The 109,660-nt window shown below is 53.8% G+C and overlaps 12 protein-coding genes and 1 long non-coding RNA gene across 23 annotated transcripts; 9 read left to right on the top strand and 4 right to left on the bottom strand.

Annotated features, from left to right (window-relative positions):
• The first annotated feature begins 10,925 nt into the window (after positions 1 to 10,925).
• On the top strand, positions 10,926 to 18,654 carry LOC127600195 (nascent polypeptide-associated complex subunit alpha, muscle-specific form). 2 transcript variants are annotated; one of them, XM_052064501.1, is made up of 12 exons: positions 10,926 to 11,136; positions 11,611 to 11,799; positions 13,493 to 13,600; positions 14,475 to 14,528; positions 15,364 to 15,651; positions 16,342 to 16,434; positions 16,514 to 16,570; positions 16,646 to 16,723; positions 16,798 to 16,872; positions 16,953 to 17,026; positions 17,320 to 17,418; positions 17,878 to 18,654. In XM_052064501.1, the coding sequence occupies exons 4-12, from the start codon at positions 14,498 to 14,500 to the stop codon at positions 18,115 to 18,117; spliced, it is 1,035 nt and encodes a 344-aa protein (XP_051920461.1). In that variant the 5' UTR covers positions 10,926 to 11,136; positions 11,611 to 11,799; positions 13,493 to 13,600; positions 14,475 to 14,497; the 3' UTR covers positions 18,118 to 18,654. The 2 variants fall into 2 exon arrangements, with proteins under 2 accessions (XP_051920461.1, XP_051920463.1); XM_052064503.1 differs by lacking the exon at positions 10,926 to 11,136 and adding an exon at positions 11,195 to 11,495.
• Positions 18,655 to 19,755: 1,101 nt separating this feature from the next.
• Positions 19,756 to 31,342, top strand: inpp5b (inositol polyphosphate-5-phosphatase B). 5 transcript variants are annotated; one of them, XM_052064500.1, is made up of 23 exons: positions 19,756 to 19,906; positions 20,561 to 20,640; positions 20,768 to 20,865; positions 21,402 to 21,431; positions 21,517 to 21,627; positions 22,885 to 23,028; positions 26,489 to 26,570; positions 26,670 to 26,816; positions 27,059 to 27,160; positions 27,249 to 27,363; positions 27,667 to 27,783; positions 27,849 to 28,036; positions 28,110 to 28,221; positions 28,283 to 28,392; positions 28,531 to 28,666; positions 29,023 to 29,133; positions 29,206 to 29,371; positions 29,449 to 29,684; positions 29,947 to 30,054; positions 30,132 to 30,216; positions 30,455 to 30,582; positions 30,661 to 30,772; positions 31,122 to 31,342. In XM_052064500.1, the coding sequence occupies exons 1-23, from the start codon at positions 19,850 to 19,852 to the stop codon at positions 31,238 to 31,240; spliced, it is 2,694 nt and encodes an 897-aa protein (XP_051920460.1). In that variant the 5' UTR covers positions 19,756 to 19,849; the 3' UTR covers positions 31,241 to 31,342. The 5 variants fall into 5 exon arrangements, with proteins under 5 accessions (XP_051920460.1, XP_051920456.1, XP_051920458.1 ...); XM_052064496.1 differs by lacking the exon at positions 19,756 to 19,906 and having other exon boundaries at positions 20,517 to 20,640; XM_052064498.1 differs by lacking the exons at positions 19,756 to 19,906; positions 20,561 to 20,640; positions 20,768 to 20,865; positions 21,402 to 21,431; positions 21,517 to 21,627 and adding an exon at positions 22,504 to 22,782.
• A 1,336-nt stretch (positions 31,343 to 32,678) lies between these two features.
• On the top strand, positions 32,679 to 39,126 carry mtf1 (metal-regulatory transcription factor 1). The gene is made up of 11 exons (XM_052064504.1): positions 32,679 to 32,939; positions 33,828 to 34,302; positions 34,386 to 34,624; positions 35,018 to 35,149; positions 35,300 to 35,373; positions 35,810 to 35,949; positions 36,038 to 36,115; positions 36,285 to 36,387; positions 36,455 to 36,801; positions 36,888 to 36,954; positions 37,044 to 39,126. The coding sequence occupies exons 2-11, from the start codon at positions 33,853 to 33,855 to the stop codon at positions 37,442 to 37,444; spliced, it is 2,031 nt and encodes a 676-aa protein (XP_051920464.1). The 5' UTR covers positions 32,679 to 32,939; positions 33,828 to 33,852; the 3' UTR covers positions 37,445 to 39,126.
• On the bottom strand, positions 38,900 to 39,659 carry LOC127600199 (uncharacterized). Of its 2 annotated transcripts, XR_007962291.1 has the most exons (3): positions 39,431 to 39,659; positions 39,262 to 39,360; positions 38,900 to 39,188 (listed from the first exon to the last, which is right to left on the bottom strand). It is a non-coding gene; the product is annotated as an uncharacterized LOC127600199 (long non-coding RNA). The 2 variants fall into 2 exon arrangements; XR_007962290.1 differs by having other exon boundaries at positions 39,262 to 39,659.
• Positions 39,660 to 39,764: 105 nt separating this feature from the next.
• Positions 39,765 to 42,216, top strand: yrdc (yrdC N(6)-threonylcarbamoyltransferase domain containing). Its single transcript, XM_052064506.1, has 6 exons — positions 39,765 to 40,034; positions 40,448 to 40,643; positions 40,815 to 40,929; positions 40,999 to 41,118; positions 41,205 to 41,335; positions 41,912 to 42,216. Exons 1-6 carry the CDS (start codon positions 39,866 to 39,868, stop codon positions 41,976 to 41,978), a joined length of 798 nt encoding a protein of 265 aa, XP_051920466.1. The 5' UTR covers positions 39,765 to 39,865; the 3' UTR covers positions 41,979 to 42,216.
• A 349-nt stretch (positions 42,217 to 42,565) lies between these two features.
• On the bottom strand, positions 42,566 to 47,358 carry maneal (mannosidase endo-alpha like). The gene is made up of 4 exons (XM_052064505.1): positions 46,717 to 47,358; positions 45,555 to 45,664; positions 43,454 to 43,530; positions 42,566 to 43,240 (listed from the first exon to the last, which is right to left on the bottom strand). Exons 1-4 carry the CDS (start codon positions 47,192 to 47,194, stop codon positions 42,601 to 42,603), a joined length of 1,305 nt encoding a protein of 434 aa, XP_051920465.1. The 5' UTR covers positions 47,195 to 47,358; the 3' UTR covers positions 42,566 to 42,600.
• A 1,801-nt stretch (positions 47,359 to 49,159) lies between these two features.
• Positions 49,160 to 56,486, top strand: lin28aa (lin-28 homolog Aa). The gene is made up of 4 exons (XM_052065576.1): positions 49,160 to 49,403; positions 49,536 to 49,714; positions 53,491 to 53,675; positions 55,387 to 56,486. Exons 1-4 carry the CDS (start codon positions 49,187 to 49,189, stop codon positions 55,628 to 55,630), a joined length of 825 nt encoding a protein of 274 aa, XP_051921536.1. The 5' UTR covers positions 49,160 to 49,186; the 3' UTR covers positions 55,631 to 56,486.
• Positions 56,487 to 60,079: 3,593 nt separating this feature from the next.
• On the top strand, positions 60,080 to 63,786 carry mecr (mitochondrial trans-2-enoyl-CoA reductase). Its single transcript, XM_052064507.1, has 10 exons — positions 60,080 to 60,360; positions 60,772 to 60,869; positions 61,535 to 61,666; positions 61,747 to 61,890; positions 62,143 to 62,245; positions 62,311 to 62,413; positions 62,661 to 62,734; positions 62,812 to 62,872; positions 62,962 to 63,034; positions 63,302 to 63,786. Exons 1-10 carry the CDS (start codon positions 60,230 to 60,232, stop codon positions 63,457 to 63,459), a joined length of 1,077 nt encoding a protein of 358 aa, XP_051920467.1. The 5' UTR covers positions 60,080 to 60,229; the 3' UTR covers positions 63,460 to 63,786.
• Positions 63,467 to 67,170, bottom strand: smpdl3b (sphingomyelin phosphodiesterase acid like 3B). The gene is given in 11 exon segments (XM_052066253.1): positions 63,467 to 63,488; positions 63,583 to 63,881; positions 63,884 to 63,953; positions 63,955 to 64,060; positions 64,063 to 64,363; positions 64,684 to 64,817; positions 65,458 to 65,638; positions 65,873 to 66,042; positions 66,286 to 66,429; positions 66,518 to 66,615; positions 66,956 to 67,170. Coding segments are annotated over 11 exon segments (1,569 nt in total). The 5' UTR covers positions 67,000 to 67,170.
• A 2,187-nt stretch (positions 67,171 to 69,357) lies between these two features.
• On the top strand, positions 69,358 to 74,089 carry rpa2 (replication protein A2). 2 transcript variants are annotated; one of them, XM_052064510.1, is made up of 9 exons: positions 69,358 to 69,499; positions 69,685 to 69,776; positions 70,202 to 70,303; positions 70,871 to 70,984; positions 71,116 to 71,163; positions 71,588 to 71,704; positions 71,971 to 72,081; positions 72,155 to 72,249; positions 73,872 to 74,089. In XM_052064510.1, the coding sequence occupies exons 1-9, from the start codon at positions 69,487 to 69,489 to the stop codon at positions 73,957 to 73,959; spliced, it is 780 nt and encodes a 259-aa protein (XP_051920470.1). In that variant the 5' UTR covers positions 69,358 to 69,486; the 3' UTR covers positions 73,960 to 74,089. The 2 variants fall into 2 exon arrangements, with proteins under 2 accessions (XP_051920470.1, XP_051920468.1); XM_052064508.1 differs by having other exon boundaries at positions 69,360 to 69,499; positions 71,116 to 71,190.
• Positions 74,090 to 74,876: 787 nt separating this feature from the next.
• Positions 74,877 to 79,113, bottom strand: themis2 (thymocyte selection associated family member 2). The gene is made up of 6 exons (XM_052064458.1): positions 78,881 to 79,113; positions 78,671 to 78,811; positions 77,618 to 78,055; positions 76,430 to 77,529; positions 75,745 to 75,865; positions 74,877 to 75,127 (listed from the first exon to the last, which is right to left on the bottom strand). Exons 1-6 carry the CDS (start codon positions 78,969 to 78,971, stop codon positions 75,015 to 75,017), a joined length of 2,004 nt encoding a protein of 667 aa, XP_051920418.1. The 5' UTR covers positions 78,972 to 79,113; the 3' UTR covers positions 74,877 to 75,014.
• Positions 79,114 to 79,495: 382 nt separating this feature from the next.
• ethe1 (ETHE1 persulfide dioxygenase) lies at positions 79,496 to 84,046 on the top strand. Of its 2 annotated transcripts, XM_052064462.1 has the most exons (7): positions 79,498 to 80,019; positions 80,908 to 81,052; positions 81,125 to 81,273; positions 81,846 to 81,975; positions 82,510 to 82,599; positions 82,685 to 82,801; positions 83,293 to 84,046. In XM_052064462.1, exons 1-7 carry the CDS (start codon positions 79,822 to 79,824, stop codon positions 83,337 to 83,339), a joined length of 876 nt encoding a protein of 291 aa, XP_051920422.1. In that variant the 5' UTR covers positions 79,498 to 79,821; the 3' UTR covers positions 83,340 to 84,046. The 2 variants fall into 2 exon arrangements, with proteins under 2 accessions (XP_051920423.1, XP_051920422.1); XM_052064463.1 differs by lacking the exons at positions 80,908 to 81,052; positions 81,125 to 81,273 and having other exon boundaries at positions 79,496 to 80,019.
• A 1,486-nt stretch (positions 84,047 to 85,532) lies between these two features.
• Positions 85,533 to 96,139, top strand: LOC127600168 (pleckstrin homology-like domain family B member 3). Of its 3 annotated transcripts, XM_052064461.1 has the most exons (14): positions 85,535 to 85,843; positions 89,605 to 89,747; positions 89,844 to 89,954; positions 90,319 to 90,447; positions 90,612 to 90,740; positions 91,018 to 91,218; positions 91,562 to 91,672; positions 92,450 to 92,537; positions 93,269 to 93,413; positions 93,711 to 93,792; positions 93,910 to 94,053; positions 94,544 to 94,748; positions 94,837 to 94,922; positions 95,670 to 96,139. In XM_052064461.1, the coding sequence occupies exons 2-14, from the start codon at positions 89,607 to 89,609 to the stop codon at positions 95,802 to 95,804; spliced, it is 1,707 nt and encodes a 568-aa protein (XP_051920421.1). In that variant the 5' UTR covers positions 85,535 to 85,843; positions 89,605 to 89,606; the 3' UTR covers positions 95,805 to 96,139. The 3 variants fall into 3 exon arrangements, with proteins under 3 accessions (XP_051920419.1, XP_051920420.1, XP_051920421.1); XM_052064459.1 differs by having other exon boundaries at positions 85,533 to 85,843; positions 89,605 to 89,954; XM_052064460.1 differs by having other exon boundaries at positions 85,534 to 85,843; positions 89,605 to 89,954; positions 93,913 to 94,053.
• Positions 96,140 to 109,660: the final 13,521 nt, after the last annotated feature.

The following is a 109,660-nucleotide window of genomic DNA, read 5'->3' as shown; positions in this document are numbered from 1 at the left end:
CACGCCGCGGCGCGTGGCTTCAAGCGAGCTGGCGACGCTAACGTCACCTGATTTCCTTCTGTCGGGCATCGCGGAGGCGCGTTTCTTTCTTTTTGTCTGCCAAGACGAAAAGGATCGCCGCGGTGGTCCTTTGTGGACGTTTCTCGGATGGGTCGTGCGCGCCATCGGCAGCGAGGCGGATGCGCGCCCAGGGGGGGAAACGCCAAGGTCGGCCAAGACCTCTGCCCGAGCCTTCCGCTCTCCGACCCCGGCGGCACCAATCCCGGCGGAGCGACGTTGCGCGCCAAGTTGCGGTTGATGATGCGTACGGAAGGGAGGCTGCCGCTCGACGCTCGCTCGCTCGGCGTGTGTGTGTGTCTAAAGCTGATAGAACGCGCTCTTCCATCAACCGCAATGCACCCGGGGAGAAAAAAAATCCAAAGGGAACAACGGTGCGAGTGCCATTGTTGCATCTCTGACAAGTTGTTGGCTCAATATTTGGCCTTTCCCCCCCAAATGAACGCGGGCTCAACGTTGGCTCAACGGCACTCAAGTTGACAAACGGGACGCGGCGTCACGTCTTCCAAATGTCCATGGACGTCACGTACGAGAAGCAAAGCTTTTTTTTCTCTTTCTGTCTTCCTGATGAATTGAGAAGAAATTTCATCCGCGCGGCACATTTGACAATCCAGTTGATCCAATCGCGCCAAAGCGAAACGCGGTGCGGCTCTTGTCGAGCGGAGCGCGGCTTTGACAAAGCATCGTGATTTCGGCGCTGCGGCGTGTGGGCCGCGTTGGATTTTCTCTCTCTCTTGGCGTGGGGTCAAGACATCCATCTGGAATGGGAGTGGCCTTTTTGACAGCGCCACGCTGTTTCCTGTAATGGAAAATGAGCCTCCCCGTCTGCGACCAGCCGAGCCATGATGATGGCTTCCCCTCCCCAACATTCGTTTATGAAGAGCGGCGGGGATTCGCCCGACGCCTCGCGAGCGCTCCTCCAGTAACCGCCGGGCCGCCGCCGCCGCCGTCAAATCTATTTTGCGGTGGGGGTGGGGGGAGCCCCCGAGCGGATGCGCCGCAGTCGCGGAAGGCGGACGACCTTTCCTAATTAGCGGCAGGGTGGAGCTGGTTGCGATGACCTGGTGCCGTTCGCTTGCGCCGGCCACCAGCCGGCGGTCACGCCGCCTCCGTTCTCGCGTGGAAAAGGAGCCGTCGATTGCTTCTACGCGCTCGTGACCCTGCCCCGTTCTTTCTCATTTGCCATTCCGTATCGATTTTACATCAGCCCCCCCTCCCCCAACCGGCCGACGCCGCGCATGGTTTCCGGAACCCCGGAGCCATGAAGTGGAGGCGCTCATTTGAGTTTGCACGCTAATGTTTACTGTGGTGACTGTGGCCAACGTCTTGTTGGGTGCTAGCACGCTAACGCACACAAACCCCCGCCAACAAAGTCAAAGCATGGAAATGTCCAAGCGCCGCTTTGTCTGACGAATCAAAGCCCATGACGACGTTGACTTCCGACGCCAAAGGTGAAAGTGGAACAGGGCCGGACATTTGGCTCCCACGAGATCCGCTTTCACAGACGCCCTGCACCTCTGATCTTTTTTATTCGATCGAGGCGTCCTTTGGCCTTTTTTTCTTTGAGCACGGAGGCCGCACGAATGCCGCACGAATGCCGCCCGGCAAGCAACGATGGAAAAGGGGAGCCGGGGATTACGGCGAAGGTGTCGGCGCCGCAACCCCCGCCTCTCCGTGGGACCGTCGGCGCGAGGAGAAGCGATGCGTGGGGAAGGAAGCGGCCAGGAGACTCTGCGCCATTTCGACGGGCCCCCAGCTTATCTCCGCGTCCTGCCGGGCGTCAACGAGCGGGGAGGAAATGGATCTCCTCCTACTGTATTTGCCAAGGTTCCACTCGGCGGAACTTTAATTCCCCGCTTCCATCCGTTCTTTATCTCTTACATCATTCCATTTGCCGCACCCTCTTCCGCGGCTTACGGAGGCCCGTCCGTCAAGCCGACGCTTTTTCCTTCTCTTTATCGGCGCCGCGGCCCCAAATACTCTCTGGGCATTCTCGGGTCTTGTCCGCGGGGCGCCGCGCGTGGCGGTCAGCTAGCCAAAAACGGGGCCCGCTTCCTTTCTTTGGCCGAACTGTTTTGTTTGTCTGCCTTCTGGGAGTTTGCTCCGGAGGCTCTTGTCGGGTGTCTGCGAGCGTTTTCCAAAGCAAAGGTGGGACGTCAGCATTTGGCCTCTTGTGTCAATGCTTTTTTTTTCTTTTTGGAACTCCCAGCTGTGATTCGGGTCTTTTCCAGCCTTTCTGTTTGCAGAACGGCGTTGGTTTTCTCCCTCGGTCCAGCAAGGGGCCAAAGGCGTGGCGCCGCACGGTCCCGGGTCTCCTCTCCGGTGGCCTTCAAAGTGATTTGTGTTTTGCTGCTCTCCCGCGTTGGCAAATGCGAGCGGGAGCGCAGCCGTCAGCAAAGGGGCCGCGCGCGTGGGGGTGTCTGTTTGCTGCTGCTGCTCTCGTGGCCCCAAGCAAGTGATGAAAATATAGCCGAGGAAGAGCACCTGCACGTGCTTTGTTTTTTCCTCTCGCGCTGCACAGAGCAAAAAAATACATTTGAAAAAATGCCAGCTCGATGATGAGATATCCTCCAAAAAGCTTTTGGTCTTTGCACAGCACTTCATGAGCATCAACTGCGGTGATCTTCTCGTCGCTTTGCCCCCCCCCCCCTCCCATAGCTAAAAGGCCCATAGGAATCCCGCGCCGAGGCTGGTGCGGCAGCTCTGCCGGGCTTCCTCCTCTCCGCCGCGCGCTCCAAACGCCTTGACGCTAGCAAAAGAAACGTCGCCGCCGCGGCTCTCCGGCCAAGGCAAAGCGTTTGCTCCGTGTTTGGCATCGTCAATGCTTTCACTCGGAACTTTTCCGGAATATTGTTTCTACTCTTGTACGAGAACAAACCATACGACGTGTTTTTTGTTTTTTACTAAAACGGTCTGGTAGAATCGACGGGAATCTCTAACAATCCACAGTGAAGACGAAAAAGAAGACGCGAATGGGCTGCGGTTTACGAGGTGTCGGTGAACACGGCGCAGGCGGCGGAGACGCGACCGCGACCGACCCGCCGCTTCCTCACACAGTCGACTCCAAGAAAAAACGATGAGCCGCCTGGCGCCGACAACCGTCTCCGCATTTGGCGGTCGTCGGGTGCAGGTGCCGCGCGCCGTTGAGCGACTTCCGTCATCATCTGCTCCGGTTTTGCGTGGAAGGCTTCGTTTTCGTTTGCGACCGAAACGCGGCGCCGCCTTTGAGGATTCGGGGCACGTTTTAGTCGGCGTTGCCTTTTTCTCCACCCAAGCAGTTGCAACCGGGAAGAATGCGATGATTCTGTCAATCCAAACCCCCCGCATTAGCATGTCTTTGATTGCCGCCCCCCCTCCTTTTGCGGGGAGGGCGGCTTCGTCTAACATTTCACAGGAGGGCTCCCACAGGGATAACTCTGAAGCAGAGAAGCCCTTACGCCATGGTTTCCTGCGCCGGCAACTTCCTATTTCTCCTTTGGAGTCCTCCCACCAAAGAGCTTCGCAGAACGTCACTTGGGAAGGAGCGCGAAATGGCAACGGGAGCGGCGGCATCAATTATTCGCCGCCGCCCTCTTTTATTCCGACGCGGAGCCGGAAATAAGTGTGCCAGCTCCCCCAGTGAGCGCAGAGGCGCTTTCCTTTTTGGGTTTTGGGCGCCGGTCTGGAAATAGAAGCGGCCAAATGAGGCCGGTCCCCGTTGGCCCGCCCGCCCTTCGTACGTCGTTGTTGTCCGTCGGCGGACGGGCCGCTCCACCTTCGCCGCTCTCGGGAGTCCTCGTCCCTCCGGCGCTTTGGGAGACGTGACGGTCGTCCCTGGGTGATGGAAAACAACCCGTGATAAGTGAAATCCGTGAAGTCATGCGCTGTGTGTAGCGCGTGCAGCACATTCGACAAGAAAGTTGACTGAAAGGCGGCGGCCAGCAAGGCCTCAACATTCTCATTAAAGTCCATGGACTTTTCTCAGAATAATTATATTCATAAATGTATGATTCTCTGTATTCTTTACGTCATGTTATCTCCAGTTCGTCGAGTGGCTTATTTTAAAGAAGATTGAAAGCCACTCGCTAAGTCACTGCTTTCTTATGGTGGAGTTTTTAACCAATCCTATTTCAGCTCGCTCGTGTTGCCGGGTCAACTCAACTTGCTGCCCCGACACCGGACGTGCGCGCTCGCTGATTGGATGAGCGCCTGCTAGAGGAAGCCGTCGCTGCATTTTGAGCCAAAATGGCCGAAGGAGAAGACTTTGATCTGCTTGCGGCAAAGCAAACCATTTTCGAGACGGACCTTCCACTGGATTTGTTGTTTTAGCAAGGCAGCGAGGAAACACGGAAACGACCCGACGCACGTCAGACAAGGACTCTTAAATCCTTCCGGAGCGGCCCCGACGGGCGAGCTGATCAACAAAGGCCGAAGCGCCTTGGTTTTGGTTGTTGGATGTTTTGCAAGGCGCGATGAGCCGTTTTTCGGAGCGCGTGCCGAATTGCCGGAAGCCGACAAGTCCATCGAGCGGTCTTCCTCCGGCGCCCTTCACCAAGCTCGCCGTCATCTGCAAGCTTTGTGCCCGAGTGCGGAGGCTCCTTCTTTCGGGGGAGTCCATGCGTGTCGCCATTGCCGGAAAGTCACTTCTTATCGATCACGGCCGGCGCCCCTCACCCGACCTCCCCGCCCCCCGCCGCTCACCAGATTGCGCTTGCTTCACCCCCCCCCCCGCGTCGCAGCGTGCGGCCTCGCCGCGCAGTATTTCTTCATTTCCGGGCCTATTACGTATCGATCTGGACGCGTTCTCTTTTTCTGCCTAAAGAATAGGCGTCTTTTTTATTCTGGGGGTGCGGGAGGGGGTGAAAGGGAGTGGCAAACTGTGCTAATTGCTCACTTTTGCAGAAAAGGCTCCTTCCCATCAATCTGCGCCAGATCCGATCACCAGCGGGCTCCTTATTATTTATTTGTTATTAATTTTTCTTTCTGAAATGTTGTGCGCCTCGGTGTTAATTCTTGGCTGATTTACAGGATTTCTAAATCTGGCTCCCACTTCAAGGTGACACTCGGGTGCTTTGTTGTTTGCAAGAACAGAAACGGGAGGGGGGAATGAAGGGCAAAAGAAAACAAGGAGCAAAAGAAATAAATAAATCAAGCCGCCGGCGTCTATTTCTGTCGTGCGACGAGCCTCCTCGCCGCGTGTCAAAACTTGAATTTTGCACGAGGAAGCGCAGCGTGCTTCTTCTTCTTCTTCTTCTTCTTCTTCTTCAAACGGATGAAGCCTCGGACGGCCGTGGCGACAGACGTCGGCTGCCTGCGCTGACCACTGCACGTCAGCGCAGGCGCGCCGTCGCGTTGCTTTTCTCGGCCAACGGTCCAATCGCGTGAGCCCACGCAAAAGAGCGCTTTCGGAGCGTTCGGCTTTTCCGCCGCCGTCTGCGTTTTGTGCTGGCGCACGCCCAAGCGGGCTGAGGGAGTGGCCCCGCCGATGAATGATCAAGCGGACATCAATAACCGCGGCGGCCAGCAAATTGGTCGTTCGATCGGCGGAGGATTTCATCCAATTGATTCTGCCCTTCCTAAAAGTGGCACACGCGTGCAAAGTAAGCGCGCCGACGGGCCGACAGGGCAAAAGCTGCAGCGACCGACAGCTGGCGAGGTGGCGTCCTCCGCGTGGGAGCGCCAGCCAAAGAAAATGCTCCCGCGTCGGCGTCGACCAAAGGAAGCGCATTGGGAAGAGAAGACGACCCACCCTCCCTCCACCCCCAACCCCTATCCTGTGGCCTGTACCGCGGGGTCACGTTGTGGTGCCGCAGAGGTCAAACCAAACGCACACGATTGCATTTGCCCAACAACCCGTGGATGACCAAGGCAAAGATGTAAAACGGCCACCAAGTACAAAAAGGTTTTCTACCCGTCAGAGTTGCCGTTGAAGATGTCGGCCTTGAGTTTGCCGTCCGTGCCGTGCGCGTCCCGAGAGTCGGTGCGCCCTTCCTTTTGGGTGTTTTGTTGATGTCGTCGTTGGTTTCCCCGCCCAACGGAAGGCAGCCGAGTTGCCGAGGGCAAAGAGCGCCGTGCCGCCACCTCGCTCTGTTGGCATCGGTGTGTGGAGTGCGTGGGTTGGTCATTTTTTGTTTGTTTGTTTTGTTCCGAGTGGGGGTGGGGGGGGCGGCTCGGCGTAGGAGGAACCAACCCCGCCAGGCCCCCGTGGGCTCTGAAACACTCATCGGCACGTGGAGTGCTCTTCACGAGATGTGCAAGTGAACGCTGGGCCGGCCCTATTTTCAAACCACCGCAAAGGCTTTTGGCTTTGCCTTGGGAGCGAGCCTCTTTGACGTCGCCCCCCCCCCTGCCTCCCAACCGACCCTCCAAAAGCATCGGCGCGGCAAGGTCGATTCCTTTGGCTTTCGGATCCAAACGATTGCGGTTTTTCTACCGAGTTGTTTTGGCATTTGTCAGTCCGCCGGAGCGGGAGGGAGATGGCGTCTCGACGTGCGGCTTGTGGAGGTTGAAAGCGTTTTCTTGCGCACGAGTGGTGATTTCCTGGCGAAGGACACGGAAGGCCCTGCGGGCTGCTTCTTTTTCGCTAAGTGTGTCAGCTGCTCGGGCCAACCCGCTCGCATCGTCAAATGATGCTTTATTTAGCCCCCCGCCCCCGCAAAAAAAGTCCGCAATACGCTGACATGACTGTCTCTTTCCATCAGCAATGATTGTCGCATGGCGTTTCCCAAGACTCTTTCTTACGTGAGGGCCTCTTTGGAGTGCTGACTTTCCTTTTTCTTGCGCCTTCTTCTCGATGTGGAGCCCGGAGAGTTGACGCGCTCATCGTTCAGGAGAGGGCTGGACGTCGTTTCCGTTGCCTGTTGTCACGTTTGGGTTTGTGACCAACAGGTGGCACTGTGGGGCCCTCCCTGCAGCCGCACACCTGCCGGTCATTCTGTCGTAAAAGGACTCGTTGGTGGCGTTTCTTTGCTGCTGGCAGCTTTCTTCTGCTGGCGTTTCTGTTGTGGATCCTTTTTTTGGGCCTCAGTCACCGTTTTGTTTGATACTTTGGATTCGTTTTGTTTGTTGAGGATTTCTTTTTCTCTCCGTTTGAATGCAACCACCACCACCAACGCAACGTGTCACAACGCGTCGCAATGTGTCGCAAGGTGTCGCCTGTTCGGCACGTACCCAAACCTGCTTCTCTCGCGTTTTTTTTTTTCTTCCCGCCGTGGAGGAGCCTCGTTGCGTGTGAGCGGCGAGCTTTGTCGTAGGTGTACCGAGATCGAGTAGCTGTTGACTTGAGAAGCCGTTGACGTACACGGTCGCCGTGTCATTTTGACGGATAGATGCTACTTTGAGCAGCGCGCGACAAAGTCCTCTTTCTAATCAGGGCGGAGCAGCGGGAAGGAACGGAGGCTTGCGGCGCTTTTGGTTCAGCTTGGTGTCGCTTTGCGCACGGTCGCTGGCGGCACGCGGCTGCCAATTCTGCTGAAACAACAGCAAACAAACTCAACTCAAAAGTTTGCGTCTGCGAGTGCTGGTTTGAAAGTCGCGTCATTCTGTACGAATAATATTGTTCGCTGTCAGTTTCGCTAACATTGGAGGGGGGGGCGTGTAATAAATGAAAAGCAAAAAATGCAAAGAATCCTTTGGGACGCTCCATTTATCTGGAACGTATCCCCGCTTCTTCTCCGAGGCTCCGGGGACTGCCATTGAAGAACAGAAAGAATGAAATGAAAGAAGTGGAAAAGAGGAATAGCCGCTCAAAGATTGATGAGCGGACAGGACCGTCGGCCGGCCGGCTGTGTTTGGCAAGCAAGGAAAGATGCACTCCCGGAGGACGGCGTCAAGGGGGCCGTGGCCGGGACGCTCGGCTTTCAACTTTGTCGAGCGAAGAGGAAAAATGCGGCCAAATGGAGCTGACTCCTTTGCTTCCATCTGCCATTTGTTTGGTCGATTTGCTGAGCTCAATCCGCCCTCCCCCAAATGGCCACCCCGCCGCGTGACGGACGAGCCCCGATTTTGCCCCCGCCGTGCCGTCCGTTTTGGCTGAGCGCGGAGCGACCCCGGCTGGCGGGGGCGGGGTAGCGCTAGGTGGCGCCGACGCCGCTCTCTCTTTGGGCGCCCTGGCGCCGGCTGCCTTCCCCCTCGCTTTCTCAAGCTTCTCGGGACACACGCCGAGCAGAGACACGTTCTGCAGGGGCCGGCAACCGCCACCGTGGACGCCATTATGAACGATGATCAAAGACTTGGCCAAGATGAAGCGAAGACGGCCTTCCCGTCCCAATCTTCCCTCACGCAACCAATCAGCGATGCCTTAGCCGGAAGTAGTAAAAATCACATTTTACATTGAAACGTCTGCTGGGAGGCCATTTTTTGTTGTTGTTTCTCCTGCTTTTTTTCTGTCTTTGAAAGCGTCAAGTGGGTAAACAACATCAGTGGCGAATTTATGGGCTCCAGAGCACAGCGGTCGCTCATGTCAGGATTGAAAAATGACGCAATTGGCTAAATGCATAAGTGGCCCATGCGCTTCTCGTCGCTAGCGTATCATTAGCAAAGGCTATCGTGACTCAACAGGATTTTCTTCCTGAAAAGACGTCCAGATGCCGCCTTCATGGAAAGGTAGATTGGGATCTCTCAATTTCATATTTTGAGAGAAGAGAAACATTATCGGTCCCACTTGGACGTAAATTTCACCAGCGGGAGACAATAGAAGAAAAAGAAGAAGAAAAAGGGGCATGCCGGCGGCGACATTTGTTCGAGACGGACATTTGTCTTCTCCAATCTATCGAGAAAAAAAGTTCCCAAATACCTGCGTGGCAAAAGGCCCTGGATAGAATAATGGCGTACTAAATAGCGCTTCTGATAGATGGGGTGGGGTAGGGGGGGGCAATTAGAGCCCTTTTCACAATGGTGTTGAGAAGCGGTGTTGCGCTGGATAATAAAGTGCCAGGAAGATGATGCAGTTGCGTACGTGGGGATGCGGCTGGTCCCCGGGCGCCCGCTTCAGTGAGGAGATAATGAGGTCCTTTGCGCTAGCTGGAGGAGGCGGCTGATGGAGTGGGAGGGCGCAGATTCAATCTCGCTGCATTTTTTCCCCCCCTTCCTTCCTCCCGTCTTTGTCAGCATTGCGAAGCGCTCGAGCCGTATTGCCCGCCGCCACTCACCGGGAACGCCGCGTCGTCCGGCATATATTCGTCGCCGCCCGTTTCGGGGCCGGGTCATAAACCCCCGCCGGCATTCACGCATTGCGTCGAGAGGCGGGTCGAGCGATACGACAGAGCCCGCCCGCGGGCTGCTGTGCGCCCTGGAAAGCACGTGCGAGGAGTACAGCCTGACTGTAAGAAAGTTGCAGTCGCCCCAAAAAAAAACATTTTCAATGAATATCCCTTGAACGGAATTGTGCCGGCCTTCTCCGGCACGGCGCCATGAGCGAGGAAAAACGAGACTCAAATTGACAGCCAAAGCGCACGTACGTGGAATGATTGCGTTCCCACTCGACTCCAACAGGAATGGCCGCGAAGGCGCGCGTTCCTCGCGTTGGACACGCGGCGCCGTGTCCCGAGCGATCACGGAACAAGATGAACGTGCGGGACATACGGCGACGCGCCAAAGCGCTCGTCGCTGACAGTTTGCCGCCAGCGCGGCCGGCCGCTCAAAGGCCGGAGCGGCGCCGCTTGATTTCCTTTCTGGATCCAAAAGCGCGGCCAAATTGGAGTCGCCGTGACAGCGCCGGCGTTAAGATGGATTGCTCCGCATTCAAAGGCCGCCCGCCGTCTCTTCACTTTGCCGAATCGTACGTGAATTAATATTAGTGACAGACGGCTGACCCGGGCGGTCCGTGAAAGGAAGAAAGGGTGGTGGGGGGGGGGGGCTCAACAGTACTTCAGACCGCCTAGCCGTATCCAAAGGCTCTCGGAAGAAGGCTTGATCAAGTGTCGGCGGCTTAACCAAGCGTGCCAAAGTACGCCTTGCTCCTCAAGGACAAAAGGGAAAAAGCGCCGACGCCATAGCTCACCGTGCCCTTCCCGCTCATCCGGGAGGCCGCCGGCTTCCCCGTTTGAATTTGCTGACAATAGCTTGTCCGCGCGCCAAGGAGCCATTCCCGGCACAAGCTGGCCATGAATTAGCAAACAATATTCCCGTCGCTGAAGGCTGAGCTTTTGTGGGCTGAATGCTCGTGCTGCATGCGCTCTGACCGAATTGAGGGGCTTCGGGGTACGCTTTGGGAAGTCTCCGACATGTCAGGGCAATGTGTGTTCGCACGTGGACGCGGACGCAGAGGTTATTTTCAATGAAAATTCATTGGGGGAGGGACTCCATTTGAGCCCTAAAATGTGTTGACAAAATAAAATCATGACGAGAAGCCCCCTCGCCGGCCATCTTTCAAACCCGCCTCAAAACGCACTTGTATTCTTTGGCATTTGACTCAGCATGACTCGGACTTGACCTTAGTTTTACTCTTTTGTGCTTTGTGACTGGTTTATTGCTTTATTGTCGTATATATGTTCTGAAACATGTATTTATTTTGTGCATGCAACACTTTGGTGTGTTTTTTTCCTTTTCTACCCCCAACAAATGTCCCCAGTGTGGGACAGATAAAGATGACCTTATCTTATATGATAGTTGCTCTGTGTACAGCACTTTGTATGCAGCGATGAGAGTGCTCTAGAAATACAGTTGAGTTGAGTAAACTGCCTAAAACAAACTATAATTGTCCTTGGTTTTCGCCTTTGTCAATTTATTGACGACTTGGCCCCTTGGAGTTGACATTTCAACATAGAACTATTTTGACACGACGGATTGGCCGTGGACCGACTACGAAGGAAAGGCGAGCGGTGGCCCTCTGACTCTGTGTCGCGTGGAAGTGACGTCAACTTGAGGCAGCGGCCAATGACAACGTGCCGCGAAATGACGTAGTTCGCGGCGACAGGCGCGCTTTCTCGTTTGACGTGACTGTCGGACTCTGCCCGTCTTTTCTCTTTTGTTTTTATTTAGAGACGTAACACGCACTACACCGGACTGGGTTGAATCCTATCCGAGTCCCACATCCACTTTAGAAGTTGTCAACTTGGCAAGCAAGGGCTGGAAAGCGAGAAGACCATCCTCGTTTCGATGGTAGGCTTGGGATGCATCGAACTTGAGAAGCAGGCGTATACACCGCACTAAAAGTCCAAGCCTGCGGACCCTTAGGCGGTATCTTTATGAGATTTGTGGATGGTTGTTTCGAAAATGTTTCTGTTGAAATTGTCCTACAAGAAAGACGCATGGTTGAAAAAAAAAACCGAAAACCGATACTCGCACTAACAACTGTAAAATGGAATGAAAACTAACTCCAAACAAGGAAAATTCCAAGACACTCGCTCACTCACTCATTCCCAGGCAGCCTTGCTCGGCGCTCGTGCGAGTCATCCTCGCTGGCTGCCGCTCATTTCCCCGCGGTCAGAGCCGGCACGCACCACAGCTGAGACCAAAAGGTTGGCAGGCCAAGTGCTCTTTTTGACGCCCTCGGCTGAATTGCTGCACTGCTGCTGACATAACATGCAACATGCGGGGATTATTATTAACCTTTTTTCTGTTTGTTTTTTTAAGACTTGCACGTCCTCCGTACGCTCCCCGGCGTTGGCAGCCGTCATGCATCGTGCATGCCTCGATGCTCGTGTGACATCTAGTGGCCAAAGTGGCGACTGCATGGCCAAGTTGGACGGCCTGATCGTGTCGGACGACGGAAAAGCCCGAGTGGAAGAAATGCATCGAGGAGTGGCTCCTCGTCTTCGACAAGTAAGCGCTGAGCAGATTTCTCTGCTTACCTTCTGTCTTGAACGCACCCCGCCCCCCGCCCCACCCCCAACCTCAGCCCAGACAAAGAACGCCGCAAAATAAGGCCCTGACCAGGTGCCAACACAACATTGTCTCTCTTTTATTTTTGTAATCTTCAACGGCAGCCACTTTACTCCCCGAATGTAGCGCACGCTGAGCTGTTGCTACTCCTCCCATCGGTGACGTAAATGGCGGCTAATCCTCTTGGTGGCCGAGTGACGCCGTCCACTTGCATGCGGGCCGCTTCATTTGACGGGCCGAGCGTGCGGTCAATAAGCCCGCCCTCCGCGGGCCCTCCGCGGGCCCTCCTAGTCCCCGGTGACAGGCCTCCGGGGTTCTCTCGTTCTCTCCACCCGACGCAAACGACGATGCTCGCATGGGCCCCGGAAGTCTGCTCGAGTCTGGTCATTTCTTCATCGGCGGTCCGCCGTGTCATCGAAAACCCACCCCGAGCCCCTTCGGGCAGCACTTTGTTCAAAAGCGCCACGCTTCCATTGAGCCGCGTGCGCGCGGCAACGGTGAAGAAAACGCATGTCCAAATACGAGGGCAAGGGAGACGCCCGCGGCTTCTGGCAAAGTGGTCCGACCGGAACGGAACCTTCCAAATTGGACCACGGCTCCCGTCTTCGCTTCTTTGTGAGACGGCGGCCGGGATTTCGTGATTTGCGAGTGCCCCGTGGGACGCTGGAAAGGAGGAAAAACCCCCAAAAACCCAAAACGCTGCCACTCACTTCCAGAAAAAAGAAAATAGCAACGACGACCTTGCCGGCGTGACGCAAACGCTCACGCGCCAACGGCCGTCTTTTGTGTCGTGTTGCTCACAATAGCCGAATTGTTGTGTATGTGGAGGGGGGGGCAGGGGTCTGATTTCGCATTGTGTTTGCCCGAAACCAAAGGCCTGCATCGAAAATATCACCTATCAGCAACAAAATGTTCAGTCCAATGAGCAAAGGGACTTTCAGTTTCTACCAATGCCACTTTGCTCACCAAGTTTGCAAAGACAAAAAAAAAAATATTTCATTTTCTGGGTCATGTCATCATCTCATAAGGTTTCAAAAGAAGTCGGGCCTATTTTGTCAACCAAAGTCATGGAAAGTACACATGATGAAATGAAGGGAATAAGTCAATCCACCCCCCCACCCCCAAAAAAAACACATTTTCACACCAAAACTGAAGAATTGACAGCAACAAAGACTGGGGTGGAAAAATACTCCTCCATTCACCTCGCATTGTGTTGCCCTTTCTGGCGCGCTCTTCGTGTTGCGTCCACCCGGGGGCAGTATCGGACGGACATTTGGAGGCTTCGCTCCTCTCTGGGCTTCTCAGTACGGCAGCAATATCAGTGCTTCTCTGCGCAGGATAATCGCTTATATTTCTGTCTATACTTTTTGTCTTTGACTTTCTCTCTTTCATCATTTTGCTGCTGTAAATTGGCAATTTGTCCATTGTGAGACAAATGCAGATTTTGTTCCTGGACTTGTGTTGACGTCCGCATGACTTGCAGGGTCGCCGCGCTGCCACAGAGATGCTAATTGTTAGCCGTGTGCCTCGGCACTTTGCCTCTCGCAGGATGGTTTTCTTGCCGCCGAGCACTGTTTTTCTCTCTCTCTCTCCCCCCCCCCTCCCTCGGTCACTAATTGCTGATGTTTTTCAGGTGAGAGCGTCCACGCCCTCTTTTGCCGCGTCACCAGGAGAAGAGGAGCCGAGCGAGAGCAAGTCTTGCGCCAGCTCTCCTTCTCATAACCTGCCGCTGACACTCGAGGTGAGTGCACCTCTATTCAAAAAAAATGTTTTTTTTCGGGGGGGGGTGCGCTTTAATACCAACATGAGTGTTGTCATGATTGTGGCTTTATTATTGATTCTGTCATGTACTAGCCTAAAATGACTTGTGAAAAGCAACAATGGTGTCCGTGAAGAAATGTAAATGGATACCTGCGTACATGTTAAGCTTATTGCATATCATCCATGTTAAATATGGATTTGGAAAATATGTTGGCTGTGAGTGCGATGGATTAGACATCGTTCTTCCATTGAGAATGCGACGCTATTTTGTGTGTCTATATTTCCAGAGATTAGCTTTTGTGTTGTTTGGAATCGCTTCATTGGTTCATTGTTTTGTTTGTCCTGTTTATTTTCCTCCCATTCGATTCATTGGAGCTGTTGGCGCAACTTTTTTTGGGGGGGGGGGGCGGGGCGGTCAACACCTGTAATTGCTTCTTGGGCGCGGGTTACCATGGCGGCATGTTCTCCCGACGCGGCGTTTGGAAGACGCGCGGTTTCCATGTGAACTCGGGCCTCCGCGGCTGCCGCGTTTCCAGGGTGCGCCGCCCCGAGGAGGCCGCCGGCAAGCGCCCGCCGGGACCGCTGCGGGAGCGCAGCCGCCTTCCGTCTCCGGACAAACGGATGGCGGGGAGGCTTGCGCTGAGCGGGCGGGCGTGGCGGAAGACGAAAAAAAGAAAAAGGGGTCGAGGATGGTCGGCGCGCTCCGTTCTTTTGTGTGCGCGGCCACAGAGCAAACAATGAGGAGATGGCGTTCCCCTCAACAACGGGGGCCATTGTGTTGTCAAAGGGGAGGATGACAAAGCTGACGTTTGCTCAGATGGCTCATCCCGTTTTGTTTTTTTTTGTCATTGCAGGCTCCTTTTCGGCCACGGCGACAATGGCCCCCAGCGCGTTGCAGATGTCCGCAGGTACTGGCGATTGAACAAAGCCTGAGCTTTTCACCTTGTTTGGATCTGCTTTGTCAAATGACATCACCGCTGCCAAGCCTTTATTTATTTTTCATGATTGATTTCTTCTTGGGCAGAGAAATTGTAGCATATGTACTTTGGACACTGGGCGGGGGGGGGTAAAAAACTGGAGTTGACAAAGGTCGGCGGCCGATTTTGAAAGGGCAATCGATCGGCAGGTGCCGCCTGTTAAGCTCGATGTGTCTTCCTCTTCATTTGCGGAAAGAAGCCTTTCCAGATGAACTTGCCTTGCGCAGATGCCCGTTGGGCTCCCAATGGAAGTTGGAGAATGACAACACTGTGTATTGAAAACGAGCACTGAAGCATGACTGTTTTTTTTTTTTCTTCCCAAGACCAAAATTGTCGCGAATAGAAGAAAGTCCAAGCGGTGCAAGAAAACACTTTTCGAGTTAAGACTTTTATTGATCAAGCAATGTTTTTTCCCAAGACGAGGCGTCAAAAGCGAGATTGTTCCAAGAGCAGGGTGTCGCCGCCGTCCAAAATGGCAGCATCTTTGTTTCGATTCGATTTTCAGGAGAAACGTTGATTGAAGGGAAACATGCTACCGTCCACGTCGAGCTCAGTTGTGTTTCGCTTGAAAGTTTCATACGTTGACACGTTCATTGTTTTTCATTTTGGATTTGTACAGTATGGATGGATGCGCGTTTCCTGTATTCGGGACTTTTTTTTCTTTTCGTCTACTTTGGACTTGAATCGGTCTTTCAGTACTTTTTTTTTTCCCCCCCGAGAAGCGCGGTTTTACAGCGGCTCACCGCAAAATGTTTGGCTTGCGCAGGCCGGATCGGCGTGGCGCGACGGAGCGTCCTCTTCTTGGGTCTCCTCCTGCTCACCATGTCAAGAGGCACGGCCGGCGCCACCGGCTCTTCTCCGGTCAGCGGGACCGCCGCCTCCGCGGCCATCGGTACGAGCGCGCCCCCCGCCGCCTCGCCTTCTTCAGGAGCGCCCGTGAGCGACGCCCCCCGGGGCCCCTCCACGGCAGCGACCGGCGGCGCGCCGACGTCGCTCGGCGGCTCCGGGATGTCGCCGACCGTCATGACGATGTCCTCCGCCGCCATGTCAACCGGTGCGTCATGTCATTGCTGTCATTTCCCGGACTTGGGAAAAATCTCAAAGCCGCAAAGCTTTTTTTTTTTTTTTTTAATTCAAAAGGAAGTCCCCCCCCCCCCCCCCTTGAAAAGTATGACTGTTAGTCAAATAACGGGCATTTCTTTTTTCCAAGTTCTCAGAAAGTCTGGTGAGGTGAAAAGTATGTTTTCGAGAAATCAAATTCCAACAAAAAAGACTGAAAGAAGTCCTTTCCCAGAAAGCCCCCCCACCCCCCCAAAAAAAAAAAAATCTTGCAAAATTCCAACCCCAAACTTTTCCATACCAACTAAGGGTCATCCCATTTTCACATTTTTCAAGTGAGTTTAAAATGATTCTTTCATTTTGGGAGAAAGGGGGAAAATGTTAGTCAATAAACATGCTAACCCTTTTTCTACACTTTTTTATTCGGGGGCGAGGGGATTTTTTTCCCAAATGTAACTCCTATTTTTTTTCCAGGTCATTTTAGACCAAAGAATAAAAGTGGTCATCGTGACATCCTCACAACTTTACAATAAGATTTTCGGAGAAAGCAAAGTCCGAAGTTTAATGAGAAAAAACTTGGAGTCAAGAAAGCTTTTTTTGTGGGGTGGGGGTTGGGGGGGGGGATGTTTCCATGTTGTGAGAAAAAAAGCTTTTTGAGATGAAGGCTAAGCCCCTCCATTGGCAGCCCCCGGAGCCATGTCCAGCGCAAGCTGGAGGCCGGCGAGTGGCTCTGGAACCGCCGCCCCCCCCACGGCCGCCGCGATGTCCACATCTGCGGGTACGTTTTGCATCACCGCTCGATGTCGTTCATCTCGTTTCCCGGCGGTAACCCCCCCCCCCCCCCTCCTCCTCCGCAGCTCGGCTCTTTTCCAGCACCGCCGCCAGTCCAAAGAGCGGCTGGAGCGCTTCCGTCGGTACGTTTTGTTTCGGCGCTTGACGCCAAAGGGGACGTTGTTATTTTTTTTCTAAACGACGCGGCATGTCCCCAGCCACGTCCCCCGCCACCTGGACAAGTCGGAGCCCAAACACCGGCTCCGCCGCGATGTCGATGACGCCCACCCCCCGCGGTAGGTTTGCTTTCAAAGCTTTGTACGCTTTGCATTCGCCAGCGCTAACTCGGGCGCATTGTTGCCCTCGACAGGCAGCGCGGCCGGTGCCACCGCGATGACGACGCCGCCGCCGATGGACGCATCCCTGGCCGCCGTGACGTCCGCGGGTAAGCCCGGAACGTTTCCCCATCCGCTTTCTGACGACCGCTCGAGCGTTGCGCAACTGTGCCTCTTTGCTTTCGCCCAGCCCCTGCTCCAAGCGCCGCATCCGTCACCGTGCCGATGACTGCCACGCCCACCCGCCGAGCTACCGCGGCTAACGTAAGCACAAAGCCGCAAGTACGCGCTATGTCTACGGTAGTACCGAGGCTGACCTGTGAGGTGCAGCGCTGCGCCCAAAATACAAAGAAGAAGAAATGGAAGCTCATTTGAGAGGGGAAAACACCCCCAGAATCGACCGCACGGCCAGGATACTCTACGATATATATACTATCCAATACTCCAATTGTGTGGGTCTGTGCCCGGCGCGCCGTGGGCACGGCAACGGGGAAAAGGGCAGCGGACGCCATCGGGCTGTGGCTCCATCCACCTTTGCTTCTCTTTTGCTCCGTCAGGGAAGGAAATGCCACCGAGGGACGTGCACGGGGGCCACCTGCTACACCGGCTTTGGCGACGCGCTGCAGACGTGCTCCGCCGCACAGCCGCACTGTCAGGTGAGCGCGCCGGATCGGACCGAGTGCGCGGGAGGCCGTCGACGCGACGGCTTCATACTTCGTCGCAGCTTCGAGCTTTTTCCTTTTCGGAGATGACTCGTGTGAATTAGAATCCTGCCCCCCCCCCAAAAAAAAAAAAATCAAACCTCCAGACACCAAGTAGCATTGGTGAAAATCTGTGGCCCCCTCCAGGATTGAAGCTGTCCATGTGTCCTGAAAATCCCCCTTGAATAATAAATGTCACCGCAGAGCGCACAAAATGAAATGCAAACTGTTGCTGCGCGTTCAACAAACGCAGAGGGAAAATCACTTCCATCGAATGAAAGCAAATGGCAGGATACCAGGAGTTGGCATCAAAGTCCGACCGTACCACCCCCCCCCCCCAAAAAAAAATAAAAAATAAAATAAAATAACCGACGGCAGGCAGCTTTCACTGTATTGTGCGTCTCGTTTGGGCAGCTGGTCAAGCAAACGGTCCAGTCGGCCACGCAGTGGACAGCGGGCTGCGCCGCCAACTGCTCGGGCCGGACGCCGTGCCGGGCCGCCACCCCCCCTCCCTGCCACCTGGAGTGCTGCGTGGCCGTCGCCCAGGCGTCCTGCCTGCGGCTCAACGGGACGCTCAACCACGTGGCCGCCCGAGCCGCCGGAGTCGCTGTGTCGCCGTTGTGCCTCCTGCTGGCCTTGGGCCTCCTGATGTGAGGCCGCCACATGCGCGCCCTCGTCTCCCTTGATAATATGCGGGATTGTCTTTTTTTTGTTTGTTTTTTGGTTTTGGGGGTGGGGGGGGCGCTTGAGGTCGACACTATTTATTTCAATTGGGATGCAAGTCTTGAGAGCGCTTTCACGACGGCTCCGGCCGTTCACAAAGCGCTTTCAAGAGGCGGCCCGTGACATCGTCCGGCGGCCGCGGGAGAACGTTGGCACGCGGCCCTCGTAACGATGTTGCCCGTTCAAAACGGAGCGGCCCTTTGCGTTGCGCAGGCGTGCCTAACCAATTGTCCTTTCGCTTGCCGTCCGTCCTTCACGGCGAGAATAACGGCCCATCCTGTTGGGGGGATGCGCCGCGGGTGGAAATCCGTAGATCTCGAGTTCCTTTTCTTGTTGCGGCAATTGTACCTTTGCATCTGCTCGCGCATAGCGTAGTTGAGACGACGTGTCGACCGTGTCTTCACCATGTGGCTTCAAGCCAACACTTTGTCTTGTACAAAATATGGAAATAAATCTCCTGATGATTGAGTGGCGACGCTCTTATCCGGCAACACTTTTGTCGCGACTCTCGGAGATGAGGGGAATCGTCCACCAGATGGCGCCAACAATCCCCGAATCATAAATTTGACTTTGAGGACAAGCGGCTCAGATGACGGATGGACGGACGGCGCCATTTTAGTTGCCGATTCAAGTGGCCAATTGCACGCGGGCACCTTTTGTCGGGACGCTTTTCTCCCGTTTTTAAAAGCGTATTGAGACGCTCGATAGGCGCAAGGGACGCACGCTAAGCGCTCATCCTCACGAGCGCCCGCACCCTGAACGAGCGTTTCCGGTCGTCAATCTGCCGACCGCGCGACCTACCCGGAGAAAAGCCGCACCGAGGCCGGAATCGAAGCCGGGCGGGCCGTTCAACGTGTGATGGGATAGAAGGAAGGAAAAGGCTTGACGCGGGCACGTCTTGCCGCCGCGCGTGGATGCTTGACAAGCAGAGTGCGGTGATCCTCTTTCCGCTCCGTGTGCGGACACACTCCGAAAACAACAGGGTGAAAAAGTCACCCGGACAACTTTGTGAGTTGCCCAAAAATGACTCTCCCTACAAAGCGAGATCCCAAATATGGACTTGCTCAAAGTTTGTTTTTGTCATGTCGGCTCGGACACGGCCTGAGGATTTGGGATCGGGTTGCACGGTGACACGCTGTCAGAAAGTCGAGCTCTCAAAAACGCCCCCTGCTCCTCCTTGCGCCTTTGTGGCATATCCAGACTCTGGCTTGCTTTTTCCCTCCTACTTCCGCTTCCTGTCTGCTTCTGGGTTCAAATGACGCTCATCACGTGACAACCAAAGCTTTTTGGGGGAGGTGGGACGCCCCCCGAAAAATAGCTGTGTTTTTTGTGCTTAACGACCCCCCCCCCCCCACCCCAAAAAAGTTATTTAGCGATGTAGCCTATTCATTTGACCTAACTTTTCGGTCCACCCCCCTTCCTCCTCCCCGCGCGAGGTTATGCATGTTGGAACGGGTGCGCGCGATTGCGCGTGTGTTTTGACAGCCCGGTGCTGACGTCACTGGGGTGCGGGCTTCCGAATCGGTGCGTGGCAGCGGTGAGCGTTTGTCCTCTAACGAGCGAGAAGCCCGCGTGAAACTTCGCGTCGGCCACTCATGAGATCCGCGACGACCCCCCGCGCGTCCACTTGCTGCAAGTTGCCTCGAGACGCATCGCGGCCGTCATGGATCAGTCGGTCGCCATCCAAGAGAGCCTCCGACGAGAGGAAAACTGCCTCTTAGTATCCTTCGCCTTCGTCGGAGCGACACGCGCCTAATCTCCGATTCGGCTTTCTAATCCGTTAAGAGGCTCGAGTTGGCGCAACAAAAGGCAACGTGCCGCACTTTAGGCGAGAAAACTGCGCTCGGGGGACACGCTTGCGTGTTTCGCGGGTGGGACGACCCCAAATTGGGAACCGAGTTTGGTAGTGACGGCGTTTAGACACCAGATGGCGCCATTTAGACACCCTGTTGCTCGTGGGAGGATCTAGCGCGGCAAAAGTATTGAATCGGAAAACGACTTTGAGTAAGAACGAAAGGCGAAAATCCCTCCAGGATCCCGAGGGCGGCGTGCTTGCCGCAGCCGTCGGCGGGGGGGGGGGGGGGGGGGGGGGGGGGGGGGGGAGTTGCGGATCCAACTCGCGTCCTTTCCAACTTGAACTCAAAACAATCCTCATCATAAAAACAGAGCGCGGTGTTATCGGACGATAGAAGGAAAGGTCGCACGTATCCGCGCGAAGAGAAGGACAAGAGTCGTTGCAAAACGTGAAGCCTCAAGTCACGAAAGGTGCGCATGTCGTTAATCGATCAAACGTCGGTCCTCCGGCGGATGTCTTTGCGCCGAGCGAGTTTTCGGGGCTCGGCGTTGCATTTTCCTGAACGGCGGCGTCAAACACGCGGTGCAATGCCACGTCCTCTCGGACGACGCCGCCGAGAGCCGACTGCTGGGATTGGTGGAGGCCGGCAAAGAACGCGCGTGAGTCCCCGTCCCGTGGCCACCGTCGCGCGGCCTCCGTTGGTTTTCGGGGGCAGCTCTTCTCTCGGGCCAATTGCCACGGAGCCGGCGGTCCTCTTTGGCCAATTGTGGCTTTACTTTCTGACAGAATCTTCATTTACACCCATCGGAGGATGGCCATTACCGCAGACGACGTGTGCCTGGAGGACGTCATACCCATCGACCTCCACTTTGCCGTCGTCGAGGGTGAGCAGGCGCCCGATGAGTCCGCGCGTTGGCTTTGGCGTGCGCCGCCAGCGCATCTCGCTGGCAAAAGGCGGAACTCGCATTGGCTTGATCAACCGACCGGTCGCCGTAGATTTGTCCATGAGTGGTCGCGCCTGTAAATAGGCCAGCCCGTTCTCATTTTTTGGGATGAGGATTTGGACGACGCGCTTTCATTGGTGGAGGAATTCTCCGCTTCTCTCCGTCGAAAGCTGTCATCATCCAAACTGCAATAAATTCCAATTGGAAATATTTCACATATTCCGTGCGTCAATCCGAGTACTGCTGAAAGAAAGGACTTTTGAGAGCGGGGGTAGGGACCCGCTGCCCCCGTAGGGCCCCGCCCCGCCTCACTCCGGCACGGTTGTCGGTGAGGGTTTCGGGCCTGCACGGAGCCTGCCGATGATCCGATGGTTTGAATCGGCTGTGCCGAAGGGGAGAGGGATCGAAAACGCTCTCTGGCGACCCGAGCGCCCCGCCCCCGTTCTCCAGCTTAACTCTCTTTGTCTTTTTTACAGTTTCCTCCCCCGAGGAGCTCGTACTTGTCGGTGAGTGGCTTTTTTTTTTTCCTTGCTGTATTTTGTGTGGTGTCCTCTAGTCATGTAACCCCCCCCCCCCCTGGTGTTCTCAAAGGTGCTGATACGCGAGTACGAATGAGCTACAAGGATGAAAGTCTGGAGCTCAAACTTCCCTTCGGGTCTCACTCGAGACTCTTCCTTGGGGAGGTCATTCGCGCTTGGAGCGGTAGGTTGCTTTTGGTGGCAGCATTTCGTTTTTGCTTGAAAACACTTCACAGCTACGTGGCCAAAACCGTTTCATTTCACCATCACAAAGAATCCAACAAATGTTGAACTCCTTATCGTTCCACCAAAATCACAAGAAAAAAAAGATCATCCGTTTTTGTTCAGCTAGAACAGAAGGAAGCCTTGATTAAGGTGGAGGCAAATTTGGACCGTTTGAAATACGGTAGAGCAGTGAATGCAAAACTTTCAGGCTTCTGCTCGGACCCCCCCCCCCCCCCCCAAAACAAATCAGGAAGCAATTTACAGCAGCAAAATGATGAAAGGCAGAAGTAGAAGAACAAGAAGTAGCGCCATGGAAATCAAGATGGATATCGCCATCTTAAAAATGGGCGCGTGGGGGTGAGTCCGGTTTCTCGGGACCGCCTATTCGATAGCCCGACGGGCGGCGGGCCCTCTCCTTCTGGCGGCGCGGGCGTTTTGCTCCCTGGCCGGAGGACCTGCCCGGTGCCGTCGGGGTGGGCCCGGGTGGGCCTTCTGCCCATCCTAGCTTTTAGCTTGGCTAGCTTCCTCCTCCAGAGGCTCCGCCCGGGACACAGCTGGCCCTCCTGACCGCTCGCTCCAGCGCCACTCTCCCTCTCTCTCTCTGTGTCCCGGGCTGAGATTCAAATGAAAGTTTGCCATCGCCCAAGTGGAGTGGAGGTGGAGTATGGTGACGACAGCGGCGCACGCTCAAACTCTCAAACTCAAAGCCCTTTCTGCGTTTGCCTGACTCACGTCACGCACTCGTTCCAAAATGAAAGCTGGGCGCGGCGTGACGCGACGTGACGCGACACGACGCGACGCAGACAGACCGTGACACAAGAAGAGGCGGAGTTGAGCTCGGATCGAGCTCTTCTCCTTTGAGTCTCGCCTCTTCCTCCCCGGGCTTGTTTGTTTTCTCTTGGTTTTGAACATTTGCCTTGGACTCCATTCGGGTCGGCGTGATGGGATCAGTCAGGCAGTTGTCACTTTTGCCGCCGGGGCGCCGCTTGCACTTCCCGCTCTCGGGGGCGCGGACCGTGACCTTTTGGGTCGCGGGCGTTTATTTTGGGGCGCTGTGGAATTAGGGTCCAAAAGATGGAGGAATTCCACAAGGTGCTGCCCGTTGATGCTCAAAGTAAGCCGGTGGGAAACGGCAAAGGTGAGCCGCCCGCCTCCCGGGGCCGTCGTCGCGTCTACCGACGTCACTCCCACGGTCTTTTTGTCCGTCTCTCTTCAGACGTTTGCGAGTTTCCAACCCGACAAGCCAAATTTGAGTGGATCGGCAAATACCGAACAGCCACCGGAGGCCCGGGACTCGTCAAACAAGCCCTGGCACCTCTCGGCGCAACGCTGAATAAACTCAACCAGCACAAGAAAACAGGTTTGTCGCGTCTCCGGATCGTCTGAGGGCTGCCTGCCTCACAAAAAAATACCATGCTTTTTCCAGTATTGCTTTTTTTTCAATACTGCTTTTCCCCATTTTGAACACCAATAGCGAGGGGGGGGGGTGTACCTGGACAAAAGCAAGACGACTCCTTTTCGAGGTCTTCAAAAACCTGACAGCCCCCCAAAGAGCCTCCATTTGATGTGTTTTCCGAGTGACTTGCGCAAATTGCATTCTTTTGTGCGGTTTCTGCCGCCGTTTGACCGCTGTCGACAACAATGAATTGAACGTTCAATTCAATGGCAGCTTTTTGGACGCAAGTGGTTCATTTGGAGCGCAGCGACGCCCCCCCCCCCCCCCTCCCCACCACAACGCGGCGTGCCGAGGCTACTTGTGCAACGACGCGAACGGTACCGGCGGCGCGCTTGCTTTTACTCCCCGCCGGAAGATACTTTTCGGTTTCCTTTTCGAACTGTGCGGGTCACATGAACTTGAAGGTGGAAAGGCTTTTGAAATGGTTCATCTTGGGCCTCGTGGGTGCTTTCTTGAGCCTTTTCTCGGGGCTTAGATTTCTTGAATCGTAACGAGGCTTCGACGCCCAAAGAACAAGACGACCGAGGCTCAGAGAGCGCATCGCTTCCCGTGGGGCCTCTTCAAAATAAGAGGGAGGGAGTCCGAGCGCCGTCAAACAAATGGCGTCCTGCCCACCGGCCGTTCGAAGCGGAAGCCGAGCGTTTCTCAGGGCGCGTCTCGAGCCCCCAAAAAGCAAAAGAAAAGGACTTGCGCGTTGGCTGGCTTCGGCCGCGCACGCGCGCGTGATGAGGTCGCGTTAGCTCCTCCCACGGCGACGTTAGCTTGGGCCGCCGCTGCCACCGCCGCCGCCGCCGCTGCCGCCGCCTTCTCGGCTCGTCCTCCACAGAATGCGAGCAGAGACCGAGACATGTCCGTGGCCGCGAGAGACTCCGGTACGACCAACATTTTGCTCCCGCTCCACTCGTCGGGTTGTTGACGGCGCTTGATGGTTGGCCGGGGCGAATGGGCAGCCGAGCTCAAGGGAGGGAGCGAGGGAGGAAGCGAGCTTGGGAGAAAGCTCACGAGCGACATTGGCTCGCTTTTTCTTTAACCGGACGGAGCCTTTGTGGGGAACCTTGTGACTAGTTGGACGCTTTCCTTGCCGGCCGGCGGTTGCGCCGTCGGTTGAGCGTTGCGTTGTTGTGGTTACGGTGTTGTAACAACGTCATTCGTTGGGACACGCGCTTGCGTCCTGCTCGCTTTAGCGTCCCGCCTTGTCCCAAGTCCCGAGCGACTTGAGCGGCCGCGACTCCTCTCGTCCCCTTGCGTGCCGACCGACGGCGTTCACGCCGTGACGCAAGGCCGAACTTTGCGCGCTCGCGTTGGAAAGGTTCCGAGCGCCCTTGCGTATGACACGAGAAAGCGGCCGATAAGGAGGCATCTCGGCGAAAGGGAGAATCTTGCCAAGCTTATTTTTTCTTTCTTCATTGGCCCTAATACTCTTCCGTACTAATCTTTTCTGTTTTCCTTCCAATAAAATTTTCTCTTAATTTCAAAAAATACAACTGAAAACCCCCCACCAAAAGTTCATTTCAATAAATAGAACTGAAGAAAACCCACCAAAAACTTAAATATCGTTCCTTGTTACCATGCCATACCATCGTTCCAATGTTCTTATTTTTGGAACGATACACAGAAGATTAACGTTGGACATGTCTGAAGGAACGCGCAGGAATCTTCTGTGTATCGTTCCAAAAATCTGAAAATTGGAACGATACAGAGATTAGTATCTGTATCGTTCCAATGTTCTTATTTTTGGAACGATACATAGAAGATTAACATTGGACATCTCTGAAAATTGGAACGATACAGAGAAGATTCTTCTGTATCGTTTCAAAAATAAGAAAATTGGAACGATACAGAGATTAGCTGTATCGTTCCAATTTTCTTATTTTTGGAACGATACAGAGAAGATTAACGTTGGACATGTCTGAAGGAACGCGCAGGAATCTTCTGTGTATCGTTCCAAAAATCTGAAAATTGGAACGATACAGAGATTAGTATCTGTATCGTTCCAATGTTCTTATTTTTGGAACGATACATAGAAGATTAACATTGGACATCTCTGAAAATTGGAACGATACAGAGAAGATTCTTCTGTATCGTTCCAAAAATAAGAAAATTGGAACGATACAGAGATTAGCTGTATCGTTCCAATTTTCTTATTTTTGGAACGATACAGAAGAATCTTCTCTGTATCGTTCCAAATTTTTGGAACGATATGCTAATCCTCTGTATCGTTCCAATTTTCTTATTTTTGGAACGATACAGAGATTAGCATGGTCCCAGGAATCTTCTCTGTGTCGTTCCAAATTTTTGGAACTCCCTCCCAGGAATCTTCAGATTCCTGCACACTATGCTGGTATGTGGGTATTCGGCGCGGCAATGCGATGGCGGCTCGGAAATAGGGGCTGGCAGAAGCGGGATTGGGGGGGGTTCCTACGCGCGAACGATGACAGAAATCCGTCTCCCTGCTCTCTGACATCAGTCCAGGCGCAACGATGAATCGAGTAGTCAACCAAGCGATCGTTATTTTGCGAAATCGACTCGTATTAGTTTCATTTCAATTGGTCCTCGTCTTCTCAACAGGCAATGTTCCCCAGTTGCCGAATCAAAAGAAAGCTTTTGCAAACATTTGTAATTTGGAAGACATTGATTTGTCTCTGACTTGTCATTTCTCGACACCAAAGATTGCTTTCAGGACCCGCGCGCCATTTTGCGCCACCTTGCGGCGTGATAGAAAGGCCGCGCAACGGCAGCGAGGAGGAAGTTGGCTGCGGTGTTCAAATCCAAATGACGCTGGAGTGTGAAGAAAACGCCTCCGACCGCAAGATGAGGCAATAGGAGCCCTCGTCTGTTTTTGTCACCGAATGTCCAAACAAGCAAATCGGACGTCTCCATTGCAGCTGGAGAATTTTTTTCCGCCGTTGTCCGACAAGCATGGCATTGGGATGAGCCGAGCGGGTTTTCCTTTCCCAAAGCGTGGAACCGTCCTCCGATCTCGCCGTTCCCAAGGCCTTTTATTCCACCGCCGTCGGAGTCGACCGGCAAAGCCGAGCGGCAAAGCAAAGGGAATTCCAGCTGCCGCGCGCACACGCCACCGTGACTCCCGCGACTTTGTCGTTTATTTCCCAAAGGTGGCTCGATCAACAAAGGCCGCGTGAAGGCGCGCTGGCCGAACCCAAAGCGATTTCCGCCTTTTCTTCTTGGACTCCTCGTCGTAACCACGCGTCGCTCAGCGCGGGGACCCGCGCCGCCTCCGAGTGGCCGCATCGCGAATAGCGCTCCTAGCAGTTGCGCGCGCCGGGCAGTCCGGTCCTGATTTTGGGGGGTCCGAAGAGCACGCGCGCTTCATCTTGATTCTTTCTATTTTTTTAACCAACAGAGAAATCGACAGACAAGAAAAAGCGAAGCTTGGAACGGCTGCAGGCCTCCAACAGCGCGACGGCCAGCTCCAGCGCAGAGAGGTAAAGCCTTGACGCCCGCAATGAATCCCCCCGCCCCCGCCCCCCATCCTCCTGACGGCTCTCTTGTTTTTGCCCTCCCCCCCTCGCCGGCCGTCGCAGTCGGGACGCCTCGGGCCGGGACGAGCGAGACGAGCGGGCCGCCGACCCCCCCGTTCCGGCCGTGCCGCGGGCGGGCCTGCGGGACGAGCTCATCAAGTGCGAGCTGCTGAAGAACGAGGACCTGTACATTTACCGAGAGCATTTCAGGTAGGCGACGGCAGCCCTTCCCCGTTGAGATGTCACCGGTTGCGAGCCAGAAATGGTGGTTTTTCTTGACGGCGGGATTGTGGCCTAAACCCGCGCGCTTCTTCGATTTCACTGACGTGAGAAAAGCCACGACCACCGCCTACCCTTTATTTACACCTGGTTTTGGGTTGTGCGCGCACGTCAATGATGATGTGGTGACGATGACGATGATCCGGCACGTTCCTGATCCGGCTTGCGCGCAGCTTTTTTCTAGGCACGTACAATGTGAACGGGCAGACGCCCAAAGAGAGCCTGCGGCCGTGGCTGAGCTGCACGCCCGAGCCTCCGGACATGTACTGCGTGGGGTGGGTACCCCCTGACGCCTACTTTTGAGCTTTTTCACGGCCCTGGGGGAAGTACTGTGAAAAGTGTGGTTTTGCCCCCGCCCCCTAGTTTCCAGGAGCTGGACCTCAGCAAAGAGGCCTTCTTCTTCAACGACACTCCAAAAGAGATGGAGTGGACAAAAGCCGTGTCTGACGCCGTGCATCCCGATGCCAAGTATGCCTTGGTAAGAAAGTCCCGTCCCCCCCGCCGCCTCCCCGCAATTGCAAATGGTTCCCGCGCGTCGTAATACAAGGGCTGGAATGTGCTTCTGTCAAAGCGACGACAGCCCATCTGAGATGCACTTTGAACTGTGCGATGGCTGGAGTGGGCGGGGCGGGCCGTTCCGTGGCGCAATCGACAAGCGCTCGCTGGCGCACGCGCTTGTAAAAGAGCGGCTAAGAAAAGCTGGACTTTGTGCTCGGGGGACACGACCGCGCGTGGGCCGAGTCCATTTTCCGTCACTTTGCATCCTTTCCAAACGGCGCAGGTGAAGCTGGTGCGGCTGGTGGGCATCATGCTGATCTTCTATGTGAAGAAGGAGCACGCCGAGTTCATTTCGGACGTGGAGGCCGAGTCGGTGGGAACCGGCATCATGGGGAGGATGGTAAGGGCGAGCGCCCAGCGCCGAGCGCCTCTCTTCCGGTCTGATCGGGCGCTCGCCGCCCGCAGGGCAACAAGGGCGCGGTGGGCCTCCGCTTTCGCTTCCACAACTCGGACATCTGCGTGGTCAACTGCCACCTGGCGGCGCACGCCGAAGAGTACGAGAGGCGCAATCAGGACTACAAAGACATTTGCGGCCGCCTGCTGTTTCGCCAGGCCGACCCCGCCCGGCCGCCGCTGACCATCATGAAGCACGAGTAGGACGTCCAACGCCGGCACGCGGCCTCCCGCAGCGAGCCCCTCTTGAATTTTGCCCCTCTGCCCGCTCAGCGTGGTCTTCTGGATCGGCGACCTCAACTACAGGATCGGCGAGCTGGATGTCGCCGACGTGAAGGACCTCGTCGGCAAGAAGGACTTTGAGATGCTGCGGGCGTACGATCAGGTAACGGGCACCAGCCGGCTTGGCCCCGCCCCGTCCGTTGATGTCCCGCGTGGGCCTGCAGCTCAAAAGGCAGATCGAAGAGGAGGCGGTGTTCGTGGGCTTCGCCGAGGGGGAGATCCATTTCCAGCCCACCTACAAATATGACGCCGGCTCTGACATGTGGGACAGCAGGTATTTCCAATTACATCTGCTTTGAGGACTGCTTTGAGTCCATCGGCGTGAGACGATCCAAAGAAAACCTCAACCGGCGTTGTTGTCGTTGTTGATTTTGAGAAGCGAGCTGAAAGGCGTTCTCTTTTGCCCCTTCAGTGAAAAATGCCGCGCGCCGGCGTGGTGCGACCGCATCTTGTGGCGAGGGAAGGACATCAGTCAGCGGCATTACCGCAGTCACATGACGCTGAAGACCAGCGACCACAAACCCGTCAGCTCCCTGCTCGTCGTCGGGGTCAGTCGCCTCCCTCGCCGCAAAAAATGGCCGAGTATGCCGAGTCCCCGTCGGACGCGATGGGGACTTGGAAAGAAGGCCCAAAACGACTTGCAAAGTGGTCGAAAGCTCTTTAAGTACGCGGCGTATCTTGCGTACGGCTGCTATTTCCGCATTGAACACATCGAGAAATATTGCACGCTCGCGTACATCTTGAAAAAGGCCGCGGGAGCCAAACTCACCTGTGAACATCCAAATCCATCCAAATGCTCCTCTTTGGTGTCTGGCATGGAAACGGGGCCATCCCGACCTTCGTCTGGATTCTGGCAATTTGCTTACGGGAGCGTCCTGGCCGCACGGCAACTGTGTCTGTCCAGGTCAAGAGGGTGAATGGCGACTCCTACAAGAAGACCTTTGAAGAGATCGTTCGCAATTTGGACAAAATGGAGAACGAGTGCATCCCGTCCGTCACCTTGTCCGAACGAGAGGTAAGGCGAGCGCTACGGAGCCCGGGCTCGTTTTTTCAAGGGCCGCGGGCGCGCTTCCTTTGCGTCCCACAGTTCCACTTTGAGGAGGTGAAGTACATGGCGCACCAGGCCAGGACGCTGAGCATCTTCAACGACGGCCAGGTGCCGTGTCACTTTGAGTTCATCCCCAAGCCCAACGAGGTGGCGTACTGCAAGCCCTGGCTGACGGCCAACCCCCCCAAGGGCTTCATCGCTCAGGGTGAGCCCCTCGGCCGGCCGCGCCCCCCCCTCCCTCGCCTCCCCCCGGCCCCGACCGAGCTCTCTCTTGGAGCGCAGGCGCTTCGGTGGACGTCGACCTGGAGGTTTTCGTCAACCGCGCCACGGCGCCCGACTTGAATTCGGGCGAGCAGGAGATGGAAGACATCCTGGTTCTCCACCTGGAGCGCGGCAAGGACTACTTCATCTCGGTGACGGGAAGCTACCTGCCCAGTTGCTACGGCACCCCCGTCCGCGTCCTCTGTCGCCTCAGGGAGCCCATCCGGGACGTGCCGAGGGAGAGCCTCCGTCAAATGGTGCCCGACTTTATTATTATTATTATTATTATTATTGGGGGTGGGGGGGTCTGGCCTCAGGTGTTAGCTTCATCCGAGACTCTCAATTGGATTTCTAGAATGGAGGCTGCCACCGTTTTTCATCCGCGCAACTGGGAGGCGACGCCGGACCGTACGCTTGATAACAAGACGCGTTTAAAAAAAAAAAGAAAAAAGAAAGAAAGAAGTCTCCTTTGTGGTCTTTGGCTGAAGTCGCCCGCCTGCGTTTGTGCCCAACCGACAGATGGCGGCGTCGGCGCACGAGAACGCCGCAAGTGCCGAGAAGCCTCTGGACATCCCCAAAGAACTGTGGATGATGGTGGATCACCTGTTTCGCAACGCAATCAAGCAGGTTTGAAGTTGGCATTGCGCAGCGTCGGCTGGCTTTTGCCTGAGCTGGAGACTTCTTTGTTGTCGCCGCCGCCGCAGGAAGACATCTTTCAACAACCGGGACTCCGCAGCGAATTTGCAGAAATCCGCGACTGCCTTGACACCGGCGCGGCCGATTCTCTCTGTATCCTTTCAACCCCCGTTGTTGTGTTGAGAAGATTTCACAAGAGCCTTCAACTTGTTTGGGGTTTTTTTTCTTTTCTGGTACAGTTCAAGAGTAGTGAACATTTACCAGAAAGGATTTTTCCTAAAGCACGCAAAGTTTGAGCAAAGTTGGGAACGTTGCGTGGGACTCGATGAGACGGAAGCGTTTGTCACTTTTTCTTCCGTGTCGGCATCCTTGACGTGGTCGCGACGCGTAGCCGGCGGCAACCACTCGGTGGCGGAGGCCTTGCTTCTCTTCCTGGACGCCCTCCCGGAGCCCGTCGTTCCCTACGCCTTCTACCGCCAGTGCCTGGAGTGTTGCTCCGACGCCGTCCAGTGCGAAAAGGTAGCCGTCCGCCCCCCCGCCCCCCCGGGCTCGTCGGCCCCGCTGCGAAATGTCAGAAGGCGCTTTGTCTCTTTGCAGGTGGTCTCCGCGCTACCTCCGTGCCACCGAAATGTTTTTCATTATTTAGCCGCCTTCTTGCGGGAGCTGTTGAAGAATTCGGCCAGCAACCGATTAGACGTTACCATCGTAGGTAAGAGCCATCAAAGCTTTTTCTGCACTCTGCCTCTCCTGATTAGAGAGGAAACCTCCTTGGGGATGCATTGGGCTTGCCTGCGGAAAGAATGGCAAGAGAAATGGAGTCGAAGGCCAAATGGACACGTGAATTCTTCAGCGCTTTTGAATTGATTGTTTTTGCTTGCTTGTTTTACACCGGGACAATTGTGCTTTTAAAATAAGGACGAGGATTTTAAAAGCATGGTTCAATTCAAATTCACTTGCATTTTCTCTGACAAATATGGAATGATGTTTGTTTTTTTTTTAAAGCACATACACATCCGTTGATCCTAATTGTGATCGCCCACTTGTATCTCCATGTGCAGCCACCATCTTTGCCTCGTTGCTCCTGCGGTCGCCGACCAAGCAGGACCTCGCGGAGAAGAGGAAGGCCAGGGAGTTCTTTCAGCACTTCTTGGGCCAGAGCTCATCCACCTCGTCCTAGATGGAAGGGAGGACCACATTGAAATAAAACGCACACGGAGACACGCAACTGCCTTCCCATATTTGAGATCATTTTGCATGTTTGTGAAGAGTTTTCAGACACATTTAAAAAGATGTAGTTAATGTGAGACACTCTATGATTGGATGTTTATGTGATCTGTGGATTTTTAATTGTTTCTTTTTTGTCAAGCCTGTTTTCGATGTTTATTTATTCATTCATTCATTCATCTTCCGTACCGCTTGATCCTCACTAGGGTCGCGGGGGGCGCTGGAGCCCATCCCAGCCGTCTCCGGGCAGTAGGCGGGGGACACCCTGAATCGGTTGCCAGCCAATCGCAGGGCACACATAGACAAACAACCATCCACGCTCACACTCACGCCTAGGGACAATTTGGAGTGTTCAATCAGCCTGCCATGCATATTTTTGGAATGTGGGAGGAAACCGGAGCACCCGGAGAAAACCCACGCAGGCCCGGGGAGAACATGCAAACTCCACACAGGGAGGCCGGAGCTGGAATCGAACCCTGGTACCTCTGCACTGTGAAGCCGACGCGCTAACCACTGGACTACCGGGCCGCCGATGTTTATTTAAAATGGATATATTTTAATGATTCCTTCTGATGTACAGACTAATTGTTTTATATATAGAGAGTTGTTGGAAAAGGACCGTTTCGTGTTTTTTATTCTTGACATTGAAGCAATTTACTGGAAGATTTCCCACTTCAAATACTGTGCTCCCATTTCTTTAGTCCTGAAGTTTCCAATCTTTCTTCGATGGCCCCTGGCACGATCATAAGCCATTTTATTTATGCTGCCTCTCACAGGTCAGTCTTAGTACTACGCCAGGCGGCTGTGTGGCGTGTGCTGCGCTCTTCTCTCCAAATACCCGAAATGTCATTCTTTCACATGATCATTTGACTCGATTTTCCTGAAAGTCACGCACAAAAAAAATCAACACATCAAAACGTCCTTTTCGCGTACACTGAGGCTGTCCCTCACTCAGTTTGACAAGGGTCGGGACAGTCGAAGACGCTTTCAATAAAAATGATGTCAGAAACCTACGATTACTCCTTACACCTCTATAGGAAGTCGCCACAGCGTTTGGGATTTTATGGACATATTCCGTTTTTTTTCTTTTTACATAAAAAACAGAATGAAAATAATAGCTTGTCGCATTCAACTTCCGTTTCAGCTACACAATAAAACGTTTGTTTCATGTCACCTTTTGACGCGGGCCGGGTTGAACTTTATATAAATATCAGGCAGTTCTTAAAAGATTCAACGTAAATGTTTTGACCTAAAAAGTAAAGTGAAAGTGAGTGTGCTGGCCTCGATTCTATATCCATTTTTCTTTTGCCGATCTCGACGTTTATTGATTTATTTTCTCTTTCGAAATGAGTACAAACGGTGGGCGGTGACGTCAGATGCTGTTACAATTTCCCACAATGCACCCGGACTATCCGTTCCCACGTGACGTCGTTCGGTGTCCTGGGGAGGCTTCGCGGTGCCGAACATCCCCAAAACACGCGAGTCAACCCCCCAGCAAAAGTCGGGTTCCCTTCAATTCGGCGCCTCGAAGGGCGCCTTCGGAGTTGAGAGTCGGGGGTGGGAAAAGCGAGCGTGTCGCGTTTTCACACGGAACTCGTTGAGTGTGGCAACGACTGGCGAGAGCTTTGAGGTCAGCTGTCGACATTTAAACGGTAAGTGTTGCGTTTGTGGGCTGAGCTAAGCTAGCCTGTCCCCGAGCGCTCACGCCAAACGTTACGCGAGGGTGTCAAACGGAACGCCGGTGGACTAGATGCGGAAAGGTGAAGGAAGGCGCGTTGAGTCGAGCCCGGATTACCGTCGGATAAAAGCAGACAAAGAGAAAGAACATTTGTGGCAGCTCGGTAGCATTGCAAATTCATCTCTGCTTATACACTATCGATAGATGGATCGGAACACTTGGAACCACCGGTGTGAGTATGTTGGCGAGAAAAACAGCCCCCCCAATCCCCACTCCCGACTCTTCGACCCCCGACGACGACAGCAAAATCGATCAAAGTGACGGACAGGGCGCGAAACGTCGTCTCGGTGACTTTCTTTACCGTGACGATTCGAGGAACGTCATTGAAAGGAAACTTCTCGATCGTTTTGAACTCGCGCGGACAGGTGACGTAGGAGTCGAGAGCTCATCCTTTTGCCACCGATAGGGATCGATCTGTCATTCATCATCTCGCCGCTCGGAAGAAGGAAAGATCGCGCTTTGTATTCATGTTGCGCTTGCAGCTCGTGCTATTGGTCAAGAATGTTGGAAATGCACTCGAGTCGCTCTGGTCCAAGGGTCGGCGACATTTTTCAAACCGAAAGCCACTTCTGATATGGGCGGGCGGGGGGTCGCGGCTTGATGCGCACCCGCTGGAACGACAAAAAAATTGCCTTTGACCCGCTTGGGAATCAGCCGCGCACGTTGACGACCCGTTTTGCGTCGGGACGACCGACCGTTCGCCACCCTGGACCTGACGCCCCCCCTCGCACGTTGATTTGTTCATGAAGCCCGAGTTAAAAGTCGAGCGGAGCCGACGGCCGTGTGTCCTGTGTTTTGCCAGCTCCAAGCGCCGGCAGCGGGGCACCATGTCGGAAAAGGGCCCCGGCGCGCGGGCGGCGCCGCCGCCGCGCTCGGAGGCGGAGCCTTCGGGAGGGGACCCGGAGGACGACGAGGACAAGGCGGGCTCGGACGAGGGCGAGCGGCGGCGGCCGTCGTCGGGGGGCCGCGTGTACGACCGCACCACCGTGCTCATCGAGCGCGACCCCATCCGGCTGGACGAGGAAGGCGAGGAGGAGGGCCAGTGCGGGGGCGACGACGACGGGGCGGCCTTCCTGACCGAAGGCGACGAGGAGGAGGAGGGCTCGCTGGCCTTCATGGCCGACCCCGACGCCATGGCGCAGGGCTACGTGCACCACACCATCTCGCCGGACCAGATCCAGTTCACCATCAATCCGGGCTCCACCCCCATGCCGCGCAACATCGAGGGCGCCACCCTCACGCTGCACTCGGAGTGTCCCGAGACCAGGCAGACCGAGGCAAGACCTCCGCGGACGGGGCTCGTTGTCGTACGGAACTCGTTTGCGGCTCGCCTTTGTTTCACGCCGGCGCCAATGTGCAGGTCAAACGCTACCAGTGCATGTTTGAAGGCTGCACCAGGACGTACAGCACGGCGGGGAACCTGCGCACGCACCAGAAGACCCACCGCGGCGAGTACACCTTTGTGTGCAACCAGCAAGGCTGCGGCAAGGCCTTCCTCACCTCGTACAGCCTGAAAATCCACGTGCGCGTGCACACCAAGGAGAAGCCCTTCGAGTGCGACGTGCAGGGCTGCGAGAAGGCCTTCAACACCCTGTACAGGTAAGCCCCCGCGCCCACCCGCGCTTTTACGCCATTCGCCGCTGCTTGGGGGGGGGGGCGGGGGGGGGGGCTTCTTTCTCGCAGTCACACCGCTCGAGTCAAAACTCGACTCGACTGTCTTGTGAAACCCCGACACGACGATTTTGGACGCCTCTCCGATCGACTCTCCTCGGAAGCCGCTAGCCGGAAAAGAAGTTCCTTCTTTCCCAGTTGCGCTTTTATGTGAGCCGACGCGTGCCACTAGCTTGGTGGCGCCACTGAGACGCGCCGGTCTACTGTTAGCTTAGCATCGCGCGCGGGGTCCCCGTTTCGTCCTCGTCACCCCTTGTGGAAGTTTGCCTGGCCGGGTTTTGCCGTGTCCGTTTTCCACCTGCCTGTGGTCCTTGTCGGCAGGCTGAAAGCGCACCAGAGGCTCCACACGGGCAAAACCTTCAACTGCGAATCGGAAGGCTGCAGCAAGTACTTCACCACTCTCAGCGACTTGAGGAAGCACATTCGCACGCACACCGGAGAGAAGCCTTTCCGGTGAGCGCCGCCATCGCAAAGCAAACGGGAATGGCCAGCCCCCCCCCCCGATGGGAAGCCCGAGCGCCGTTCTCTCCTCACGTTTTGCCGACTTGGCCCCGCTTTGACGTGATTTGTTTTTTTGTGTTTTTTTTGTTCCCACGGCGCAAGGTGCGACCACGACGGCTGCGGCAAAGCTTTTGCGGCAAGTCATCACCTGAAAACGCACGTGCGCACCCACACAGGTACCGACGCGTCGCGCCCCCCCCACCCCCCCCCACCTACCCAGAGCCAAAGCGCACCCCGTAACTGCAATTCCCAGGCGCCAATTTGTCCTCGCCAAAAAGTGCCTCGACCATTTGGGTGAAATGTGTAAAAAAACAAAAACGTGGCGGCGCCCTTCCCGTGAAGGATTCCCATCCGAGTCTCTCTGGAAACGGCTTTGCCAACTTTACGCAGAAATCCGCCCTTTTATTTCTGAAATTGATCATTTTGGTGAATCGTCTAAATCCGTTGAGAACATTTTAGAGGTGGGGGGTCAGCTAGCTTATGGTCGAGCTCTCCCAATCGGTCTTTCCATCTTTCGATTGTAAACGGCTCGGCCATTGGACGTGCGTGACGTCTTACTTGTTGTGATTGGTCGCCCCGTCCGGGCCACGCCCCTTTGCGCCCGCTTGGCAGGCGAGAAGCCCTTCAACTGTCCGAGCGACGGCTGCGAGAAGACCTTCAGCAGCCAGTACAGTTTGAAGAGTCACATCCGCGCCCACGATAAGGGAGCGCCCTTCGGCTTCGGCGTGGCCCTCGCTGGCCCGCTGTCCGAGGTGAGTCACGCCGCCGCCTCTTGGAGGATCCAACTCCGCCCCCCCCCCCCCCACTCATCTTTTCGCCGTCGGGTTTCTTTGGCCGCAGGACGCCAATCACTCGCTGTGCCTCAGCGACTTGAGTCTGATCTCGACCGACTCGGACCTGCCGGAGCAACTGCGCAACGTAAGTCCCTCTCGGCTGCCGCCGTTTGCCAGTGGCGTCCTCGAAGGCGTCGCCGCCGGATGGCAACGGATCCTCGTTGAGATGCCAAGAAAGGGAACGAGGGGGGCGATTTGGAGCCGGGCGCTCGCCCCAAAGTCTGGCAAATGTTTCCTTTTCTGACTGGTCGCAGGCGCAGAATTTGGACGCCAACCATCTGACCCCCGTGAGAATCTTTGAGCTCATGTTCCAGAGTCCCGAAGATAGCGTGAGCCAAGATGAGGCCCCCCCGGGCGGTGAGAACCTTTGTCAGCCTCCCCCCCAAAACGTTGTCCGCGCGCTGACGCTCCCGCTCCTCCGCAGAGGGTCTCGGCGAGCGCTTGGGGCCGGGGACCCCCGCCCCGCCCGCGGCGACCGAGGCTTCGTCTCTCGCCCCCTCGGCCGCGCCCGCCTCATCTCTGCCCCCGGTGCCGGTCGCCGCCTCCGAGGGGCCGCCGGCTCAGGCTTGCGGGCGAGCGCCCGACCGGGCGGCCCCGCCGCCGGCCGCGGCTCAACCCGCGCCTTTGGCCGGTCACGTCGTCGCCGGCGACGGGGCCGCTGCCGGCGGGCCGACTCTGAACCCGGCGCCGCCCGGCCTGGTCATGTCCGACCAGAACCTTCAGTGGATCCTGAGCAGCGCCGCCAACGGCCAACTGAATCCCCAACAAGCGGTGAGTGAGAAAGGCGACCGCGGCGCCCGCTACGGATTGTCGGCGCGCCTTTCCCAATCCCCCCCGTGTGCCATCTTGGTTCCCAGGCGCCGGGCGGCCCGAAAGTGGAGAAGGTGTTTTTTACCACGGCCATCCCGGTGGGCGGCGGCGCCGGTGAGATGGCTTTTCATCTTAAATCTGGACGGCTTGTTTTTGTGGTTTTGCGAGGATGGACTTTAGCTGTGTGCCGTTGCTCTTTGCAGGCAGCTCGGTCCAGCAGATCGGCCTGAGCCTGCCCGTCATCATCATCAAGCAGGAGGAGTCGTGCCAGTGCCTTTGCGCCTGCAGGGACCAGGCGGCCGCGCGTCAGCGGCCGCCGGACGCGCCGCCTCCTCCTCCTCCTCCTCCTCCTCCTCCTCCTGCGGCCGCCGCCTGCTCTTCTCCGTGCTGCCTCCCCGCGTCTTCCTCCGAGGTGGGTGAGGTGGAGCCGCGCCCCGCCGGGACGACGTCATCGCCGCCGCCGTCGGCGACGTCGTCGCACGGGCTCGCCAACATGGACGTGTCGGACTTCCTCTCGATGCAGAGCCCGGACAGCGCCGCCGACATGGAGGCCCTGCTGCTCGTCGCCGACGACTTCAACATGGCCACCGAGGGCCACCCTTAGACGCGCGCGCGCTTCGCACCTCCCCTACCTTGAGCGCGTCGTCCTCTCTGCGCCGCCGTCGGAGTCTTTTTGCGGCAGTTGACTGTTAAGCGACAACTGCGCTCCGAGAGACGTTTTGTTCCCTCTGCTTGAGGAAGCGTTGGTCATATTGCGACCGCATCGGAGTCACGGATGGCATCCGATGCGCTCGCGCCGTCTACACACTGAAATTGCGAGCGTCGGCGGGGGCGGCCCTGGGAGCCGCCTCTATTCAGTGATGGAGACGGAGAGATTGCTCCCCGTGCGATCGTCACGGCCGGCCGCACTTGGCAAATTGGGCGTCTGTCGCTCGGCTCCAAGTTAAAGCTCATTTGGACTTGTCGCCCGTCCTTTATTTAGGCCGTCCCCAACGAGGAAGAGCCTTTGATTAATTTATTGCGCTCAGACGCATTTCAGTTTGGGGGCTGTGCACGTTGCCGAACGACTTTTCCTCTCGGGGAAGGAGAATGAGCGCGTCCTCTCCCGAAGCGCAGCCGTCGGCCTCCGTCGGCCTCCGTCGCCACAAGCGGATCCTGACGCGCCTCCGCTCGGTGTCGGCCCGGCGTTCGGCCGCCCTCTCGGCGCCGCCGCTTTTTGCACCAGGCGGCCGGAACGGGGACGCTTTCAAAGCTTCGACTGTTCAGAGATTTTCTATGGATGGCCCCCACATCCAGCTGCTTGAGCACGGGTGACTTTAGCCCCCCCCCCCCCCCCAACCCCCAAGTGCAAGAAATGAGCCTCGAGGCAGCTCGATTTCCCGAGCGCCACGGCCAGCGTCGACGTGCGTCTTCCGCTCTCGACGGCGGTCCCGCACGCGCGCTCTCAACACTGAACCATTCCAGATATGCAGTGCAGTAGAACGAGTCGGCTCCAAAAGCTAAAACGGACACGTCGCCATCTTCGCCATCTCCACGTACGAAGAATCAGCTATGCAATTTTCAAGTCCGTTTTTCAGTGGCATGCGTAACAGACGCCCGGACACCGCGTCTCCTTCCTTCCTTCCTTGGTGTCGTGTTTCGAGTATTTTTATATGCATCGCTTGAGTCGCAAACGGTCGGGAGAAGAGAGAGAGAAAAGTGCACAAAGATGTACAAAGTCCCGTCCCCCTTTGGGATTGAGGCGGACGCCCAAGCGTGGGAAGCGGGTTCGTTTCTTAGCCGCCCGCACTGAAGGACCACTCGAGTGAGCTCTTGAAAGATGGATTCCGTTTTAGGAATGACTCGCTTTCAAACGACAAATGCAGGCGCGGGTCTTTGGCCGGCGGGCCAAACGAACTCAGCGGCCCGCGAGCGTCGATGCGGCTCTTCCCGGATGGCCGCTGTCCCGCGCGTCTTCCGGGTCTCCCCGTTGCAACGCGCGCCTCCGGGATCCGAGTTGGAAACGGAGGCTCGCGGCCCCGCCGTTTGCCTCCCGATCGCAAGGAGACGCGTGACAATCGTTTTTGACGCTGGTTTATTCTCATCCTCATTTAACAATTGCATAGAAACATTCCAGGAGGAATTGGAATTGGCTACGGCTTCCGAAGGGATGCCTCGCCAGCCCCCGGCGTGCGAGAACGTGTCTTTTCAACGCCAATGGATCGGCTTGGACGTTTGCATATGCTCCATATCACAACTTTCTGTCAACTAAGAGCACTGTACTAATAAAACGCATTGCCTCAGGTCTCCTTCTAGCGAGAAGCGCGTCACTTTTGCGGCGGCGAGGTCACGTCCCGCAGAGATCTCGTCTGTGGGGGGGGGAGACAACAACCACATTCAAAGGCGAGTCGCGGTGCCCGAAGCGGAGTCGACGTTGCTCACCGCGAGAACGCGCTCGAGCTCTTTCAAGTCCCGCAGGATTTGATCGCACAGGGTGACTTGCTCGGACGCCGTCCGGATCCTCTCGTCGACATCCCGCACCTTCGACGAAACGCCGCGCGAGACGTTGAGCCCGAAACAATGACGCTCGCTTCCAATTGTCTCCACTGACCGTTTCCGCGGTGGGCGCGCGAGCGCCGTTCTCCTCGGACATCGCGGATTCCGGACACCTCAAAGCCTTTCCACTCGGCGGCGCGCGATGAATACGAGACGAGACGACGCAGGTGATTCAAATAGTCGTCATTTTGAGCGCGCGCGTTTCTATTGGTCGAGGCGGCGGGGACCGTGAAAAGTGACCTCTCCAATTTCAAAATGAAATTGGGCCGGACGCTAGATGGTCCAAATGATTAATCGTACGTCAACGTACTTGGGTGGCCGGCGTAAAAAGAACCGAACAAACGAGTGTTACTAGCCCTTTAAGAATGATGTCGAGCGTGCTTAAAGGGCGTAACCCGGAAGAATTCACTTCCGCATTGGCTCACGTCGTCCGTGGGGAAGCGCGTTTCCCCTCTCGGAGCTGTGCGCTTTCATCGACCGACGCGGTTTCATGAAGGCTTTTCGGGAGTTGGCGGTGCAAATAATCCAATTCAGAGGCGCTCACGGTGCCGCCGTTTGCCGAGTCGGAAGTGAAATGTGTGAACGGTCGAAGACCACCGTGCTGCGATTGCCACCGGCCGGCGGAGACGGACCGTTTTCTGCGCAGGACCCCCGCACAGGTAAGAACACGCCCCCCAAGACTCTTGTAGAATCGGCTACTCGTTACGTCAGATTGAGATGGTACCGCCGTCGCCGTGTCAAAAACCGGGAAGGCTTTCCGTTACGGTGGAAGAGCCCAGAAAACCAGCGCTTCAGCTTTTGAAGTCATTGGCTGGAGAGACTCGCTACCCCGGTCGGCCTTGGGATCTCTCGGGAAGAAGTGGACGGGGAGAGCCTGGATGGCAATTTTCCGCAGGACGAGCCACAGGGGAAGAAGGTGTTGGGCGGGGCTGCCGAGACAATCGGCCAACGCCGACGTCACGGGAACCGGTCCCGCGCGCGGTGGCGTCCAAAAGCTCGGAGTCATCGGGCGTTTTTTTTTTTTTTTTTTTACCGACAAGGTCCTTGAAGGCCCGATCCCCTTTTTGTACAGATGTCGCCGCCGTCCTGAGCCGCACGGCCGCGGCCCTGCGGGACGGCCGCGTGGTGGCCGTGCCCACCGACACCATCTACGGCCTGGCGTGTCTGGCCCAGAACTCGGCCGCCGTGCGCCGCATCTACGACATCAAGGGGCGCAACGAGCACAAGCCTTTGGCCATTTGCGTGGGCGAAATCCACGACATATACAAGTAAGAACATGAAAAGGGCCTCCGAAAGACAAACCCAGAGGCCGCACGGTTGTTAGACTCGCCGCATTTGGATGTTTTTAGGCCGTCTTGCCATTGTGAGTTGAAGGCCAAGCGGGATTGGCCATAAAAAGGGCCCACCAAGAGCCCCCCCCCCCTTGCCTCCTCGTGCAGGTACTGTCAGGTGAAGGTGAAGGAGGACCTGCTGCGCGACCTCCTGCCGGGCCCGGTCACGCTGGTGCTGGAAAGGTCGCCGACGCTCAACAGAGAGCTCAACCCCTTCACCCCGGTAAGCGGCGCCGCGCCCGACGCGGCCCCCTTTCTTCTTGCGTTTCTCACGGCGTGCGCTCGCGCTCAGCTCGTAGGCGTCCGCATCCCGGACTGCGCCTTCGTCCGTCGTCTTTGCCAGATGTGCGGCGAGCCTCTGGCGCTGACCAGCGCCAACGTCAGCGCGCAAAGCAGCACCGTGGCCGCCCACGTAAGTGTTGACGTGCGAGAGGAGACGGCGGCGGCGGCTTTGGTGCTCTCTCTCTCTCGCTCGCTCTCTCTCTTTTTCATTTGAAGGAATTTGAAGATCTTTGGCCCGAGCTGGCGGTGGTGGTGGACGCAGGGCCGATAGGAGACCGCAGCCGGCTGGGCTCCACCGTGGTGGACCTGTCCGCGCCCGGCAAGTACCGGATCATCCGAGCCGGCCGGTAAGTTCCTCCTCTTCTTCGTTTCGACACTGGCAAATGGCTGAGTGGGCGTCGTGTTTTGCTTCGTTTGGTTCCATTGTGCAAGCCAATATTGGTCATGTGCGTGGCAAGGCCGTTGAATAGCATTTGGGGCAAATTACATTGGGCTCGCTGTGCCGAAATTGGCCTTGGCCGTTTTCCAAGCATCCGACCAAAGCGGTTGTTGACAAAACGCTGCTTGGGAGAGGCGACATGGACTAAAGAGGGCAAAAAAAGTTCACTGAGCAGCCTTTTTCTTCTCTGCTCTCTTTATTCTTTGTTTTTGACATGCAATCATCCAATTGCAACGTGGACTTGTTTTATAGTTTTATAAAGAAAAATATAAAGCGTAGAAATGGCACTTCTACGCTTTCGAAAGCATTTGTGTCAGAATTTTTTTTTGAGGGGGGGGCGGCTCGCAAGGGATTAGGGCATTTCCATGCAAAAGGCGTCCGTAAATGTCTTGCCTTTTGGAAGCGGTCTCGGTGCGCGCGCCTGCGCTTCTTTGCGTGTGGTTGAGGAGAAAGCCAAAAAGCCTTTTGCCCGCCGGGTCCTCAGTGCCTTCTCCTCCACCGTGGACGTGCTGGAGGGCAAACACGGACTGGCCGCGGAGGACTCGGGATGACCGTCCAAACGGGACCAAGGGGACACGCAATCAAGCTCTTCTTCTTCTTTCCAAATGGCGCATCTTTTCGTTTCGTCGTCGTTCGGATTTCTGTTTTACTGCTTGAACCCCCCAGAAAAGGGAGGGGCGGGGATGTGTCCGTGTGTCCGTCACCTCCACTTTGAGGGAGTTGACTGGCGTTCCTCGGGACGGTTGCCTCAAAGCTGTCACGAGTGTACAATAAAAGCTGATCTGCAAACATGTCGGGGGGCCTCATTGTCGCACGCACAAAACAAAAGACGAGAGAGAGGCGGCCTTTTCCATGGCCAACATTCCGCTTTTATCCAAGCAAACCTCCAAATTTGGAGTGGCCAAAAGCGACCGAGCGCGTGTCTGTCCTGCGAGAACAAGCCTCTTTTGGGCCACGCACGTTTCCTTGCGCGTCCGCGGCGGACCGCTGGCGATTTCCCACTCCGAAGTACGCTGTACCTGCGCGTCTTATATTTTGGAATGGAGACCCAAATTCAACCGAGGCGGAGAGGGGGAAAATGGCAAAGAGCGTCATAGTTCCCAGGTTGCGTCGCGACGACCGCCGTTTGTCGCCGAAGAGGAAGGCGCGCCGCCGCCGCCCCCGCCCAGCCACTCACAGGAGCCAGCGCTCCTTCTCGCGGTGGAATTTCTCAGCCCAGCGTCTGGTCAGCTCCAGGTAGTGGCGCGGGCCGTGCGGCCGGTAGTCCAGGTAGACCCTGGCGGCGGTCTTCTTGGGCACGGCCCTCTCGATCTGCGTGCCCTCGTGCCACTGGTTGAAGGAGGTGACGGCCAGCGCGTCGGGCCGCGCGTCCAGCGCCGCCCGCAGGGCCGTCTCGTAGTAGCGGCCGCCGACGCGCTCGCGGGCGCTGTGGCCGTTCCAGGGCCGCACGCTGGCGTCGGCGTAGCCCGGCCCCGCGCCGGGCACGAACAGCAGCCCGTTGTCGTCGCAGAAGGCCTTCAGCGCCTTCCAGTTGCCGTGCGACGAGCCGAAGGAGAAGCCGTTGGAGGCGAAGTAGGTGTACATGCCGTCGAAGCCGCCCGCCGCGATCTCCCGCTGGTGGCGCTCCTCCACCATCAGGCCCAGGAAGACGCCGTCGTAGGCCGAGCCGCGCAGGCTGCGGGCGCCGCCCGCCCTCAGCAGCTGCGACCACGACTCCGCCGGCGTCAGGTACGAGTCGTAGATGTAGAACAGGGGCAGCCTCTTGGCCGCGCCCGGCGCCGACGTCCGGTACAGCGCCGCGTGCTGGCCGTACCTCGGGGGCGAGCGGGACAAGAGTCCGCTGAGCGCTCGCTAATCTCTGGATCGTTCCGATTTTCTCGAAAAATGCGTGCGCAGGACTCTTCTCTGGATCGTTCCAAAAATCAGAAAATTGGAACGACACAGCGCAGGAATCTTCTCTGTATCGTTCCAATTTTCTGATTTTTGGAACGATACACAGAAGATTCCTGAGCGGGGCGCTCCTTACCTGTCAATGATGTACTTGACGTTGTCGAGCACGCTCTGCTCGTTCCGTTCTCTGTACGGTTGGATGTGAAACGCCACCTGCAACAAGAGCGCCCTCCTTCACAATATTGTCAGCGGAGCAGCGGTCCCTTTGTCTTTTTTTTGGGGGGGGGGGGGGGGGGGGGTTATACTTTTCAACCGACGCGGGGAACGGCAGCGTACAAGCGATCCGAAGTGACCTGGCGCTTTAAGAGGGGCGGGGCTGCCACTGACAGGTAATGTAAACGGCGCGGGCTAAAGCGTTGCTGAAACGGTGGTGTCTTGATTGAACTCGTTATGCATAGTTGTCATGTTTGTCCGGCCGCAATTTGATGTTTGAACGAAGTCAACAATCGCGTTGCAGCTGGGCTTAATCATGGCGGCACTCCACTTCCGGGTTGGACCTTTGGGACTTGTAGTTCTTTTCTTCGAGTCGACTTGATATGTTTGTGTTATCTGGTTTCTTACGTTTAAAATAATGAATGATGGCGATAATAATACCTAGTGAAATCGTGGTTGATTCAAGTATTAAACGTATTGTTATAAAATAAAAGTGTTAATTAATGTCAATTCTATACCTATTTACATCGTGATGCAGAAAGAGAAGTGTTCATTTTTTTATGTGTGCTTTAGGTTATTACCTGCTTCTGCTACTGCAACTACTTCCGTTTCATCTACTTCTGCTGCAAAGTGTCGCAATAAATGTATCCAAAAAAGTACAGAAAGAGTCATCCTTCCAGAGGGCCGTGAAAAAACGTAATGAACTGAACAGTTGCGTTTTATCTTCAGTCACGTGTTATGTTTGATACTTTGGACTTTGTTTAGGATTTAGTTGTCTCGATGTTTTAATACAATGTGTCAAGTTTACCCCGCTCCTCCCTCTTGCCCGCTTTTTGGGCCCCACCGCTGTTTGCTTTGAAAGCATCGCCGCTCGGTGGATGGCGTGACGGGTGCCCAAATTGTCCTCCACGTCTTCTTTGGGTCACGGAACGAAATTGGCTCGGAAGTCGACGTGCCGCCGTGCGGCGTGCAGGGCTGACCGATGAACCCGATTCAAACCTGCGTCGCGTTGTGGTGGTATGCAATTTTCCAATCGCAAAAGCTGCAGTCCAGTGGGCAGAAATGCTCCCTTTTGCTCAGGGGGGAGGCTTAGGGTTTGTTTGTTCGCGGGAGGGCATCTATTTTCTTCCAATGCCTTAAGAAGCGCGCTTTTTATCGAATTGTCTTATGAGCCACGGCAAATTTGTTGGCGTTTTGGCTCATCGTCCGACTTGGGACGCGGCGATTTCTGTCGGTGCCGCACAATGAGCGATGTCGGTCTCCATCTTCGCATCTCGCAAAAAGCTGCCATTTGACCAAAGGGGTGCGCCCTTTTTCTACCCATTGTAGCATTGGTAAAACCGCAAAGGTCAAGGGTGGCGCGAGACTTTTGTCGAACGCGCTGCGTCTCGAGAGGAATCGTAGCGTGCGGCTCGATGGTCTTCACGCGTAGCGACGGCGATGTCGCTGCATTATTCACGCCGCTTGTCTTGACATCAGAAAGCCCTTCCCGGACCGTCTCGTCTTTGGTCCGCCTTGCGCATCTCGCCCGGGAAGAGAGACGCGGGGCTTCTGGAAGCTTTTCAACATCATATCCACTCAAGCGCAGTTTGAAGTTGGTCCCCATTGGCCGTTTTCAATTTGCAGAAGCTTTCAACGAGCCCGGCGCTCGCCTCCATATTCCTGCCGCTTCTTTTCCGACCTAATTGGCATTTGGTCCACCGTCGCTGGGCTCGTACGTTCGGTCCCTACGGTGACAACTCGTCTTGTCTTGTCTTGTCCCGTCCCGTCGTTGTAAAATGACGAGCCCGTCTGGCCTTTCCGTACCTGCCTCTTGGTTATTGGCGGGGCCCGCGACCCTCGAGTAGCTCCAATGTCGCATGATTTACCAAACCGGAAGCGCGCTTATCATCCCCAACCGTACACTGGCGACACCGACTCAAGTTTTATCGTCGTCAGATGCACGCACGCAAACGTCATCGGGTCAAAACGCCTCAGAAAGTGGTAAGCCAGAGAGACGATGCGTGGCTTCATTTTGTTCTTACCTTGAGATTGTGTCTATAGGCACCGTCGAGTATGGAAGGTACGAAATCTTCAGTGGGTTCCCCGTTGTCATCAGCCATGCCAGGAGGATACCAGGACAGCACCAGAACCCCTGCAGAACCATTGAGGCAAATCCTTTCAGAGCCACTTCAGCGTCCCAAAGTGTGCTACGTGTCCTGCTAGATGTAGGCTGGCCCCCTCTAGTGGTAAGTAAAAGCGTTATTGCCAAGTGCAGTTCATTCGGTCTTTGACCGCGATTCAAAATGGGGGGACGGAGCCCTGCCACCAGGCGGCGCCTAAGCAATACTTTTCGGACCGAGTCGAGCAACAAAAAGTAGGGTGGGGGACGGGAGGGTGGCTTTTTTTTCAGCAGAGGATAAGAGGACGGGTTCCCCAAAGTACAGTTTAGTCGGATTTAATGTTATGTTGTGTGCACCTTGGTACAGTGCTAATTCTTTTCTACCTATTGTGAAAAACGTATGACACCGAGAATGGTGACGGGGCGGGGAGGGGCGGCCGGAACAGAGACTCTAATCCATTTCATTCGAAAATGTGAAATCGACAAAGATATTGGACGGCAAAAGATTTCCGAGTGACTCCAGCACGCCGCACATGGCGAAGGGAGCTGTCCGTGGTGCTGGAGGCTTGCTTGCAGGATCACTTCCACAAATTTGCAATCAACGCTCAAAATGTCACCGAATTTTACAGAGAGATACATCTGGGTGCCGCTGCCAAAATATTCACACTCCCTACTGAAAAAAGTCAAGTATTGAACTGACTCCTTCACTGAGAAAAGTAGAAGTCATTTCACTGTCAATCATATCAACTCGCCCTTTTGATCATTTACAACAAACACGCGCTTTTGTTTTTCAATCCAGAGCGACTTCATGTCGCGTCAGACTTTCTGTCAAAGCTGTTGACAATGTGGATTGTCAAGTGACCCCCCCCCCCACCCCAAAAAAAAAGAAATGCTCGTTTAGCCAATTCTAACACGCGGGGTGTGGTGGGGGCATACCTTTACTTGTCTGTGTTTATGGATGGAAATTATGATTTTGTGTATTCAAGTTGTTTTATGGTCGGTCACGGTTGATAGATTTTTTTTTCTTTGTCACGCGGAACGCAAAGGCTCGAGTGAGCCCGGCCGTCAGCGAACGTTCGCGCTACCTGCCGCCGAAGCCGCGATCTGCTCCATGTGGGACTCCAGCACGTCCGGGTCCCTGGAGCTGTACGGGCCGAGCTCCGGGTAGAAGCTGGAGCCGATGTCCTCGGGCGGGACGTGCCTCCCCCGCGGGTAGCCGGACGCCACCTTCGGGTCCCAGTGCGGCACCAGGACGTGGTCCCAGTGCACGTACTTGCCATCCCAGCGCGGGGTTCCGTACCACGCGTAGTAGAAGATGTGCACGTCGTCGAAGACCCTCGGCCCCGGACCCCAATCGGACGCGGCGCCCGCCGCCTCGGCGCGCCGCCCGCCGCGCGAAGACGACGGCGAGCTTCGCCGCGCGGCGCCCCGCGCCAGCCCGTCGGGAACCGGAGCCGAGAAGCCGTCCCCGGTCTTGAGGGTCCGGAGTGCCATCATGGCTCCCAAGATGAAGACCGCGAAGACGAAGAGAGCCGCGCAAGCTCTTCTGCGCAGCCGCCCCATGCTCGGCGCGATGACCGCTTTTTTTTTTTGCGCTTGCGGATGTCTTGACCGACCGTCGGCCTCGAAGCGGAGGGCTCCGGCTTCTCAGCGGCCCATCTCCGGCGAAACGCAGCCGCGCCGCCTACATGCTCGCCAACCCGGCTGGCTTCCTGCGGGGGTGGGCCTATCGCGGCATCCGCGAGGGCGCGTGTGCGTGCGCGCGCTCGTCTCGGTCGGGTTGGGCGCCGGAGGCCGCTGACAGTTTCCGGTTTGGCTATCACCAGGTGATTTGTAGCGACGCCGAGCGGATGAAGTCGAGAATTACTCTGACCGCAGGTAGATGGAAGAATTGAACCAGCATTTCATTTGATTCGTTCAGCTTGACTATCAATGACGATCCTCCATTCCTCTTTTTTTCTTCTTGTGGTTACTCTATATATAATTATAAAGAAGCAAAAAAGACGTGTGTGTATATGTGTGGACAAAGATGGAAATTTGAAGAGAAAACAAAGTTTATGTGACACCCCCCCCCCCCTCCCCCGTTGTATGTGGCAGTGTACGCGTCAGTGACCCGAATCCTCACTAAACAGCACTTGGGCAACTCGTGAACAAGTCGTCTTCTTCTTCAAAAAAAGACTCTTTGAGTTAACTCGTGCCAGGCCCCGTTGAAGTTTCCGTTGCAGCAAGAATAAGACGCTTCCACCTCGCAACGACTAACTCATACGGCGGGCCGCACCTCCTGAGCTGAGGGAGGAGCGGACACAACGCGTCATTATCGATCCCGCGAGTGTTCGAGGCAGGACACGCCCTGCTGAAATATGATTGGCTGCCGCGTGCAGTGCAGGCAGTCGATCAATCGATTCTGTCCATCTTTCCATCCGTCCATCACGGGCAGCATGGGAAGCCCCCGAGAGCAGCCCGGCACGTGTCGTTTTTTTTTCATTTGGCTCAAGTCCAGCAGGGTGCTATCATGGGGTTGGGGGGGGGGGGGCGATGACTGTCTCTTCCATTACATTGTTAACCTCAATTAAACCCTTTATGAATGCCCGCTGAACAAGACTTAAGACGCGGGATAGGAATGATTGACTGCGTGGGCAGCTCCTGCAGCAAGCCACAACACATGGACGTGTCTGTGGGCAGATCTATTTACACGCGCACACTATTTGCTTGGAACTCGATACAATCCTGTTTTGGGAAAATTTAACTTTACAATTATTTGTATTTAACGTGATTAAAAAAAGAACTCCAAACCCTGTTGTGACAGCACAGCATTGCTTGTTAAATTAAAACAAAAATGGAAGGGGGCCGGGGGGGGGGCGTCATGAAAAGAAAACATTTCAATCGTAGATGATTCAATCAAGTTGAAATGACAAATGCTCCGAATGCACCGCTGTCCATCTTCCGGTCTCATTTTAATTTCAGTCCCAAATCTTTCCTCGTCACGGACTTTGGAGGCCACTTTTTTCCAAGTCCTGCAATGAAATCGAAGCGTGCGTGGCTCGTCCACTTCCGGGCGTTGTCCTCCAAATTTGGACGAAACCTGCCCGCCTGCCGTCAACGGGCAAGTGACGTCAGCGAGCCCAGGTTGGATTTGGCTTCTCACTCTCGCGCTTGTTTTGTGTTTGTGGCTTTTGCTTCTTCCGCTTCAGTTTCCGAGGCCTTTTCTCGGTTTGCTCACCGTATTGTGGGGGGGGGGGGGGGGGGGGGGGGGCGGACGTGCTAACTCGTCGACCGCCCGCTCAACCGCCAAACAATTCCAATCAATGTAGAAGACAAGAAATGCGCTCGGACGACGTGGGACGCAAAAACTGGAGGAAATGTGGCAAAAAGCCAAAGGGCTCCTACGAGCGTTTGAGCACGAAACCAAACAGGCCCCAAAAGGGAATTGAAATCGGGCGGCTGATCGGACGACGCCGAGGAAGGAGGCCGGAGATGACCCCGGGGGTGGGCCTGGGTGGGGGGGGGGGTCTTCTTTCTCTTGACGCCTTCTTACTTTTGGGGGCTGCGAGTGGGATGAGCACCCCAACCCCCCTCAGGGTCATTGTTTCACCAGCGCGGACCACCCCCCGCCCCTCCTCGCCCTCCCTTCCGCTTTCTCCCGCTGCTCCCGCTTCACTTTTTGGGCGATCGTGGCGACGAGCGACGTGGATCGCTGCGTGTGCGTGGCTGCTCCTCTCATCTTTTCTTTTCGGACGAGACATGGGCTCCGTTTCCAACCAGGAATTCCCAGGTAGCGCCCCCCCCCCCCCCCCCACTTCCATCCATCCCACGGTGCGCCCGTTAATTGATTAATGAGCGTGAGGTGGCGTCTCGTTTGGGACTTGCGCGTTGGTTTTTGAATGTGGCTCGATTTTTGTTGAAGGCGGCTGCAAGGCGGACGAGGACGGGGAGGGTCCCGGCGCGGCCGAGGAGGACTCGCAGCCCCTCCGGGGCCTGGGCTCGTGCAAATGGTTCAACGTGCGCATGGGCTTCGGCTTCCTGTCCATGACCAGCCGGGACGGCGTGACGCTGGACGAGCCCGTGGACGTCTTCGTGCATCAGGTACGTTCCACGCCATTCTTTGCGAAGAAAAGGGACACGCGAGAAACCAAAAGCCGACTGAAAGAGACACCCCCCCCACCCCGCCCCCCACGGACTCTTCTCTTTGGAACGAACGAAATTCAAGCAGGGATTTCGTTCGTTGTCACGACGTGGTGACTTTTGTGCCGGCCTCGGCCCCCCCCCCTTTTTCCTTTTTCGCTGGTGGTCGTGGAGTGGGGGGTTGGTTCCCGGCTCCCTGGGTGTCGTTTCCCACTGGGGGTGGAAACACGTGAAAGCGCGGAGGGAGCGCAGCCCCGATGCTGCCTTTCCACACTCTCGTTGTTGCCATTTTCGGATGATGATGATGATGGAAGGCACAAAAAAAAGTTGGCTTGCTCATGTTTGTTTTTGTGGTCGTCAAAGTGTCTTTTTGTTTTTGAAGACGCTCCCTGCCCTGCCTCCATTCAACTTTGGATGACGCTCCCAATCAAAATCGTTTTGCTCTTCCATAATATGTCCTCTCAAATCAGAGACTGTTGTTCTCGTGATGCCCCCCCCCCATTTCTTTGAATTAAAACGGCCTCTCAATTGGATTTTTTTTTTGGGGGGGGGGGCTCATCCAGAGAGGGAAACCTAAAATGGCAGTGTAGTGAAGTATTATCAGTGCTTTCTTGGCATTGTGACAAAAGACAGAAAGGCACGCCCGGCGCCCGGCGTGGCGGCGTGGCTGCTTCCAGGCCACTTCTGGAGCGCCTCCGTCAAGGCCGCTTGCGCCGCTGTGCACGTGGCAAGCGCAACCTGGATTTGGCCCTTTCCGCATTTCAGATGAGTCAAACTTCCAATCCTATTCTAGACGCGTTCAGAATGACTTGTCACCCCCCCCCCACTCGCCAACTAGCGTAAGTTCTTTCCGAATAATTCCACACCCTCCAAAAAGCCTCGAAGTGACCGAGGCGTTCCGTAAGAAACGTTCCAAATGGAAACTTTCCGGCTCGTGGTGAACTTCTCAAGGACCGTGGCGCGCGTTTCCCAAACGTTGGCCATCGGATTTTCCGCCAAAGACGCGCTCGACGACAACTGGCCTTTCTCGAGCCGTTTCCCACCCGATGCCGTTCTGCCCATCCGTCCAATTCCCAAATGCCGAGATGCTTTTTGTCGACTCGGCTTGTCCTTTCCCGCGTGGCGGCGTTGCCCCATGTTGCCTTTTCGCTTGCACATTTCTGCTTGCTGTTTTCCCGCGACGTTGTCCTGGCGGGGAGGCGGGGCCCGGCGTGGCTGTTTTCCACCGTCCAATTGCCAAAGCAAGCGATGCTTCCTGCACGTTTGCCGGTCGCTTCCAACCTCAAATCTGCCGTTGCGCATTCCTGCGACCCTCCGCGGCGCTTCTTCTCGCATTCTCTACCGTGTATGGTGTGTGTGTGTGTGTGTAGGGGGGGGGCAGCTTTGCTTCTTCGGCCGCGCTATTTGGTGAGCACACGAATGAGACTCCTCTCGCTCGCCGTCCTCTTGCCCAAATCCAACGCGGGCGATGCGGAAGCGACCGACAACCGCCTCCTTTTGCCGCGCGTGCCATTGGCGGATTCTCAAATGTTAGGGCAAGATAAAAAAAAAAATATTTTTATTTTATCTTGCCTCATTTTTTTTTTAAATCTCTTTTTTTATCTTGCGCGAGGAGGCCCGGTTGATCAAAGTAGTGGCCGCGTGTCACCGAAAATCGACTGCCGGGATCCCGCGAGCCTTTTGTGCGGGCGCACAATGGGGCCATACATGTGAATGGGGCACCCCTCGGCCCGTGACCGAGCCCCTCCTTTGTCTCCGGCGCGGTCCTTCTCTCGGCCGCTCCGGCCTCTGATGTCTTCCTCCGCCGTTCCGGCGCCGTTTGACACCCCGAAGACATCGGGTCCGTCCCTTAGGACTTCGGCCTTCCTCACCTGCCCGAACGAGCCCTCGGCCGCCGATGACCTTTCATTCGGCGGGAAAGCTCGCGCGCGTCGGCAAAGTCTGGTGAATTTCAAACGTGTGGTGCGGCGGTGCCCCGTTGAAGATCGCTGCCAAAGTAAACATCAAACGCGGGGAATCACTCAACCGCGTAGCTCGAGCTTAAAGTCGGTGCGAGTCGGTGGCCGCCGCGATTCCTTTTCCGGACGTTTCCCCCCGAAAATGTTCATCCTTAAACGGTGTCAAGCTTCCCGCACGGCACAAAGTTCCAAAGTCATTTCTCAATTCGGCCATCCGAGGCCCTCTTGTCGCGGTGCGTGTCGGGGCTCACTCGGGTCAAATGGAAGCCTGACTTCTCTTCTTGTTTAATGACAACACATTTAAGCCCCAGTGCGCCCCCCACCCTCTGTTTTTTTATTTTCATTGTCACTTGATTAATTCAGCAAGTCAACCGGCATCCCGCCCCCCTTTTCTCCCTCTCTCGGCACGCGTCGTTACACAAACCCCGAAATTAAATCGCAAATCAAGTTGTCGCAGGCTTCTGCGCGGGGGGAGGGGCAGGGGGGTATCAAAGGAAGACATCAGTCAGAGCAACACTTCCCCCGCACCACCCCCCACCCTAAAACTTTTAATCTCGTTCGTCTTTGTGCCCAACAACCATCCGAGGAATGTCATCCCGATCAGCAACCCCCCCCCCGCCCCCTTGCTTTGCGCCTAACCCCCCCACCCCCTTGCGTCCTGCACTTTAGATTTGAGCGGCGGTGGCTGCGTTAGCCGAGCGGGGGGCTGCAGTGTGGAATGCTGCTCCTCCACCCTGAGAGCAAGGTGGGGGGGATGGGTTGATGGTTACCCGCATCGGCTTGACCATTGGGAATTTGTTGGGGGGGGGGGCTTAGGGTATTAAGCAATACCATTGAGTGTATGTCGCGCCGGGGGAAGGGGCGGGGGGGTAACCGCACTCTTAAATAGTAGTACGGAAGAGAAGAAAAAGCCGAAAGACTGAGTGGGCAAATCAAAGTAGTGCCGCTGCGCTCTGCGTCCCAGAAAAGTGGCATCCACACGGCGGCGCCGTCCCATGGCGCTTTTCATTTCGCAATTAAGGGAACAAAAATGCTTTGCTTCGCTCGCTCGGCGCACTTCATTTGTTCTCCGCCGGTGCAGTTCATTTGACATCAGGAAGAGGTGCGGTCCACATTCAGGACCCCCCGGCCCCCACACAACTTATTGAAGTGAGAGAGCCTCGGATTTGTTTGCACTCTTCTTCGACTTGTCCTTGAGGGTTGCCAAAGTTGCTTGGTGGAATTTTGCGACGTCAGAGTGAACACGGGACAAAGCGCCAGTCAAAGTGCGACGTGAAGTCGGCAGCTCGATTTGAGGGCGAGAATGAAATTGCTTGCCTTGCTTCATTCGCCTCACCTACGAGAGCAAAAGGTGGAGGCGGCATGGCGCTCGTTTGTTCTCCCCCAAAAATGACACGCCGAGCAAATCGCAAAATTCTTCAGCCCTGCGCTTTGGTGACATGTGTCAAAAAACAAAGAAAGTCGCACGTCACCGTTGGGGTCGTCCATTTGGACGCGGCTCGGTCGTGTTCCGCCCAACGGGCGAATGCGATTTCTCCCAATCTCACGCCATCAAAATCGGAACTTCACCCCGCTCAATTTACAGGACGTCTTTTTTTCATGTCCCGTCGGCATCTGCCGAGGTGCGACGAGAGGGAGGGAAAAAAAAGACAAACAAAAGAGGGGGAAGAGAGCGCAGATTTGTTTGGAAAAGTGGTCCGGTGGTCCGGTCAAGTCGAGCGCCTTGGTACTACTTTAGCGCCCGCGAGTGCTCACCCCTGGCGGCGTTTCCTCCCCCAGAGCAAGTTGCACATGGACGGCTTCCGCAGCCTGAAGGAAGGCGAGGCCGTGGAGTTCACCTTCAAGAAGTCCTCCAAGGGCCTGGAGTCCCAGCGAGTCACGGGCCCCGGCGGCATCCCCTGCGTGGGCAGCGAGCGCAGGCCCAAAGGCAAGAAAGTCCAGAAGCGGCGCTCCAAAGGAGACCGGTAAGTTTTTCACACATTGACGCATTTGAGCCGCGCCGTCTTCGCCGCGCGCGTTTGTGTGGCCGCCGATGGGAAGGATCTCGCGTCTGAATGGGACGTTAGCATCAGCGGCTAGCCAGCTTTGCCAAAGGAAACCGCTTTTGGATTTCAAGACACCAGGCGGAGCGTTCTTTTTGCCTTCCGCGTTCAGCTTGACATCAAAGGCCGCACGCTCGCTACGTCGGCGGCGCGGTGGATCGGCGTTCTCGCCACGTTTGAAAGACGGAGGGAAGCCGACATTGCGATCGGGAAGATTTTGACTTGCGCCCCGCGGATGAGTGAAGCCACGCTCGCGACTGCACAACGCCTCACTTGAGCGGATGTGGCTCATGTTTTGTATTTTCCGTTGGCGGGCGGGGCTCCCTTCTTTGAATATCGTTCAGGCGGCCGCCGGGGGGGGGGGGGGGGGGTGTTTCACCTTCAGCCCGCTGTCATTTACGATTAGAGCCACCAAGTAGTCGCTGTGAGAGTGCAGATCATTACGGCCTCAAAGACCCCTGCGAGGCCTATTGTGGTTCAAGAAACACCCCCCCCCCCCCCCCCCCCCACCCACTTCTCCTCCTGGGCGGGCCACATTCATCCATCGATAAGATATCGTTCACCCCTCTGGCCTGATTTGTCATTGCTTTCGTCTGTTTCTTTGCTTATTTATTTATTGCCTGACCAGACCCCCCCCCCCAAAAAAAAAACAAAACCCAACAACAATTTAAAGCCTTGTTTGGGGTATTAGGTCCGGGCTCTGATGATTTCATATTTTCCACGGGTGAGCAAAGAAAGCGCCGTCCGTTTAATTGATAACAGATGTAAGAGGCAAGGCAAGCGGGTGAAAGGTCAGCGTTGCCATGGGAACAATGTCGGAGTTCTGCGGCGGTGGGTAGGGGTTAGGGTTCAGAGGTCATTGCCGGCGCCCTTCCGGACAAAGGCCCGCTTCCCCCGACGACGGACGCCCATTTAAGGGCGGGGCTGTGACGCGCTCGCTTGGACGTCCCCAGCGGGCGGCGCCACAAAGCGGTAGCCCCTCATTTGTTGCTACTTCAATGGTGGCAAAGGGCAGGGGGCAATCCCCCCCCCCTCTCTCTCGCTGGTACCGAATGACCGGCCCACGCCCACCATCCATCTGTCCTGCGGACGGACGCGTGGGCTCTTTCTTTGGATTTGATGTCATCGAGAGGATTTCTTGCCAATGTTGTTCATGAAAACCTCCCCACGACGATTACAAAGAATCCGCAGTCCAAAATGCCAAGACGCTCCCGCTGTAAAGGTGCTGCCATCTGGGACCTGAAAAATGGACGCTTTTCGCCACACAATACTTTGCCAAAATATTTTTGAATTTGTACTTTGACTTTAGACTTTCATCTTTCTTTTTGGGTGGAACTATAAGGGCGGCAGATTCTTCCTGTCCTCGGTCCTTCTTTGCAATCGCACTTCAAAGTTAAATAGAGCCGAACTGTGCCCAAGTATAGTTTTGTCAGCGGATTTCAAAAAAGAGAAAAACTCGAAGCCACTTGTAGCGTTCGAGCACGTTTGAACATTGAATTTGGCAAGAGAGGTGGCGTCGCGCTTGCGTTCGTTTGGAGGCGCAACCTTTCAAGAAGTTTGGTTTCACTCTACGAAGCGGGTCAAAATGGACCAAACGGAAGTGACCCCGCCCGCATCTTTGGCGTTGTTGCAGGTGCTACAACTGCGGCGGTCTGGACCACCACGCCAAAGAGTGCAAGTTGCCGCCTCAGCCCAAAAGGTGCCACTTCTGCCAGAGCATCGATCACATGGTGGCCAACTGTCCAATCAAAGCGCAGCAGAGCTCGGCCGCTTCTCAGGGAAAGCCGTCCCCCCGCAAGGCCGACGAGGAGGAGAAGAGCCAGCGCGCTGCCACGCCGCCGCCGCCGCCGCCGCCTCCACAGGAGCCCTCCTATTAGGGAGAGGCCCGACGGAGGTGGGTTGGGGCTTCTTTTTTTCCAGAGGTGCTTAGCACGGAGGCCAATCAAAGTGCTTTGACCCGAGGGATCACCTCTTGGATCGAAATCAGCTTGAAACAAGAAGAATGTTTGTCGATTTAGGCTTTTGGTTTTGTTTGTTGTCCTTGCTTAAAATCATGAATACCGCTTGTATTATTGTGAGAATCACTGGCGTCACGCTCGCTTCCGGGTGGCAAAAGAAATCCCGTTGGAGGTTAACCTTACTTTGGCTGCTAAATTGCTCGCACCCGAGGCCCGATGCCCGCAACTCGGCTTCCAAAAAGTAGAAGAATTGACGCGGCGGAAAGTCTGCCTTGGCGTGATGACTTGACTTTTCTGTTGCCCAGTTTCCTGACTGGGCTAGTCCCGCGGTTTGCTTCTTGCTCGACAAGCCGGCCAAACTTTGGATGCGTACCTGTGAGAAAATGTCCGGATGCTTTCTTGGTTCCTCGTCCGTCTCGCGAGAAGGCGGCGCTCCGCCTTTTGGCGCTCTTGCAATCGTCTCTCTTCCGTACAAATATTGATCACATTCATTCAATTGCTTCTGCTTGATTGGATGATTATATATCTCTACATATTGGTGTGTTTTACAGAATTGAAAACCCCCCACCTCTGATATCGATAGCTATATCTAGCAGTGCAATTAAAAAGACGAAAGGTTTTTATTTCAAGTTGGCGGTAATCAATCACTTACTGCCACCCGGAAGTACCCTGGCGCCTTTTGCTTATTCTGAAAATGAGGGCCCGACCAATTCGTTGGCCTGCTGAGTCAATCTTTGCCCCCCGGGGGGGAAAAAAATTGTAAAGAATCGGACGATATTTGGCTTTTACTTTTGTTTACATATGAAACCATAAGATAAAGATGACATGAAAGCATCGCCCCCCCCCCCCCCCCAAAAAAACAAACACATCAACCAAGATTTGCCAATTTTTCTTTCTGTTGTAAAAACTAAGTACTGTTTTAGGTTGGGTTTGTTTTTTTTTGGATTCATGACACATTTGTTGGATCAGTCAGCCGTAGTCTTACTCCGCCAAAATGGTCCTCGGCCTCCAAAAAGACAAAGCCAACCCAAAACTCTCTCGGTCGGGCCTCGATGACGAACTTTGGAGGAGGCGGTCAGGCGGTCGATCCTCCCGCGTTTTTCTTGAGCTGGCCTCTCGGGCCGTTCTACCTCATTCGTTTCGCTTTTCAACTCGGGTGGTCACGTGACACGCTCGAGCCGCTTCGCTCGCTTTCCGCGCCAACTCGGCGCAATAAATCCAAGTACAAAGCGCTCCTACGCGAGAGGCCGCCATTGCGGCCATCCGCACGAATGTCAAAGGGAAGCGTTTTTGTGAGCGAGTGTGCTCCAGAATACGCCACGCCATCGGCGCTACGTTTGTTAGCATGCCCAACCCAACGCGCGCACGCTCGAGAGCCTTCGTCCGCAATGTTCGCAGCTGACTTTTGGGGTTCGCGTCGCAACGAGCGGCTGCGTGAGGCGCCCGTGATGGACGCTCACGTCTTGGGCCAGTGAAAAATTGATGGCGGGCCGCAAATGGTCCCCGGCCTGTAGTTTGGACACCCCTGAGCTACGTGATCGGTCAGTCAGAGCAAGAGTTTTCCCATTGCAGTTGTCAGTCAGTGCAGAAGCTGTTGAGCTTTTGCTTCAACGCCTTCTCATCTTTGGCTTCATGGTGGTGTGAAGCAGCAGCAGCAGCGCCTCATCCATCGCTTCCGCTTGGATTTAGCGAGGGCTTTGGCTAGCTCTCCTCTCGATACTTGAAAACCAGGCGCGCAATGTGACGTTACCAGTGGGGTGGCTGGTGTTTTTCCATTCCTTGCCCCTTTTAGGGTCGGGGCTGGGGGTTCTTTTGTTTTGTGTTTTGTTTTTTTAAAGATCCAAAGCGATCCTTATTTAAGACACCGCCCTCCCAAGTGTAGGGTCATCAGTGCTGGAAACGGCCAAACCTGCGCGGAGGAGCCCCGTATGTAGAACTAGCTAGCTAAATCGGCCGGCGCTATACTCCCGTTTTACAGGAGACCCCGATTAATATATATGTATATGTAAAATTATTCTTTGTTTTGCCCGAGAGAGAAAACGAATCACGCTACGTATTTATTTGCATCCAGAATTCTCAAGTCGGCCAGGGAACTCCATCGGTGTCCTTTGATGAGGTCAGGGGTCAGCAACGGGGAGCGCTCAAGGACTATATGAGTAGCCCGCGGGCCTACTCCAAAAATAGCTCACCGGTGACTCCCCAGGAATGAATGGAGTCGAAGCCATCTTTTCCAAATGTGAACTTCCGGCAGCTATTTATGCTCAAGTGTGGCCAATTGATTTCATTTCGTAATTATTGTGCAAAATCGCTAAGGTGACCGGTGTCTTCTCCGAAACGGATAGCATGAATTAGAAGGTACGAAGCTAGCTCGAGCCAATTTCTTTCAAAAGCGCATCCTATCAAAGCGGTAGCCCTCCCGGTTCGTCAGGAGCCAAGAAGGAGCTCTTGGTGTCAAAAAGCTTGCTGAAGCCTGGACTACATTGGGTCCAATTGATTCACTGTGTCAAAATGGAGTCAAACGGGACATTTCCTTCAGGGCCCACATCCACGCCTATGAGAGACCTGAATAGAAATAGGAGTTCAGAACATTCCCAAAACATTCTCCCATCGTTCAATTCAAATGATCAAATTGATGAATTATCCTTCATTTTCCATCATTGTCTATCGATTCCAATGCCCATCTCTTTTACGAATATTATACAGGGCATCAATAACATACAGTATGTCACACACACACACATATATATCTATATATAATATTATATTAGTCTCTTTCAAAATACCTCTCCTTTTATCTTTTTTTTTTTTTTTATGCGCTAGTAGGCTCACCTCAGGAAAAAATACGCCCGTCTTGAAAACTCAGGTAATCATTCAGACGGGTCGGAAAAGGAGCCAACAAGCGCATGCTGAATATTGTACATGCGCCCGCAGCCCTTGAAAAACCGCTTTTTTGTCATGTTTTCCCCTTTAATGTTTTTTTCCGTGACGATGGAGTTGAAAATTCTAAAGGAAGGGATGGCGACTGGGGGACGGAACTTGAATGCAGTGAATGAAAATGAGCGTCTTGCGGACTATCGGTGCTATCCGTGTAATCTCGAGTGAGGTGCAGATGGGGAAGGAAGACGGCGCTGACGTGAATCACTTGACTTGATTTAGAAAGTGGCTTGTGTGTCGTCTGCTACGGTGGCAGCAAAAAGCCCTTCAGTGATGTGCTGTTGGGATTCAAAATGTCATGATGAGGGGAAGGGGAACCTAAAGGCAAACAACACCTCAAAGTCATTGATAAAAGCACATTTAACTTACGCACCCTCATATGTATTGACAAACGAGGCCCCCCTGTCCCTTCCTTTGTATAAGCTTTAAAATTCTCAGGGTAACTCTTACTTGTTTGTGACCATCAGCCATTTAATGATTTTATTTTATTTTTTGCGATGTATCTTATCAATTGAGTGGCTCGAGCAACCCGCCTCAAAAAAAGAAAAAGTTAAACCAAAAAAAAAAAGTGCATTTATTACTGATGAATGTAAATCAATGTTTTCTGTCATGGAAACAATGATCTTGATCTCAGGCTTGTTTTTTGTCAAAGATGAGCAGCGCGTTATGTTTCGACATGTACAGATCCTGCTCCATTGCTTAATAAAGATGTCGATATTCAGGCCTGGTGGTTTTCTGCAGCAGCAGCACACCGCGGACACTTCATGAGGCGCACCCACACAAAATGACAATTCAAGAATCTGATCAAAAAGGCCTACTTCTCAAGAAGCTGTCTGAAGATCATGCCCACTTCTCCTCGAAGTCAGCTGAGCGTGGCCTCGGCACCACCCCGTAACCCTTGTATAGCTTTAATCTGTGGCCAAACTGCCATCGCCTATAAACGCATGCAATCATACAATTATGGTTAGTGCTGCATTTTGGAAAGATTTGGAAAACGAGATCGCCTAAAATATGTATACATATATAAAACATTACGTTGAATAGAAAGACATGTGTTTGTTCGAAGCTAAAGAAAACAATTTATATACTATGAATGTATTCATTTAGTTTTGTAAGGAACATTTGATATGTATAAATTCCGCCCCTTCATTTAAATTATTTTTGATTGAGGTGGATAATCTTGATCTAATAAAAATGTAGATCAATAATTGCTATACATTCAGAAATGTTGAGAGTAACTCGCGCATATCCCTGTTTCGAAAGACGTATGATTTTATTTCCTTTATTTTTACAATGATGTTATTTATTTTGAGCTAGAATGTATTTTAGTTGTATTTTGCCGAATGTTTCTTCATCCATCCGTTTTCTGATCCGCTTTCTCCTCCCGAGTCTTGGCACGCCCGTCCGCTTGGGGACGCTGTGGTTTGTTTGGCTTCTTCTTCACGCCATTTCAACATGGCCGCCTCCCGTCAGCGAGTTTAGACCAACGAGAGGCTCCTGGCGTCCTGTCGAATATATATCTATAATATATTGGACTCTGTTATCAGGAGACAAGGTGGCCGCCACTCGGCACCGTTTGCCAACATGTCGCTTTGTGGGAGAAGCTTTTTGGTCGCCGCGCTCCTCGGAGCTGCTAAGGCGCAGAACATTCGCCGGCTGAGCCGCTGCCAAGCGCTCGTGTACGCGAACCACGGAGATCCCTCCGGTGTCATTCAGTAAGATTTGGAAAACTCCATTTCAATTCTGTTTGCGGCCGGAGTCCGCCATTCTGATCGTCTACGAATGGATACATGTTCAAGAAAAAAGAAAAACGGTTAACACGTCAAGGCGTTGTGCTTATTTAGGCCACATAAAAAACAAACACCACGACAGTGATTCTCTTTTGAAAGTTTTTTGCTTGAAAGTTCAAGACAACGGAACTGGAACTGTGCTTCACTTTGGATTTCGACATTGTCTTGGCACCGGTTAATCACAGATAGTGTTCCATGTATTCCTATGCGTTTGTTGTAGCTCAGGTTTTGCGAGCCACTCGTGGTACCTCTCAAGAATCATTGACGATTTTAGGAAACGCGGCACATTCCCAGAACAATCATTTGTCCGCTCGATACCTGGCTTTTCCTCATCAGGTTGAAGAATGTGGATCTTCGCCCGGTGGGTCCAAAAGATGTTCTGGTGAAAATCCTGGCCGCGCCCATCAACCCGTCCGACATCAACATGATCCAAGGTAACAATCCATCGAAGCGCGAGAATCGGGCAGTGAAGCCCGTCTTTTCGGGAAGAACAATGATCCGTCAGAGTTAATGAAGCCCGTCGCCTCAGTTCCACGTAGATGCTTGACACCGGGGGGATCCGAAGCAAGCATTTCACGAAACGTGGCCCGTGCACAAACGCAGTGAATAGATCATTTTTTGTGCAAATAACAGAAGCTCTTTGACTTCTTCTCTACGGATGAACGGCAAGAGCAAAAGAAATACAGTGATCCCTCACTTATCACAGTTATACCCCCCCACCCCGCAAAAGAGGGAAAGTCCGCAAAGTAGGGTTTGCCCCCGACCCACGGGAATGTTTGTGCAGCTGTTCGTATGTGGGTACCCGCATGTTTAAAATGTGTCAACAGTGATTATACTTGACATATTTGAGACAAAGACGACGTATTGACTTCAACGTGTACTTATAAAAGCTTCTACAGTCACAAACAATCATCAGCATTGCCTTCTGAGCCGCGCACGTAGCAAACATGACAGAAAAGCCAATCTGCCAGAGAAGCAGGCGAACTATCGGCGAGGCAACAGCGTGACGAGACACAAGGGAAGGTGCTGGGCGGGGCCTCCAGGATCTTTGCAGCCAACTCCATTGAAAATATTCTTTGTTGTTGTTGTTGTTGTTCAGGGACATACGCTATCCTGCCCCAGCTGCCGGCTGTTGGTGGCAATGAGGGCGTGGCCCAGGTGGTGGAGGTGGGCGGCCAGGTCGCGTCGCTCCAAATCGGAGACTGGGTCATCCCCAGAGACGCCGGCTTGGGTAAATGGACTCGCTCGCTCGCTTGCGTTATTTGAGTCGTGGGCAAGCTGTGTGTCTGCATGCGTGCGTGCCAACAACAGGCACGTGGAGGACAGCGGCCGTGTGCGATGAAGACGACGTGATCGTGGTGCCCCGTGACATCCCCCTGTTGGCGGCCGCCACGCTCGGGGTGAACCCCTGCACCGCCCTCAGGATGTTGGCTGACTTTGAGCACCTCGAGCCAGGTAGAGAGCGCCGCCCGTGTGCGACAAACGCGCATGTAGAATGATTCGGCTCTCGCCATTAGCTTGGACGCTGAGAAAAGCCACTTCCGTCGTCAAGTTCCGATGTTGGATTGCGGAACTTGTAGTCTCGCATCCAATCACTGGAAACGGTGTAAAAGTCGCAATTTGAAGAGGTGGGGGGGGGGCGGCGCCCGTCAACCGTGTCGACGCTTGCGCCTGTTGCCTCTCCAAGAGTTTGACTTCATTTGGCAGGCGATTCGTTGATCCAGAACGCAGCCAACAGCGGCGTGGGGCAGGCGGTCATTCAAATTGCTGCGGCCAAGGGAATCCGCACCATCAACGTGCTGCGAGACAGGTACTTCGACCTCGGCGGCTTTTACCACACCAGTGGCGCACTTCCTCATTTCTATGCGTCCAAAGGCCGCAGTTCACCCGGCTCAGTGATGGACTGAAGGCCCTGGGAGCCAGTCACGTGATCAAAGAGGACGCACTGAGGCGCCCCGACATGGAGGAACTCTTCCAGGTGAGACCCAAATAGCGCTTGGGGGCGAGCCGCAGCCCGTCCCGCTGAGAGAACCGGGCGTCGGCCGCAGCGGACGGTCTTCTTCCAGTCTTCAATGAAGCGCATTGCGAGCATATTGGCTGGCTGGCTTCCTCAATGATGACATGCGAGGATGGTCACAAAATCCTCGTGGAACGAGACGAGCGCATTGGCCAGCGAACGATGGATGCATCCAAAGTACCTTTTGCGTTTGTTTTTTTTTCCCCAGACGTGCCCAAAGCCCAAACTGGCCTTGAATGCCGTTGGAGGAAAGAGCGCCACCGAGCTGCTGCGTCATCTCCGGTGAGCCACGCCGGCCGCGCCATCTCCCAAGATGGGAGCAATGGCGCGGCGTCATAACGCCGGTGTCTCTGTGGCAGGGTCGGAGGCTCCATGGTGACTTACGGCGGGATGTCCAGACAGCCCGTCACCGTCCCCACGGTATGCCGCATCTCGTCGCCGCCTCCCCGAGTGGGTTTTTTTTCTCCCTCCCTCGTCCTCTTTTCTCACAAGCGCATCTCCTTTCGCAGAGCGCTCTTATTTTCAAGGATGTGAAAGTGCGTGGCTTCTGGGTCACGCGGTGGAAGAGACAACACTCCAACGGTGAGGCGGCACGCGCGGCCCTGTGCCTTGGGGACGGTATCGCGATGCCCGTTCAGGCCTCACGGGGGCGGCGTGTGGCTGTGAATGGTTCATTCGGTGTCGAAATGACTTTTTATCCGCACCGCGGCCTTTCTCTCCGGGGGAAGAGAGCAACTCTTACCGAGCCGTCGCTTCAGCCTCGGTCTGATGAAAAATGCGTCCGTCACAATGCGGCCGAGTAGAACGATGAGACGGCAATGGATTTTTCGTGTTGGTTTGCCAATCCAGGAGCGCTGCGAGCCACGCTGGCCGAGCTGTGCTCCCTCCTGCGCCAGGGAAAGCTGAGCGCTCCCGCCTGCGCCGAGGTGGCTCTGAGCGACTACCGCCGAGCCCTGGACGCCGCCGCGCGGCCCTTCGCCGCCGCCAAGCAGATCCTGATCACGTGAAGACGCCTCACCAAATGCCAACGCTTCGGCTTTCCGGTTCGGCGTCCCCGTCCCCGCGAGAGTTGGCGGCGACGTCGACGATGGCCGAGCGGTGAGAAGCCTCGTCCGCAACCGCGCCCTTGCCGTCCTCTCCCTAAATCAGCTTTCCCCCCACGGAGGAACATTTTGTGTCCCTTTACAAGGGAGTCCGATATCTCGCGGTCTGGCGCGCCGGCGTATGAAAGCCGCACGGGTGATTTGAAGCCAAAGCTTGGCGTTTGTATTGTGTTGCCGGTGGAATCATCAGTTAGTTGGATGACATTAAAATGCCAAATTGTGTCATGACAAGGCTGGCTGCAATGTGCATTCGCTGGGATGGAGAAAGTCAAATGGCGCATTTGGGGTCGTAGTAGAACGTGACCATTTTCAAGAGGGCAAGTTAAAGAAGCAAGAAGTGAGATGGTTGAAAAGGGACTTGTCTGGACTGTTCTTGAAAATCCTTCTTGCTCTTTGGGACGTGGGTCCAGAGCGTCACCCGCGGAAGCGGCGACTAGTGGCGAGCGAGGAGAAGCGCAAAGCCGGCGGCCAGGCCCAGAACGGCGAGCGGGGTTCCTCCCGGGCCGCCCGCCGCCGCCGCCTCGGTGGCCAGGCAGCGCTCGTACCTGCGGTAGTCCACCTCGCGCGCGGCGCACACGTGGTCGGCGCGGCATTCTCGGTCGCACTCGCTCAGGTCAAAGTTGACCGAGTTGAAGCGGTAGTAGCGCTGCAGGCGACAGCCGTCCGCCTCCATGCCCCGCAGGACGCGCTCCATCGAGGCCGGGGAGGCGTCGGCCACCCCGAAGCTCTCCGTCAGCCGGTACTCCTTCTCCCAGCGGTCCCGGCCCACGTTGGCGCGCGTCAGGTTCAGGTAGTACGTCACCGCGTCCTGGAGGCGAAACGCAGCCACCGTTCATTGATTTGCTGAAGCGGGGGGGGGGGGGGGGGGGTCAAATACAGCTCTGCCCCTGCGCATTTGTGTCGCCTTCAGAATTCTCCACTTTCCAACGCTCGGCGAGACCGCAAACGTGTCGAGGCAGAGTCCCGATTGCCAAGAAGCGCATGTCGAGAGTCGGCTCGTTTGTGGGCGGATGCGCCAATTCGCAGAAAACCAATAGCGACGAGTTGGCGAGCTCCCCGACGCTGACCCTCGAAGGGCAGCGCGACCGCAACGCGCTCGACACCCCGACGCAAAGCGTTCCGCCGTACCAGAACCAGGAGCGTCGCTTTGTCGTATTCAAAGATGCGAATGGCAGGGTTGTTGGCGCCGTTCTTGACTCCGGGGAGCGTGGTCTCCCACGGTGTCACCCCGGGACTGAGGAACATGGTGCCGATGGGAAGGTCTGTGGGGAGAAGGACACAACCATTTAAAGGTGGGGGCGGGGGGGGGGGGGGGGGGCGATCCGACGTCGTGGTTTTTGTGCATGCCAAATCACACGTTTGATTGACGCTGTCCAAGAGAGCTTGTTTCAAGGTTTGCTATTGGTAGGGGGGGGCGTGACTACCAGCCTTATTTTTTAGGTGTCGGGTACCGGTGGAGACGACCGCCGCCCGCCACCAATACTTGAAGCAAAGAAAATCTCATCGAGTCCCCAGTCGGCGCAATCCCTGGGCGGTCTGACACATCGCCGAAGCCGCGCCGCAAAGTAAGCTTTTGTCATTGTGTCAAACGATTCTGCGCTTGAAGTTGCGGGCACGCCGGAGCCTATCCGAGCCGTCTCGGGGCACGCCGTTCATTTTCATATCTTATCATATCTTCCGCCGCGCGCACTTGTACGGCCAAGCTAAAGTCCCGATGACGTCGGCGTTCCAAAGTGTTGTTGACCAGAGATAAGGCCGCATTGCGCGGCGACTCCCTCGCCTTCTCCGTGCCATCTCCTTCCGCGTACGCAAATCGCAGAGCCGTGCAAAAGCGCAGGAATAGCGAAGCCCGGTCTTGAGCCGGAAGCTCGAAATCGCGAGGCGGACACCAGAAGCGGTTACCGTCGCTGTCGTAGAACATGCGGAAGGCGTCGGTGTGGTGGTGGCCAAAGAACTGTCCCTTGATGACGGCGTGGTGCTTCCGAATCAGCTCCAGGTAGCGGCGGTTGAAATGCGGCCTGAACCAAGGCTTGCCCCTCTTCTTCTCAAACATCCCCGGGGGCACGTGGCCGATGATGTACACCTGCGGGACGGAGAAAGTCGCGCGTATGAATGGGGATGCCACGTGCTGCCACGGATGGGAGAGAAAAGGCGGCCCAATGGCAGCTTTGTCCCAAAAGTTGATTTTTCTTGTCATTTTCCAACATCTACAATAAGCAGGACAACTCGGCGCTAACAAAGACGCTAGAAAGCAAGAACAAAGTCAAAGCCAAAGAATACAAGCGAGAAAATGTGTGCATGTGCTCGGCGTTCTTGCCTTCTCTCGGTCGCTCGCCGCCTTTGCGAGGACGCCATCCGCCCAGCTGAACTGGCCGGCGGGATCCTCGTCGTTCTGGGTCAGCACGTTGCGGTCGTAGTAGAGATTTGTGTTGAGCACCAACATCCGGTAGCCTCGTTGATTCAAAAGCGCTTCGGTGTAGTAGCCGCCTGCCGTGGAAAGATGGACGCCGTTTGTCACGAGGTCGCGGGGGTCATCGCCGACTGAAATGGACTTTCCATCTTCCTCGGTCACAACGTACAAAACTCTACGTGCAAATGGTCATCTTTGGACTTTGCCACTATTTGCGTCAACTATTGGCAATTGCTAAAGAATAGCGCTGGCATGGACCACTTTGAATCTTTCTCATTGCGATATTTCGCTCGTAAGCGTGAGAGGAAGAGCGGGAGGACCTTGAGCGAATGTTTGGCGCGACTCCGGCGCCAACCAGCGCGTCCACAATCGGGCCGTTTGCCGGTACATGTGGCTGGGCCCGCCGGGAAGCTGGCTCTTGGGGTGGTAGTCGTGGTTGCCCAGGGCGGCGTACACCTTGGTGGCTGCACGGGGGGCAAACGTACGTCGGGCACGTTAATGAGCGGCCACGAAAAGCGCCCCCCCCCCCCCCCCTCCCGAAGCCCCACGCGCCTGGGAAAACCTCGCTGATGATGTCGCTCAGGTTGGCGATGATGCGCAGAACGCTTTCCTCGCCCAGATTCCGGTCGGGAACGTGCGGCGTGTCATCGCTACGTTGAGATCAATCAAAGGAAAAGACACTTGATCGACACGCGTTGGTCAACGTATTGACGGCAAGCTTTGAAAGGCATCTCGGAGCAACGGACGCAAACGAAAAGAAGCTTTCCCAAATGACTCAAAGACCACTCGTGTTCGGGTCCTCGCTTTTGAAAAAGCCGCGTTGGCTTTGAAAGCCGGCCTCCGCCGCCTTCAAGCTAAAACATTCGACAAAGAGCAATGAAAACTAGCGGCAGAAGTAATTTCCATTGCTTTTGTGTTTGTGTGTCGTTCAAGTCCAAATCGACAACAAAAGGAAGTGAGGCACAAGTGACCGCACAAGAGACGGCCTACCCCGTCCAAACGATGAAATCCGGGTCTGGGAGAATCTCCTTCATGGCGTGAATGGAGGAGTTGATGAGCTTCCAGGGGGAGTCGCAGGCGTGGTCGCCGAAAAGGCCCGCCCGCGCCGCCGCTCTGCCTCCGCTCGAGTCGCACACCTTTTTGGGCTCCTCGCTCAGGTCGTAGCTCGGGTCCCAGTGCAGGTCCGTGATGTGCCAGAAGGCCCCCGGTCCTTAGGGAAACGAGGCCTTTATACAAGAGCGCGCGGGGAGACGTCCTCGCGGCCAAATGGCCGCTTTTTTTTCCTCTTCTCGATGGAGTCGTCGTCGTCATGGTCCAGTTATGACAAATTGCGAGACGACATTTTGACACAAGTTCACATACCATATGTGCATCTAGAAAATGATGAGCGGGATGTCTTTGACTCGGCTGAGAACGGTCTGAAAACGTAGTGCGCGCGCCTGAGCCCGAAGAAGTCGGCAGGGCTCCATGGGATCTTGCGCGTACTCACCCGACAGTGCGAGGGACCCTCGGAGGAGCAGGCAGCACAGCAGCGCCAACGTTTCTGCGGACATGTCGAAGGGATGCCAACGCGCCGACGTCTGCCTTCGGTTGCACTTTGCACGGGAGAGGCCGGGTGGCGACGGGGTGTCACGGCTTTATCGCCGACGGCGGTTGGTCAATATTTCACCGGGCTTGGGAAATGACGAGGTGTCGAGTTTCATGTCACTTCCGCTCGTTGCGTTACTTTATGCTTCTTGGCAAATGGATGTTGCAAGTCTCCCCAAACTAGAAGTCCTGCAAATAGACTCCCGAGCTGTCAAGAGGATGTCAAAAATGTTGATTTGGTGATCAATCGCGCCGATTTGCATTTCATCATGACTCCCAATCACTCGTTCATCTATGCTAGCCTGTACCAGCGGAGACAAAATTCCTGGTGTGGCCAATAAAGATGATTCCGAGTCTGATCGAGCAACGCCAATGACCTATCAAGCGGGGGTGTCCAAAGTGGGTCCTCGCGGGCCGCTGTCTAAAAAAGTCTGTTCGAAATCGACCTGAATATCGTTGCATTCGCCGACCCGATCTTCTCGTGACGAACGCCTCTCCCATGAAACGTGTTCAAATACCCACTTATATTCACATTGAATTAAAGCGCACGTTACAGGTCTCTCCTAAATTGATTTTAATTCAAGGATAAATGCTCGAACGTAGTGATGTGCTCCACGGGTCGAATCCCTGAAGCGTGTGCCGAGTAATCTCGGATGAGTGGTTCATGAATGGGAGTCGAAGCGCGTGAAGGGGTGTAACCACGTGACTGATTCAGGAAATGGTACGATAAGGTTCGAGTGTTGTTCGAAATAAAAGCGGCAAAGAAACGCTATGGATTCCCCTTCACATTTTGTGGTTTCGGTTCCCTTATCGTCCGGAGCGAACGAAGATGAACGCAGAACAATTCCTGTAAAAACACTCCTCAAATACATATGATGTGTTCAGAGCACGATTTACACCCATACCTGTCAACTTTTCGGAGCGCCAACCTGTATAAGCTAACAAAAAAATCCTTATAAAGGGCAAAATATCCTTATAACAAACCAACGCATTTTATATGTCAAAATAACGGCAGAAAAAAACACGACATTTTCAGTGATATTTATTGTAGATCTCCATAATGTCTGGTTAATGTTTAATCATCATTCTACTTGGTGGCATTACTGTGTTCAGAGTTGTATTCCTGCGTTACTTTTTTGGAAAGTTGCCGGAAATGAAAGCATTCGAGTAGACTAGCACCATTCTGGGCAAAAGCAAACGGAATTACCTGTTAGGAGAAGAAAAAAACCCGGAAAATTTCAGAATCCGTATGATGTGTGCGATACGGCCAGATACGTAAGATTCACCACAAAATCCGTATGAGTTGACAGATATGTACACCCCACCATTTTATTGCATGCACCAAGCATGTTATACATCTTTCTGTCCACATGATGGCGTAGTCGAGGAAACGATTCATCTTGAAGCCCCGAAGCGTGTGTGTGAAGTATTTACCTGCAGGGCTTCGCTGCTTTATGGGGCTTCATTTTGCCATCACTACTTGAACGTATCCGGAGAGCGGCATTCTCGTTTGGCAGATGTTCATTTCGCTGCGCGGATCGCTTCCCCCTGTAGTCAACGGCGAGGGAGAAGCCTCACCAATTTTGACCCTCCGTTTGCCTGTCAGGCGTCATTTTTATAGCTCCTCATTATATTCAAAGTATCGTGCAAAGGAAAGGTTGTACATTATTGGGAACAAAATACGACTTTGATATTCCTAAATTGACCTCCTTTTGCTTTTGATGCTCGTTGCATCCCATCGAAAAACAACTTTGGATGGTCTGAGAGACAAAGATGCGAGCGCCATTTGCGTGTGGCGGGAAGAGCTGGTGACGCATGCGCGTGGCGTTGAATCGGACGCGCGCGAGAGCACTCCAGGAAGGGGGGCCGACTTGTTTGCGTTCCCACGTTGTTGTCATCTTCAAACTTGGATTCACGACGCCCATTCGCCTAAAATGTGGAACCAGGGTGAGTGTGACGCCGGGACGTTTTCGGGCCGACGCTAACGTGAGCCCGGCGCTTGTCATTTGGCTTCTAGGGGTGTCTTGAATTAGCTTAGCCGGACATTGTGCGCGTGCGCTCATCATTGCCGTCTCGCTTTCAAAAACGTCCGAAAATGCTCGCCTTTTTCTCCAACCTTTTTTTCTTCTTAGGACACAACGAGTCGTCGAGTATGACTGGTGGCTACACTCAGTCCCCCGGTGGCTTCGCGTCGCCTTCCTTGTCCCAGGGAGAGAAGAAAGGGGTACGTACGCTCGCCAAGAAAGTCAACGGTAGCCGCCGAAAGTAAAGATGGAGAATTTGGCAACGACTGCATCGCGAGCCCAAACTTGGAATTGAGGGCAGATGAAAGGAAGGCTGCCAAATACAAACGTGAACGTTTTTGTCCCGAGCACACTTCCCTGCTCAACAGCGGTAGTCCTGGAGTAATGATTAACTTCGAGTTTGATGGCCGCAACATGTTCCCAAAAAAGCTGGGACAGTTTCATGTTTACGACGGTGTTGCCTCACCTTTTCCCATAACAACATAGCACAGAATTGTGCATTCTGCCATCCAGCAGAAGATGATTTCCTTTTTCGACCTTTGATGAGACATAACGGGAATAGATAGAGTGGTCGGTTGCTGTGGATGTTGTCATCCAAGGTGTGTGTGTGTGCGTGTTCGTTCAGAGAAGCCGACTCTCCCAGATCATACCATGCACAGTGTCCCAGCTGATGGCCGCCACCCAGTCGGACGAGGCCTTCAAAGTTGGCGAAGTGGAGGTGTCCCAGGTGAGCTGGCACCTTTGGCCTCGTAGCGCAAAGCACGAGCACACTCTCAAAGTGGTGCAACGCGAGAGAAAATCAGCAGCGCAGCGATATCATGTCATCGTCTGTGACGCTCCATCTTTTACAATCGGCTACTGGAGACCCGGGCTGCCCAGTGTAGCGCCACGACAAAAGTACCACGACAGCTCGCCGTCACAATGATTCCACGTCTTCTCGGTAGCGGTCTTCCGAGTCATTTTTTTCAAACATATTTTTTAAAAAATAACTTTTTTAAAAAAATTAACATATACGTGGAGTACAGTTCTGTATATGTTGCTCTATGTGACTCGCGGTTGTTTTGCAGCTTCTCGCGGACCGTTTTTGCTGACTTAAAAAAAAAAAAAATATATATATATATATATATATTTATTTTTTTTACCGGTTTATGTTAATTGGACGCTACTTTGCGGATTTTCGTTAATCGCGGGTGGCTTTGGTCCCCGTGAACCGCGATAAACGAGGGATTACTGTAGTGCCGGCCCTTCTCCCTCCTTCGTGTTTGAAAAGTACAACGGCCGGTCGCTCACGCAGGTGACCCTCGTTGGAATCATCCGGAATGCCGACAAATCCGTGACCAACATCCAGTACAAGGTGGACGACCTGACGTGCGCCCCCATGGACGTGAAGCAGTGGGTCGACGCGGAGGTACGAGCCCCGGTCGGCGCCTTTGTCTCCTAGCGGTCCCGTTCGGGGAGCCGCCCGGATGCGCGCGCGACGTCGCCACGGCGGCAACGCGGCCACTCTCCTCTCGCTAACGTTTGTCTTTTTGCTCCAAGGAGCCCAGCGTGGACGGCACCGCGCTGCCTCCCGGCACCTACGTCAAGGTATCGGGAAACCTGCGCTCCTTTCAGGTAGGGCCGCCCTTCCGCCGCGAGCGCCGTAGCCGTTTGTGCGACGATGAGCTCCGCCAAAAAGATGGCTTGCGTTCAGGCTGCGCTTTGCTTGAAATTCGGAGCTTTCCCTCATAAATTGGCCCAAGAGCGGCTCGCCTTTGCTTGCTTCTTTTTGCCCAAAACCGAACGGAGGAGTCGGCTTCCCAGCGGGCCGCCCGCAGATGGCGGCGGCCGACTCGACGACGTCCGGCCGGCGTCTGTTTACGTCGGTGCCCTCGTGGCTCTTTGTTGTGGTTTTGGGATCGCGTTTTCTGTTAGAAATTAGCCCGGAAGCTGCACGCTAAGCGCTCAACAGAGCCGGCACAGCAATGAGCTTTTCCGAGCGGGTAAACGCTAGCCGTGTTTCCATGCGCAGAATCACAGGTCGGTGGTGGCGTTCAGCATCAAGCCCCTGGACGACTACAACGAGATCACGTCGCACATGCTGGAGGTGGTGCAGGCGCACAGGAGCCTCGGCAAGATGCAGACCTCGGTGAGGAAAAGGCACACGTGGAGCCGCGGGCTCGCTCTCGCCACAAACGCAGGACAAAACCATCCTCGCCGTTGATTTGCTCCTTTTCATTCACTTTGACGCTAATGCTCCTTGTTGCTCAAGAGTCCGCCCTAGTGGTCTCAGTTGGGATGCTCCTTTCTTATTCTTGAGTCAACGTTAAAAATGAGGTGATTGTGTGCACGCATGGGGGCAGATTTGAACGTTCACGCAATCTAAACTAAACGCCACATCATCTTGGGTTCCAGGCCGGAACGGGCGAGTCCACGGCGTCGGCGCCGCGCGGCGGAGCCGCGGACTCGAGTTACGCGGGCGCGCGCGACGTGGCCAACAACGGCTTAAGCGGCACTCAGAATCAGGTAAGGCCCGCTCGGCTGCGGCCGTCCGGCCCGGACGTGACGCCGTCTCCTGCTTCCTTGGGGGGACGACCAGGTGCTGAGTCTGATCAAAGGCTGCCCGGACCCGCAAGGCATCGGTCTTCGCGACCTGAAGGCACGACTGCCCAACCTCAGCACGGTGGCCATCAAGTAAGAGCATTTCACACTCACTGGCGCCGCGCATTTTCAAACCTGAAATTTCACCCTGGCCGCGAGTCGCCGCGTCGGACCCGCAGCGCCGCCGGCGGGAGCCGCTCGAAATGACGCCGCCTTTCCACTTTGGTGTTCCCGTAACACCTTTGCCGTCGTTTCAAAGTCCTCTCGCGACGACGACGAACGGCTTACGGGCGATTTTGTTTCTTCAAATGGGCCGGGGATGACGGTGCCGTGGAAAAGTAGTTGCCCCTTATTCGATGACGCGTTGACTGCGGCCAACCAGAAATTGGGGAGAGGCCAGTTCGGTTCCTCAAGCCGACGAGCCGAGAAATGGACGGAATCTGTCCGAGAACGGGACGCCTCAAGAAACGAGGCGCCGTGCCGCCAACCACAGGAATTGAAGGAGAAACAGGAAATAAAGTGATGGAAATCCATCCGTCTGGAAAAGCTTCCAAAGCCATTTGCGAGACTCCCAGGCTCAGGCCAAACGGAGCCATTCTTCACAAGTGGAGAAAAGCGGTCACGGTTGCCACTCGCCAGAGTGCGACGACGACGACTCGTCCCGGGATAAACGTCATCCGCAGACCTGCGGGTGTCGCCGGCCTCGGTCCAGGTCGGCGTTTGCCACCATACCGTTAGAAAGACGCTTGGCAAAAATGAAAAACACCAAAAGCTGTGGAAAAAGAATACCTCTCACCTCTGCCCCAAAACACCTCCATGATGACTTTTGGAAAAACCGCATTCTCGCCAGACTCGTCAGTCCACAGACTGTACCATGCGCGGCCCCTCACGTACGTCCGGGGTCAAACAAAAAAACCGCAATTGATGAAAAAGAACATTTGGCTGCTTTGCTATCTCGGGACCGGGACAACTTGCCGTGAGTAACGGGACAATGAATGGTGTCGCGGAGTGGCGATGTGAACGACTCGTCACCAATTATCGCGAGTGCCCCACAACCCCCGTTCGAAGGTTCAGGGGCCAATTACTTTTTCACATAGGGACAGGTTGCTATTGTTATTTCCTTGAGTGATATTAAAAATAAGTCTGATGAGTTGAAACCTTTGTGCGTGCGATAGATAAGGCGGAAGAAAAGGCCTCCGGAGGAGAGCAAATACTTTTTCATGGCACTGTACATTTGAGAGAATTTCAACATCTGAAAGTTGATATTTCAAATCAAACGGCTTGAAAAGCACACGGCCAACAGAACGTAGACGTTTTGTTCTCTTTTGCACGGGTGGCAAAAGTCATTCTTGGCCTCGGCACGCTTTCCTTGAAGCGTGACCGCCTCGAGCGCGTTCGTGTTTGCATTTCTTATCGACGCCTCACTTCTCAGAAAAATGCTTCTTGCGAGACAGTCGCGCATGATCGATGCCCTGTTATCGGCGACATCTGCCTTTGACTTCCCTAAAGTTTCCCCTAAAGGCCCCGCGGCGGCTTCACGTTCAAGCCTGAAACGATGCCATATTTGACCAGGGTGGCAGAAGAATTTGCATCGACGCAAACCTTTCACGGGGACAAAATGAGAATCTATGTTTTTGTTGAGAAACGAATCGAGCGGCATTTCACAAAACGCAATTTGCCGTCGCTGACGAGGACTCGCGCTTATGCCCCCGCAGGCAAGTTGTGGAATTTCTGAGCAACGAGGGTCACATCTTCTCCACCATCGACGAAGACCACTACAAGTCAACAGATTGTGACCTTTAGTGCTTACTTCCTCTTCTTCGTTCGACTCCATTTTGCCAAAGGCGCCGCTTTGTAATTGTACTTTTTTCCCTTTAAAAAACAAAACAAAAAACCTTATTCGTAACCTTAAATAAACAGAATACTGTTGTCAGCTTCTGACTTGGGTCTTATTTTTGATGCACAAAAACAAAATGCTACCGATATTTTGACCACTTTGAACTCTCGATGACGCTGTTTGGAATTGAGCACTCGGGAGCTAACAAAACTGGTGTCGGCACTTTGGACAAAATTAGAATACGAATGGGGCGGACGTTCTTCAAGAACATATTCTTATGCTCTGCAAAAATCCAAACCGGTCGCGCTCATTTGAGTCCGGTTCAAGCGCGACCGTCACTTTGAAAGCGTACGACGCTGCCCCTAGTGGTCATAATTCGACGCACTTGGGAATGAAAAAGCCGTTTTGGATGGCGAGTGACGTCACCTCAAGAATGCCCATTCGCCACTCGGCCATTGTACCGCGTTGCCGATCGCGCCGTGCTCTTTGCCGTCGCTATCAAGAGTCGTTGGGCGAAATGCCTGGACGCCGCAGCGCACCGTTCGCATTCGGGTCACGGGTGTCAAAGTCGGGTCCCGGAGGGCCGCCGCCCCGCGTGTTTTCCGAGTCTCCCCGTTGCAATTCACTCGATTCAAATGATCAGTTCATCGGCAAGCTCTGTGCAAGCCCGACATTGAAGCTGTTCATTTGAATCGGGTGCGTTGCAGCAGGGAGGCTTGGACAAACACGCGGGACGGCGGCCCTCCGGGACCCGACTTTGACACCTATGAAGTAGGTCATCCCAGTTTTCGCCACGGAATTGCAAACAACGCAATGGCTCGTCAAACAAACACATGGCTCGTCAGGTTCTCATGACTTTGTCAGATGCACAAAATAGAAAAGCTTTTCTTCAGCCCTTATTTAATGCGTTTGCTTGAATTCTTTTACACGCGACACAAAACGATTGCGTTTGGCATGTTTTGAAAGAACTCTGAACTTGAAGGTACTTGTGTATCGTTGCGCATAAAAAGCCGCGTCCCGTCTAGAAGAAGCCGACGCTTTTTCGGGTTCTCTGCGGCGTCGCTGTCGGCACGTCCTCCACTTGTTCATAGTTGTCATCGTCACTTTTCACCGCGGCGTCCTCACGTGCCGGCCCTGAGGAGAGAAAAGCGGCTCGAGACGCTGGTTGCCAGCCCATTGGTTCTTCCTTCAGCCCTGGGTGTTTTCCCCAGCTTTTCGCATTTTCATCTCCCCACCCCCGTCTTCTGATGTTTAGCCGCCGCCGCCGGTCTAGACCTTTGGAGGTGTCAGCGGTCTTGAGTCTGTGACTTCCATTTTTTGGCCACAGATGTTCCGACACAATGCAAGGTGCCGAGCGGGGCTGCGAAGATCTTGCCAGCCAATCGGCTCACGGAATAAATCTCCTCGTGCCGTCATTGGTCGACGTCGCGCCGGCAACTGATCATGCACGCGGGCATGTGCAAAACCTCGAAGTCATTTGCTTGCTATTTTTTTTTAAATGAATACAGTTCTGTACTTTGGAGGGATGGGGGGGGGGCGCCACCATAAATGAAGCGCGATATAGCGAGCCCTCACTGTATTTCTATTTTTGGAAATGAAAAGCACCGTTTTCGGCCTCCTACTCCGTTGCATTTTCATGTCGGATGCGAGCAAAGTGCTCTTTGAAATACTGATCACGAGTGTGAGCGGAAGCCATCCGTGAAATGAAATCGGAACGGATTGACAGGAAGGTGTTGGCGTCGGGGGCTTACCGTCCACGTCGCTTGTGAGCGCTCGCGCGTCGCTGTTGGGCGTGGCTCTTGGGACCGAGGCCCGAGGGGTTAACGACTCGCGCGACGCCACTGTCGGCGGCCGATGGCTGACACCTGCCTGCTGAGTAGAAAGAGGAAGTCGGCCGCTTGCGGGTTTTCAGGCGCCGCCGCGATATGCGGAAGTCGCGCCCGTCTGAAAGCGGACGTTCTCGCGTCGAGATGTTACACGCCGTGCCTGCAAAGTATTCTGCGCTTCAACGTTGGCCACATTTTCAGATGCTTACAGAAGAGGTGTCAAATGTGGCCACTTAGAAACGGAGAAAGCGCACACAGCGAGCCATCGCGGGGCATATGTTTTAGCGATCATCCGGCCATTTTCTCATCCGCTTAGATGTCCCCCCCGCCCCCAATTTGGAGTGTTCAAACAGCCCGCCGTGCATGTTTTGGGGGATGAAACGGAGTACCCGCAGAAAAGCCACCCAGGCCCGGGCAGAACACGCAAACTCCGCCCGGGGAGGCCGCAGCCGGGATCCAAGGCTCCACCTCTGCCGGCCCGCCTCGGCGATCACCTTTGGTGGCAAAAATAAACGCGTAGAACGGCGACGGCTCGTCATTTCGCTCACGGATGATCGCAATTGGCCGCGCGAGGCCGTGATGGAAATTGCCAACGGGAAGCGCTACTCACGGCAGGCGGCGGCAAGGAGCTCCCTCGACTTCTGATGGTCATGGCGCCAAAGTCTCGGGTCGGCGCCGCCGGGCACCTTTTGGGGGGTCTGGGAGGAGGGCTGAGAACGGGAAGGGCCTCTTTTTGAAACTGGTGCAGGAACTCCTCCGTCACCTCCGTAACGGGCTCCACGGCGCATTCGGGGGCCCGGTCCGGGGGCCACGGCAGAGGCTGCCGGGTGCGGCACACGCTCACGCCGAGCCGGCGGGTGGGGATCTCGAAGCAGAGGTGGGGCGCGTGCAGGAAGCTGGCCCGGATGGTGGGCTCCAGGGTGACCCCGAGCAGACGCAGAGAAGGTAAGCCCACCAGCGGGTCGCTCTCCATCTCGGGGTCCCGGCTCACGGCTTTCACGTCCAGAGGCAGCTTGTCGCCCAGCGCCTTCAGCGCGTACTTCTTGTTGTCGCTCAGCAGCTCCACAAAGCGGCCTTGCATGTGCAAAGGCAGATAAAGGAGGCCCCCCCGCCGCCCGGCCCCGACCTCCTCGTCTTCCTCGTCCTCTCCTTCGTCGTCGGCGTCTCGGAGGCGCACGCAAGCCACGGCGTCGGCCGGGCCGCACGGCAGTCGCACCTTTTGGCGGCCCAGCACTTCCAGCCGCTCGCCGACCGAGAGGCCGGGAAGGCCTTCCTCCTCGGCCTCCTCGCAGTCTCGCGCGGCCGACACTCTCAAAGCGGGCGTTTGAGCCGAGGCCGCGTACAGCTCGTACGCCGAGTCGAAGGCGCGGGGACGGCGGCGGAAGCGGCCGGCGTAGCGCTCCGACACCAGGAAGTAGCGCCGCGCCTGCCGGCTTTTGCCGCCGGACACCACCGTCATGGGCGAGGTGGCCCGTCCGTGGAAGATGAGCCGCGCTCCCGCCCGCAGCTGCGGGAGCCAAGCGCTCTTCAGCACCGAGCGCATCTCCGGCCCCTCCAGGACCTCCACCACCGCGGGGAAGCTTTCCTCCGACTGGGAATGGACCTCGGGCAGGCTGAGGGGGGTGACGAAGCCCACGTCCCCGCACGTGTCCGTGATGTCCGCCACGTCCATGGCCAGGCTGGACGGGAAGCGCAACACGTCCTTCCTCACTGTCACCCGAACGGAAAAGGAGAAGAGGAGTTTGAACGCCGTCGGTTTCCCCCCCCCCGGAGATGGAAAGCCCCAAAAAGCGCTCACGGCTCATGATGGCGCAGATCTGGTAGACCGGGCTGAGGACCAGCGCGCCCCGGCTGGCGGCGCCGTCGTCGAAGCGGAAGCGTCGACCGCGCAGGTGCGCCGAGGTCACGATCTCCCGGGGGGTGAAGCGCCCGTGGCCTCGGCTGACGTAGAACTGGCCGCGCGTCGCCAGCGGCACGTCCACCTCGGCCTCGGCCTCGACCTCGACCTGGGGCCGGCCCGGGCCCGGGTGTAGCCGGCAGCGGCAGCGCCGCTCCTCTTGCGCCACGGAGATGACGGTCAGGACGGCGCCCGCCCCCAGCGTGACGTCGGCCAGCGCCACCTCGGAGCGGCTCGTGAAGGTGACGGGCGGGCGAGACTCCGAGCCGGCGCCCTCCGCTTTGACCACTTCCTCCACCGTGTCGTACGCGGCGGCCTCCGGGATCGCCGTCAACAAGCCTGACGAGACCGGCCGTCTTTGGCAAAGGTTCGGGCAAACGCTACTTTCTTTTCCCCCCTCCCCGACCCCCTCGGGCACTCCAGGCGCTTTACGCCGTCGACACGTCAGTTACCCGCCGATCACTCGGCACCCCGAGCGACCGGAGCTCTGGTATCTCGCTCGAGGACACTCGGACGAGGCCGCGACGGCCGGGAATCGAACCCTCGGCCTCCGGCCCGTCGAATCCGGTCTATTCTGGCCGCGGTTCCATTTCTGGTCCACTCGACGCCGGCGCGCAACGTACTCCCGGACGGCGTCCATTTGAAAGACGAACCGTGAGAGTGGTGCCGATATAGCGGGAAAAGAAGAAGGCCGTCGTTTACAGAAGCGTCGGTGCAAAGGGGGCGGCCGCGCTCTCGCATATTTTGTTCGCCGCGGCTCTCGCGCTCGCTCACTAAATTCCACGTTAGCGTGAGTTGCGTCTTCAATTGGAGACTCGCCATCCAAATAAACGCTTGCGGTCAAAGGGAAAACAAAAAGCGTCTCATTCCAACTAAACGCGAAAAGCTCCCAAATGCGGCTCGCGCGTCGCCATTGGAGCAGCATCCAAGCGGAATCGATGACGGCGACGGCACCTGCGTGGTCCAGGGGGAGCTCGAAGGTCTCGTCGCCGTCGACGTCCTGGCAACAAACGGACGAGAGTTCGATGCCGGTGACCTTGATGACGTCCCCGGTGGAGAAGCAGACCTCGTTGCCCGAAATCTCATAGACGGACCCTTGGCGGAACCAAACGGAGATTTTGGAAAAAAGGAGAAGAGCGCGGCCGCGGAGGAAAAGAAAGCTACCTTGGAAGTAGACCCCCGAGCAGACCCGAAGGATTCTGGGCAGACTGGCGCCGTCCAGCGTGGCCACGTACTGAAGGAGAGGAAACGCCATGGCGTCGGCTCCAAAAGCGGCCGATGCTTCAAGCGCTCTCACGCGTGTGGCGGGCTTTCGACTGCGCTCGAGAAGAAACGAAAGTCGAGGAGGAAGTGACTTTGGCTTCTGCGCGATGCTTGCGCGCAGAACATTTGCCGCAAGACGTGACAAGTGACATGACATGAGCGAGCCAATTCGAGTCCCCCCCCCCCCACCCCCCGCCGTTTGGTTCTTGAGCATGCTTTCATTCAGTCGACGACAGATTATGCCAAGCAACCGTTCTTCCTGGCTGTTTCTTTTCCACAAATAGACCGTATTTGACAGTCCTTTTTCACAAAAGCGGAATCGGTTGCTCCTCATTGCGGTCGATTCCGTTTTACGTCCATTTTCATTTCCATTGACATGAATCGTGTCATGATTGGGTTTAGGGACCACCGGGTGGCGCTGTAGGGCCCCGCCGGCAGCTGCACACCTGTTGCTCATGAGGTCATTAGGGCTTGAAAAGGACTCCCAGCCCGTTGTTGCTTCTTGCTACTGTCGTGTTTGTCCGAAGAAGTCCGAAATGGTCACTGCTGGACATTTCTTTTCCCATCACAATATTTGCAGAGTGGAGTCTTGGTTTGATTTTATGATACACGGCTGCGCCATTTTGGAGTTGAACTCTACACCGGCTCATTACACATTAACACACAAACTGGCACCGGATAAGTGGACTCTGAAGGCGGCGGCGGCGGAAACCCCCGCCCCTCTCCTCCCCCCCCAAACTATTTCGCCATCGTACATTTTCATCAGCCAACTGGCTAGCCCGCGGTAGCTCGTGCCGTGCCTTGGCTCTCCAAGCGAGTTGTCTTAGCGGGGCGGAAGGACGATGTGCTCCGTGCTAACCAGGGCGGCGGCGAGGCGCCAGGACCGGCTGCGAGTCGCGCTCGGTGGCCTCCGCGCGCCAAGCGGCGCCTCGAGCGTTTCGCCGGCCGGTGGCGGACGCCCGCGTGCGGGAGCGTCGACGCGAGGACGGAGGCCGTACTCGTCCGGGACGCGGTTGAACGACGGGCTCCTCTTCCGACAGGTGACGCCTTCACTCGGTGGCCTTTGTTCGCTTCGCTCAAGCGGCTAGCTCCGTTAGCCTTAGCAAAGTTAGCTCTCGGTGTGAACCGCTTCGGGTATCGTCGCATTCAAGCTGGCGTGGAGTCCAACTCGACTCCGCCGACCACTTTCCGAAAGGACAGTGCGCTGGACTTAATTGTAATTGCGTTTATGTCCTCCGCCTTCGCCGAGAGGGAAAACGAAGCAAAGATCCGACCGTCATCTTTATTGTAAAAAGTCACCATTTCCCGTGCAACCTTGAGCACGACCGACACCACGACTGCCTTCCACTGGAAAGAAAACAACAAGTAGTTCACCGCTTGTTGTTCGAAGACGACTTGGCGAAGGGCTCGAAAAGGCCTCATTTGGCAACGCAGAATCTGTCCGCAGCCACCTTGGTTAATTCAAAACATGACGAATCGCATTGGAGTCGCGTCACGTCAAGTCGGTCCGCTCGTAACGACGAAGCCAACGTTTGCATACCTGTCAACTCGTACGGTTTAGCCATAGTTCATACGGAGTTTGTGGCGAATCTTGCGTATATGGCCGTAGCGCACAAATCATACGGATTCTGAACATTTTCAGGGTTTTTTTTCTTCCAACAACTCCAAATGATTTGGAGTTGGTGAAAAAAGTAACGCAGGAATACAACTCTGAACACCGTAATGCCACCAAGTAGAATGATGATTAGACATTAACCAGACATTGTATTATGGAGATCTACAATAAATATCATTGAACATTTTGTGGGGGGTTTTTTCCTGCCTTTATTGCGACATATAAAATGCTTTGGTATGTTCTAAGGATATTTTTGGTAGTTTATACAGGTTGGCGCTCCGAAAAGTTGACAGGTATGCGTTTGTGTGCCAAGCTGTTTGAATCCGAGAGCAGCACCTACACCTACCTGCTCGCTGACGCCGTCACCAAGGACGCCGTCCTCATCGACCCCGTGCTGGAGACCATCGACAGGGACCTGAAGCTGATCGAGGAACTCGGGCTCCGTCTGAAAACGGCAGGTCGGCGACCGGCGACGTTTTCGGCAGAGCCCTTCGGCGTGACTCAACCTGGCCTTTGTCGCCTTTCCAAAGTGAACACTCACTGCCACGCGGACCACATCACCAGCACGGGCTTGATGAAGACCAGGCTGGCCGGGCTGAAGAGCGCCGTTTCCAAGTTCAGCGGGGCCGCCGCCGACATCCTGCTGTCCGAGGGAGACCGGATCGCCTTCGGAAAACACGCAAGTGCCCAACCGCCGCGCTGTACCGCGACGATCATCGGGCCGTTCTCATTCTCATTCCGCCGCCAGAGCGTGGACGCTAAACAAGAGATCAAGAAAATGTCTGCCTTCTACGCGCTCTTCCCTCGAGGGTGACCGCCATCGGGGCAACTTATTTCCACACGGAGCAGTGCGTGATTATGCGCTAACGCCAATCCGTCGGGAAAGAGGAACCGGCCGTGAAGCGTCCATGGCATTCATTCGTTCAGCTTCTCGTCGCTTTCAAGCTTGGCTTGGAGCGGACGTGTGCACGTTGCAGCGCGACGTCTTTGATCCACTGGTGAAATCTGTAACTGCTTCAGACAACAAAGCGGTTAAGAGTGCACGCACCATGGCCTGTGTCTCATGTGTTGTTTTGGATGCTTTTGTTAACTTTTGATAGCGGCGCGGACACCCGCAGCGGCTCCTCTTGTTTTATGTTGAGAGGGAAGAAATGTCATCCGTGCTGTGCTTCAATGAGTTTCCCTTTTTTAAAATTTTTTTTCCCCCCTTTATGCGGCACCCGCCTCGACTCGACGATGGCTCCCCCGCAGTATCTCACTGTGAGAGAAACACCGGGACACACCGACGGCTGCGTGACGCTGGTGACCCAGGACCAGGGCATGGCCTTCACCGGTGATGCGTTGCTGATACGAGGCTGCGGCAGGACTGATTTCCAGCAAGGTAAAAGTCGCGTTTGTCCAGAGCAGGACAACCTTCCATCGGAAGGTTGCGGTCGACGCGCTCGTCATTGCGTCTGCAAACACGCAGCTTTCCAAAGTGTCATACCATCCCCTACTTAGCGCAACGAGCTCGTGTCCACATGTAGACGTGCTCATTCGGTATTGTGAGCGGTGAAGAGGGTCCTTGGAGCAGACTTGGGGCTCTCGACTAACATTTCTTTCTTTGGCGCACCCGCACAAAATCTTAGGTTCCCCTAAATGTTTGACCACATCGCTTTCAACGCTGCAGTTTTAAAGCTTCACTCGTTTTTGTTTTTTTTATTATCACAAACCCGCAAAAGACGGCAATATTGACTGGCGATTAACTGGTAATCTTCTCCCGTGAAAGAACACACAAGAAAGTAATAAGTTGAAGTTTGGAAATAATGAATCGACTTGCATGCTTTCCTACCCGCCAGTCTTTGTTTTTGTAATACTGGCTTATGGACGCAAGGGGGCAGTATTTCCGTAGTGCTGAACCCCGCTCTGCTTTCAGGTTGTTCCAAACGGCTCTTCGCTTCCATTCATCAGAAGATCTTTACCCTGCCCGACCGGTGCCTCGTCTACCCGGCGCACGACTACTTAGGTGGGCCGACTGACGGCTTCCGTGTCATCTTTGCGCCTCGCTTGGGGAACCCGAACGCCAGCTGCGACCTCTGTTGACTTTCCAGGTCAGACGGTGTCGACCGTCGGCGAAGAGCGCACCTTCAACCCTCGACTGACCAAGAGCCTGGAGGAATTTGTGGCCATCATGAACAATCTGAATCTTCCAAAGCCTTCAAAAATTGGTACGAGACCTGCGATAAGCTCATCTCAGCCAACCGAGTACGAGCAATATCTGACGATGATTACATGAGCAAGTCTTTTGGGTTGAAAGCTTTGTGATGGGCTCTTGTCCCGTTTGACGTCGCGATGGCGGAGCCCGACTCGCCGTTCACCGTCCACCGAAGGGTCGGCCGTCGCGACTGTCAAACAGTTTACGATTGTTTTCCGATCGGCTCTAAGAGGATCACGTCGATGCCGACTTTGATCAGGAGCGAGGAAGCAAAAGTGCTGCAATTTGGCACGTGTGCACCTGCTCTCTCTCTCGCTTTGCCAAGTCTATGTCCAATCTATCCTATCTTCTCTGTATCGTTCCAAAAATAAGAAAATTGGAACGATAAGTAATCTCTGTATCGTTCCAATTTTCAGACATGTCCAACGTTAATCTTCTCTGTATCGTTCTAAAAATAAGAACATTTTCTTATTTTTGAAAAAGTGCTCTTCTTTCTCCTTGCAGACATTTCAGTGCCTGCCAACCTGGTTTGCGGAGTGCATCATGTTTGAATGCCCCTAATCAAACACATTGCCCCCCCCCCCCACCCCCTCATCAAGAGGTATGCCCTGGCAGCTTATTTGATTGTAAATATGCCCCCCGATTGAAAAACATGTCCTTGTTGATCTGCACTCAAATTACCGTAATTTCCGCACAGTGCACCTGATTATAAGCCGCACTCACTCAATTTTTCAAGCAAAAACCTTTTGGGACACACACAAGCCGCACCCGGACGAAGACCGTCGCAGGTGCCCACATAGTAACATGTGGAAAAAGAAAAGGGCGCCGCTCCGTGCCGTAACACTCGGTCAACCATTCCTTCATTCGGCTTTTGTGTCAACTTTCAAGACGATCTCTTTCGGGAGGTTTTCTTTTGCCACATGGAACTGCGTGAACAATACGACGACTGTCGTCGTGAATGCTGCCTCGTTGAACAAATGGAGGCCCGTCGCTGGAGCACGAAGCGAAGGGAGACGAACGCCGAGCTGTGCCGATTCAGACCCGACGGATCTGCCGTGGGCATTCTAACCCGGCTGATGTCGAGAGTAAAACCTCATCGTTTGGGGGGTTTGAACGGCGTCGCACAGCGGGTCGTGCGAACAGCCGCAGAGCAGGGGAGATGAGTTGTTTTCCACCACTACTGTTGTCTATTTCGGTCTACTTTGGAACGCTGTGCATTCTGTGCGTTCATTCGGGAATGAAGCCTGCATAAAACTGATTTTGTGTTTGCTCAAGTCTGTCACGGACCTAGCCGCACGGTTTTCAGATTGCTGTCCAGCTGGAAGTGCGCCCTCTCGCGGCCGATTCTCTTCGTCGCGACACGTGACTGCGTCTCACCGTTCCCTTCGATGCTGGAGCGCTCCCTCGGCGGCCGTTGGAAAAACCTCGAGACCTTCAAGAAGTGACAGGCAGGGTTGACAAAAGTGGCGCTTTATAGTCCAGAAATTACGGTCAACCATTTCAAATTGTTTTCTACTTATGAGCTCGAAACTGCATTTCTAAGAAATGGACGGCCACCCGTTTGGATCGGGATTCACCGCGTTTCTTTTGGAACTGAAAACATTGACCAAAGTGTGAGTCGGGCTTCTCAACGACTCGCTTGTGTTGCCTGTAAGACAGGTTTGTGTGCGTGAGACTGTCGAAGAGGAGCACAAATTAGCCCCCGCCACATACCGATGACACAGCAACTTGTTGAATGAAGTGCTTCCATTTGAGTTTGCTTCTCTTCCGAGCTGCTTACGTCCTCTCTCCTCGGGGCCATTCCACGCTGTTATTTCCGTGTCGGCGATTGTAAAAATCAATCGGATCGAATTGTTGGCCGGTTAGGATTTCCTTTTTGAAATGAATAGGAATGACATCCATCCGTTGCCGTCTCCCCCGTACACGGCGAAATGTTTCTGAAGAAGGAAACGGCCAAGTTTGACAGCGACTCGTTAGGCTGCAGAGGATAAAGAAGAGACGCCCGAGAGTACAGGAATGCCGTCTTGCCAATGTACACGTTGCACTGGTTGAGAAGAAAGTCGTTTCACCTGTGCTGTATGTTGCACGTAGAGCATATTTGACAATAAAACGGACATGACGTGTTGATTTAAGGTGCGTGTTTTCAAATAACCGTCGATGAAACTCTTAGCGGTGAGAACACTGAGGCGTCAATGCTATTCGTGAGCCCTTCCTATAGCGCTACTGCCACCCTTGAACAAGCACATTAGTCATTGTCTAATACTTTCCACGCTCTTGGCAACTTTACACCCCCTCCCTTTTCTTGAGATCATTCGTCTTTTGTGTTCACCTGGACAGTCGGCGCCGTCTGCCGGGGCTTCTTTAATAAACCCGCCCCACCGGATTGGGCTCTCTCCCAGGCCAAGCGCCCCCCTCCCTTGTCGGAGGCGTCACATCATTGAAATCCTTTTTCATATTGTGTGAAAATGCGTATGGACGTCCAGGAAACATTTTAAATGACAAAGTGTCACATCTGCACCCGCTTGCCTTTTAAAGGTCACGGGGTCTTGCTTAGCAAGTACTCACTCTTCACACAACAGTTTCCTTAATCACCGATGATCAATATTTGTTTGCGGTCCAAGCGGGGAGTCGAGCCTCTCCCCACAGTCACGCGTGTCACCTCCCGGTCTCGCGACTCCCACTTGACCCGGCGGTGGCTTCTCCGAGGCCGCTCGCGACGACGGGCGCCGCGCTTGTTCGGAAATGGAACTGCTCGGACTCTTTGGGCTCGCTCGGAAGCTCCGCCTCCCTAGCCGTGCGCCTCCCCTCCCCGCCCCACCGGGCCAGAAGCTTGCTCACCTGTTGACCGCCAAACAAGCGAGCCGGCGGCCCGGAAGCGACTCGTGCCTCTCCTCTCGAATCGAACCGCGGCAGAGGAAGAAAACAAGAGCCCGTCGGCGGCTTTCGAGAGCAACAGGTCCGCGCGGGCTTTTGGAAGCCGCTTTGAAACGTCGCCCGAGCGGCGGCGCTCGTCGGTTCTTCTGCCCGATGGAAGTCTCCGCGTCCGCCATTTAAGGTAGGCTCCTTTTTCAAACGGCGTCGAACTCCTTGCCGGCGGCGGCTCGAGGGACGCGACCGGCTCGTTGACACGTCGCTCCCCTTGAGGTGGGAACGGGCGAGGCGGCGTTGTTTACAGACGCGAGCGAACGAACGCGCCACGTGCTTCACGCGCTTTCGCCACATCGGGACGACGGACGCCTTGAACGCGCTCAAAAGCGGACGCGTCCAAAGGAGTTGACGAAAAGAACTAGTCGCGTTTGAGTTTCAGGACGAGGCGTCCGAGTGTTCCCTCTCGCCAAGTGCCGATACCTCCAAGCCTCCAAATTTAAAATTTCACTCGACGAGAGGGCAAAAACCGCCGAAGAAAGATGCAGACGACGACCAATCCCGGGAGCCGGTGTGTCAAAACTGCCGCAGTACCCGCCGATAGGGCCGAGGAGCACTTCGTGAATGTCGTTAAATAGCTTGGCCTTAAAAAGTATCGGTGGCTCGACTCGCCATCCTCCGCGAGGAAATTCAAATGAGGAGGCCGTTATGGAAGGTACCGCACAACGGAACTTTTTTTTTTTCGTATAGAAAGGCTCCAAAAGACCTTCAGAGGTTTGGGGGCTCAGGAAGCATCCCCTTTGACCTCCTGTATTGTCACGAATGTGGGTGAAACCCTCCCCTTGCTTGCTTTGCTGTTCCGCTGCTCCATCACCGCAGCAAGTCAAGCGACCGCGTGCATCTGACGAAAGCGGAGGTTGGATGATTTTGCCATCTGCGCACGGGTCGCTCTGCCCGAAGAATTGTCTAGACTGGCCAAATCTCCGTCTGATCCTTTCATCCTTTGAGAGCAAAGGCCGCTCGGGAACGGATCTTTTTCCTTCTTGTTTTGACAATGTTGTTGTCTTCCTGGCTGCCCGCTCGGCTCATTTCTTGGTAGGAGTTTGTCAACGTACGGGCCCCGCAATCGGCTCCAAATAGCAGGCAATATCCCAAATGGCCAACTTCCTGTTGGATTTTCTTTTTTCCTCCACCCTGAAAGTTGAACCGCCGCGTAGTGACAGCAAAATTCTCTGAAATGCCACCTGGGCGAGCGCACGTATCGCGTCGGTCGGTTCAAACGTCGACTCTTGCAACTCGGGTCGGCGTTTACGTCGCGCACTTTGGTCCGTTTGAAGCCGCCCGCTGTAATTGCGGCCCGCGCAAAGTACGCGCTTTTAACTTGTCGTCCGCGTCCGCCGGTGGTCGAGAGCGAGGAAGCTATTCCCGGACTCTCGCCCAGTTGAGCGTTCTGTTATTTGGATCGGCTGAGCCGCGCCGCGGGCGCTTTGATGGTAGCTAAAATAGACGAGGAGGAGGAACGTAGATGGAGCAAGTACGGTATCTTGAAATCAACTCGAAAATGTCCCCAGAGCCAGTGAGCTCCAGTCGGGAGAAAACAAACAAACGAGCCGACGCGAGAGTCCTCCTCGATAGGAATCCAAGCCACAAGACCACGATGCACACTTTGAATATTGTGCTTGAATGTGGTTAGATACAAAAAGTGCGTGAATGATTGGCTTGAAGTGTACTGCGCACACACACCCGCCCACATGTAGAGCCTAAATAAATGAATTCCAAGAACAAACGGTCCCGAACTATTACATGCAAAGATAATGAAAGGCAAAGTTCAAAACAACTGAACTGGACATCCCACCGGAAGGAGTCCACACACCACAATGGGCGACCGGAGCACACTTGGAGAATCACTGATTCACACCGAATTGCTTCCAAAGAAAAAAAAGTCTCAATGCAGCAAGTACTCCAGGACTCTTGACAGGGACTACTTATGTGGCCCGGGCTCCGTACTTTGCACACCAGTGTTTTTGTTTTTTTTTAATCATCATGGCATTTTCCCCCTGTATGTTGAGTCACCCACAAGTCGGGGTGTCCCTTTTGAATCCTGATCGCCAAATAACCTGAACGCGGCTCATTTTGATTTGCGGTGACTTTGCAAAGCAAGCTGGTTGGGGTCGCCGCTGCCTTTCCTTTCCTCCTGCTTGTCCTGCCCTGTCACTTGTGTGTGAAATCACATGTTGTTTTGGTGCGGAGGCCAGTGAGCAGAGAGCGAGGTGGCCTCTCAAGCCGGGCCTCTGTGGATTGTTCCACATTGTGACTCACTCTCACCCCCCCCCCCCCCCCTTAGTTTGAATGCAGAGTGACAAGCTTTCATTAGCATTCACAAACACACACGTGCTCCAACGTTGCTGCTCTTTTGTCCCGCCTGTTGCCGGTGGGCGACTGGCTTTGTTGACTTTTTAGTAACCATTCGGAGAAAGAAAAAAGGTAGCAGCAGGGCAATCATCACAGTTTAATGCACAGGTGTCAAAGTCAAGCCCCCCCCCCCACACACACACACACATTATTTTATGTGAGCTAGTCCTGTGTGTCAATGATCATGATCCTTCGTGAAATCTGTACCGAAATGTCAAATTGTCACGTCAATGTCAATAACGTTGAGATTTTCCGGGGGAAGCCGGAACTCCGAATTGGCCCGCGACAAAAAAATGACTTGGACGCCCCCCCGGTTTAATGTGTAAGAAACGGCACACGGAACGCTTTTGCACGTGCTAATGCAAACAGCGGCAGCGGAGTCTTACCAGGGTTACCTGTCCCAGTCTTATCTATACGATATCATTTTGTCGATGCGTACGCCGCGCCCTCGGCATCCTATTGATTTGGCGTGCACGTTAGAAGCGTTTGAAAAGAAAGAAGGTAACGTAGTCCCCGTCAGGTCATTGAATACGGCTAGCTAGCGAGCCGCAATCACACCATCATTGTAAGCGGTCGAGGAGCGACGCGGCCGCCGGTCGTGCGGCGACATGTCGTCTTATTCAGACGGGAGCTAGCCACGATTCGGGCCCGGTCGCTCGACACCCAAACTTCGCAACCCCTGCGGTCATTCGCCGGCGCCCACGTCACTCACCCGACCGGGATGCGCCTTTTAAAGCCACTCGCCCCGAAAAGTCAGACGGATGGTGACGCAGAGTGGCTAAAAATAGGAGCTGGCCCTCACGCGCGCTTGCTGCCGTGTTGAAGAATGCAAAAGCAATTTCCATCCGATGACTTGTTTGGCGAATCCGTCGAATGGGTCATTCGACAAATCTCGGATGGCCGCCTTCCCCGCACCAGTTTGTGTCTTTATGAAGAAGACAAAGACACAAACTGGAGTGGTCGCTAGCCGAGCGGCCCCGGCGTGGCGCTCATGTGCGACAGGAGCGTTCTTGCGCTCCGATCTGCCGCTCGCACTCTTGAACGCGCGCAAAGGCGCGGCATGTCAGTCGCCGTTGCCGCTTATTGCTGGTCTGCGCCGACGGTCACGTGCGGCCGTAGGCGCGTGGGTCAAATCCTGGCCGTGTTACGCGCCGCGTCACTCCATTCCTTCCTTATCGTGCGGCGCCCCCCTCCCCCGCAATCAAGTCCGCTTATTTGAACAAGAAAGCGCTCTTTTGGACCAACCGGTCTTGCTTTCCCTGCGGTTTGTATCCCAAGTCTCGTTGTGTTTTCGCAGCGTTGGCGCGTGGACGCCAAGCGCGGACCTTGCTCCCCAAATTTGGCCGATGGCGAGTTGCTATCTGACTGAACTTTTACGGGAGGTCGGCCGATGTTTGTTTGCGCGGCTGAGTGAGCGGGGGCCGCCGTGGCTTCTCTCAAAAGCCACTTCTTCAATAGTCTTCAAATGATAAGAGACCTCGGGGGTCCACTTTGCCGCGCGCCAGTCTCGTCATTTCTTTCTCTTCCGTCCTTCTCTAGCGATGCCCCAAAGCGGCACGGAGAGTCCCGGGAGGCAGCGGGGTAACGGGCCGCCGTCGTCGCCGACGGCCCGCTTGGCGGGCGGCGCCGCCTCCTCGGGGGCGGAGTCGGACACGGAGAGCAGCGGCACGGAGAGCAAAAAGGTGAGGCGGACCGAGACCGACGCCGCTCGGGACGTCGCTCGCGCGCCCGCGCGCCTTGAACGCCACTTGCGCTTCAGGTGCCCGTTTCTCTCTCAGTCGGGTGTCAAAAGGACCGAGGCGGGCTCGCCCGGGGTGCTGTCGTCGCCCTCCGCGCTCCATCAGCGAATCGCCGAGCTTGACTGGCAGAAGGAAGAACTTAAGCTGGAGGTAAGCCCGCATTTCATGGAATTGAACAGGAACGCAACCGGTTGCACGTACGGCATGTCGGCGCGGCGCTTTTTAGGATTTCCTTTGTGTCCTTTAGTTCTGCGATAGTTTACTTGTTAGGGTTTGGATGTAGCACGGCAACGGCAACGACAACGGGCCTCGTGGAAGCCGAGGCTTGGCGCGCTTTACGAAAGAGTCGCTCGGGGAGAAGCACGAAGAAGAGTCCGTGGGGGGGGGGGGGAGACGCCCACACGGGAGCTTTCTTCGCGTGACGGATCCGTCCGTAGCGATGGCGGACGAGCGCAATTCGGCTCGCCGTCGGTGCGGCAGAGTGACGGACGTGAGCTTTTTGGGACGTTCTCAGCTGCAGCTGGAGATCGCCCTTCTGCAAGGCGAGCTGCGGACGGAGAGGACGCGGCTGCTCCGGCACACGCGCGAGCTGCGGGAGCTGCAGGAACGAGCTCGCACCGGGCCCGCCCAAAGTCGGCAACAAGTAAGACGCCGTCCGCCGCGCCGCGCCGGGCAAACAACCGCCGCTTCTTATGTGCGGGCTCACGAGTCGGACACCCGCATAAACGCGAGACGGTCTCGAGCTCGGATCGCGGGAAATGCGAGCGTTGGGGATGAGCGCGCCCTCCTCAAGCTTTCTGGCCGCAGGAGCGCCGGCGTCTGGAGGAGGAGAGGCTGCGAGTGCTGGAGCTGAGGAGGAAATGGCAGGAGAAGCGGGCGCTGATCCCCGCCCTGCCGGGGAGCCACGGGGAGCGACTGGCGCTTCAGCTGCAGCACGTGAGTGGAGCGCCGTTTGCTCGCCGAGTGCGGACGGCTCGTGATTTTATCGAGGCGTCCGGACGAGCGTATCCCGATGGCTCCGGAATCCCCGGCTTCGACTCAACTTGAAGCCCCGATCCTGCTTTGAAACGCTCCTTTTTCAAAACCCTCGGGCCAGCTAGTTTGAAAGGCGCCAAGGGCTCCTTCCCATCTCTGACCCCCCCGTCTGGAATGACTTCCGAAAGCTGAAAAATTCCAATTTGAAAGCATCGGCGGGAAACCTTTGTCGCCGCAGGAAAAAGAGGCGATGGAGGCGGCCGTGCGGGCCTTTGAGGACTGGGAGTTTCGTGTTCTGGAGCAGGAGAGCGGCGTGGACGAGGGGCGGGCCGGTTCTGGCCAGGAAGGTGACGGCGAGGGCGGGGGCGGGGACCAAGAGACGAGAGCCAGCTTGGAGCGGGACATCTCTTGCCAGCTGCTCGCCGTCGCCGCGGCACAGGTAACCGACCGCCTCCCTTCCTGATGCTTGCCGTCTGGGCTGTTGGATGCCACCAAATTTGACCCCGTGGCTTAACCCCTCAAACTTGAAACGTGGATTTCAAAGCCGTCCCGAAACCTTAACGCTCTCATGCTAAAGCTGCCTTCAAATCTTCATTTGAACGGCTCGCTTTTCTTGGAACCGCACTCGGAAGTCATGAGAAGGAAGCGAATCACGCCTCGTAGCTTTCAAAAGGAGTTCGCACACACACACCTGATTGCCACGCAGGTAGATAAAGAAGTTCACCACTGCCATGAGGAGAACTCTGATCTATTCCACCCCCACCCCCCCCCAAAAAAAACAGGAGCGAGTTCAGGTGCTGGAGACGCAGCTGAGAGACATGGAGGGTGAGAAGGAGCGAGAGCTGGAAGCCTTAACCAGGCAGAAGAAGGACCTCCTGTGCTCCGCTCACACGGTCAGTCGGCACTCTCGGCCTTCACCTTGATTTGGAAATCATCCGCCCGGAGCGCTCGGGTTTCCAATCCAACTTGCACTCGTCGTCGAGACGCAAGCCAATAATGCTTGGGCCTTCCCTCCGCAACGTGCAAATGTCAGAAAGCAAGGAGTCCTCTGTCCATCCAAGGCGCATTTTTGTCGCCTGCGAGCTATGCCGAGGAGCGTCAACTCTCTGCAAAATGGCCGCAGCGGGGTGGCTTTACGCGATCACGGATACGCAGCGCATTGACACACGACTCCTTTTCAAAGCGGAAGCCGGTCAGCAATTGTTTGTCAGAAAATTCTTCCATTTATTTCGAGGGTCGTCCTTTTCAATATCTGAAGAACATTTGCAAGAAACATGAAGCCGACGCACAGAAAATGCAGCGACGGCCCGGACCTGCCGTCCGGGCCTCGACTTTGACACCCGGGCTCCGGCGCGTCACCTTTTCATCATAAGATTCGCTGTAATATCGCATTTCCCCAGTGTGGGACATATAAAGGATATCTTATTTGATCTTAATTCTGTATTTTAGTCACGTTTTTGTTTTTTTTTGGGGGGGGGGGGCTCAGCAACAGTTGGATTTCTTTCTGAAATGTCGTCGCTATAAATAACAATGCGGCCTGATGTGGACATTTTCCAAATCAGCAGCAAAAATAGGTTTTGGGACACGTAAAGCCATCAAGGAAATTTGACATTCATTTCCAATGGTACATGTAAGTCGCCATTTTTGCATTTGCTATTTTGTGCGTGCAGGAGCTGCGCAAGGACTCGGGCAGCCTTCCCCGGCGACGGAGTTGGCACCGCAGCGGCAGAACCAAGGACAGGCCCGCGTCAGCCCAGGGTGAGCGCCTTTGCTTCGACCGTTTGTTCCCATTTGTGCCGTCGCGAACGGGAGGCGTGAAAAAAAAGACGACAGATTGACGGCGTGAAGCCGGATTGACCCGCACAGACCAGATGATCCGGTTCGGGGCCCGCATTTTCCTCTTGGGCGCGTCGTGTCCACGAGAGGAATGACACGCGGCTTTCGATCGAGGACTCCGAGTGTGCGCCTCAATCTCAATTCCATGCCTCACCGAAAGACATTTGGGGAGGCAGGAGGGGTCAGGGGGGGGGGGCAGATTAGGAACCATTATGTAGGCAACCTTTTATATTGGAGAAAGAGCTGACCAAATCTTTTATTCTTTTTTTGGGGGGGGGGATGGAAGGATTTTTGTCTCGAAAAAGAGCTTTGTTGCCTAATCTTGAGCACGCATTTCCATCATGGCAATTGTTTGCTTCCGTCCTGTTTTTTTGAGGGAACAACTCCAAAAATGATTTTCATTGGAAATGTTTCTCGGCTAGCCGCATTTTGATCTTTTCTGTCACAAGCCAAAGAGATGCCGTGTTGTTTTCTGTGGATCAGCAAAAACGGGTATGCCTCGCGTTTGATAAATCCATCAAAGAACCCTTCGCTATCCACCGCAAAGCGTGGACAGTATGTCCAAATGTCCTTCCTTTGCTTTGGCGTCCTCTCGCACAGAACAAACGTCTCCCGTAAAGTTTGCTGACGTCTCGGTCTTGCTCCTCCGGCAGGCCTGGAACGGGCCCCGGCGGACGGCGGCCAACCCCGGGAGGCGCTCGGGTGCCCCTCTCCGCCACGCAGACTCCACGACGGGCGCGCCCGTGGCCGCGAGCGCCTCACGCCTGGCGACGGCGCGGCAAGCTCTCGCGCCGCCAGGTCAGCTTTGCGCTAAGCCTCGTGTCGCAACAACCGGAGCTTTGAACAAACTCGGATGACCGGAACGACCGGAACGTGGCCGTTTCAACTTTTGAAATTGCATTTCTTTGTTTGGCCATTCCTGAGTTGATCTGGCTCCAAATCAATGTCCAACTTGCTCAAAATGCAGTAAGGTTTGAATCATTTTCAAGACCAATGCATCCATTTGCGATATGTCGTTCAAGTTTAGCAACGATGGGACTCAATGTCCAGGACCACTTGGGTCAACTTTCCCAATACGCCTTTTTACTCTGGCAGTCCGTGTCTGATGAATCTGGTGGCGATGGAGCGCAAGTTGCGGGAAGCCACGGCGGAACGGGAGAGGCTGCTTCGAGAGAGAGTGAGTGGAGCGCAAAAGCGCCCACTTGCGCATCAGATGCCGCACATGACATTATTTTGGATGATGGGCTATTTTATTTTATTTTATTTCTATTTTTTTGGGGGGTGGGGGGGGGAGCAGGAAGAGCGACAGCGAGCATCGTTGAAGGAGAGAATGCAGCGAGAGCTCAACTGGCCCAGGTCAGAAGCAGCAGAAGCAGACCATCCGCACAGCCCGGAGCCACGAGAGAACCCGAGCGGGTCCCTGCTAAACCCTCCTGAGGTCAGTAAGCCCTTAGAACACAGGTGTCAAAATCAAGGCCCGGGGGCCAGATCTGGCCCGCCAAATCATTTTATGTGGCCCGCAAAAATATAAAACATGGCAACCTCCAGGATCCTTTCTAAAATGTCGACCCACATTTTAAATTCTCCTATGGAAAAAAAATAGGAGAGATGGTCTCATCATTTTCTAGTGACCAAACCCCTCATTATAGTAACTTCAACAAAAGTTAAATCCACTTGACTTCTTTATATGGTTTCAGTCATAACGGCCCTCCATGTGAAACGGTAACTACAATGTGGCCTGGGCCAAAAATTAGTTTGACACCCCTGCCTTAGAATTGTCGTTGGAAATAAGATCGGATGGCACGATGCATACAGCGGAAAGCATGTAGCTCCACATTTTGATGAAGCGTTTCTGTTAGGACTAAAACAATTTGGGATACTTGCTTGAATTGTTCCTATGCTCTTCAAAACTGCAGCTGTCACGTCAGCGGCTGCCCCTGTCCCTGTCCCCGGACTTTGACCTGCGCACCCACGTGGAGTCTCTGGGTCACGGGGTGTCAGCTTGCACGGACCTGCGCCTGTCCTCGCGGCGCTGCGCCAGCTTCCTGACCAAGCGAGGCGGCCGTGTTAAGACCTGGAAGAAGAGGTGGTTCCTCTTCGACGTCGACCACCGAAGGCTGGCCTACTACACAGGTTGCACCGCTCGCCCCGAGGCCCCGGAAAATAACTTGCTCGCATGGCTAAAAATCATCTTCGGTGCGTTTCTTCTGCTTTTGTTCAGATTGTGACGAGAGGAAGCTGAAAGGTGTCATCTACTTCCAGGCCATAGAAGAGGTTTATTATGACCACCTGCGCACAGCCGCTTCCGTGAGTCGCCACGCATGAATCAAGACACATTTCCGAAACAAACGTCAACGTTTGAATCCCAGTAACTTGACAATGGCGGTGCCAAATAAGGCCACCACTGGGTGACACCTTTAGCTAAAGATAAGCAAACTGCTAAAGTTACACCAAGAAGGTTGTCTATTTTCTCGTCTTCTTTTTTTCCCCCCAAAATCCTAATTGGATCAGTATAAATTGACTTAAATAGCTCGTTAAACTATGAAATAATTTGTGAAATACAGAAATGAAATATTCTAAAGTGTTACCAGTGTATTGAAATAAGTCATTCAAATGTCCATTTACCTACTTAAAAAAATACAAACAGATAATACTTCGATTAGTAGTGTTCATTCGATTTGGGGTGGGGTTTTTTCCTGACAAAATTAAATGATTCTAAAAGAAATGCAATTGCAACTTCAAAATATGTATTCATTCATTGAAGGTTGTTATTACCGATTAGGTCAGGGGTGGCCAAACTTTTTGGCTCGGTGCCCGCATTGACTTTTAATATTTGACAGATGGGCTGCGTCAGCACAAGATACGCTACATATTTTAAAAAACTGCATTTGTTGACAGTCCACGTCAAACAAACGTCAACATTACAAAAGCATGAAAGTATTAACATTTGATATGACATATTTAATCATTAGGATTTAATGTCAGCCCTTAGTAAAAACCTTTCTGCAGCCAGGTTTTTCGTAATATTTGCTTGCCATCTCACCTGTTGCCCAGTCGCCTCGGCCCAGCCTGACATTCTGTGTCAAGACGTATGACCGCCTCTTCTTCCTGGTGGCGTCCAATCCGGTCGCCATGAGAATCTGGATGGACGTCATTGTCACAGCGACCGACGAGCATAGCCGCTATTGACCTTGATGGCTGAGCGCTAACTCGAGAAGAAGAAGAAGCAGCAGCAGCATTTGTTACTTTAGAAAGGAGGGAGGACTCTGATCAGTCTGTTTCTGGGTACTTTGTCTCCCCCGACGCACCTCCGCCAGGCGTGACAGCTCTACGGGACCAATAAATATATGAACTTGCAATCAAAATTGGGTTGATTGAAGTCCAATTTATACTGTGTGTGTGTGTGTGTGTATATACAGGACGTTTTTGCAAGATTAATTTATTCTGTGGACTTTTGCCTGGATTTGGAGAAACAGCCATACACTGTTCTCAATGCACTATTAAATATGTCAAGAAAAAATGTTGCCTTTGGTTTTTGTCTTTTTTTGTGTACATTCGCGATAGTTATCAGATTTTTGGACCACAGTAGTTTGAAAGATATGAATGGAATGGAAGTAGCACCATGTTAAACATCATTCAGTGTCAGCACAAAACCAGACTGAAATCGACTGAATAAAATAATGTATCCAAAACATAAGAAAATAATTGTCACAAAGAATAATAGTTGTCCCAAAATGCATTTAAACGCGATTCTTAGTGCCGCAAAGCATGGGGGGAAATATTCATTAAAAAAAAAGCCATAATCTCGAAGGCATGAAAGCGTCTCCCTCTGGTGGACACGCCATCGCACCACTCCAACCCGACCTTCCAGTACGGTAAACACATGAAAGCAAACTGCAATCAATCTTAGCTGATTATGAAAAGAGAGAAAAACGACTGAATAAATAATGTATCCAAACCAAATAAGAAAATAATTGTCACAAAACGTGCATTTAAACACGATTTTTAGTGCCACAAAGCATGCTGGGAGCTATTGCTAAAAAAAATCAAAAAACAACTGAAATCTAAACCAAATGCTTTGAGTGGTTGATCCTGTTTCTCCTCACTGTTAATATTTGCCCTGGTGTGGAGAAGATTCTCTCTGAGGGGACACAGCCAGTATGATTTGTCTTGATTAGCCAGCCGCGGGGGAAGGGAATCAAGTTGATTGACTCCAGTCGGACAAAGTGGACAATTTTGGGGGCATTTTAAATTTGTTACCGCAGCTCATGGAACCAAAGTGCTGTGGCTAATCTGCGAAAACATTGTGACTAGTTTGGACAGGATTTGCTTGGTTTTTATTTTTTAATACAGATTGATTTGGGTCATGCTCGTTCCTTGAATCTTAAGACTTCTTTATGACCAGCAAATAGGTGACCTTTATGACATGTTTGTTGAACCTACTACTGCGGAAGTCTCTCGCGGTTCATGTGTAGGCATCATTGCTGCTGACTACACGATGTTCTAGGCACAAGACTGGAGACGTTTCGTATTTTTCTGTGGTCGCTACCACTGAGTCGCTGAACACCCTACGTGCCTCAATGCATCGTCACTGCCAGAAGCGAACTGCAGGGAAGCTCCACCCCCTTTATTTATATACACCCCATAACACGGTATCCCTCCACGCAAAATAGCACCAAACATTAAGCGATAATACCAGTGGCATACATTGTCACCCAACATCCCCACTCGATGGTGCCACATACACGAACATTGCATTAGTTACCGAACATATAGGGCCTAAACTTTTCAATTTTTGCCCTTGTAGCAGATTTAGTGAACACGTCTGCTACCATATTATCTGTTGGACAATACATCAAAACAATTCTTTTCAGCAAAACATTGGACCTGATGAAATGGTATTTAATGTCCACATGCTTGCTTCTTTGGCGATACACTGGGTTCTTCGCAAGGCGTATCGTTCCCTGATTGTCCTCGAATATCTTCGTGGATTGTTGAAATCCTGGAGGGAAGTCTTTCAAAACTTGTGTACGATACAGTGCTTCCTGAATAGTTGCCGCCAGTGCAATATATTCAGCCTCACAAGTTGAAAGTGCAACTGTCTGTTGTTTCTTTGTCTTCCATGAGACAATAGCACCCCCTTGTGTCAGACTAAAGCAATAGCCCGTGGTGCTCTTTCTATCCTCTTTATCATTTGCCCAGTCGGCATCGGAGTAACCTACCAATTTCTAATTGTGTGTCACTCTTTTTGTAACATAGTACCTGGTTCTTAGTTCCTTTTAAGTACCTGTACACATGTTTTAATGCAGTCAAGTGCTTTTCTCTTGGATCAGACATATACTGAGATAGTCTACTCACAATCCAGCTCATATCAGGCCTAGTGCAGGTCATGATATATATGAGGCTGCCCAGCATTGCTCTGCATTTCCTCTGATCGGTTTTGTCTCCCATTCTGGAGACAGGTCACATTTGATTTGATTGACACCAAACCTTTCCAATATTTTCTCAATATATCTGGATTGGTTAAATGTGATTGAGCCCACATTTTGCTTGAAATCAATCCCTATGAAATGAGTGAGGCATCCGAGGTCTTTCATCCTAAACTTACCCTTGAGTTTCTCTTTGATCTCGCATAAACACCTCTCATTGCTGGCAGCCACAATGATATCATCGACCCACACTAACAAAATTACTTTTTCTTTGTCAGACATTTTGGTGTAGATACAGTGGTCTGCTTGACTCTGTACAAACTCGTTCGCAAGTAAAAACTCATAGAGCATCATGTTCCAATTTCTCCCAGACTGTTTGAGGCCATATATGGATTTGTTTAACTTACACACAAGTTGTACACCATCCTTTTGTTTCACACAAAAACCTTCAGGTTGATCCATGTATAGTTCGCAGTCAATAGGTGCATGTAAGTATGCTGCCTTCACGTCCATTTGGTTTAAGAGCAAGTCGTACTGTGCTGCAAGCTGCATCAGTAGTCGCAGTGATGTCAGATTAGCGGTCGGCGAAAACGTCTCAGAATAGTCAAGTCCATCTCTCTGACTGTACCCTTTGGCTACATATCTCGCTTTATACGTTTCATTGCCTTTGTCATCCTCCTTTAAAGCGTACACCCACCTTCCCCCCACTGTCCGTCTACCCTCCGGTAATGGCACAAGGGTGAAAGTGTCGTTCTCTTTAAAAGAAGTCATCTCATCTATCATAGCCTTTCTCCACTTATCTGACTTTGGCGATGCCATTGCCTCGGAGAATGTTTGTGGCAATCCCACCGTTGCTCTATAGCAGTAATCAATTGTGATCTCATTGTCTTCTACTCCACATTCATAATCCTCTAAATATTTCGGTGTCTTCCTTTCTCTACCAGAGGTACGAGGAGTCTCAGTATCATTGTTTGGGTCCGTGTCGCAGTCAGGTTTAAGCTCTAGTTCTGTGTCAAAATCTTTTTTTTGCATATTCTGTCTGTGACCGACTTGCTTTAGGCATAGTTACCCACTCTACATAGTGGTCCTCCAGTTGAGTCTTCTCAGTCACGGTCTTTGTGATGACGTGGACCTGTCTATGTTTCTGAACCTTCTTTTTCTCTGGAAAATAGATTAAATAAGCAGGTGAATGACAGTCAAAACCAACAAAGATAACCTTTTTGCCCTTTGGATCTAGCTTTTTTTTTTTGTTTTGTTCATAGACCATGCATTCTGAACCAAACTTTTTCATTTTTGACAAATCTGGCCGTTTTCCTGTGAAAAGGAAATAAGGAGTCTCTCCTGTTCTTTCGCAGTAACACCTGTTCCGTATAACTGCTGCTCTTCTGGCTGCATATGGCCATAGCTCCTTGGGCAAGCCAGATTCTATCAGCATACACCTCACCATCTTAAACAATGTGCGCCAGTTCCTCTCTGCTGTCCCATTTTGATGTGGGGAGTAGGGTGCTGATCTCTCATGTTTTATTACATTATCTCGAAGCAGAGATTGATACTCCTTTGAAACAAACTCTGTCCCATTATCCGATCTCATTTACTTTACCATACGGTGCTGTGTCTGCCAAGAACTGCTTTGTAGCTTCAACTGCCATGTTTTTGTTCCTGAGAAAGTATACGAAAACAGCTCCAGAAAAGTCATCAGTAAAAGTGATGGCATATTTGTACCCGTCGAATGACTCTGGGTCGATAGGCCCACCTAGATCTGTATGTAGCAGCCCTAATGGCTCTTTAGCTCTCGCATCACTTTTCCTGTTTCTATTCTGGGTGAATTTCCCTTGAATACAGGTTTCACACTGGTTAGGTCTAGTTTTGTCACTGATTTTCATACCTTCTACTATAGCTTCAAGCTTAGCAATATCACCATAGTTACAATGGCCCATTATCTCATGCCATGTTTTCATGTCTAAAGATGCATTGCAGGAGTCCTCACTGCATGCAAAATTTTCTGTGACAATGTCAAGATAGTACATTCGGTCCTTTACATTCATCTTGCATATTGTCCCATCTGAAAGGATCATTTTGTTGTTATTTTTCTCAAAGTTGAACTTCGCTCCTTTCGAAGTTGCTGCTTCCACTGAAAGGATATTCTGCGGGTATCCCGGGATGAGGAGTGCATTTGTGATCTTGACGTTCACTACTCGTCCACTGCTGTCGGCCAGCTTGATTTGTGCGTCCCCCGTCTTCTCGACACTTCCGGTGATCCGTCTCCCATCAGCCAGCTGCATGATGTGATCTTTAGGCCGGAAACTCTCATCAAATCGGGTGAATGCGTTCTTGTCGGTGATGATGTGGGCAGAAGCACCGCTGTCCACGAGTAGTCCATATTGCTGCGCTCCATTGGGTCGCCATTCACTCACCCGGAGCAATACTGTTTCCTCTTCTTCCCTCGAAGATTTGGCTTGGTCTCTGCCACGAAAAACCTTTTCCGCATCGTCCATAACTGCAGCCACTTTGTTGTTCTTATCAGCATTTGTCCTTCGCTTGTGTTGTTTCTTATCCTTACTCATGCAGTCGCTTGCTTTATGCCCCACTTTTTCACAAATAAAGCATTCTCCATTGAAGACGTATTTTTTGTCTTTTTCTTTGGCCTTCGGCTTGAATGACTTGGCGGTCATTACTTCATCTGGTCTGGGCCTGCTTCGGTAGCGGAGGATGCATTCAAAACTTCTCAGCCTAGTCTTGAATTCAGCAAAGGTTAACACTTCCCTCGTTTGAGTCACATGCACAGAAAACGGGTTGTACTCATCCGTGAGTCCTTTCAACACCATAGCCACCAATAGTGCATCGCTTAGGCTCTCCTTAGCTCTTTGTAACGCAGCCACTAGCTTCTCGACACGTGCTAGATAGTCCGCTAGCTCCTCGCCGTTATCCATTAGCATATTGGTTAGCTCTGTGTACAGCCCGACAATTCTCGGCTTTTCTTCGGACTCAGAATGGCGTCTCAATATTTCCAGACTTTTCTTACCATCTTCTGGTGCTTCATACAGGATGAGTGTCAATGTTTTATCATCCGAGCAGCCGCACAGTTCAGAATATGCCAGTTCGTTTTTCCACTCGGTTTCTGTTGCGGCCTGTTCGCTGGATCCCGCAGCTACGTCACAACCGAGGATAGCATCTTTTAGCCCGATGGTTTTCAAGTATGCTAGGAACCCTGCCTCCCAGATGTGATAGCGGGCCTCATCTCCGTCAAATCGCGGCGGTAATCCTCTCCCATGGAGCGCCGCTGTGCCTGGAACCCACCTGGGCCCATAACCTGTTGAACCTACTACTGCGGAAGTCTCTCGCGGTTCATGTGTAGGCATCATTGCTGGTGACTACACGATGTTCTAGGCACAAGACTGGAGACGTTTCGTATTTTTCTGTGGTCGCTACCACTGAGTCGCTGAACACCCAACGTGCCTCAATGCATCGTCACTGCCAGAAGCGAACTGCAGGGAAGCTCCACCCCCTTTATTTATTAACACCCCATAACACGGTATCCCTCCACGCAAAATAGCACCAAACATTAAGCGATAATACCAGTGGCATACATTGTCACCCAACAATGTTTTCTTTCAAATTGGAGTGACTCAAATTGGGGTTGCTCTCTTGGGCACTTTCGTTTCACTATGTAACGGAGTGATATATTGCGTTTATTAAATTATGACGGAAGTGACGCAACAGCGCACGGTGTGGCACCAGCTTCCCGCCGTAGTTCAGGCAGAGCTACCAGGGAAGTCACAGGGTAAGACACGTTTTATTGACGGTCCGGATTCATTCTAGTTTAATTACAATATTTCACTTTGTTTTCCCTTTTTCTACGCCGCTGTGTATTTAATTAGTTCCCGGATTTGTTCCGAGTCCACATTGCTTTTTGTGTCGTCATTTCATTTAAGTTTTGTCGAATGGAAGTTTTTATTCATTGAGTTAACAGGTGGCTTTTTTTTGTTGCGCAGTTATTTTCTAGACTGAAAAGCCCCGTTACTTCACCTATCTTGCCATACTGTGTTGCAGGTAATGCTTCTTTCCTTTTGATTGTACTGAATATAGTTTTTCGTGTTGTTTTTCATTTGACTATTAGTGTGGCTGGCGTGTACCTGCGCGGTTAGTCGCGGCTGCCATTACTGTGCATTGTGCAGCCGTTCTGCTGCGTGTGATGCGTTCAGCGGCATCACGTAGATGCCAGTGAAAGTGTGTTTTTTTCTCCTTTGTAAATAGTTAATATACGATCCCCTATGTTGTATATTTTGGTTTGTTGTGCATTTAGCTGCTTGTGGATGATGTTTAGTTAAGTCAGAGCTACCAGGGAAGTCACAGGTTATTTTCTAGACTGAAAAGCCCCGTGACTTCACCTATCTTGCCATACTGTGTTGCAGACAATAAAAAAGGGAAAAGCCACATCCTAGTGTCTGGTATTCTTGAAGCGGCAGCGACGTGGAGCTCGAGACCATCATAGTTGTGACCCCCGTCACAACTACAGTAATCTGTTTGATTTCGACACTTGAGGAGTGAAAATGCTTGCGCGTGGAAACTTGCTGACGCTGTGGATTTCGCTGCATTTCGGCGTCTCGAGCAGCTTTCAACTTTGAGCTCTTCGGTGAGTTGAACCAAACCAACACAAACACCATCAATGCTTGTGTGTTGCAGCTGAAACTTGATAGTGGGTGAATTGATCCAAAATTAGTGATTACAATGAAGGCATTGCCGATTATCAATATAAGGGACGTGAATAAAATTAATTGGACTCGAACAAAATACAGCACAGCTTGAATTGATGATTTAACATGTCAGTGTTGACAGCGAAAGGGATGCTTGTATTATACATTCGCGAGTTAAAAAATAAGATCTATGGTCAATATGTATTTTTTATTAAAACTGCCCCAATCTTTGCCTGTTTTTTTTTATTTGGATGTAATCCAAAGGCTAAAAGAAAAAGAAAGTAAAGCCAGCATCTGCGAGCCCTGAATATGGCTCCCTCCGGCGGAGTTCTCGCCCCATTGCACCCCTCCATTTTGGATAGGACCTCCCCTCTGCTCGTTGAAACCCCGTTGGGAGCCTTTTTGCAGCAGCGAAAACAACAATGGCATTCGCAAAGAATTCTTTGCTGTAATACGACTAGCTGTTGGATGATTTAGGTATTCATTCCAAATTCGTCCACGTATCAACTCATGTTGAATGATCTACCTCAAAGCCACACTCTCCGAAGGCCTGTGTGTGTCTCCCTCCGGTGGACACGCCGCGCCATCTCACCCATACTGTCTGAACTTCCTGTTCAATCACGGTACCGCATTAAAAACAAATTTATGAAAGTAAATTGAAATCAATCTTGGCTGATTATGAAAAGAGAGAAAAAACGACTGAATAAAAGATATGTCCAAAACAAATGAAATAATTGTCACAAAGAAAATAGTTGTCACAAAACGCGTTTGAAAGAAATTCTTAGTGTTACAAAGCATTGTGGGAGCATTTCCGAACAAATCGTAGCCCTCCAATCCAACCTTACAGCACACTCACGGTGCCACTTTTAAACACATTTGTGAAAGCAAACAAATCAATCTGAGCTGATGATGAAAAGAGAAAAACGACTGAATAAATTATGTATCCAAAACAAATAAGTAAATAAGTGTCATAAAACATGCATTTAAACTCGATGCTTAGTGCCGCAAAGCATGCCGGGAGCTATTCCGTCGCCATTACATTAAATATGAAACGGCTTCCGCTCTCTCTCCTTTTTCCGATTCAATGATATTCTGGGGAAAAAAATTAAATGACATTCTGACACTTTTTCCAATCTTCACGATGTAAGTTTTTGAAGCATTTCTATATTTGGTCTGCGTGTATTACAACATGTGGTCGCGGAATGCTGGGCGAGAAACTACTTTCCCAGCATTCAATGCGGCACTCGCGTAAATCATGTTTAAATGTCTGTTTTAGGACATTTCTTTTTATTGTGTCATTTTAGTCATTGCTTTTTTTGTGTCATTTTTTACTCGTACTTTATTCAGTTTGCTATTACCGAATGTGATAATTAACAAATTTGATGTGACACCTTGACAGTAAATGGTATGACGATTAATCAAGTACCAATGCCTTTCATTTGGGTTTCAAATGTTGTCACATGCCCTCAATGAGCTGAATGAGCAGTAAACTATGCAAATAAGTTTCACACCGAAGCATGTGTCTGAAAGTACTTTGCTCCTTTTTGGGCAGAGTATGGGAGTATACCTTGCGGGTGTTTGTCTCACCACAAGCAGGGACTCTACCAGAGATAGAATAGCAAAGCTGCAGTCTCTGTACGTCTCCCTTCGGTGGACATGCAGCGCGATCTCACCCATCCTATCTGAATATCCAGTTCCATCACAGGTATCACCTTATATAAAACAAATTTATGAAAGCAAATTGAAACCATTCTCAGCTGATGATGAAAAGAGAGAATAAATGACTGAATAGATAATGTATCCAAAACAAATAAAATAAGAAGGTAACTGTCACAAAACAAGCATTTAAACACGATTCTCAGCCTCTCCGTGAGTCGTCACCTTACCGTGGTGGAGGGGTTTGTGTGTCCCAATGATCCTAGAAGCTAAGTTGTCTGGGGCTTTATGCCCCTGGCAGGGTCACCCATGGCAAACAGGTTCTAGGTGAGGGGCCAGACAAAGCACGGCGCAAAGACCCCAATGATGAAAACAATAAATGGATCTGGGTTTCCCTTGCCCGGACGTGGGTCACCGGGGCCCCCCTCTGGAGCCAGGCCTGGAGGTGGGGCTCGTTGGCAAGCGCCTGGTGGCCGGGCCTACACCCATGGGGCCCGGCCGGGCACAGCCCGAAGAGGCAACGTGGGTCCCCCTTCCCATGGGCTCACCACCCATGAGAGGGGCCAAAGGGGTCGGGTGCAATGTGAGCTGGGCGGCAGCCAAAGGCGGGGACCCTGGCGATCCGATCCTCGGCTGCAGAAGCTAGCTCTTGGGACATGGAATGTCACCTCTCTGGCAGGGAAGGAGCCCGAGCTGGTGTGTGAGGCAGATAATTTCCGACAGGATATAGTCGGACTTGCCTCCACACATAGCCTGGGTTCTGGTACCAGTTCTCTCGAGAGGGGTTGGACTCTCTTACACTCTGGAGTTGCTCACGGTGACAGACGTAGAGCAGGTGTGGGCATACTCATTTCCCCACGGCTCAGTGCCTGTACATTGGGGTTCACACCGGTAGACGAGAGGGTTGCCTCCCTCCGCCTTTGGGGTGGGTGGACGGGTCCTGACTGTTGTTTGTGCATATGCACCAAACAGCAGCTCGGCATACCCACCCTTTTTGGAGTCCTTGGAGGGTGTGCTGGAGAGTACTCCTGCTGGGGACTCCCTTGTTCTGCTGGGGGACTTCAATGCTCACGTGGGCAATGACAGTGAGACCTGGAGGGGCGTGATTGGGAGGAACGGCCCCCCCGATCAGAACCCGAGTGGTGTTTTGTTATTGGACTTCTGTGCTCGTCACGGATTGTCCATAACGAACACCTTGTTCAAACATAAGGGTGTCCATATGTGCACTTGGCACCAGGACACCCTAGGCCGCAGTTCGATGATCGACTTTGTAGTTGTATCATCGGCTTTGCGGCCGCATGTTCTGGACACTCGGGTGAAGAGAGGGGCGGAGCTGTCAACTGATCACCACCTGGTGGTGAGTAGGCTCCGATGGTGGGGGAAGATGCCGGTCCGTCCTGGCAGACCCAAACGTATCGTGAGGGTTTGTTGGGAGCGTCTGGCGGAATCCCCTGTCAGGAGGAGTTTCAACTCCCACCTCCGACAGAGCTTTTCCCATGTTCCGGGGAGGCGGGGGACATTGAGCCCGAGTGGACCATGTTCCGTGCCTCTATTGTTGAGGCGGCCAATCTGAGTTGTGGCCGTAAGGTGGTTGGCGCCTGTCGTGGCGGCAACCCCCGTACTCTCTGGTGGACACCAGCAGTAAGGGATGCTGTCAAGCTGTCCTATCGAGCCTTTATGGCCTGTGGGACCCCAGAGGCAGCTGACGCGCGTATCGACTGGCCAAGCAGAACGCAGCTTTGGTGGTCGCCGAGGCAAAAACCCGAGCATGGGAAGAGTTCGGTGAGGCCATGGAAGCCGACTTCCGGACGGCTTCGAGGAAATTCTGGTCCACCATCCGACGTCTCAGGAGGGGGAAGCAGTGCACCACTAACACTGTGTACAGTGGGGATGGGGCGCTGCTGACTTCGACTCGGGACGTTGTGAACTGGTGGGCAGAGTACTTCGAAGACCTCCTCAACTCCACCAACACACCTTCCTTGGAGGAAGCAGAGCCTGGGGACTCTGAGGTGGGCTCTCCTATCTCTGTGGTTGAAGTCACCGATGTGGTTAAAAAGCTCCTCGGTAGCAAGGCCCCAGGGGTGGATGAGATCCGCCCGGAGTTCCTCAAGGTTCTGGATGTTGTGGGGCTGTCCTTGTTGACACGCCTCTGCAACATCGTGTGGTCAACGGGGAGAGTGCCTCTGGATTGGCAGACCGGGGTGGTAGTCCCTCTTTTTAAAAAGGGGGACCGGAGGGTGTGTTCCAACTACAGAGGGATCACACTCCTCAGCCTCCCTGGTAAGGTCTATTCAGGGGTGCTGGAGAGGAGGGTCCGTCAGGAAGTCGAGCCTCAGATTGAGGAGGAGCAGTGTGGTTTTCGTCCCGGCCGTGGAACAGTGGACCAGCTCTACACCCTTAGCAGGGTTCTCGAGGGTATGTGGGAATTCGCCCAACCAGTCTACATGTGTTTTGTGGACTTGGAGAAGGCGTTTGACCGTGTCCCTCGGAGAGTTCTGTGGGGGGTGCTTCGTGCGTATGGAGTACCGAACCCCCTGATACGGGCTGTTCGGTCACTATACCACCGATGTCAGAGTTTGGTTCGCATTGCCGGCAGTAAGTCGGAATCGTTTCCAGTGAGGGTAGGACTCCGCCAAGGCTGCCCTTTGTCACCGATTCTGTCCATAACCTTCATGGACAGAATCTCTAGGCGCAGCCGAAGCGTTGAGGGGGTCCGTTTGGGTGGCCTCAGTATGGCATCCCTGCTTTTTGCAGATGATGTGTTGCTGTTGGCTCCTTCAAACAGGGCTCTCCAACTCTCACTGGAGCGTTTCGCAGCCGAGTGTGAAGCGGTTGGGATGAAAATCAGCACCTCCAAATCTGAAACCATGGTCCTCAGTCGGAAAAGGGTGGAGTGCCCCCTCCGGGTCGGGGAGGAGATCTTGCCCCAAGTGGAGGAGTAAAAGTATCTTGGGGTCTTGTTCACGAGTGGGGGCAGGAGGGAGCAGGAGCAATGCGCTGGATAAGAGGGAAGTCCTGGAAACCGCGGGCGTACCTTCTGAGAATCCGGCAATGCATCGTATCGTCTGAGTATGTCCTTCTTATCCGCAGGTGATAGCCCTCGTCTCTTGAATGAAGTTGAAGCCATTGTGACGTGCGTGTGTCTATGTGTGGAGTGACGCGTGCTACCTGTTACTGTATACGGCTAGAACTACCGCGTTTTCTCGCGATAGTGGTACAGTATCGCGATAGCTACACTTCGAAAACCACTAGTTTACAATGTTCATTGCTTACGGCCTGTTCTATTAAGCGGAGATCTGTTCTACTAAGCGGAGTATCTTTATAGGAAATTGCATTAGGCAAATCGGTTCCAGAGCCTTTTGCTCTATTAAGCGGATTACTCTATTAACCGGTGTTCTATTAAGCGGAGTGCACTGTACCATACTTCCACCATCCTCCCTAACCAACTGCCTGCAGGAATTAAAATCTTGGTTCGCCTCAAATTTCCTCAAACTGAATTCCTCCTCATTGGCACTAAATCTACTCTAAACAAAATAAACAATTTCTCCATTCCCTTCGAAAGTTCTTCCATCTCCCCCTCCCCTCAGGTCAAGAGTCTGGGTGTCATCCTTGATAGCACCCTCTCCTTCACCTCACATATCAACCACATCACTCGTTCTGCATATTATCATCTTTGAAACATCCACCGGCTCCGCTCTTCTCTCACTCCTCAGTCCACTGCTATACTTGTTCACACCCTCGTCACCTCGCGACTCGATTACTGTAATTCCCTTCTGTTTGGTCTTCCTCAAATAACCCTCCATAAGCTTCAGCTGGTCCAAAATTCAGCCGCCCGCATTATCACACTCACACCATACATAAACCATATTACACCTGTCCTCCAACATCTCCACCGGCTCCCCATTTTACACCGCGTTCAATATAAAATCCTGCTCCTCACATTCAAATCCATTCATAACCTAGCCCCTCCATACCTATCTGACCTCATCCATATTCCTACGCCTGTCCGCTCTCTTCGTTCCTCCTCCTCTGTCCTCCTCTCTGTCCCCCCTGCTCGCCTCGTCACTATGGGAAATAGAGCCTTCAGTCGCTCTGCTCCCCAGCTTTGGAACTCACTCCCAGCTGACCTTCGTAATTCAGACTCATTAACACATTTCAAATCCAGCCTCAAAACACATCTGTTTAGACAAGCCTATTCACTCAGACCATTAAGCCATTATTTTATTTATTTATTTATTTTTGTTTTATTTTTTCTTCTTATTTGATGTTGTTTTTAACATTGTACTCGTGATTTTAACTGCTTGTTGTAAGGCAGGGGTACCCAAACTTTTTGGATCGAAGAGCTACTTTTCGATCAACTGACCTCCCGGGATCTACCCTTACCGGCGCGCATTCGCACACACACACGCACACTCTCACACACTCTCACACACACACACACACACACACACACACACACTCTCTCACACACACACATACACCCACTCTCACTCTCTCTCTCTCTCTCTCTCTCTCTCTCTCTCTCTCTCTCTCTCTCTCTCTCACACACACACATTCCTGCACTTGTGGCACAGTGAGGACCGGCCTAAATAAATAAATAAAAATCCTCGCTTTGTCAAAATGTCCTCACTCTGTTGGTTAAAAACTCATGCCGGTCCTCACAATGTCATGAGTACAAGAACACAATCACACACACAGATTCCTGTACTTGTGTCAAAGTGAGGACCGGCCAAAATGTCCTCGCTTAAGTGAAATTAAATTAAATCTCACACACACACGCATACACCCACTCTCACTCTCTCTCTCGCTCTCTCACACACACACACACACATTCCTGCACTTGTGGCACAGTGAGGACCGGCCAAAATAAACAAATAAATAAAAATCCTCACTTTGTCAAAATGTCCTCACTCTGTTGGTTAAAAACTCATGCCGGTCCTCACAATGTCATGAGTACAAGAACACAATCACACACACAGATTCCTGTACTTGTGTCAAAGTGAGGACCGGCCAAAATGTCCTCGCTTAAGTGAAATTAAATTAAATCTCACACACACACGCATACACCCACTCTCACTCTCTCTCTCGCTCTCTCACACACACACACACACACACATTCCTGCACTTGTGGCACAGTGAGGACCGGCCAAAATAAACAAATAAATAAAAATCCTCACTTTGTCAAAATGTCCTCACTCTGTTGGTTAAAAACTCATGCCGGTCCTCACCATGTCATGAGTACAAGAACACAATCACACACACACAG

This window comes from Hippocampus zosterae, chromosome 5 (assembly GCF_025434085.1).
Source record: "Hippocampus zosterae strain Florida chromosome 5, ASM2543408v3, whole genome shotgun sequence".
NCBI lineage: Eukaryota > Metazoa > Chordata > Actinopteri > Syngnathiformes > Syngnathidae > Hippocampus > Hippocampus zosterae.
Note: the sequence above shows the minus strand (reverse complement) of the source record. Positions and strands in the feature narration are given on the sequence as shown.

Coding starts and splice junctions, on each gene's coding strand:
- LOC127600195 (XM_052064501.1), top strand. CDS start 14,498: ATGGCCCCCAGCGCGTTGCAGATGTCCGCAG. Junction 15,652..16,341: donor CTCCGCCGCCATGTCAACCG/GTGCGTCATGTC, acceptor CTCCATTGGCAG/CCCCCGGAGCCATGTCCAGC. Junction 16,873..16,952: donor GGCCGCCGTGACGTCCGCGG/GTAAGCCCGGAA, acceptor GCTTTCGCCCAG/CCCCTGCTCCAAGCGCCGCA.
- ethe1 (XM_052064462.1), top strand. CDS start 79,822: ATGTGCTCCGTGCTAACCAGGGCGGCGGCGAGGCGCCAGGACCGGCTG. Junction 82,600..82,684: donor CCCGGCGCACGACTACTTAG/GTGGGCCGACTG, acceptor TTGACTTTCCAG/GTCAGACGGTGTCGACCGTC. Junction 82,802..83,292: donor TCCAAAGCCTTCAAAAATTG/GTACGAGACCTG, acceptor TTCTCCTTGCAG/ACATTTCAGTGCCTGCCAAC.
- maneal (XM_052064505.1), bottom strand. CDS start 47,194: ATGGGGCGGCTGCGCAGAAGAGCTTGCGCGGCTCTCTTCGTCTTCGCG. Junction 43,531..45,554: donor CCTATAGACACAATCTCAAG/GTAAGAACAAAA, acceptor CTCTTGTTGCAG/GTGGCGTTTCACATCCAACC. Junction 43,241..43,453: donor GTCAAGTACATCATTGACAG/GTAAGGAGCGCC, acceptor CTCGCCCCCGAG/GTACGGCCAGCACGCGGCGC.
- lin28aa (XM_052065576.1), top strand. CDS start 49,187: ATGAGCACCCCAACCCCCCTCAGGGTCATTGTTTCACCAGCGCGGACC. Junction 49,715..53,490: donor TGGACGTCTTCGTGCATCAG/GTACGTTCCACG, acceptor TTCCTCCCCCAG/AGCAAGTTGCACATGGACGG. Junction 53,676..55,386: donor CGGCGCTCCAAAGGAGACCG/GTAAGTTTTTCA, acceptor GCGTTGTTGCAG/GTGCTACAACTGCGGCGGTC.
- mtf1 (XM_052064504.1), top strand. CDS start 33,853: ATGTCGGAAAAGGGCCCCGGCGCGCGGGCGGCGCCGCCGCCGCGCTCG. Junction 34,625..35,017: donor GCCTTCAACACCCTGTACAG/GTAAGCCCCCGC, acceptor CCTTGTCGGCAG/GCTGAAAGCGCACCAGAGGC. Junction 35,150..35,299: donor ACCGGAGAGAAGCCTTTCCG/GTGAGCGCCGCC, acceptor CCACGGCGCAAG/GTGCGACCACGACGGCTGCG.
- themis2 (XM_052064458.1), bottom strand. CDS start 78,971: ATGGCGTTTCCTCTCCTTCAGTACGTGGCCACGCTGGACGGCGCCAGT. Junction 77,530..77,617: donor GATCTGCGCCATCATGAGCC/GTGAGCGCTTTT, acceptor TTCGGGTGACAG/TGAGGAAGGACGTGTTGCGC. Junction 75,128..75,744: donor GCTCACAAGCGACGTGGACG/GTAAGCCCCCGA, acceptor TTCTCTCCTCAG/GGCCGGCACGTGAGGACGCC.
- LOC127600168 (XM_052064459.1), top strand. CDS start 89,607: ATGCCCCAAAGCGGCACGGAGAGTCCCGGGAGGCAGCGGGGTAACGGG. Junction 91,673..92,449: donor TCCTGTGCTCCGCTCACACG/GTCAGTCGGCAC, acceptor TTGTGCGTGCAG/GAGCTGCGCAAGGACTCGGG. Junction 94,923..95,669: donor ACCTGCGCACAGCCGCTTCC/GTGAGTCGCCAC, acceptor CCTGTTGCCCAG/TCGCCTCGGCCCAGCCTGAC.
- mecr (XM_052064507.1), top strand. CDS start 60,230: ATGTCGCTTTGTGGGAGAAGCTTTTTGGTCGCCGCGCTCCTCGGAGCT. Junction 60,870..61,534: donor CGACATCAACATGATCCAAG/GTAACAATCCAT, acceptor GTTGTTGTTCAG/GGACATACGCTATCCTGCCC. Junction 61,667..61,746: donor CCCCAGAGACGCCGGCTTGG/GTAAATGGACTC, acceptor TGCCAACAACAG/GCACGTGGAGGACAGCGGCC.
- yrdc (XM_052064506.1), top strand. CDS start 39,866: ATGAAGGCTTTTCGGGAGTTGGCGGTGCAAATAATCCAATTCAGAGGC. Junction 40,930..40,998: donor AGCTCAACCCCTTCACCCCG/GTAAGCGGCGCC, acceptor GCTCGCGCTCAG/CTCGTAGGCGTCCGCATCCC. Junction 41,336..41,911: donor CGGATCATCCGAGCCGGCCG/GTAAGTTCCTCC, acceptor CCGGGTCCTCAG/TGCCTTCTCCTCCACCGTGG.
- inpp5b (XM_052064500.1), top strand. CDS start 19,850: ATGGATCAGTCGGTCGCCATCCAAGAGAGCCTCCGACGAGAGGAAAAC. Junction 27,784..27,848: donor CCGGCATCATGGGGAGGATG/GTAAGGGCGAGC, acceptor CGCCGCCCGCAG/GGCAACAAGGGCGCGGTGGG. Junction 30,583..30,660: donor ACGCCGTCCAGTGCGAAAAG/GTAGCCGTCCGC, acceptor GTCTCTTTGCAG/GTGGTCTCCGCGCTACCTCC.
- rpa2 (XM_052064508.1), top strand. Junction 70,985..71,115: donor AGCAGTGGGTCGACGCGGAG/GTACGAGCCCCG, acceptor TTTTGCTCCAAG/GAGCCCAGCGTGGACGGCAC. Junction 71,191..71,587: donor GAAACCTGCGCTCCTTTCAG/GTAGGGCCGCCC, acceptor TTCCATGCGCAG/AATCACAGGTCGGTGGTGGC.